Source organism: Pantherophis guttatus, chromosome 4 (genome assembly GCF_059756535.1).
Source record: "Pantherophis guttatus breed Tessera chromosome 4, ASM5975653v1, whole genome shotgun sequence".
Classification (NCBI taxonomy): domain Eukaryota; kingdom Metazoa; phylum Chordata; class Lepidosauria; order Squamata; family Colubridae; genus Pantherophis; species Pantherophis guttatus.
The window spans coordinates 59,151,729-59,295,907 of record NC_142066.1 but is presented as its reverse complement, the minus strand read 5'-3'; the positions used below and the strand labels follow the sequence as shown (position 1 = coordinate 59,295,907).

General features: G+C 38.4%; 4 protein-coding genes across 13 annotated transcripts in view; 1 reads left to right on the top strand and 3 right to left on the bottom strand.

Annotated features, from left to right (window-relative positions):
* LOC117664805 (charged multivesicular body protein 3) overlaps positions 1-26,113 on the bottom strand; it is a 32,773-nt gene extending 6,660 nt beyond the window's left edge. Inside the window, exons 1-5 of one of the 8 annotated variants that reach the window (XM_034416135.3) lie at positions 25,903-26,113; positions 24,737-25,009; positions 13,952-14,091; positions 11,787-11,902; positions 8,413-10,424 (exon numbers count right to left, since the gene is read on the bottom strand). In XM_034416135.3, coding sequence (XP_034272026.1) covers positions 8,891-10,424; positions 11,787-11,902; positions 13,952-14,091; positions 24,737-24,962 — 2,016 coding nt within the window. In that variant the 5' untranslated portion in view covers positions 24,963-25,009; positions 25,903-26,113 and the 3' untranslated portion in view covers positions 8,413-8,890. Of the gene's footprint in view, positions 1-156; positions 218-1,074; positions 1,528-8,412; positions 10,425-11,786; positions 11,903-13,951; positions 14,092-24,736; positions 25,010-25,297 lie in introns of those variants that run through there. The other 7 variants (XM_034416133.3, XM_034416134.3, XM_034416132.3 and 4 more) reach the window with 7 other exon arrangements.
* RMND5A (required for meiotic nuclear division 5 homolog A) lies at positions 26,104-48,681 on the top strand. Its single transcript, XM_034416131.3, has 9 exons — positions 26,104-29,606; positions 31,507-31,649; positions 34,208-34,342; positions 34,463-34,563; positions 37,213-37,379; positions 40,262-40,427; positions 43,039-43,141; positions 45,129-45,283; positions 46,997-48,681. Exons 1-9 carry the CDS (start codon positions 29,465-29,467, stop codon positions 47,058-47,060), a joined length of 1,176 nt encoding a protein of 391 aa, XP_034272022.1. The 5' UTR covers positions 26,104-29,464; the 3' UTR covers positions 47,061-48,681.
* A 14,478-nt stretch (positions 48,682-63,159) lies between these two features.
* On the bottom strand, positions 63,160-88,634 carry CD8A (CD8 subunit alpha). Its single transcript, XM_034416129.2, has 6 exons — positions 88,563-88,634; positions 73,682-74,026; positions 73,301-73,405; positions 71,623-71,739; positions 65,190-65,226; positions 63,160-64,701 (listed from the first exon to the last, which is right to left on the bottom strand). Exons 1-6 carry the CDS (start codon positions 88,606-88,608, stop codon positions 64,647-64,649), a joined length of 705 nt encoding a protein of 234 aa, XP_034272020.1. The 5' UTR covers positions 88,609-88,634; the 3' UTR covers positions 63,160-64,646.
* Positions 88,635-101,973: 13,339 nt separating this feature from the next.
* Positions 101,974-134,280, bottom strand: LOC117664802 (zinc finger matrin-type protein 1). 3 transcript variants are annotated; one of them, XM_034416128.3, is made up of 8 exons: positions 134,035-134,280; positions 132,373-132,739; positions 111,565-111,668; positions 108,852-108,929; positions 106,156-106,318; positions 105,525-105,794; positions 104,500-104,599; positions 101,974-103,141 (listed from the first exon to the last, which is right to left on the bottom strand). In XM_034416128.3, exons 3-8 carry the CDS (start codon positions 111,652-111,654, stop codon positions 102,355-102,357), a joined length of 1,488 nt encoding a protein of 495 aa, XP_034272019.1. In that variant the 5' UTR covers positions 111,655-111,668; positions 132,373-132,739; positions 134,035-134,280; the 3' UTR covers positions 101,974-102,354. The 3 variants fall into 3 exon arrangements, with proteins under 3 accessions (XP_034272019.1, XP_034272018.1, XP_060547713.1); XM_034416127.3 differs by lacking the exon at positions 132,373-132,739 and having other exon boundaries at positions 134,035-134,249; XM_060691730.2 differs by lacking the exon at positions 134,035-134,280 and having other exon boundaries at positions 132,373-133,879.
* Between the last annotated feature and the right edge of the window lie 9,899 nt (positions 134,281-144,179).

Sequence of the window (144,179 nt, the reverse complement as noted above, 5' to 3'; positions counted from 1 at the left end):
GGATAAAACATATGGAAGCTGAAATCACAACAGATAACCTAAAATTAATTACTTATGGCAGAAATGTGAGCAACAATTTTATACTGCTAACCAAATTAGAAAAAAATTATTAACATGTTACCACTTTCATTCAGACAAAAGCGTGGGAATACAAACCTCTAATTTGTCTATCAATCACCCTCATTTCTTTCCGTATTTTCAGTGACCACTCATTGACCTGAAGATATAAATATTAGATATAAATTTAAGAGATTGAGCTCAAAATTAATGAAATTTTGTTATTCAGGGAACTTTTTCCACTCAGGGTAACCTTATCCAAACCTGGTCCTTCCCCATGTTTTCATTACAATCATTTGAGGAATAAGGGGAATTATAGGCTAAATGTCTGGAGAACGATATATATCTTTATAGAAAGCAGTGAGGCTACTATGATGAAATCCAACAAGACACTCTGAGGGACCAATTTTTGGCTCTGAGGTCACAAACACTGAAAGGCTGTTCTTTGAGGCATAATCACATAAATAACAATGCCACCTTATAATGGAGTTCCCTCATAGTGTAGCTTACACATTTGCATTTGTTTATCAAATCAAAAGGATTATTCTTTAGACCAGAGGTTCGACAACTATGGCCCTTTTATGACTTGTGGACTTCAATTCCCAGAATTCCTGAGCTAACACAGCTGGCTCAGGAATTCTGGGAGTTGAAGTCCACAAGTCATAAAAGGGCCATAGTCGCCCACCCCTGCTTTAGACATATCTTCCAAGTATATATGTGAGTAGAATAATCACTTGGGGCTTGACTTTACAAAATTTGATGCCAAGTCAGAATTCGTTGGATCCCATGAATCTCTCAATACACCAAAAATAACCATAATAAAGCATTTTGTGTTTTGCACCAGCCTAGCCAATTGCTTGGTTTGCACATAATCAGTGGTCCGGTGGTCCCTTACCAAACACAGGATATTGAAGCGTATCGTAGGTTACTGACCCGAGGAAGCAGACGGAAACAGGGAAGTTTATTTTTTTTTTCCCCCAGTAAACAATGCAAGCAATCCTGGTGGTTTCAAATTACCTTTCAATAAACGTACAAGAGCTACGCTGTGTGGGAGGATGTACCTGGGCAGTCGCCCCTTCCTGTCCAACTTCACTAAGGCTCACACGGGGAAATGTGGGGAAATGACTCCGCTGCTCTTACTAGAGAAGTGGATTAAAAACAGGCGACGGGTTTGCCCGGCAGCGGCAGTCACAACTAGGCACATTCCTTCGCCAGGTCCGGCTGCCTGCCCTTCAGACCTTCCCGCTGTTCATCCTCCACTTTCGGCCCATCCAGTCCCACCTTTGGTCCCCTGAACTTCTCTCCCACCACCATTACCAGTTCTTTGGGCGGCTTTTCTGGCGTCTTCCCAAACAAGCCCATCTCCAACAGTTCTAACTCGGTTTTTTTTCCGGCTTCCGGTCCCGGCAGCTCTTTCTACGGGACAAACAGGAAGTGGAGTAAACTATAGAGAGAGAAAAAGGGTAGAGCGATAGTCCCCGAGAGCGAGGCTTCGCTCTTCCAATACAAACGGAAGATTCCAGGGAGGGAGGCGTCCTTTAATGTTAGCAACAGCAGGGGTTCCCCCTTCCCTCCCCCCCCTTTTTTTTTCACCTGGGAGAAAAGCGGAAGTAAGAAAAATGTTTTTTTTTTTAATAAATAATTTTTATTGTAGTTTTTGTTTTTCAAAACTCTAATACATAGTCAGACAGTAGTCATTTTTATATACTTTGGATTAACAGTTCATATAAACTCTACATAATATACATATATATTATAGAGCGATAGATATCAACTTCCTTAGGAATATTACCTATTTTTGTTTCTGCTGTCTATCCACCTATAGTACCATTTTTCCCAAACGTAAGACAAATGTTTTATTGAGGGGAAAAAACCTGTTTGTGTTAAGTCTTCCAAATTGTGTAGGCGGTTCAGAATGTTGTAGTCAACAAGATGAGTTAATATAGCAATTTAGTGTTGGGAAGGGCTCTCCTGGCAGGATTTTCAGTCCCTATGAAATGCCAATCACAACAATCGATAGAGTTAGAACTGTTTTTATTCTTTAAGTAATTTTATTAAAGATAATTACAGTAGTAGAAACTAATACAAACTAAAAGAAAGAAAAAATAGGAAAGACATAAAGAATAAAAAGAAAAGAAAAAAATATAAAGAAGTGACTTATAGACTTCATCTCAAGTATAAACAATTTTAGTGATTTTTCACTTCCTTTTAAATTATAACAATTGATCTCGTCTTCCTGTATTCCATCTCTTCTCTATAAATAAATTTATAAAGCATCATTAGTTCAATCTTAGTTTAACTATCAGATAAACCAATCTTATATTCATTTCTTTTACTTCTAGGAATCTTAATGTTTAATGTTTTGAAATAATGTCATTTCTTTTTTGCATTCTCATAAGATTCTTCAATGCTTTAATAATTCTTTGTTGTAAACCCAGTATATAAAAATTATATGGGTTATTATCTTGGTTTATTGTCTGTATACCCCTTTTAATTATTAATATATCAGGCAGTTTCTTTATTATGTCCAGTGTAACTGTTTTTTTCATTTTTGTATCCTGTCATTGTTAAATCTACTTTCTAGTCAGTGTTTCTTATTCCTCTTCCATAACATCATTTAGACAATCTCAGGGCCAGGGGTGAAATCTAAAATTAGTTGCTACCGGTTCTGTGGGCGTGGCTTGGTGGAGGTGTGTGTAATGTGACTCGGTGGGCGTGGCCAACTTTTTTTTTTTACTTTTAAAAGCATTTTTTCTACAACCTTAAGAAGTTGCAGGAAAAAATCCTTTTAGAAGCCTCTGACGATCAGGCAAGTCAGTGGGATTGCCAGAGGCTTTTATAGGCATTTTTTTTTACAGCCTCTTCAGCTGAAGAGGTTGCAGAAAAAAATGCTTTGAAAAGCCTCTGACTGTCCCAGCTGAGCCGCGTGATCATCAGAGCTTTTTTTTTTACTTTTAAAAGCATTTTTTCAGCCAAAGAGGTTGTAGAAAAAATGCTTTTGAAAGTAAAAAAAAACAGCCTCTGATGACTGTGCGGCTCAGCTGGGGGGGGGGGGGGGGCGCAGAGATTTTTGCTACCAGTTCTCCGAACCACCCGCCACCATCGCTACCGGATCAAGCGATCCGGTCTGAACCGGGAGAATTTCACCCCTGGACAGTCTATCTATAAAGGCAATATCACTGTTGACATCATTGATGTCAATTTCTGACTTTTTTCTAAAGTATCCTTCAATATTATCAATGTTAGTATATTTTGTGCCATTTATGTAGTTGTTAATCAAGATTGTGTGTTTTGCTTTAACCAAAATCTTTACTTTCCTCTAGGGTCTAGTTTTTAAAACCTTATTTATTAATTCAAAACCACAGCATTTTCCATCAGAAAGGATTCTTGATACTTGTAAAAACTTCTTAGTTTGACACTTTCTAAAATCAAAATTTTAATCAACCTTTTGCTTTTTATTTTTTTTCCAAGTACTTAAGCTTGTAATTTTAATTTTTTTTTCATTAAGAATTGAAAGCAAACTCACCTGATGTTTTCAGACTTCTTTATTCCAAAGGTTCCTTAATAGCTGAAAAGTAGTAATAAGCAATTTTTGAATGTTACTAGAAAAAGAAGTATGTGACCATAGTGTCCTTTAAAGGGTGTTGATCAGAGTTTGAGGAAGATGACTATTCCCTCATCTCTCAGTGCTGAAAACCTTCCAGAGACTTCTGTTTTGCAAGGAGCAGCTATCTGGAGCATTTGCAGCAGATCTCTGTTGCTCTCCTTTATCTAGAAAGCCAGTTGACTCACTGGTTCTTCATTCTTCATTGCAGTCATCAGGTCTACCTTTTGCAGAGCCTTCTTCAGTTCCATTTCTTCCTCTGGAAATCTGTATTTTTATTAATTTTTTATCACCCAGAAGCTGTATGGAACAGGGCAGAACTGTCTGGATCATCAAATTCCCATTCAATCAAATCAATCACACTCAGCTATACAGTATCAGAAGACATTGATCTAAAACATCCCAGAATGTCTTGTAGAATAGTTAAATACAGTGGTGAATTTGTCTTCAGATGACACAGTAAATCATATAGATCTTGGTTAAAATTCATACCATGAAAGTGCAGCTTTTCGAATTCGACTGGAAGCATCGCGGCAAGACAGTTGGGGAATTAGTGGGCTCTGATGAGCTCCATGAAAACCCAGACTGACGAACCACTGTCGAGGGGTCTTCGGACCAGAACCGTCCTGTAGGGACGGGGAAGAAGGAGAGGCACCTTGGAAGACCAAGAGGAACAGGCAAGTTTCTCGAAGGTCAGAGGAAACTCTCTATGACTCGGCGGCCATTGCAGCTGTCACAAAGCTGGGGCAACCAGACTAAGCATTGAGCAGGAGTGATGAATGGAACGGAGTTTTTTGAAGCTGGGTGAGTGACAGCCAACCCATGGTTGAAACAACAAAAAGGAAAAAAAAAAGAACTTTAAGACCCTAGCAATAAAACAGCAGCTAATGAGTACGGGGGGAAGAAAAAAAGATTTTGAAGTGTAATCTTAAAGGGACAAAAACCCGATGGAAAACGACTTTTGAACAAAATTATTTGGAAATAATTTGGAAAATTTTAAATAACTAGAGAAATTGTCCCAAGATAGGTTAAAGGATTGGAAAGAAATAAATAGATCCCTTTTTTCCCCCTTTCTTTTTCAAAGTTCAAGAAAAACAAAAGAGAATGGACAATAAACCCTATAACAGAAGTGTTGTATAAATAAAAGAAAAAAAGGGAAAAAAAGAAGTGAGAAGAGCTGTTTAAATTCAGATTGGACTATAAAACTGATTTGATATTTTTAAAGCTAAAAAGAAAAAGAGAAGCTAAGTAAGATTGTTAATGTAGATTGAAACAAAATGTATATTTGTTGGACAATCGGAAATTGTGGATTGCAGAGAGACACCTTCAGGAGTAAAAAGGAATATTGCAATTTAGTCTTTGTTTTGGAAAATTGTGAACTTTACAGATAACAGCCATGAGAACTTTTGGGGAGGATTTCTTTGTCTGCAAGCGGCTTGACTTTGGGGGAAAAAAAGGAATACAACGGAACTTTTAAAATCGGAATAATATTAACTCAAAAAGAATAATATGGTGCAGGAAATTAGAGAAATGATTAAATCGATGTACTTGTCATGGAAAATGGAAATAAGAGAAATAACTACAATGTTACATGGAGGATTAAAATCTGAGGACACAAAAGCTGAGATGGAGCATACGCAAACGGACAAGGAAATGAAGATGGAGAAGCAAGACATAGAGGCTGAAAATAAAGAAGATAAAGACAATGTGATTAAATATGAAGAAATAACTGAACATGTGGATAGTAATAATAAAAAGGAGATTTTTAGAGATTACATTGGGATTAACAATGAAAAAAATAAAGAGGATGGAAAGAGACAAATAAGGAAGGGAGGATGGAACAGAAAGAATATAAAGAATTTAAATGATTACACTGGGATTTACAGTGAAAAGATAAAAAAGAGAAAAAGGGTGGAAAATAACAAGAAATATAGGGCAAAATAGAAGAGTTCAGGACTTTGAAATACAAAATGATAATACTGAGATAAATAGTGGGATAAACAATGGTGAAACAAAAAAAGAGAAAAAAAGGGGGAACAATGGGAAATATAGGGCAAAACAGGAAAGATCAGGATTTTAAGGCACAAAAGGAAAAAAGGGGAAAGAAAAAGGTAATAAAAATGAAAAGGGAAAAAAGGAGAGGAATATGTATATGACTAGAATTGAAATATGAATTGTAGTAAGAAATAATGTTAAATCATATGGTGAAAATGAATTGAAAAATAATTGGAATAATAATTGAAATGTTTTTAATGGTTTATAGTGGTGTATGTACAAATGATTAAGTGATGATTTGGAATAATACAGGGGGAAAGTTATATGATTAGAGGATAAGAGTTAGAATATTTTTAAATTCAACTAAAGTTTTTTCTTCTGGTTCATATATAAATGAAAAAGATATCTATATAATCAATTGATTTATATTAAAATGTTGGATTGTATTAGTTAAGGAAATGTATGTTATAAAATAAGTGGGTTTATTATTAATATAAGAAATAATTGTAACACCACATAATTAATTTGATGATGGATATAAAAATTAGATGATAATGGGAAGGGGTTTAATATAGAATAGAAGGAAAAATGGAATTTGGTCAAAATTAGAGATGAAAATGAAGGGTAATATTGGTACAAAATAAATGAAAATAAATGTTATGGCAAAAAAGGATGTATAGAAATTTTAATTTTAGTTGAAAGGACTAAAAATTGTTTAAATTTGTTAACCAGCTGAATACTCTGTTCAGCAAAAGTACATTGTATGTTTGTGTGTGTATTTGTATAAAAAAAAAAAAACTTTACAAAAAAAGAAAAGAAAGTGCAGCTTTTCAACTTAGCTTGTTCTTCAACCGCATCCAGTATTTCAGTTCTCTTTGATTTCCAACATTTTATATTCAAAACAACAGAACACTTTCTTCTAGCTGTTGGACCTTGCAGGCTGAAGTTTGGGGATAATAGACTGAATTTGTACTAACTGGAAGATTTAGCAAGAGTTTAGCAGCTTTAAATCACTGCAAACTGACAATAGCAAGAATATTCATGTCATTTTTTCCTGGTTCTTTCTGATATTTTGTTTCTTTGTTGTCCTGCATAACTTCAGGGTAGTTCGTTTTTCTACTGGAGGAAAATCTTGTATTACTCTGCCTCTGTTTCTCTACTTTCCTTTTATTGCCTATTATTTCACAAGACTCAAAAGAAAAGGTGACTTGTTGGTTTTGCAGATTCTGCTCATAGCAACAACTAACAATCAGATACATTAAGAACATGGATTTTGAGGCAAGACACTAGCACTTTGTCTTCTCTTTTTCATTATGAAAGAGAGACCTTTGTTCTACCATATCCAGGATAGCTTAGAACTTGATCACCACGAAATGACATTTTTTCACTCTCCTTTAACTGTTCCCGGTCAATGGAAATAAAGGGGTTGAAGAATGGAAATCGTGGTAGGATGAAAGTTCTTTTCATCAAAAACAAAATTAACAATGCATCATTAGGCAAGTGAATAGAGCAACCAGATATTTTTTCAGGAATCTGCATTACAAACTATCCTCCAATCCTTGAGTAAACAAAAAAAATATGCTGGCATAAATTATGCAATCCCCTTTGTCAATTCTTACTCTGCCATAATAAAAAGCTACTGTTCTTATGGATTTGAGGGTTTTGTTTTGTTATTTGTCAATGAGGGAAACAAGTACAATTTTCACTGCAGGATAGGTTGGGTAACAGTTGGATAATTTAAGGAATGGTGGGTTTAAGTACCTGCAAGTGACTGAATTTACAGGTAGCTACTAACTAAGCAGGGAGATATGAAGTGAAGCAGGAGCTGTCTTGATGTTTGTATTAGTAGCCCCTGCTCTGCACCTGTGATTTGTCAGGCAATTCTGAACACACATTTAACATTCTTCCAAATGAAAACTAAACCTCCTTTCAAAATAGTTTGATAGATCATTAAGATTGCTATAGGGAAGAACCAAATTTGGTAGAGGTTTTTAGAGATTTGAGGCTGCCTGGGTCCAACAGTTTTGAAGGCCACAAATATCTGTGCAGCTTTACTTTGTATACCTGTAGCTTAGCCTACCAAGCCATCCTATTGTGATTTATTCAGGAATGTTGATCAAAGATTATAATAAAATATCAATTTATTCAACAAACCATGCTTAAGCCATTTATACCTTCAAATGGTCTGTGAACTCAGTACTTCTTTTCATGATAAAAGCCTCTTATACCTAATATCTATACTTTAAATGTACACCACTTTCAAAGACATGTTTTGTTGATTTTCAGCTATAATGGAGAAGGAAAAGAATACAACCTATCAGCTCTTAAGAATAAAATACAAACATACAGAAGTCAGCATAGACATAAAGCTTTTATCTGGCCAATAACATGTCAAATTTGATGCTGGGTGACAATGCTGGGGAAGAAAATGCTAGAAATGAAACATTAGAAATAGGTGAATTCTGAATAACAATTTGTATCAATTATGGCAAGAGATTTGCTCATCTGACTTCCCATTTTTCAGGAGTCAACTTTAGATAAAACATTTAAATAAAAACGGTGGAATAAATTTTATTTGATATACATGAGATGAACATGACTGTTTAAAGAATAATAAGAGACAGATTGGAAATGTCTAGGAGACCGAAGGTTTGTGTGGGAAGTAGAATTTGATTTTTTTTTTTTTTGCAGAAAGACTAGCATATAAAGATAGTGATTTAACACAAAAATGTTAAAATGATTAATACTGCAAATTATTGCTCTTTCAAAATAATTTATTTTCATGAATTTGTTTTTAAATGTATACTCACAAATAATACATTATTCAACAGAGGTATGCTGAAAAAAAACTCCAAAAGAAACATATAAATAAAACAATTATTTTTTGTTGAAATTTCTGTGTTCACCCAAATCTTATTATGTTAAACATTTGCAGAAGTATACTTTTGTTGACAAACATCTGGTTTTTGTGCTTGAAATGAATGCAAACAAAAAATATTAATTTAAATGTTCAAATGTTGTAAAGGAAAGCTATAACTGTACTAACACATATTCATTATTTCAACATACAAGGCAACCAAATGATTCTGTTATCAACATTAGCATCATGTTTATTTTACTTCACTGCACTAACATTTAAACTAAATTTCAAACCACACCGTTTGTTTGTGACTAACATTTAAATGGCAAGCAGTAATACATAAGAAGTTACAAAGGAACATTATTAGTATACAGTTAAGACAGGCTGTGATTTGATAATAGCTGATGTTGTACATATGGCTTCTTTTTCTTGTAAGATACCCATCTACAGACAGGGCAGCAATGTCGCCCCCCTACTAGCCACATCACAATGCAATTCTGGTGAAAGACATGGCCACATGGTAAGCCCATTAACAGACACCCATGTGTGAAATTCTCTAGACATACAACACATTCGGTAGAGTGCAACATGCCAACCGGCCAACCTGACCAGTCAGGCTCCAAATTATCTCTAGTACTGTATGATTCATACGATTTGGCTTTGGCACATGAACAGGTCTCAGCATTGCAAAAAATTTCTCCTTCACAAGGATTTAGAAGGGTTCTTCTCTCATCCTCAAATAGCTCATCATTATTTGGAACATCTTTACATTCACTATCTGAGTCATTTTCACTTTGGGAGAGTTCCATCATTTCGTCTTCTGAGTGTCCATCAAAACATTTAAATCGCCATATAGGTAAGTTTTTGATATAATCAGTTGGTATCAGAGGATGAAGCCACAAATCAGGGAAAGCTAAGCGATCAAGAAAGAGATCGGGGTCTTCATCCCAATCAGATTCAAAGGGGAAATGCTGAAAAGAAGTGATTGGATGGAATAGATAACTGGTGTACCAGTCCCAAAGACTTGACAGCCACTCTAAGTTATTGGCATTTATTTCATCACTGTTATTATGTCGTCTTTTTTTCTCAAAATAATCAATTAATAAACCATGTCCCAGATATGTGCTGAGGAACAAGGCAGGGTGTGATGAGTAGAACATCCAGTCAGCTCTTACCCATGAAGCGAGAGTTGTTGTGTTAGAGAAACGGAACAGTTTTAAACTATATTCGTAGAAACTATCTAAATAAGGTAATTGCAAAAACCCCAGAACTGGTAACCAAGAAATTATTAAAAGAGAATTATAAGTGCCTAGAGTGCTTATAAGAATAACAAAGCGCTTTATAGTAGCACCTTGAGTGATAAATAAGTCCATCCATGCCATCAAATTAACTAAGACTAAACTTAAAACAAATAAATCATTAACTTCAGGTTGCAAAGATCGCAAGAAGGCGTCCATAGCATGAAGGGATATAAATTCACCAGTGTTATTTCCATACCTGTAAATACCTTCAGGAGTTCTAAGAATATAAGATGGTGTCTTATAGATGCCCATTTCTGCCATGTGACTTTTGTTGTCCCAGTTTTCTACATTCACAAAAATAAACTCAACTCTGCCAGTAAATTTCACACTTAATGCAGAAAAGAAAGCTGGAGGTTGGTCTAATTTAGCAAACAAATATATTTTCACTCTATACTGGTAACTTTTATTCCATTCTTCTTTCAAGTGTTCTGATTTGAATATTGTTTTGATTCGAGAAGCAGCATGGGCTGTTATCCATTTGAAAATATGTTCCGTTTCAATTTTACGTCCACTATATTCTTTAAGCATTACTTTCCCTTTGGATGTACTTGTTTGTGGAACTGACATAATTAACGTAGACCTTACCCAACCTCTTCTTCTGCAATATCTACAAAGAAAACATTCCGTTAAATTAAATAGTAGTTTAAAAATACTTCTTAAAATGGTAGATTAATCTGTATTAATCTGGAGATTTAACATTTCTAATATATGCAGGCCCCCATTAATAGTCATTTCAACAGAACTGGAAAAAATGGGAAGGAGTAGAACTATTGTCCATGACAACTTGGCAAATGCCTATTTTCAAAAACAGAATTACCTTATTAGAGCTGTTTTAAAAAGTGAAATATATCGTAAGTATAGAGACATGGCAACAAGGATTCAGAACAAGGCATTACGGATGTATCAGGGAGTTGACAAAGACAACAGGAGGAGGAGAAGAGAACAGAGAAGAGAAAAGGAAATGAAAGGTGCACAGCAAAAATAGGGAAACTGGAAGAAATGGTTACAGTGAAGTATAGCAAAGTGACTACAGTAGTGGAGAAAGGGAAGGCAGCAGCAGGCATCAAAACCAAGATATCTGAATTAAAAAGGATATTTTGGTAGGTATTTCCTGAAAAGAAACTGAAGATGAATATAATCAACCAACCCCAAACATACTCAGCTATAGAAGGGTATGAATAGAGACACTGAAGAAATGATGTGAGTCATAACTGGGATGAGAGCAACATTTTGGAAGAGCAGAGAAAATACATTATGGGGCCTGAATTGGGTGCAAAACTTGTATATTCAAAGTTTTTCAAGGGAAAACGAATAGGAGAAAGTGGATTAACTGATAAAAGAAGGTTGAATGAGGGAACAGTGATCCATGAGCTATGAAGTAATTTTATTTTCTTTTAAGAGTTGATTAATGCTGAACTAAATTAGTGGCATGCTGACAGATAAACACTGCTTTTTTTACAATTCAGAATTGCAATTGATAATATCCCCATATCTGAAAAATAACTCTTCCCCTCTAGTATTCCAAAATTAGTAACTCTGCATGTTTCCATCCAAAGCATAAAGAAATAGCAAGGATCTCTTCATCCTTTCTTGCTATTTTGGATTTCTTCCACCATCTCTTAGAAGATCGTATTTTTAATCCTGGCACATCTTCATGTCTGGAATAATGATGTAATGCACAGATAAAGGACAATATGCCAAATAATACTTATTGTATTTTACTTTGGAAAAAATCAGAATCCTTGTTGAAAGCCATGTTACATTGTCAATATTTTGAAGCAGAGAATAGTTTCAAAGATAAATGGTAGTTTGCTTGATTCATAATAAAAATTAATACTGCAACCTAGAAAAATTTAATTTCCAAAATTTGATACTGGTAAAGTGTAAACTATGCCTATTACTTATCATCAAACAATCTCTTCCCCATTAATTTTTCTTCTAGTTGGCAACAATATTTCAGAGAACATACCTGGGGTCACTGGAACAATTAAAAGTGCCTGTACGTATACCAAACCTTGACACTTTCTTCACCATTTTCTCCCAGTGGACTTTTCCCATTAAAGGGCTCCTGTCATTTGCTATGACCTATATTAAAAAAAAAGAAAAAAAGAAAATTTATATATATAACTGGTCAAAGATTGTACATATTTTGTAATAGTCTATTTTAAAAAAGCATTTTTGTCTATTTAGTTCCACCTTTCAACTAAACTGTTTACCAAATATAAAGTTTGTTAATCAGAAATCTGAATTATATCAGTGTTTTCCATTGCATACACATATAGATAATATATAATTGAATTTTGATGGTGAATGGAAAGCTTTTTAAAATATAATGAAATACCAAAAAAAAGTTGTACATCACTAAAAAAATAAAGATTTATATGCCAATGGGGGAAAAAACCTGTTAAGTATATCATAATGATTAAGATAAGCATAATAACCATCCAATTAAAAGGAAAAAAATCCATATAACCATAAGAATCTGCACAAAAAGAATCTGCTCATCAAACAAGTGACTCTGAGTTGCGTATTTTTTAACAATATAGCCAGAGTGTAGCTCTCAAGCAGCCCCCTTAAATACCAAAAACGCCTCAAGTTTATACCACTGAAATCTGACATTCTGATTGTCAAGTTTCAGTTGACAATGGTCAAGTACCATTTTTTATTTCTTTAAAAACATACATATGGCAAGACTGCAAAATCATCCACACCTTAAAATCACTGAAGTCCAATTCAAGGAGGGCAAATCAAGGAGAACTTGCGTACTCTGAGAAGTTGGTGTTCTCTGGAGCTGCACAGAGTGGAAGGCACAGAGCAGAAGGCAGGCGATCCTGACACATGGAGTGTAAGGCAGCCGATCCCAGCGTGTAGCACAGGCTGCAGGCAAGCCAGGAGATGTGAAGACGAGCCTCCTGCGGCTGCCCACTGCTCCAGCCTACTGCCATTCGGGTTTCCCATAGCCTGCATGTCCGGATTGCCTGCCTCCACCCACGCCTCTGCCTGTTGCTGTGTGAAGACAAGCCTCCCGTGGATGGCCACCACTCTGGTCCGCTGCCACTCGGCTTTCCTGCGGCCTCTGGATTGCCTGCCGACCCCCCGCACCTCTGCCTCTGTCTGCTGGTGGTGTCGGTGTGTAAAAACCTCCTGCTGCTGGCCACCACTGCTTGTTTTTCTTGCAGCCCATGCGGCGCATCCGGATCACCCAGCTTCCCCCCACACCTCTGCCTCTGACTGCTGCTTGCACAGATACTCAACTCACCTGTGCTGCATGGGCTGTGGCTGCTACCAGGCACTGTCAGCCAGTGTGCACTCGCCGCCTCCTATGCTTGCCATGTCCACTCCCCTTCACCAGAGCTTACTTTTGGTGGAGAGCTTATATTAGGTGCATATATATAAACATTTTATACAGCTTATTTTCAGGGTGGGTGGTATTTTCGGGGAAACATGGTAAGTTAAAAACTATAGATTCCAATTCAAATATTTTGGAAAAGCTCTTGTTTATTTAAGAAGAATAATCTGGGTGTCAATATAGGGAAGGATTAACTGTCAACTTGAATTTTTATGAATACCACCCTGGAATCTTTTATGAATACCATACCGTTGTTTGCAGTAGAGTATGTTTTTTTTCTAAGGAAGTGTAAAACACTTCAATTTTTTCTGAACAGAACCTGGGCTGTTGCAGTATCTTATATCTCTCCATACTTAGAATTTTCTATTAATCCCTCCTTTAAAATCAAGCTTAAGTCCTAGTAATTAAATGAACATGTCAATGTTGCTTCATTGGCAATAATTTATAACTGATTTCTCATTCTTATAGAATTCTTTTTTTCAACTTCCTAGTCTAGCCAAGAGGGTTGGGATTTTCTGGCTTGCCTCTGCTTTTTTTTTTCAACATCAGTAAAGAATTATTAAGTAGTATTATGGAATCCAATTGTGTTCACATTCCTCACAACTTGAATGTTTTTAATACTGTCAACGTTTGTGCAAACTAACATCTTTACAAAAAGGAGTTAAATGGAATAATGGGAAACATTATCTCAATACCTCGAATCAATATCAGTTTACAAAACATTGAGATATAATCCACCATTTTCAGAGCACTATAAATTTACTCAAAATGAACACATGTAATACCTGTACTAGCCAGATGCCATCTTTTGTGTCCTCTACTAATTCATAAAAGTGCATTTCACCACTAAAGTTTGTACTGGAAACAGATTCAGAGGCTTCCTCTTCCTTGAGAGCAGAATAAAGTTCACCTTCCATAAGGTCTCCTGAAAAGTGAAACAAAAAGAAATACCGGTAGAGTAACTCTAAAGGTCATGTTAGTCAAAAGGGCAATAACACAAAAAAGTAAATCAAGATTATAAATTATATTTTAAAAGAGCTGGGGAAAAGCTAACAAATATATTTGTATACCTCTTATTTGGTAATTATATTGGATCTAATGACCTGCAGATACCTGATGACTCTTAATTATTTTATTACTCTATAAAATTAATTATAAGGGACGTGGTGGCTCAGTGGCTAAGACACTGAGCTTGTCGATCGAAAGGTCGGCCATTCAGCAGTTCGAATCCCTAGTGCCGCGTAACGGGGTGAGCTCCTGTTACTTGTCCCAGCTTCTGCCAATCTAGCAGTTAGAAAGCACATAAAAATGCTAGTAGAAAAATAGGGACCACCTTTGGTGGGAAGGTAACAGCGTTCTGTGCATCTTTGGCGTTGTCATGCCGGCCACATGACCATGGAGACGTCTTCAGACAGTGCTGGCTTTTCGGCTTTGAAACGGAGATGAGCACCGCCCCCTAGAGTCGGGAACGACTAGCACATATGTGCGAGAGGAACCTTTACCTTTTATAATATTAATGTCTTCCAACATAAGGCAGGGCAATGAGATTCAGGTTGGGAGAGGGACTTACATATGTCTTTCCCCCTAATCTGGGTAGGTTGAATATATTGATTTAGTAAATTTATATAATTGTCCATAGGGGTTTGTATTAGTACACTGTACTTCAAAACCTCTTTGATTAGTTAATCTGGTTTAGACATGAAATTGGAGTCATTTAAAAATTTCACCCCGGGGAAAGGGATAGTTCTGTTTCATTCATTCAGATTGCAGATGAAGTGAGCATACCTATATTTAAGAATACTAGTCTTAATGTATCTATCTATTCCAGATAGAACGTTTCGCCCCAAAGCAATTACACCTTATATACCTTATTATACCTTGAATCTTAGGTGGAAAGGATGGACATTCCAGGAAGGGATTGAGCAAGTTATGGGTTTGTGAGAAACAAGGAGAAAATAAATAATGAAACAGCTTGGCTTAACAAAATGGTTTAGAGATGCTTAAATGTTTAGCCAAATGCTTGAAGCTATAAAAATTCAAATAGCTTATTAAGGGCTGAAACTGCAAACCCCAGGGACCAAGTATTACTGGAAGGGAGTACTGGCTCCCTCTATAGGGAAACGGAGGGAGTACTACTGGCTCCCTCAATAGTACTGGGTAGGCATCAAGCTTGCTGACAAAATAAACCAAAGACTAAAAATATAAGTTTGCTATGAGTATGGGTTTGGGTGCGTCTGTTGCTAAGGAATGCTATCTTTTTCCTTTAAAACAAGATCACTATATAAACTTTGCCTCATCCTTCTCTTAGTGGGCAGAACTTTGTATTATCTCCCATATACAGCTGAAAAAACTTGGCTCAAGAAGATTGTGTGTCTCCACTGGTCAATTAGGTAGGGGGATACTACCCATGGCACCTTGCTACAATATGGAAATTCTAGTGAATTAAATTAGTACCTTCTAATATGCTCTCTTTTTATGTTACCCAGACGATAATTACTTTAAACATCAACAATAATTTATATTATTCTATAAACTAGAATTTTAGTAAACAAAAATCCAAAACTTTATGGGCAGTAAATCTAAAATCAATATTCCAGAAAATATTAATCAGTGTTTAGCCCTTCACAGAATCAGAGGCCAATTCTCAAGAATATCACTTTTAATAATACATGGTTTAGTTCTTTCTATCCTGTGTCCTTTTCTTTGAACTTTTCCTCGCTGAACAATGCTGGAGATGAAATAGGACATGGTCTGGAGGCAGAGATTTCTGTGGTGAACCCCACTGTTAAAAAGTCTTTCCCCAAATTTTATGGCACCGTTCCATATAATTGCTGCCTATATTTTTACAGTATTACATTTTAAAAAGTTTTATTGTATTATGATTCTTGATTCTATTCCGTTGTAATTTGTACCAAGTTGTTTACATTTGGCAATATGTAAACTAAATAAATAAATAAACCTTCATTTTATTTTCCATGAAATAATCCAAAATCTTATGTGGTAGGGTGGCATAGTAGCAAAATATGAGAATTCCACATTCATATGTCAATCTAGACATGAATTTTGTGTGTAGCTTAAGCTACCTTCTCTTGGCCTTAATCCCATCCATCTCTAGTATGATATAAAATTAACTTAAAATGAAAATATTTTACTGTTATGTATTTGATTTCAACTTACACAGATTCAAAATATTCATATATAACAAAAATGCTAAAGCAAATATGCCAAGGAAAGAACTTAAAACACAAATATTTTAGTGGGTTTTTAAAGCCTTCCTAAAGGCAGCACAAGTGACAATTAACAGATTAACAGAGTTGAAAGCGTCATCTAGTCCAACCTCCTGCCCAAGTGGGAGACCCTACACCTGCCTCTATCTAGGACTGAACTCACAACCTCCTGATTGTGAGGCAAGAGCTCCATCTCTAGGCCACAGCAGCTGGGACATAGATGAAGCACATTAGGCAACAGAACATGTGAATATAAATATTAAATTTCAAGTAAGAAAAAGCCTCACAGCAGCTCTGCTCATTAAGAAGATTGTCATGCCTTGTCATTCCACTATTTGTTAAATGAACAAATATATAGTGAACATGTCAGTTACATGATCACTTGAGCCTATGAGTTTTTCCAGATAGAGGGCTTCTAATTTCATCTATCACAATGTATTATGTAGCTATTCCATCTTTCTCATGACAAGAAGTTTACAAATAGAGGACAGTATCTGGAGAAATGGTCCCCAGTTTGTAGCCTATGGATTACTGGTGATCCATGAGAGTACTGCAGATGGTCCATGGCTTGGCAGCACAAGTAATGTAATATTATCATCTCTACTGGGAGGCCTACAACAGATAAATGTATTGCATCTATGAGTAAGCAGATTACAAATGCAATTTCTAATAATTTAAATAAATTTTAAATGTACATTAAACTTCTATGAGACAGGCTATATTAAAGGTTTTTGCTTACTTGATGGCCTGCAAAAGCTTTAGATGATGATAGAGTAGTGATGGTGGTGGTGGTGGTGGTGGGAACAGGATCCCTTTTAATTATTTAGAGAAATTTAAAATTAAATAAGGCATGGTAATTTTATAGTAAAGCTCTCATCTAGAAGTAATCTATATCCTCTCAGAGTGTGCAAAGTAATAAAATTGTTAAACAAGCCCAAGAATTTTAACATTCTGCATCATTGAAGCATCCCCTAAATCTGCATTCCTGTTTCACCATGTGAAAAATCCTATATTAACTTGAACTTTATATTGATGGAAGGGACGAAATAAAACAATCTACATGGAATCCCTTGGGAGTAATGCAGTTGCTGTACAGCAGAATGTCAGACTGGATTTCTTCGAGGGCCACATCAGCATTGTAGTTGTCCTCTGCAGGCCTGCCCGGGGAGGGGGGGGGCGTGGCAGTGGTGCGGTGGCGGGACAGATGCCTCCTGCAATACCCTGCTCATTTTCACCCTCCATGACCTCCTGCAGCACTCTGCCGGCTGAGAACGGGCCATGTGGCCTATTTTCAGCCTGTTTTTGAGCTGTTTTTGGCCCGCTTTTCGCCAGCAGAGTGCTGCAGGAGGCCATGGAAGGTGAAAATGAGGCATGGGGGGGGGCACACACAGCTGTGTGTGCCCCCCGTTTTAGCTGCCCGACGCACTAGTGGGCCAGATTTAAGTATCTCGCGGACCAGATCCAGCCCGCAGGCCTTGAATTTGACACCCTTGTTGTAGAGGAAAAAAATAGTAAACTAAGCTTTAATACTATGTATTATTTCATGAACACGAGTGTTTACAAATATACTTTCCTTCCTCATTTAAATATAAATGAGGAATTATCTAATACAGACGTATCAAACTTACTGTATTTTTCAGAGTATAAGTCGCACCTTTTTCCCCCAAAAAAGAGGGTGAAAATCTGGGTGCGTCTTATATTCCGAATGTAGCCCCACCCAGCTTCTCAAATGGAGGTTTCAGAGGCTGCAAAAAGCATCAGAAACAAAGCTTCAGAAAAGAAGCCCCCAATCAGAGCTTCAAAAAAAAGCCCCCAAACAGAATTTTAGAGGCTTTTTTTCTGAAGCTCTGTTTCAGAGGCTTTCAGAGGCAGGAAAAAAAGTTTTTTCTGAAATAGAGTTTCAGAGGCAGAAAAAAAAGCAAAAAAAAGCAAGGCACAGAGCTCACAACCAAGGAACCTGTTGCTAAAATTCACGTCAGGGAACAGCTGATTGGGGGTATTCCAGGAGGCTGATCCACCTGCCAATCAGCTTTTTTCTTATTTTTCTCCCCAAAAACTAAGGTGCGTCATATACTCCAGTGTGTCTTATACTCCAAAAAATATGGTAAGTCACGGGGGCCAGATCAGGCCACAGGGCCACACTGGAAATAGCAAAGGACCAGTCCGCAGTGCCTCTGCCAGCAAAAATGGAGCTCAGGAGGGCAATGCATGACCCTCACAAGCTCTGTGTGAAACCCTTGCAAGCTCCATTTTTGTTAGGAGAAGGTTGCAGGAAACCATTGCAGCCAAAAATGGAGCTTGGGATCCTGTTTTCACGGCAGAGTGCTCAGGCCACCACAGGAGCCCCTGACACAAGTGACGTTGAGCTGGCCCTGTCTACCCTGTCCACACCCACCCTGATCCCGAGTCAAACATAACCCTGATGCGGCCCTCAATGAAATTGAGTTTGACACCCCAATCTAATAAATTAAATATTAGATAAATTATACTAGGTAAATTATCCACAAAGGCAGTAATTATAGTAAATACGTTATCTGTAATAATTACATCAGCAGCTCACCTTTTAAAAGTGCCACCTGGATATTTTAGAAAGAAGAAACTTCCCATATGTATCTCAAAAATGTTCAAAGGAAATCATTACATTTAAGGCTATTCTGGTGCCAGGAAAGAGTTAGACTTTCCTTTTGTGTAATTAAAAGATTGAGTAACATGCTTGTATTTTCTACAATTTAAGGCTTTTTAACATTCTTTATAATAGTAAATAGTAACAAAGGACACTGGAAATCAAAAGTTACTCTGTGAACAAAAGAAGTGTTCCAAATTCTATCACTTTGTGCCATTCCTCCTCTCACATGAATTCCTCTCACAGCCACTTAGCATTCCACAGCCTCTGATAATGCTGAGTGTCCAATAGATTGTTTTGGGATTTTCTATTGTGATTTTTTCCCCAATCCTTTGTGGATTTTTTTTCTTCTGATAACTTTCTCATCTGAGTATATACTAAACAATCATACCCACGGTTTTAACATCGGAAAGAGAGGTAGTGTAATTAAGAGTTACAATATTATGCAATAGGGAATTTTCCAATTTGGGATATTTCCTTTAATTCCTCTTTCCTAAGGCTTTTCATCCCTCCTTGCTAGTTGGTTCAATATGTATGTGACATCTATTTTGGTGCTTTTAAAAATACATTTTTCTACTTATACAGATCTTGAGATTTCCCAAAGCCTAGCAAAAACTTTGTTGTAGACAGTGCTTACAGAGACTTGAATTCACTATTATTATATATGGCTATAAATTTCATTGCATAACATATGTTAAAGAGGGAACTAAGTATACCATAGAGTTCCAGACAGTCCTATCTATTTCAGCTATTCTAGACTATTTTCAAGAGTAGATAATACTGGAATATGAATGCCAGTAACAAAAAAAATATCAAAATTGAAAAAATGTCTTATTGCAACAAATGGTTCACTTTTATTTTTGCAACATGGCAAAGTTCAGATGACATAAAATTATTAAACTAGGATCCAAACTAAATTATGCTTATTGGATTGAGAAAATATCTGCAAGATATCTTAACTTTCAATTTTTATACATCATTTAGAAAAGGTTATACACTTTGTGAAATATAATTAAAAATCTTGGTTGAAATATCTGATCTCGCCTATTTCATTATTTTTATTTATTCATTCATAAATCATATTTATAAGGCCATCCGACTCCAGATGAAACTGGGTACAATCAACAATAAAAACTAAGTATTAGTTTTTATTATTAGGCTATTAGTCATAGGAAACATAATGATTAACATGGAACAATCCATTCCTAACTTTACATATACAGAATTATCCAGATTTTCCTTGAACCATTTATTTGTTTAAAGGCCAATCTTATTGTTAATTGGACGTGAGCCACCTACTAGTCTTATTCATATATAAGGAAATATATTTAAGGTGCATAGCACATTATGGCAATATAAGAATATCTGGTCATAGAGTCTACTTGTATTTGCTTTCAAATATTAATGTTAATTCTCTCTCTAAGATACCATTTTTTACACCTAAAAGTTATTTAAAAGTATTTATTTTTTATTACTGTCCTAACCAATATCTTAACAATTCCAACAAAGGTGTTTTAATTTTCAAATTATAAACTCGATTCAATTTCCAAATTTCTCTATAAACTTTGATCAGTTTCATGCAACTGTGCATTGATTTTAGTATTGCTTTTCATTTTCAAGCAAATAAACACATTACTATCATGCTGCATTCAAAAGTCCCACTAAATTCAACAAATATTTTTTTAAAGTAAATATGTTATGAGTTGCAGCCCAACTCTTTGCTAATCTTAGACTATCTATACAGTAGTTTAATTCTCTTCAAAGCATTCTATCTTTACACGTTCAGAGATCAGAATGGAGAGAATGGTGGCAAGGCACTATTTTATGGAGAAATATAGACAGCAAGGAAGTAGTGAGCCAAGGAATAAAGATGAGACATTAGGTTTTCTTTCTTCTTAATTCCTTTATCATAGAAGCATAACTATAGTCTTAATGGAACCCTTGCTTCTAAATTAGAAGCCGCTAAATATGAAGTCAACCTCTACCTAGAATTAATCCAGTTGTATATCACAGAAATCTGAATGAACAAAGGAAATGGACTTTGTACACCAAGTATGATATGCTACAATATATTGGGACTTTATTTCACTTTTCAATGATTCTTCAATTTGAAGCTATGTATTAAGATCACTGACTCTTGAAATAACAGAATATGCATGGTAAATAACACAACATTTAGCCTGTAGTCAATGCAAATTTTCTTGCTGATTTGGGGCCTGGGTCCCAAAATGCTACTGTTCTAGAAAGGAGTCATGGTCTGTGCCAAATTGTTTTTATGTTTTCATGACAACCATCAAAGGCCAATGATATCTAAACTTTCACAATGGATAGTGAGGATTTTGTGCTGCATATGAATATGGTGTGCATTTAGGCCAATTTTATTTTCATATATACATAATTATCAGATGGAATACATTATAGAAAACCTAGATTCAACTTCTCCTTTTAGCATATTTAGGTGAAAAACTTGGCAGAATGAACTGATACATGATGTGTATTGGACTGGATATAAGCCAATCAAATGAACTTCATTATAGTCAAGTTGGAGATACTGGTACTCAATTGACAGGAAAATGGTCTCTGACTTGTGATCAGTGGTGCATTATCACATTTTCAAGTGTTTCTCTTTAGACTTCCACTATACTATCTATGTACCATTACTTAAAATGTCCTTTTATCTGCTTTGCCTATTTTAGCCCACAAGGTCATAGTCATATAAAATACATTTGAGAATAAGTAGGCTGATTATAAGGCTTTTTGTTCCTTAAAAATATATAACTAACCTGAACTCCAATTATAGCTGAAAAGCATATAATACATGTACATTTAATAAATAAAAATATTTCATGCACAAAATAGCATAAACTATTTTACCATTAAAATACCATTCTATAAGAATGTAAAGAACTGGTTATGTAGTCTTGACATATTTATAAATATGAAGTCTTTAGAAGTATGGGATATGATAGATATAATCAGATTAATATATATTAATATAATAATTAAGAGCCATGGTGGTGCAGTGGTTAGAATGCAGTACTACAAGCTAATTCTGCTGACTGCCGATTGCCAGCAGTTTGGCAGTTCAAATCTCACCGGCTCAAAGCTGACTCAGCCTTCCATCTGTCCGAGGTTGGTAAAATGAGGACCCAGATTGTTGGGGCCAATATAACTGACTCTGTAAACTGCTTAGAGAGGGCTGTAAAACACTGTGAAGTGGTATATAAGTCTAAGTGCTATTGCTATCGCTATAATCAGAATTAAAATATAAAACATGGATTGAAAACATATCTCAATAAAGTGATAGAATACATATAAGAGGGCCAAAGTTCAACCATGCATATTTTCAAGTAAGAACCTGACAGAAATCTCTTCCCTCAGTGTTATTATTTTATCACTGACAACTCACTGTGGCTCTTAATTACATGCCAAAATGTACGGTAATAAAAATATGGTCTCCCAAGATATAAATAGTTGCTCAACTCTGAGCTAGATGGGACCAATGGCTGTTCCACATAATTGTGTTCTTGTAAATTATTTTCTTCTAGTTCTGAAGAAATAAATCCTAATCTTATTCTTAGTTAGGAAGTGGTACTATTCTCATAGCTTTAATGTGAACAAGTTAAAGAAAGCAACTGAAGGATTTCCCTGAAGGATTCATGTGCTCTGCTATCAAATATCATGAGAAAAATATGCACTAATCAAGTTCTTTAACAAGGAATGAAACTGGGGAGGAAATGGCTTAATGGCAGATGGCTAAGTGGCCATCCGTCAAAGCTTAATCTGCTTTTGTAGAACCTTTTTTGCACAAGTTTATTCACAGATAATTTTGACTTTTTGTGTGTCTCTCCAGCAGCTCAAATCAAAAGGGACATGAAACGACCAGAGGGAAATGATGTACCTGCTATAGCCTAAGTGGTCAATATGTGAATTGGGAAGATGCAACTGTATCATCTCCAACATCATGAATGAAGTGTTGCACACCATTTATATAGCAAGACTTGTAAGGAGAAGAGCAAAAACACTGCTTTAGATCTAGAACTAAAGATAAATTTGGCTGCCTCCAGAGAAGACTGGGTATAAAATCAATGCAATTACCTTTAACAACAGTTATTAACCACTTTGTGTTGCTGTTGGTGGGACATGAAGAGCTTTATTATAAGGAGGAAGCTTCTAATATTGTTGAATGAAGCACTAAATACCAGGCAGTCAAAATAGTAATCTATGCAACTCAAAGAGATAAATATGTAACTTCTGTGAAAACATCTCATAAGATTTCCTGGTCTGTTGAAATGGTGCATAAGGTTAGTTACCCACCAAATATTAACTAATTTATGCTATCATATTTACAGCTGAATAACAAAAGTGAAGCTTGAAAGTATGCTTAGAAGGAAAAGGTATTTGCTTTGAAGTGTTTACTGGCAGTCTTCAACTTAATGACCACAATTGAGTCCAAAATTTCTGTTGCTAAGTCAGATAGCTATTAAGTGAATTTTGTCCCATTTATGACCTTTTTTGCCACAGTTGTTAAATGAATCATTGTAGTTATTATGTTAGTCACATGCTTGTTAAGTGAATCTGGCTTCCCAATGACTTTGCTCGGCAGAAGGTTGCAAAAAGTGATCACATAACCCTGGGACACGGCAACTGTCATAAATATGAGTCAGTTGCTAAGTGTCTGAATTTTGATCATGTGACCATGGCGATGTTGCAGTGGTCATAAGTCACTTTTTTCAATGCCATTGTAACTTCGAACAGTCACTAAAAGAACTGTTGTAAGTTAAGGACTACCTATACATCTTCAACACATTTCTCACTGCTCAAAAGTATTCAAGCAAACTAATGTACATTTTTAAAAAGATTTGTATTTTATTAATTATAGATAGTCCTCAATTTATGACAACTGAGCCCAAAATTTTTGTTGTTAAGTCAAACATTTGTTAAGTGAGTTTGCCCCATTTTACAACCTTTCTCGTTAAGAGAATCACTGTAATTGATAAACTAGTAACCTGGTTGTTAAGTGAATCTGGTTTGCTTGTCAGAAGATTGCAAAATGGGATCAGATGACCCTGGGACACTGCAACCATCATAAATATGAACCAGTTGCCAAGCAACTGAATTTTAATCACATGGCCATGGGGGTGCCGCAAAGGACATAACTGAAAAACAGTCCTAAGTTACTTTTTTCAGTGCCGCTGTAACTTTGAATGTTCACTAAATGAGCTGTTATAAGTCAAGAACTACCTGTACATTACAATAATCTGTTTTTTTGAGAAAAGCCTAATTAATTAATTTAATTAATTGAAGAACTTAGTAATATATTTAAACACATTTTCTGAGTATCAGTTAACTTAAATTTGAATAGTTTGTTTGCAATGAGAACTTGAGCATTTATTTGCAAGGGATCATAGCAGTATTTATTGAGTATTTTCACCTACATTCAGAAAGCATTTCTATCCTTTATACTTCTGGCAGTATGTATTTTCCCATCCTGCTTCTCCCTTGCACTCAGAGATACACTTAAATAATTTCTATTGAGTGACAATGCATTTCAAGCCTGAGGTTATTACTAATTTTATTGAACGTCTTCTATTCTTCCTAAGGTACTTGTCACAGCATAAAATGTCTGCAAATATATTTAATGAAGGAAAAAATATTTGGGAGGGGGCGAAGAGACGGCAATATGGAAAGATAAACCTTCATGAAGATACTCTCCTTACCTGATTTCTCAACCAGCTCTCTGACATCTTTTTTTTCCAGAAGCCCTGAGTATCCAAGTCCCCTGCATTCCAAAATGGTCTTCAGCTTTTTAAAACTCAGTGCCACTGGGTCGACCAACTGGGTGGCAAAGAAGCCAGTTTCATACCACACAACGGCTTCAAAAAATCTGGCCAGAATAAACAAGACCAAAAAATAAAGAAGCAAGAAAAACAGTTTCAGCCACATCTTTCTTGCGGGTGGATTTTCGACTCTCAGAAGAGAGTCCCTCAGTCCTACAAGAGAGAGAGAAAGAGGAAATGTCCTGATGGAGGAAGCAAAGGGAGCCAGGCATTCTGAACGCTTTGGGTCTTGTCCCTAATGTCAGGGTCTTTCCCTTTTTCTCCCCCTTTGGAACAGAATATAAACCGGTTGGATAGACAGTGAAAAGAAGACCTTGTCTGGAGGCACCTGGGAGGAAAACACTGGCACTGGCTTAAGGCAGCCAGGGAGTCACCTCTCCTTTCGGACCAGCTGATGATAAGGCAGAAATACAAACGGGTGGTGGTGCAATAGAACTTTACCGTGAAAAGGTGCTTGAGGAGCGGCACCCGTAGGAGAAGGGCTGGAGCTTTTCAGGGATGAAAAAGGATGACCGCTTCAAAGGGGGAGGGAATTCTGGACGGCGGCAGCGAAGGGGGTGATTTTGCGTCAACTGGGTTATTGGGGAAAGGGGGGGGCACGCTCGAAAGGGAAGAGAAGACCCGAAAGTGGGATGGGGGGGGGGAGGGTCACTCCTCGGTGTGGGTAGGGAGCAGCAGAGCCGAGGAAAAGGGCAGCCAGACTGGGCAGGGCGAGGCGCCTCGCTTGTTACCCCCTTCACGGGCAGACGGCGGTCCTACTTCTGCGGGGACCGCTGGCGGTGACTTGGCTGGGCTTCCGCGTGCCCCGTCGTCGTCGTCGCCTCCCCGCGGCGGAGCAGAGCCCGAGCCGGAGGAGACATAACAAGTGACGTCTACAGCCGCGGACGGCCGCAAAGGGAGGGGGAAATGGGAGGGATGTGGATCCAGAAAGCCGGAAAGGAAGAAGGAGAGCTAAGCCAGCCAAGCAGTTTTTCCTTCCTGGGCGACCAATTACGGCGCTCACCCCCGTGACTAACCTGGGCGTTGCTCCCCAGAGGTTTGTTTACCTAGGAAATCTGCCGGTCGGTCAAGTTGAAATGCCTTATCGCGGTGCGTTTAGCGCAGGTCAGGAAGCTGGCCAGTTGCCTTTTAATCTGTCCGCGGCGATTGCTAGAAGACAAGCAATTATCTCTTTTAACACCCACTTTTTCTATTGGTAGAGAAAAACAGCGGGAGCAAAAAGGGCCGGTGGAGCAGTCAGCCCTCTCTTTCGGTTCTGCAGTCCCTATTCGAAAGTTGGTGTAGTCGAAAGTGGTACCCTACTAAATGCGTTTACATTCCGAGCTCTAGTTCATTCTCAAACGAAAATTTGCAAGACAATTTCGGGGGTTAATGTTAATTAACATTAAAATCATGTTTCCTAAGAAGAAACTATAGAACTGCGTATTATACCGATCTCTTTCTCCCCTCCCCGGAAATCTAGAAATATTCTTGTAAGTCAGTCATGCTGTATAACATAAGATTATAGTATAACAGTGTCTAAAAACAGAATACCCCAAAGTATCCAGTGTTCAAATTCTATATCACAACCTCATTGAACTATTTTAAACATAGGATTAATCATTGATTTATTAAATAAGCCATAATTGAATCCACAACTTTCTAAGCCAGTAACCAGATACACATTGCATACACTTTTCAATGACTGCTTCACAATAATCCACAATCACATAAAACCCACCATGTTTCTATGCCATCAAATACAGAAAATTGTAATTTTAACATATTAACAACAATGTATAGGTTTCGTACATGTGGAGTGAATACAAGATGAAGACAACCCTGCAGACATAGCAAAAAACAAAAGAAAACACCACATACTGTCAGGGAAGAATTATGCTCTGACCAATTGTAAACAGGGAAAGACCTTAATCCATTGGTTAGTGCTATGTTTAAACTAGTCCAACTGGGACATTGCTCCAGCGCAGCTTCAAGATATGTAAAATCTGTTAGGTATTGTCACCTATTACTCCAAAGGAAAGCCAGGTGATAGGCAACTGAACTGGTGATGGTACTAAATGAATAATATTTACAACTGGTTCTCAGAGTTCTGACTATTGCAACACCCCTGTGATTGCAATTTGGACAACTAGCCGAGGTTTCCAATTATTGAAACATCTGTGGTCATGTAACTGATTCGAAATTTTCTCTGCTAGCTTCCCACAAACTCAGTGATATGTGAGGTCTTGTTTAAAACCTACACGGTTAATTAAATATAGACTGCTCAGTAGATATTTGGATAAGATCATACTATAAAGTTGCAATAAGGACTACCTTATGCTGAAGTAAACAAGACCTTAGAAAAACAAGTTTTAGAAATGTAGTCCTAAACTAATAGCAACCTAGTAAGACATAAAGCTTTATATAAAAAAGGTAGGATACAAATATATCGGTTTGCCTTCAGAAATTGTGGGTGCTTCATCACTGGAGGTTTTAGAAGATCTCTATGGTCTCTTCAGCTCTATTCTGATTGATTGAACAATGAATCATTGCATAATACATGCACAATCACTTCAACTTTGCAGCAATGTTGTGTTCCCAGTTCATTTTATTAAATAATATTGTATATCTTGGGCCATGATGGCAAACTTACAGCACGCGTGCCGCAGGTGGCACATAGTGCACCCTCTGTGGGCATGGGAACCATCACTCCAGTTCAGTTCTGCCATGCATGTGCGCACGCCTCCTGCCAGCCAGCTGGTTGTTGGGTCTCTGCCGCACGTGCGCAGGGGGAGGGGCATGTGCGGGGGGCCCACGCACACATGCATGGGGGGACATGTGCAGGGGCCCGACATGCATGTGTGGGGCGTGTGCAGGGGACCGCACGAGCATGTGTGGGGGCAGGGCACATGCGCAGAGCCACGTGTGCATTGCATTTTGGGGGTTTAGGTGCATGTTGGGCACTCATTCCAGAAAAGGTTAGCCATTACTCATCTGGGGAGTCCCTTTTCGGTAATAGCACCTGCCTTCTAAGACCTGGATGGTTCCCACTCTGCTATTCTTCAGAAGGACAATGAAAACCTGGCTCTTCACCCAAGACCATATTGGTGTGTGACCCATACTTTCTCTGCTCTGTTGTGCTTGTCATCTTCTATCAATTTTATACTAATTTGATTGTTGTGAGCCACCTGGTAGTTGAGCAACATACAAATTTAATAAATTATACTACTGGCCAAGGTCACATATTGCAGTAAGGCACACTGCAAATTGACTACTACGAACTCAGCCATTAGGGTTTGTAAATGGTGGTTTACAACTCAGCATGTAAATCTGACCAGCTGGGAGTTAAAGACATGGTTAAAAACAAAAAAATATTTTAATGCACATTTATCTGGTTTGAGAGTCCCTACGGAGGACTCTTGTATTTTCTCATTTTGTAAAACTGCAGCATATGGCCTACACTAAAGCATGATCAAATAATTTTTTTTTACAAAAGTGAATTAAATAACAGCCATTACAAGCACTGATGTTTGGCGGGAAAGCAAAGATAATGTAACTAAATACAGTTAAGAAAAGTGCAACAACGAGGATGAGAAGAACATGATTTCTTGAATCCACGCTATGAATCGATTAGATTTTATTTTATTTTTAAAAAAGGGGACTCCCAACAATAGCTCCGCTCGACGAATCCACTATTGAAAGTTTCATATACCCAGCTCAGGAGAAAAACACACACAGTCCCGCCGTGTGGCCTGGAGGTAGTAATCAGTTCGCGACGGAAGTTTAAACGAGGGGAGAAAGACCTAAAAAAAATCGCTTCCGTTTTGTTAGAGGGATCTCCTAAACGGATCCAACACCCGCTAAAGAGCCCCATTGAGGGAGAAACCCCTCACAAACAGCCCGTCAAAACCACGAGACCCTGTAGGAACAGCCGCTTCTTCAGGAGTCTCGGAGAGACCTTCGGTCGCTCTCAAATCCTGCTTGAGCGAGATCAGTCTTAGCTGTCTAAGCTGTTGCCTGTCTTGAATGCGGAACAGCTGCGTGAAAAATAGAGCCGGCGTCCTAGATAGACACAAAAAGTTCACTTAATTTGAAATTTTAAATTAAATGTTTAAAAAGTTAATTAAATCCAAATAACACTTCCGGTGGAGGGAAAAAAAAACCCTGTCATTTTATGGGTACTAGGACTGCTTTGACTTTGTTGGTAGCTATTATTTACGCAGACCGGCAGCGTTTCTTGTAAGATTTCCCAAGTATCTCATGAGCAAGATGTCTTAGGGGTGAGGGGGACACCATGGATATCTAAAAGTCCCGCAACGGTCATCTTACAGCCTCTTCAAGGGTGCTGAAGAGTTGTTCGGATCATTTTCTATTTTTAGTCCTAAACTCCCAGGTTCCCCTTGAAGGACCTCCAGGCTGTTTACAGCGCTGCCTGTGACGCATCTCCAGTATTTAGCTGGTGGACCTCAGCTGTCTTCCGCGCTGCCTGCAAAAACAACAACTCCCCAACCTGCTCCGCTTTGCTCCTTCGTTCTCTTTCGCGGAGGTCCTCCGTCGAGCGTCCCCTGACCGAGCCGCGCTGTCTTGCTTGGTCGGCGGGAGGACAAGCCGGCGCCGGAGGGAAAGACAATGGACCAATGCGTGACGGTGGAGCGCGAGCTAGAGAAGGTGCTTCAGAAGTTCTCCGGCTACGGGCAGCTGTGCGAGCGGAGTTTAGAGGAGCTGATCCAGTACGTGGCAGGGCTTCGCCGCGAGATCCTCCAGAGCGAAAGTATGTTTCTGCTCGCTCCCTTTTCCCTTCAGAACCGAAGTGCTCTTCCTCCCGAGAGTTGTGCGGGTAGAAATTCAGCCGGTGAAGCTTGCCTTAAAAAGTCGGCTGTTTCACAAACCCCACATCAGCGTTACCTGCTAGAATTGCCATTGAGCCTCTGCTCAGCAGGGAATTGTAACTAATCCCAGCTTTTTTAAAAAAAAACAAATGTGTCTATATTATATATAAAGTGTTCGTAAGATATCTTTTTTGGATGGGGGAGTTATACCTTATTAGAAGTACTCTTTGAAAAAGCTTGTGGACGAAAGAGAAACCCTTATCCCCAATGTTTCATAATTTTTCTTTATCGGGAACTGCTGTTAAAGAAATAGGATCAGGGTTCATTAGGCAAGATGGCAAATCCCTATCCCAAAGTCCTATTCTGGCTGCTTTTAATTGTTTTGTCCCAGTCGTCTAGTATGTATTATTGTATTTCCTCATCTTCTCAAGCTTTATGAATGTGTCATCTATTTCTTCCTTTAAATTTGCTTTTAGTCATGTGACCTGCTGTGCTTTCATGTAACGATTCTGTCCATTTCTTTTTCATTTGGTTTGATCAGGTTCATTCTCAGAACATTCTGTATATAAAAATAAACCCTCTTTTGCTTTAGTTATATTTCCTTATAGTTGGGTTTAATTTCGTATAAGATCCCTCTTTCAAGTCCACTGCAGTTTGCCCTTCCCAATGTTGTTCCTTTACTTTTCCAGTAGTTAGAACTGTCTGAAATGTGTTAGAAACATTTAGTACTAAAAGAATACAATTGTATCTTCCGTTTCTCCCTACCCCCAAAAAGCAGGAAAAAAAAATTCAAAATACATATGACTGATGATGTAAAATTAATTGGGCAGGATATGATTCATATATCTTCTGACAAATTTAACATCCCTACACAAATTTTCCTGAAAGGCCATTTTGATATTGAGGAAGATGGTAGTGGGGTCAGCATTTATTCATTCTTAACATTGTTGGTTAATAAATAGTAGAGTTTGTTACTCCTTCAAGTGTGTGTGATTATGTGTGGCCTTTATACTATCAGAGGGTTACTTCATATTTCTCACTAGCAGGATTGAGTCCAGGAACACCTAATTGTTAATTACTAGGTCTACTCCATAAATCTATTGATTAGGATAAATTTGGAACAGCTTTAAGAAGGCTTTTTTCTTAGGCCACTAGTCCATTTAAAGAGACAGTATGGAGAAAACAAAAACTCAACTTGTGTATTTGTGGATATGACGCATTGGCCTACAATGTTGAATACTTTCTGGCAAAATAGACAGATGCCTTATGTATTTGGGGTTATTGAACTAACTAATAAACTAAACCAAAATTGCAAGTGGTTAACTCTTAGAAAAAATATCTCTGCATTGATTATAGGAACACATAGAGAAAACTAAAATAGCATGGTTTTTGTTCCTCTAACTGCTGTTCTAATAGAACTAAGATGAATAGTTGTTTGCAGGATTGATTCACATCACCCTATTCTAGTTGATAATTCTGATTATGATTTGAAGTGAATTCAGGAAAACTGAAGTCTGTTTAAACAAGCTTGTTGTTTCTTAAGACTAAGATAGTTTGTAAATAATTTGTAGTACTAATGGCTAATATACTTAATATATACCGGTATTAGATACAGTACATTTAATCTCAGTTTATAGGTTTGACCTGATTTTTCTCTGTAATAAGTAATTTTATCTGTAAGCTTCAAAAGCTAACTACAATACTTCTATAGCAATAAAATGTCTTCGTATTCATATTCTGTAATCCATTGTTCTATTGAATAGGTCTTTGAAATTAAGGCATGGGCTTTTGAGATGGTTCTCATAATGCAATTAATTTTTATTTTTCCTCTCTTCTATTTAGATCCAGATGAAGATCTATCAGGTACAATATCACTTGTTATGACCCAATGTTGTAAACGAATAAAGGACACAGTTCAAAAATTGGCTTCGGATCATAAGGATATCCACAGTAGTGTTTCTCGTGTTGGGAAAGCAATTGATAAGGTATTAGTATTAATTTTAAGCATCAATTTCAATTCAATTTTAATTTATTGCAGTCCTAAACCAGTACAGATAATAAAATAAAATATAAGACAGAATTAAAGTATATATATTAAAACAGCCTAACATCTATAAGTGAGATCCAGAATATAATCTATATAAAATTATAATATGAATACTAAAATTATATTAAATATGATAATGTGTAAAATTACAACAAATAAAAGTATCATGTTATTAATATCCACAAAGTAATATTTAAAGTTCAAATGAATTATAGTTACAAAAATGCATTTCAAGATATTGACCCATCAGGGTTCAACAGATCTTCTGTGCTGTAACCAGGGGTATTTTGTCTATGAGCAACATCAGGGCATAGGCCAAAACTGGGCTATCAGGATATGTACTAATCAAAGGTATTATGAATCTGGTTCAGATGTCTCCATAAAAGAAGCAATGAAGGAGAACATAGAATATTTGTAGCTCAAGTTGAACTATGAGGCCCTTGAAGGTCTCTGAGCTTGATTGTTTCCTTGCAGATGTTTCATTACCCAACTAAGTGATATCATCACTGCTAGTGTGAGTGGGGTTTGCTCTGTGTTTATATCAAAGTGGCTTGTATGTTAGTGCTGGTGGGAATGTTCTTGGTGGTTCCTGGGTTAGACTTTGTTTATTAGTACTGTCTTTATTTGGTAGTTCCTTCATTGCTTGCTTTTTGGTCTAGTATTAAGCTTGGGGTTAATTTCTGCTTAGCTGAGTGTTGACTACTGGCAAGGAGGACTTTTAGCTTTTTGATTGTCCCTTTTGAATGGTATGTAAATGTTTATCTCTATATGCCTGTTGATGGCAGATTGGTCTGAATGCCAGGCTTCTAGGAATTCGCCAACGTTTTTGAACTTAGGTTGGTCTCAGATGCTCAGTTTCCCAAATTAAACTATAGTGGAAGTCTGTCCATGTATTGTGCAATTAAGGAATTTTCATCATATTTTCTGATTGCTAGTTGATGTTCGTGAATGCTAGTCTTCCACTTGTTTGTTCTATATGGTGGCTATTACAGTCCTTACACTGTATGCTATAAATCAGGGGTGTCAAACCTGCGGCCTGGATGCATCACATGCTGGCCACACCCATGTTCGGTTTAGCGAAAGGAAAAAAGTCACAATATATTACATGACAACAATGTGATGCTGTGAGTTTGACACCCCTGCTATAAATGATTCCTGTTTTTTTTTTTCTTTTGGTGCTATTTGGTCTTTTGGTTTACTTAAGATGTTTTAAATTGCTTTAGTTGGTTTGTTTGTAAGGTTGATGCCATGTAGTTGTAACTGTGATTGTTTCTGAAATGTTTTTGATGTATGGCAGTGTTATCTTTTCAACAACTTGTTTTGGTTGTGGTGTAATGGATTGAATGGTTAGGCACTTTTTTATAATGTTGCGTGGATATCCATTTCCCTTCCAATAATTTAATTCTTATATTTTAGGGTTTGATTGAAACTAAGAATATTAAAAATATCATGTCAGCCACCGCTCACATAACCTCTGCCCCCATTCCAAATCTTCAAATGATTTAGTTTTGTTTCTGTTTTATTTAATAGTGTCAGAATGTAACAAATTTTAACAAATTCCAACTGAAAAATTGGAGAGGGGAGAGTATGCACTACTATTATTCATGCTCATCATGGTAAATGATTATTTGTCTCAGTGTGAGATTTGAACATGGATCCAGGGCTGGTGCTCTCCATATTGGTTCACCCTCACAATGGAATTTGCAACCCTAAATAAGGTGCAACTATGCTTACTAATACAGTAAGCAATAGCTAACAGGGTTTTGCCTCTTATTGCCATTGTTACTTTAGATGTTTCTTCTGCTACTTTATCTTCTGGATTTCCTGAATAAATCAAGGATAGATGTCCTTGATAACAGCAGCTGTTATCAAGGGCTATTTGGGAGTAATTTCATCAAGAGCCCAGCTTATCTTGCATTGCCTATGGCAAACAAGGATTTATCTTGATGAGTTTGCCTACTAAAGTTTTGGAAAACTCTTCAACTCATCTCAGAAACTATTAGATCCATAATATGCTGGGGGCACACCAATTGAATAATATAATCTCATTTGTGATTTGACTAAGTCAAAGGAGTGGTAGGAATTCCTTCTATAATCAGATCACATGCTGTGAGATAAATAGCACTAATATTTTCTTACAAGATTAAGTAAAAAAAAAATACAAAGATTCAAAAAGCATTTTTATATAGGAGAAAATATTTGGAAGCAAGTTCAATTGTGTCCCGTGATGAAAACTAGTATCTCCTGCTGCAGTTCGACCTCTTCCACAATGCCTTACATAAATTAAGTGTGAATGTAGGAGTTCTTCAACTCCTATATTTATGTGGACAGGGAAAATGAGTTTGGAGTCTCTGCAGTTTTAAAATATGGTTTGAATATAGAAGATATAGTAGTTTAGTAATGGATGAAATAGTTCGAAAGTGCTGATATTGGCATCTGAATAAAATCAGAAAAAACATTTTCTTCTAGACTTAATTATCATTTTTTAATTCACAGAATTTTGACTCTGACATTAGCAGTGTTGGAATAGATGGATGTTGGCAGGCTGATAGCCAGAGGATTCTGAATGAAGTTATGGTTGAACACTTTTTCCGGCAAGGAATGTTAGACGTAGCTGAGGAGCTTTGTCAGGTAATTGCAGCCAGAATGTGGAGGCAAAAAATAAATTATTTATTTAATAACCATAGATGATATTAATGTGAAAAATACTCTGATAACTAATAGATATGGACTATAACTTTTTTTTTCCAGGAGTCTGGACTTTCTATAGACCAAAGTCAAAAGCAACCATTTGTGGAGCTGAACCGAATATTGGAAGCACTTAAAGTTAGAGTTTTGAGACCTGCATTGGAGTGAGTTATTCAGCTGTTTGGAAACTCTTTAGATAAAATCTAAGAGATACTGAAATCTTTTCCTTTAATAAATGTGTGTATATTGGGGTTTAGAACTAAATAAATGTGTGCAAAATCTCATATATCCTGCCTCAACTGAAAGACACAGCTTGGATAATTCTAATAAATAGCAGGAACTATCTTTCTTCCATAGAATATGGCATTTTCTGAGTAAGTAATCAGTATCAGTCAAATAGTACAGTACACTCATGCAATATTAAGCTGAGGCCTGCAACTGAGAACTGAGTAACTAAAGATAAAATGATCGCATGCCCTTCAAGGTTGTGCTCTTTTAGTATTCCGAGTGCCATATATGGTTTCAGTATTTGCCCATTGACTTTGTTTATTGGAAGCCAGGGGGAAATTATGAGGAGGTCCATGCTTAATGACTGACAATCTTTGCTTAACAACAGCAAGGGGGACTGTCAGGATGGCCAGGTTACTGACAAAGCAGCAACATGATATATTGCTTAGCAATGAAAATTCTGGTCTCAATTACCATCATTAGTCAAAGACCACCTGTATAAATGAAGGTCTCTAAAAAGTTATCGAGTCTGTTACATCTATTCTTAAATTTCTAAAAAAGTTGGTCCGCATGGAAGCCTGATATTAGACTACTCTGTACTGCAAATTATTACTTTTCATATTATTCCCTAAATTATGAATTATGCTATTCCAAATTACTTTTTGTATGGTGGGATACAATTAGCAGATATATACAGAAAGAAAATAGAAGTGTTTTTGTCTCTTTCTGTTTTTCAAATTTCTCTCTGCTGTAGCAGTACAGGTAGTCCTCGACTTACGACCACAATTGAGCCCAAAATTTCTGTTGTTAAATGAGACATTTATTAAGTAAATTTTTCCCCATTTTATGACGTTTAGTGCCTCAGTTGTTAAGTGAATTATTGCAGTTGATAAATTAGTAACATGGTTGTTAAGTGAACCTGACTTCCTCATTGACTTTGCTTGTCAGAAGATCACAAAAGGGGGATCATATTATCTTGGGACACATCAACGGTCATAAATATGAACCACTGGCCAAGCATCTGAATTTTGATCACATGATCATGGCAATGCAGAAAGGAGGAAACTGTGAAAAATGGCCATGTCACTTTTTTCAGTTCCATTATAACTTTGAACAGTCACTAAATGAACTGTTGAGGACTACCTGTAAATGCCATTATTTCACAAATAACAGTATTTTCTGACATTACTTATGATATATTAATTATTTAGCATCTACCCTATATTTCATGTGCCTGAGAGAGTAAAAAAAATCACACTTGAGCAAATATTTAGGAAAAGATGAGCATTATCCAGCTTCTTCTCTCTTTATTTGATATTATTAGAAATACATTTGGAGCCTTGTAGGTTGTATTCCTACAGTATTTTTTTACAAGGTTCCTTACTAACTTTAATGATTTCTTAAGTTCTACTACACTACATCAACTCTTCTGCTTTGGAATGGCAAGAATCGTGCAAATGTGGCTTAGAAATAAATAATTGTCAAGGGCAGAGAAATTCATGTTCCTCTCAGCCTTGGAGAAAGAGTTGCACTAGTTATTCTGCTTCCGAATTGCTAGTACAATTCTTCCATAGGAACAAGATGAAGCAATTCCCTGATCTCCATACTTGTTTTTAATACGTTCGCAGAGAGAGGGTTTCAATATGCGTGGAAAATAAACTTTTGTTTTGATATCCTCAGGACTCCAGTTAGAAGATATACAGTAGAACTTCAGCAACTTTCATTTAAGCTGAGATGTATCAAACCACAAGTGATCCTTATTTTAATTACAGTTTTGGAATTGATGAGCAAGGTTGTAATGAGATTAGGACAACAGAATGAAGGTCATTGAAATTGATAATGATTACCATTCCAAATCTGTAATTGGAACCAGTCCTGCAGGACTCCCTGCATTTAAGCATTGCTCCAAATAACAGAGGGTTTTTTGGAAGTCTGCTGTAGAAGCTTAATGTTTACTTATTATACATTATCTAAACCAAGATACTAATTGTTTGTTATTGCGTAGTATTAATAAATGACAGTGAAAAAAGGACTTTTAACAGCCTTGCAGATAAAACAGCTATTTGTTCAGAAAATATTTGTAAACTCCTTCGCTCATGTGGAGGTCAGCTTGGCACAGTATGACCCAGTGGGGAAAATGTCAGCTTCTTGCTGTTAATAAAATATCTCTATCTAGTTTCCTAGAGACCATTCATATTTGGCAGAGGACTGTAAGTAAGTAGTTTTTTTTTACAAAACAAAGACATTTCTCTGGAACTCTGACCTGGCTGTAACTGGATGGCAGCTACCGGGAACTGTTAATTACAGTTTCTATGAAATGCTTTTTGAATTGCAAGCTGCATTGCAAAATATTGGACATTAATTTTGAAATTTCATTTTATAGTCTAAATCCAAGATACCTATATTTGTAGAAAGCAGTATTACTTACTGCTTGCTGGAGGTATACTAGTGATATAAAAAACATAGTAAATATATTATTTTAGTTTTTAGTGACCTCAGGCAAATGTCAAATAGATAAACCATTATCGTAATTACTAATTTTCCTGTTTTCTTTTCTTAAAATTAATTATCCCATTATTTCTTAGGTGGGCTGTTTCGAACAGAGAAATGCTTATGACACAGAATAGTTCCTTAGAATTTAAGCTACATAGATTATATTTTATTAGTTTATTAATGGGTGGAACTGCAAATCAGAGAGAAGCATTGCAGTATGCAAAAAACTTTCAACCATTTGCTCTCAATCATCAGAAAGGTAAGCAATATGAAATACTATATGCTAGATACCAAACATTATTTCAAGCTGCATGTATTGAATTCTCTTAAAATATTATATTACCCTAAATAGTTTTGCTGCCAGTTTACAGTTTTTTTATTTATTAATTTATTGACAAATATTAATGCTTTTGTATAAAACTTTAGAGATAGAACACATCTAATTATGAAAACTTTTTTTTAGAATGCTTTCTACCAAGGATACCTTTTTTGGTTTCTGAATCTGAGAGCTGATTTAGCTAACCAAAGGTTCAAACAGTGGTTTTACTGGCCTATTCATTTTCTTTTTGGAATAAATTTTTTCTCACTGCCAAATTATAATACTATTTTTTTATTCCTGCCCATTCTTGAAAATATTTTGCTTTCCAGCAAAAAAGAGGAGCTGCTCTTGATGAAACAAATGCAAAACCACACTTGTGTATCACTTAGATTCATTTAAGAAATAAACAACTATTCATATATATCACTAAATAGAACTGCTTGTTTTTAAAGTGATGGTTTTTTATGTGACTAAAAATTTCTGTTCCCAGCATTGTTGAACAGCCCAAACCCTGTCTTTGAGAAATTTTGTTGCACTTGTTCACTTTCAGATTGTGCATCAGAACTGAAAAATTAGTGTTAAAAAAAATAATAGAGCTTCTTGAAATGTTCTAATTATCTGCCCAATGTCTGCTATAGGTATAAGAGAAAACAGAGTCCAATAACATTTTATTTGGGCTACCTAGAGAGTTCTAAAGGTACAAATCATGATTGTAATCTATATATATAAAAGCGAAAACCACTCATGCATTAATCACAAAATCTCCAGAACCATAAAGCTTACAAACTTGAAATTCACCACGTATGTTCCTTTTGGCTTCTAGGTGCTCACTAAGAAGGGATTTTTCGAAATGACCATCAGAGCATTAGTATTTCCTATATTATTATGAACACGCTCTGATGCTAATTAGGTAGACATTCTATTCCCCCTCCCAATTTGAATATAACTCTGGAGAGAATGGGATAGCATAGGACATGCTTCTGTGGGGCAAGCCTCATGGAGAGAGGGGGCTAGAAAGCCTGAGGGAGAGAAGGGGATAGGAGAGGATCTATGGGGCCAGCCTGAGGGAGAGAAGGGGAGAGATCTATGGGGCCAGCCTGAGAGAGAGAAGGGGATAGGAGATCTATGGGGTCAAGCCTGAAGGAGAGAAGGGGATAGGAGAGGATCTATGGGGCCAGCCTGAGGGAGAAAAGGGGATAGGAGAGGATCTATGGGGCCAGCCTGAGAGAGAGAAGGGGATAGGAAAGGATCTGTGGGCCCAGCCTGAGAGAGAGAAGGGGATAGGAGAGGATCTGTGGGGCAAGCCTGAGGGAAAGAATTTGCCACGTATGTTCCTCTTAGCTTCTAGGTGCTCACAAAGAAAGGATTTTTTGAAATGACCATCAGAACATTAGTATTTCCTATATTATTATAACACGTTCTGAGGCTAATTAGTTAGACATTCTACTCCCCCTTACAACTTGAAAATAACTCTGGAGAGAATGGGATCGCATAGGACAGGCTTCTGTGGGGCAAGCCTCATGGAGAAAGGGCTAGAACCGCGGTCACCAACTGGTGGTCCGTGAGAAAATTTTGGTGGTCCATAGAAAAATTATTTGCATTTTTTTATATTGCACTAAATCGGGGGTCCTTAAACTATGGCTCCTGGGCCGGATACGTGCAATGAATGTGTGTGTTGCTGCAGAGTCTCCACCTTCGGTGTCTTTTTGTGCAGGCCAGAGGAGGGCAGAAATTCTGACTTGGGGTCTGCTTCAGTCTCCTGGTATGGGGCTTTGCGCGAAGGCTGGAGAGAAATGCCACTGGTGGTGAAGAGCTGGAGGGCCTTGTTCCAGTGGGACTGCATCATGGCTTGGAACTGGCTGACCATTTCAGCCCGCTGAGCCTCCAGGTGCCGGTACCTGGCCTTGCACTCCCACCGGTTTTCCCTCTGCTTGAAAAGCCTGTGCTCATAGTCCTCAGTGAGGTGTTTCTGCTGAGCCTTCTTCTCTGTCAGATCCAATTTGAACTGAGCCAGCTGTTTTGCCAACTCTTTCTGGTAGTGGCTGCTTAGCTCCAACAACTTTTGGGGCCTTAAGGAGCCTGGACGGGGATGTGAGGAGTGTTGGCAAGGGAGGGGTGAGTAGGGGCTGGTGAGGTGCCCCTTAACGTGAGTGACATCGAGCTGGCCATGCCCATCCAGTCACATGACCACCTAGCCATGCTCACCCGGTCATTAGGCAGATCATATTAGTAGTCCGCGGGATTTAAAATTATGAATTTAGTGGTCCCTGAGCTCCAAAAGTTGGTGACCCCTGGGCTAGAAAGCCTGAGGGAGAAAAGGGTAGAAGAGAGGCTCTATGGGGCCAGTCTGAAGGAGAGGAGGGGAGAGGAGAGAGTGGGACCAGCCTGAGGGAGAGAAAGGGATAGGAGAGCATCTATGGGGCCAGCCTGAGGGAGAGAAGGGGGTAGGATAAGAGAGGCTTCTGTGGAGCCAGCCTGAGGGAGAGGAGAGGCTTTTGTGGGGCAGCCTGAGGGAGAGGAGGGGATTTAGGGGGACAGCCTGAGGGAGCACAGGTATTCAGCTGGTTATAAATATAACTAACCTACATAAAAGCACACTTCTGTTTTTTCTTTCTAAAGTGCCATGTGGGGGAGATTTAAAAAATAACTTAAGAACTTTGAGTGCAAATTAAAAAGAATACACACCCAAAAATTCATTATCAATGAATTTGCTAATGAATTTTCCATTTTTACGTGTTCAATATATATTAAATTTTTTAGAATAAAGACAATAAAATTGTCAGTTATAAAACAATTAAATTACATTTTTTAACCTTTTGCAGATATTCAAATTTTGATGGGAAGTCTTGTATACCTGAGGCAAGGAATTGAAAATTCTCCATATGTCCATTTACTAGATGCAAATCAATGGGCAGACATCTGTGACATTTTTACAAGAGATGCTTGTGCATTATTGGGACTCTCAATTGAATCACCTCTTAGCGTTAGGTATGGCTTTTCATGTTACATGCATTTTCAGGTTGAATTATCTACTTATTTCTCTTTTTAACAAAATTCTATGACATCCAATTCCAAATATATTACCAAAAATAAAATCCAACCCTCTACTACAAATTAGCATAAACAGTATAAAAATCTTAAAAGTCCTAACTTAAAAAAAAATCGTTTGAAACCTTTCTAAACTGAATAAAAGGTAGGGTTAGCCTCATTTTCAAGTACAAATAATTCCATATTAGAATTAAAGCTGGTAGGCAATTGTATTTTTGACAGAATCTGAAAAAAATATCTCATGCTATGTGGATGCTGAATATAACAATCCTTCAAGGTTTATTTGATTCTAATTATTCCCACCATTTTTAACAATATGGAATATGTGGCTTTCTAACAGGTAAATTGCCAGGTTGATCAAAAATTGTGAAATCAGTTGATGTATGTATATTTTTTTAATCAATTTTAATCAAGTGGTTGCTTTTCTGCCTGCTGCTTTAGAGAGCTGTTTATGGTTTGAAATAGTTGCAAGCTGTTTGTTCCAGAAACTGCCTGGAAAAAACTACCTTTTGCTTGGATTTGTGAGGTTTCATAAACAGGCTGCATTTTGTGAAACTGAAAGAGTCGAAGAGTTGGGTACTGTTGCCATCAAGTGTTGTTTTGATACCCTTCTGTCCTGTCCTAGAGAACTGTGGTATGATGTGCCTTAAGCAAGTTTCGTAATGTGAGAAAGTTGTGACTATGTATTAGGCTGTATTCTAAGTCAGTGGTCCCCAACCTTTTTATTGCCGCGGCCCGCTGAGCGCGCGCAAGGGTGGGGGCACAGCCCAGGAGCTTTTGCGCACGGCCCATTGCGCACGGCCCATTGCGCACGGCCCAGGAGCTTTTGCGCACGGCCCAGGAGCCTTTGCGCTGCAGCGTTCATGTCCCCCGGCCGCTGCACGGCCCGGTGCCAGGTACTCCACGGCCCGGCACCGGTCCGCGGACCGGGGGTTGGGGACCACTGTTCTAAGTTATACTTTGCTATTTTATTTTCAGTTTTGACTTAATTTTGGCCAATCATGAAAATGAAGTTGTATAGTATTTAGACCAGCTATTTGTACATTTTCTAAAGCTATTTCCATAAAATGCATTCTGCTTTTAAAGTAAATTTGATTTTGCACTACATTTGGGTATTGTTGTTCTACAATGGTAACTTTATACACAAACGATATAGCATGATGAATGCATGATATTATTTTCATTCTGCTTTAAATGAGTATCTGAAAAATAACCTTTGTTATAGTAAGGTTCTTACATTATTTGGCAATACTGATAACATTCTTAATATAATCTAGAATATATTATACTTACTCAAAAAGAAGGTTATTGCGGATATAGGATTATTCTCACCAAAAAAGAAAAAGTACATTGAAAAAAAAAAGTACAGGTAGTCCTCAACTTACAACAGTTTGTTTAGTGACTGTTCAAAGTTATAATGGCACTGAAAAAAGTGAGTTATGACCACTTTTCGTACTTATGACTGTTGTAGCATCCCCACGGTCCTGTGATTTACATTTGGATGCTTGACAACTGGCTCACATTTTTTATGGTCGCAGTGTCCCGGGGTCACATGATCCTTTTGTGACCTTCTGACAATCAAAGTCAATGGGGAAACCAGCTTCACTTAACAACCATGTAATAATTTAACAACTGCCATTGTTTACTTAACAAATGTGGAAGAAAAGTTGTAAAATGGGGCAAAACTCACTTAAGAAATTTTTCACTTAACAACATAAATTTTGGGCTCAGTTGTGGTCATAAGTTGAGGACTACCTGTACAGACAATGATGTACTGCTAAATGATTCTATTCTATTGTTATTAAGTCAGACTTGCCAAATCCACATGAAAATAAGCTTGAAGATTATCTTCCCCCAAGCAATAAATGCATGCGCATCATATATTTGTTTTAATACTTATCAGTAGTCACACTCCTGAAGCGGCCAAATAGTGATGATAATAAAACAACAATAATAGAATTAAAATTACTTGCCTATATATAAAGATACAACAGCATCGAGACACAACCATTTTATACCAACAATCGCTTCTCACACAGACTGTTTTTTCACATTGTACTCACAAATACATAAGCACAGATTCCCTTCCCTCCTTTTATAGAAATAAAAAACAAAAGTTTGGATAAGAGGAAAGAATAGTTGCCCTAATAGGAGAAGAAGGAAAAGGAGGGGAGGCAAACTGAATGGAACTGAGGTAAAGGAAAGAAGTACCTGTACAGAAAAGAAAGAAAAATAAAATACAAATGCATGTTATAAAATAATTACATTCATCTTGCAAACCACCCCTTTCAAGCAACTGCTGATCCTCAGCTTATTCTCAAACTCATTCAAACTCCTTAACACTAATGTCTGCATAATTTATTCTTCCATTCATTGTTGTCAGCATCTTTCTCAGCAAATGTAAATAACACCCAATTCATGGCTAATAATGGGGGGACGGGGTTTGGCGGGGAGATGGGAATCATTCTTTTGAGTAAATACATGCTTTAGTAAATGTACTATTGCAAAGGAAGCTTCACAATATTAAACTTTAATATTTTGCTTTCTTCAGCTTTTCAGCAGGTTGTGTAGCATTGCCAGCTCTAATTAATATAAAAGCTGTGATAGAACAAAGACAGTGCACTGGTGTTTGGAATCAGAAAGATGAATTACCAGTGAGTAATTTTTTGTATCCCAATAAAGAAGTTTTTACCTGGAGTAGGAGTTATTTCCATGATGTAAATATTTGGATTAGAGTTTTGCACAAATCACATTGTAACTTGAATTTTATTTCTCTTAAGAATGCATCTAAATCGGGATATTTTAGCAAAATATACTTTAAAATAATGAATGTTTTATTTTATTTTTATTATGTAAGGTGATCAATTTAATTTACAGGCAAGCCACATCTGTAGTTGTTTGATGATAGTGATAAGTTGATAGTTGATAAGTATTGGTACTGTTGGAAGAAATGTCCATCTGGTTCAGTTCCAAGTGGGGAGAAAGACACTGGAAACATGGAAGCTGATTTGAAAGATAGTTTAATGAAGCAGAACCATCAAGCACATGGTCCTGGTGCAGTTGACCACATGGAGTGGAGAGTGAGAGTTATTTACACCCTCTCTGGACTTTGAACTTGAGCTTCCTGTTCCTGTGGCAAGAGCATGTATTCTATTGGTTGCTATCAGAGTCCCATGGGGCTATGCAGGGATCATAGCTGAGGTTGTCTGAGTTAAGTTTGGTTGAAACTTGGAGGGTGATAATGTAATGAAGAGGCTTGTGTTCTGTGGGTAATTCCTATTGTGTCTTAATGGCTTTGTCCTGGTTTGGATCATGAGTGAGGGTTAATCCCATCATCCTGAGGCTGAAGGTCTTTTGTCTTGTAGATAGGTTGGCCCAGTCCTTCTTAATGAGCACCAAATATCTGCTGAGAGCAGGAAGCTGGGGCTGAGTTTGTCTCCCTTAAGATTTTCATTTCTCTTTTAGGGGAGAAATATAATATTCTGTCTTTTTAAATATTTCTCAAAGTATTTCATTCTTCTAGAAGGGTTTGGGTGTTAACTTTCTACAGTACAATTATCTTTATAAGAAAACACACATGGGAAAAGATCGCAGATGTTAGTCATTTAATAGGAAGACCCATATTGCTGGAACACCTTGTTCAAAAGGCATCTTAATTAGTTATTTTAGATTTATTTGTAAATTACTTAAAGAAGTTCAGTGATTAAGAATTAAAATTTTTATAGCCCAGAAATTATGTTTGATATTTATTTTAAGGATATTAAAATAAATGAAAGTATTTGTTTTGTTAGTGTTTTGTCTAGATTTTGTTTTATTATTTAGCACTATTAATAAGTCATGTGAATGCCAGTTTAGTGTATAGTTAAAGACACCAGGCTGGAACAAGGAGTCTATGAATTCTACTCCTACATTAGATATGAAACCAGTTAGGTGACTTTGAACTGATCACTTTCTCTCAACCCTGAGAAGAAGGAAATGGCAAACCATGTCCCAAAAATTTTGCCAATAAAATAGGTTTGCACTTTCTCATCTAGTCATCAGGAATCAAGTCTGACTCAAAAGTGCATATGTACACACCAAAGTACACCAGGCTGCTGGTGGCATTGGCTCATCTTAAATTGTAAGCAATAGTTCAAATTTTTGGTGATTTTAAGTAATAGAGGAAAGTCGAAAAGAGGAATCTGGGTAAACCAAGTAGATATGTGCAGTTGCTTACATTGCTGAATTAAGATATGGCATGGTAGTCGCTTTTTACAGCCATTGAGGTATTGGGTTATAATAGTGAGGTGATAGAAAGTTAAAGTGTCTTTCCTTATATTAATCTCATGAAGAGACAACTAATACAGTCATTGCCTTTTTTCAAGCAGCTATACATGTATCCTTACTCTACATTACTTGGAAAATGACATTTTGTGGCAAGGAGAAAACAAGGGATGCTATCCATGTCAATCATCATGACACCTTTTAACTTTCCTATGAATTGCCTGAAACACCTGTGGGAAATGAAAAGCAGTTGAGACATTCCAGTCAATTATGATCCATTCCAATCAGTTATGATTATTTCCAATCAATATGCCTGGTGGGATATGATATAAATCACTGATCTGAAACTGTTAGTGACTGCATCTTTGTTTTGTACAGATTGAAGTGGACCTTGGCAAAAAGTGCTGGTATCATTCAATATTTGCTTGCCCCATCCTTCGTCAACAAACAACAGATAACAACCCACCCATGAAGCTAGTTTGTGGTCATATTATATCAAGAGATGCTCTGAATAAAATGTTTAATGGCAGCAAGTAAGTCAAAATTCAATTCACAGAGAAAATTGAATTAGTTTTTAATTTAACATATATTTGGAAATGAGTGTGAATTATAACGAATATTGGCAAGAAGACAAAAATAATTTTTTGAAACCATCTATTATAGCAGCATGTCAGAAGATTGAGTTGCTATTTGATTTTATAGGAACTTGTCTAGTGTTCTGTAAAAATCTGATGTTTTAAATCAATCTTCCCCAAACTAGTCTTCTCCTTCATATTAATTATAGCATCTGATACTGTACAGCTCTGATACTGTACAGCTAACTTTTCAACATCTGAAAGATTCCTAGTTGGAAATGATGTTCCAAGTGACATGAAATAGAGTACAAAGTATCCAAGTGAATTATGATTTCTGTCCTTAAATGTAGGGAGAACATTTGACACAGAGCAAATATTGGCTTCTAACCAGAAGTGGAATTGCTTGCAGCACATTCACAGAGTGCAAAGAAGCAGTAAATAAAATCCATTTTTCTTGGAGGGATTCAGCCATATAGATACTCTTTACTAAATAGTTGGCTTGGCAATATAATGACAAGGATAGAATAGCAATTGTGGTAAATGAAGAGAGAAATGGAGACTCTTCTCTTTTGGACTCCTGTTTCTTTTTTTAGTCACATCTTTATATTGTAATGCAGAAAAAGTAGCTGGAGTGTTCTTTTTTTTTAAGTTGAGATTTTTGAAAAAGTATATTTCCCTTTAAGAAATCAGACCATTTGCCCATTGAGTCTAGTATTATGTATATCATAGGTGTCAAACTCGTGATGTCACGTAGCGTATCATTTTTTCCCCTTCATTAAACGGGGTGGGCATGTGGGACACATGCTGGGACACACCTGATTTATATTGACTAATAAGTCTGGAATGGTTTAGGATAGATATATACTATAACAGGGCACATTATGTTTTATAAGCTCTTAAGGCAACCCAATATAAAAATCTTCTTTCACATAATGGGTTAAACAGCATTCTCATCACTGCAGCAGGAAATGAAAGCAAAATCATTTTTAAAATTACTTTGATGATTTCTAGGGCATAATTGTTTTCACAAAGGACTTGAGAGTGACTTAGTCTTTCATTACTTACAATAGTACAGCCTATTAGTATCATGAAACTGATTTAAAGGGAGAATAACTCTTCCCTCCAAAAAAATCAGGAGCCCAAAGTTTCAAAGTGTTTTAGAATGTGCTATAAAGATGATAGCTTATATTTGAAATGGTCCAGGAAATGTATTTAGTGAAGCTGTTGTACCAATAGGTGTCACATGATCCTGACAGTTGATTCTAATCAAGATTTTAGTGCTGCTTTTTGGCCAGAAGATGTCTCTGTATACTTCTCAAAGCCTCATTTTGTCATTTTTACAGCAATCCTAAATTCTTCATCCTAACTAATTATTGGTTTGGGTATAAGGTTTTCCATCTACTTAAGAGATCTACTTAAAATATCTTAAATAGACATGGGAGAAGTTGTATTTGATTGTTTTCTTCTTTCTCAGTTTTAACCTTGATTTTATATTGTAAATCTTGGTCTCTAGCTGTTCTATGACTATTTGTTTCAATATTGTTGAATCACAAACCAAATATTGAAGTGAGATAAGAAATGTCAAGTATTAGTTATTTAAATGTGTTATCTTCAAATGTGGCTATTTACATGCCATTTTGCAGCTAACTTTAATATTTTCTTTATTCTTAGATTAAAATGTCCTTATTGTCCTATGGAGCAGAGTCCTGGGGATGCCAAACAGATATTCTTCTGAGGACACAAATTATTATATGTGTGTGATCTGGAAAACTTAAACAGGCAAATGTTCCATTTTGTGCTGTACATACAAAGGAGAATTCTTGTGTTTTATATGAGTCTGATGCTCCAGAAATTTTTGCCAACATTTATTGCAGATGTACAGATTGGAAAAGCTCCAGATGTAATATCTGTTATAGGGCTTTTACTGTAATCTTGGTCATCATATCTGACCAAGATACTACACCAGCAGTCATTCAATGCAGATTTTTTTGTACTTAATTCTATGATGACTTTGCTTTATAAAGTAGACCAGTCACCATATAATTCTAATATTTGTCCTGCTGTTATCATTCTGATTGATTATTGTCACCATAAAGAATGTGAAGGAATTTTTTTCATTAGCATGTAAATAATTAAGAGAGGATTTCAGGAAAAAAGTTTAAAAATTGAATAGTGGATATACTTGTATTTCTCTTATTATTTTTCCAAGTCAGAAGTCTGACATTTTCAGAGAGTTTTTTTTCCTCCTGTTGGAACATTTTTTCTCAGCTTCTAAATTCCACCTAAATTCTACCTAAATGTGCTTATATATAAATTGCATAATATTTACATAAGCATAACAGATTTCCAATTATTTCTGATTTAGAAAAATAGCAGGTGAATAAGGTTTCCTACACTTATGAATTTTTTTCAGTTGTTTTCATAACCAAGAGTTCTTTGGTAGCTGAGAGAAATCAATACCGCAGAGCTCTAGAATGGAAAGTTTTTCCAGCTAATACTTGTTCTTCAGGGTTTTTTTAGTTATACTGTAATTTAAGGTTTGATTTCAAGATCAGTGTCTTGTTGCTGTACAGTTTACTAGACATGATTGTTACATTATTTATAAAGTTATCAGAACCAAATACACTGTTGCTAATGTTCATTGTTAAGAAGAGGAGTAGAAGGTGTTTCACTATCCCAGGTTTGGACCTCCATCTTATAGAAATAAATATATCTTCTGTTGTTAAGAGCGTTGTGCCAGTGACCATGTCCCCATAAATATCATGATATCATTTTATTCTTAAATTTATTATACTGGTGACAAAGCAGATATCTAGATTAGAAACTTTAAACTGAATTTGATCACCATTCTCCCTACCAGGAGAATCTTGAGTATCATAGGAAGAAGAAACATTAGTAGATTCTAATATCCAAAGTCTTGCTAATTTGCAGTGGCCTGGATTCTCTGGGAAAAGCTAGGATAGGTAAAGGATTATGCATTTGTACTATAAATAATATCCAAAGTGAATATATACTTACAAATTTGATGCGCGTTATAGCAAATGTCATGTGTGCATTCATTGCATTGTCCTACAATAAAGCAGGAGAGCTATTTGATATTTATTGCTACTAAGATTCCATGTTTGTATGGCTGGATACTAAAATAATTAAATCCACTGGCCCAGTGCATTACACAGAAAAATGTTCATAAAAGTTTTACATGTTCTGATAATTTGCCATAGTCCCAAAGAATATACCAATGCAACCTGGCACTATTGTTCAAATAGAAAAAAAAGAAGTAAAACTGTACACTGTATTCTCTGAGTTACTTCTATAACGTGCTTCTATAGAAATTTAATAAAGATAATGAGAAACAAGTAGAAGTGTTTTCTGTTCAGGTTCAAATCTCAGTGAAGTTGCTTTCCATCGTACTAAGGGAACTGCACATATGTAGTTAAATATATTATTCTACTCAGTGACGTAAGAAAATGTTAAAAATGTAGCAGTATAATACACAAGTGTATTCAAGGGAAACATTTATATTGTAAGGATATTTTGCAGACATATAAATAATTTCATGTATATGGGCCATCAATCTCAATAAGTATTGGAGTTTTGTAAATATTTGACAGAAAACTCTGTTTTCTTTTTTAATCCAAGAAACTATGCTAGTTTGCCTATCTTATACGTAAGGATTTATGTCTTCATACCGAAATATAAGGACTGATATCATTTTAATGGACTCCAGAACAAAAGTGGAGTTTATCCTTCCCCAGATCACTGGGGAATGTTAGTTCCTAGGCATTTCATTCTGGGAGGGATGGCTGCACTGTTTTTAAATCCAGAGATTGGAGTTATACCCCATCAGTTGTATGATGGAATGGCATGGTAAATATGAACTATGATGTTCTACACTTTTTTAGAATTCATGGTTAATATATGAATTATTTTTGAGCCTTTTCATTAATCTTATCGTTTGAAAATGCTTTGCATTTGTTTTTCTTGAAAACAGTACGCTATAAACAGATATAGTTTATTTTAGCAAACATTTCCCAATTACTTTGATCCAAAGCACAGCCCATTTTGCCCTTGAGACCGTCATTGATATGACTGAGGTGAGGAAACCATTGTTGTCTGGGGAGTGACAATAAAAACAATGCATACAAACATATTTCATGGTTATAACATGTTTGTGAGTTGTGATCAGTATTTCTCAACCTCAGCAATTTGTGTGGACTTCAACTTCCAGAATTCTGTAGCTAGTATGTTGGTTGGGGAATTCTAGTAGTTGATGTCCATACATCTTAAAGTTGTTGAGGTTGAGAAACACTGTTCTAGATTATCATATTGCAAATACATTTATTCTCTGCAGTACATATGAGCTGAGGCTCAGTTTTGATAGCTTTCTGCTGGTACAAAAAAGATACAGTGCACACTTGAATCCATGAATGGGGATGGTCAATAGGTAGAGCTCTACTGGGCTTATTATGCTGACAACTAATGTATTATGTTACATGGTTACTGTAATGAGTATAAAATGTTTGCTAAATGTATTTTGCTTGATTTTATTGCCTCAATAAAATTTATATGAAAATAACAGTAGATGCTCGGAACTGATAGCATCTGATTTGGAAAGTCATTACAGTCCTTATATTTTAGGTATCAAACAATTTCATGTGAACTATTGAAGTTGACTAGCAAAATGAGCTTTCAGTATGAAAATTGTCCTGGTCCCTTGTTTCTGTGTGTGTGCCTGCTTTTCATTTCTGGCTTGTTCTTTCTGGTAATTGAGGATACAAATATAAGTTGTTGTTTTTTTTAATTCTACGTGTACCTACTTTCATAGGTTCTTTCCACACTATTTAGTCTGGAATTACTTTGCTTTTTTCAGTTTTCCGAGAGTATTATCTAAACCAGTGTTTTTCAACCTTGCCAACTTTAAGATGTGTGTATTTCGTATGGTGGCTGGGGAATTCTGGGAATTGAAGTCCACACATCTTAAACTTGCCAAGGCTGAGAAATAATGATTTAAACTATATTCTCATCCAGTAATGTATGTCCTTCATTTTTCTTGTTGTTCTGGGGTTTTATTTGTTTTGGGTTTTTTTTTTTGGGTAGATCACAATAAATTTATTTGTTGGATCATTGCAGGGTGGCAGTGGCAACATGAGCTCTTGTCAATCAAGCAGATCTGTAAGAGCTCCATGCACATTCTGTAAATCCTTGCAGAATTTTTTCATTCCACTGTTTTTTAATTAATGATATTTAACTTTTTGATTCTGTTGTTCATGGAATGGGATAGTGTTATAATATTAAGATTAATAAAATATACTTTTATAACACCAACATTGCATAATGTTAATTTAAAAATAGTATTTAACAACATTTTAAAAGAACTTTCATTACTTAACAGGTTTTTCTGTTGGTTTCCAAAATAATTTTTCATATCGCATGTAGGAATGAATATTCAACTACTATTTTAAAAGCTTTTTTCATATATAGACCTATTTCCACAAATAGCAGGAATGTTATGTTTCTCCTCTAGTTATTTGCAACATTTCTTGCATACAAGAAAATAACGTTCTGTAGTGCTGTGGAGGAAAATGGATGCCATTCTCAAAAGATGGAAGAGACAATCATTTGTGATGGAGACCATAACCATAGCAATCTTCCTCTCTATGATTTGGAACTTAATGTTATGCTAAAGATATTATCGTTTCAAAGCCTTCCACCAGGGGTGAAATCCAGCAGGTTCTGACAGATTCTGAAGAACTGGTAGCAGAAATTTTGAGCAGTTCAGAGAACTTGCAAATACAACCTCTGGCTGGCCCCAGAGTGGGGTGGGAATGGAGATTTTGCAATATCTTTCCCCCAGGAGTGGGGAGGGAATGGGGATTTTGCAGTATCCTTCCCCTGGAGAGGGGTGGGAATGGAGATTTTGCAGTATCCTTCCCCTGTCACGCCCACCAAGCCATGCCCACAGAACCGGTAGTAAAAAAATTTGGATTTCACCACTGTCTTCCACATACAGAATTTCTCATTTACAAAACTGGCAATACCAACCACAACAACAAAGAAGTACAAAAGAAAGTAAAAAAGGATGAGCCTCTCTGATTATTGCAGTTTCTAAGAAATCTTCCCCTCACGCATATTTGTTACATGGCAGCAAACAAGATAATTGAGCTCAGTCTATATTGATTTCTTGGATTTAAACACATAATTCAGCTACCTTTGTTTCTTCCTTGCCTTTCAGTTTAAGTGACTTAAATGTTTATTTTCAAATTAATTAGAACATGTTTTCTGTCTGTATAAATTGGCTATATGATTTTGGTGAGGATAGGAGCTCCTGATAGGATCACCTTTTCCTGTAAGGGTGAAAGGGCTTTTTAAGATATGGTAAAGAAAATGCTTTAATAACTCTATGGCATTCATTATAGTGATGACTATTGTCCTACTAAGCACCATTTGAATGTTTTACTTAGCTTATTTGAATATTTTTTTAGTTTAACTATGGATCAGATAGTTGTGGCTAGAGATTTTAATCAAATGTTAGACCTCTGTTAGACTATTTTTCTAGTTAAATCTATCTCTTGTAAAGTCCTACAGGCATATGTGTTGGAATTTAATTTGGTAATTTAAGGTGATATAATTGCTTCACAGTAAGAATGCACAACAGATTTGTTTCTTCCTTAGTTTTTTTTTATTATCTTGATTTTTATATGGATAGAGAAATGAAATATCAGCTTTAATATAATTGGTAAGCATGCTCCAGTAGCATCACTATTACAAGAAAAATACTCTTTTTAAAAAGAAAAGATGTTTGAATACATTGCTACTGAAAGATTGACTTTGTGCAAAAGATGAAACAAGAATTTTAAGATTTTTTTAAAAACAAACCTGTGAAATTAAAGGTTGTTTTACTATACTTCATGGAAAAAAGTCTATACAAGAACATTTGGAAACTAAAGTTAATATAATAATAACTTTATTCTTTAATATGCAAGACAACCTATACCAGAATTACTTTTTTGTCTGCTAAATTGGAACTTAATTTCTCTTATGTATTTGATACAGAATACTGATTAATTGCACAAAGATATTCGAACAAGAGGAAAGTCCTTGTAAATTATTGGCTTCTTACTTGATACAGCAATAACAAATTAATCTTTATGTTATTAAGAATGCTTACAGCCATGTATGTAATAGCTTTGATTCAATAAATAAACATTTTTATTTTATAATAAAGTAAAAGTTAGCAGGAAGAAATTAAAAAAAAATATGACTCTTCCAAACATTATTTGTGACTAATTGTTTATCTGGTTGCATATTACTTTTAAATCAATACAAACCGAAAGAACTCCCGATCTTGACTACTATCCTACTGATTGGCATAAGCATGTACTGATTTTTTTCTCACCTGATTATGTCTGGAAGTTTCTAAAGATCTTTTTTTGGATAATTTTTTTCTAACATCCTTTAAATCCTTAATTCTGAGTATAAACTCTTGTAAAAGTTCATCTGATTGTGCCAGGAGTTATTTGATTTTCTTGTTAAATGTCGATGTAACATTTTGATAGTCCCAAGTTCATGCATTGTAAATGATACCACCTTCAGTGGTCTATCCTGTGCCATTTCCTTTTATAATGTAGAACAAAGTCACCCATAGGTTATACTCTCAACAGATAATGTAAGTTATTCATTCAGAAAACTGGAATTGATGATAGTTTCATCGGATATGGACAAGGCTGGTAATTGGTGTAGTTCCAATTTTAGAACAAGTTTTGGCCAGATGTGAATTTCTTTTTTCTGTCGCTTGGATTACAATGTTGTTATATGTTGACTATTGTAAAAATGTTTTGTGAACCATTAAGATGCTTTTTATCTCGTATAATTTTTATTACAGGTAATCAGGCATTCTGGCTTGAATTAAACTGAGTTATGTCGTGATATATGTTTGATTGATAATTATGAATTATAAAATACATTAATACGGTAAATAATTTGATAAATTATCAGATTACTGAATTAATTGAAATAAATATGCAGCCTTAAATGTATCTAGGGAAATCTGTCATCACTGGGGCTTTAGTTGGCATTTGGGGAGGAAAGTTGGTGATGAGGAAATACCTCCCCTAAGGAGCTCTCTTAGGAAGGCTGCTTCTGTTGTCCTTTATCCCCATATACCTTTTCTATTTTCTGTTATATTTTATTCTCACTTACTACTTTTATTCTGCTTCTATATACATTTTTTCAATCTTAAAAACTACCTGCTTCAACCTTCTGATACACAGAGCAATCAAATCAGAGGAGAGGAATGGTGTCATCACTGGAAGGAGGATGAAAAGACAGTCCTCACATTCTGCAACACAGGATTCATCCAAACCCCTGGAAAAGGTGAAAGTTGCTAGATATATTGCAGCCAAGCAGGTTTGATCTGTATTGTGTATGTAATATAAGCTCTCTGCTTGATACTTTAGAATGGGATCTCTAGCAAGAGATTGAAAGCCAATAACTTACAGGTCTCTCACCATCTCTAAGAGGACATCCCCTCCCCACAGACTGCTGCCATCTGCTCAGCAGCAGCGGCAGCGGCAGCATGGCTTACTTCAAGTGAACCTGAGATTCTAGATCTAAAATATTTAAAAAATGGCAATCTAGCAGATTTTAATGGGCAGACATAGTGAAGGAAGAAAGCAAGATTCAGCTTTGGTCAACACTCCCAACTTGATCAGTTAGAAAAGAAAGACTCTGAGGCCCATGGCTAGCCAAAGGTATACTTTATTAAAGCCAAGTGGTTATAGACAAAGTGAAGTTGGATCTGAGGTTTTCCTACCTGAAGTATATGGTTAACTTGGTCATGCCTCCTTGCACTCTCTGGTTATCAAGAAGTGTCCAATTTAGATGTAAACAAATCGTTTGGGGGACAGTCCCTCTCTTCGCAGCTGGCATTCCTTTCTTGACCTTGAAGTAGTCGGTGTTTCTCACGGGATGGTGCATCTCATGGGATGGTAGGAGGCTTTGTTTCATTTCCTTATGGTATCCCCTGGCAACCTCCTCACTCATTCCACCGCAGTTTCCTCCCCACTTTTCTGTGGCAGGCTGCCAGTGGCAAGCAGGTTGCAGCGTAGCTTAATGGCAGCCCTGACAGCTTCTTTTTAAAAACTTGATTGAAATTTTTCTTTAGAAATTTGGTCTTAGTTTTCTAAATTGCCCATTTCCTGCTACTATAATAGGGGTCTCCAAACTTGGCAACTTTAAGACTGACTGAGGAATTCTGGGAGTTGAAGTCCACAAGTCTTAAAGTTGCCAAGTTTGGAGACCCCTGTACTATAACATACCTAATTCTAATACCATATAACAAATTGTATAGAGGACTCTCTTAGGCAGAGCCATTTTTCTTTCTTTTAACATTCATTACTTTAAAAAGACCACATGCTATCCCCTATCTTTCTATCAGCTTATACACATCTTAAAATTCATTCGTTTCCCTATCTTTAGCAATCATTCTCCCAAAACATACACATTTAATTGCTTACTTGGTGTTTCCTATTTATACATAACTGACACTTGTTCATCCATTGTCTCTGTAAAATACAACCACATTGGTTTTGACACAATTATGTTCATTGTATAATACAGGTAGTCCTCGAGTTGCAACCATAATGGAGCCTGCCAATTAGTCATAAATCATAACAGTTATAAAATGAGTTGTTCATGTGACCAACAGAATTTTATAATATTTTTTGCAGTGAATGAGTGACTGCAGTTAAATGAACATGAGTCCCTAAGCGAACCATTGTTCACTATGGTGTGGTTTAGACAAAAACCAAAAGTGCTGATTTTTTGGCAAAACTGTAGTAAAATGCGGTCATGTTACTCTGGCATGCAACAAACGGCAGTAAAAGGGTTGTGTTACTGAGTACCCGAGTGTAATCATGTGACCGTCGAGGAGGCGACCATTGAAATTTAGGATCCAGATTGTAAGTCCCTTTTTTCAGGTAAGTCACTAAATGACCGATTGTAAATTGAGAACTATCAGTACATGTATCCATAAATATATAATGGCTCACATTGTCTTTGTCTTGCTCCCTGCCCAGTGCTAAGCATTCTATTTATTCTCATGCATTCATTTATCAACCTATTTCCTCTTCCACAGAAAAAACTACAATAATTCAGATTTATTCAGTTTTATTATTCTCTATGTTTAAATCAGTGGTCTGAAACTGTTATAAATGCCGCCTGAGGGCTCAACACTGAAGCATGTTTACACATGGTCACAAAAGTCTCTAGCAAGTAAAGAATTAAGGAAACAATGCATATAATAATATGTAATTAAATATAAATTTATTTAAATTTAAAATAACTTTAAAATAACTTTACTAGGAAGCACAACTACTTTTTTACCATTTCACTTGGCCACTTAGTTGTCACTGGTTTTCATCAACCAGAAGTTTAATATTTGATTTTATATCCTGAGAGAAAACTACCACTGATGATAATGGCATCATCCAATGATAATGATAATTTGGATAATGAAATGTCTGCAAGAAAACAACTTAAGTTCAGAGATCACCAATGCCCCATCCTTTCAGCCCTGAACTACAGATATTCTCTTTCATTGAGAGAAAACTGCCCTCTACGCAGCTTAGAAATTTTCATCAGTCAACCTTGGTTTCAATAAAAACTTGTGAATTTTCTCAAATGAGGAAAAACACTTTGACATGTATATATCCAATATATGTTTCAGTTTGAGGTGTTGGTTTTGACTTTCAAAGCCCTAAATGCCATGGGGCCAGGCTACCTATGAAATGGAACCATTTTTACTCCGTCACATCAGCCCATTCCACCCAGACAGATATAGAAGATACAGTGCGGACCCCATCAGTTAAAGAATTCCAACTGGTGGGATCCAGAAGGAGAAACTTCCCTGCTGTTGCTCTCTTTCCCCCGCTCACTTTAGAACAGTCTTTCACCAGAGAAGAATGGACCTCCATTCTCCTGGCCTTTGTGTCTCTCCCATCTCGCTTGGAGCCATTGAGCTGGTTACTGCTCTGGAAGCCTACTATTCTTTTAATTATCTTTTAATGTCAAATTTTAACATTGCCTCCCCTTAATTTTTTATGTCCAATTTTTATGTTTTTAACATTTTATTTGTACACCACTCAGAGTCTCTCTGTGAAGAAGATGGGCAGTTTCTAGATTAATAAATAAATAAAAACCTGTGTCCACAAATATTGTTAATATCCTCATGGAAACAGTGGATAATTTGCAAGATCTTTTGCAGATAACACCGAAATATGTAGAAAGTTTGACTTCACGTATTTCTGCTTCAGAATTGCAGGAGACCTCGCCCAAGCAGGAGACCCTACACCATTTCTGACAAATGGCAGTCACTGAAAGCTTCCAGTGATGAAGCTCCCACAACTTCTGAAGGCAAGCTGTTCCATTGGTTGACTGTTCTCACTGTCAGAAAATTTCTCTTTATTTCTAGGTTGAATCTCTCCTTGATCAGTTTCCATCCATTATTCCTTGTCTGGCCTTCAGGTGCTTTGGAAAATAATTTGACCCCTCCTCTCTGTGGCAGCCCCTCAAATATTGGAACACAGCTATCATGTCTCCCCTGGTCCTTTTCTTCACTTGATTAGCCATGCCAAGTACTTGCAACCGTTCATCATATGCTTTAGCCTCCAGATCTCTAATCATCTTGGTTGCTCTTCTCTGCACTTTAGTCTTAACATCTTTTTTATAGTGTAGTGACCAAAACTAGATGCAGTATTCTATGTGTGGTCTTACTAAGGCTTTATTAGTATCTCACTTGATCTTGATTGTATCCCGCTATTAATGCAATGTAGGATTGCACTGGCTTTTTTGGCTGCTGCCGCACACTGCTGGCTCATATTTAATTGGTTGCCCACTAAGATTCCAAGATCCCTCTCACAGTTACTGCTATTAAGCCTAGTTTCACAAAGTCTACATATGTACTTTTGGTTTTTCTTGCCTAAGTGTAAGACTACTTTTCTGTACATTGAATTTCATTTTGTTAGATAGGGCCCAGTGTGTTCAAGTGTGTCAAGTTCCATCTGGATCTTGAGCTTATCATCTAGGGTATTAGCTATTCCTGCCAGCTTAATATCATCTACAAATTTGATAAATTCACCTTTTATTCCCTCATCTAAGTCATTTATGAAGAGTACTGGGCCTAAGATGGAACCTTGTGGTACCCCACTGCTTATGTCCCTCCATAGACTTGGAAGCACTAAAGACTACTCATTGAGTATGGTTTGTCAGCCAATTACAAATCCATCTGATGGTGATGCTATTTATCCCACTTTTTTCTAGCTTACTAAGAAGTAGGTTGTGGTCTACTTTGTCAAATGTGTTGCTGAAGTCTAAGAATATTATGTCCATAGTATTTCACTAGTCTACTAATTTAGTCACTATGTTAAAGAATGAAATAAGACTTTGGCGTGATCTGTTTTTAACAAATCCATGCTGACTTCTAGTTATTACTTTACTTGTTTTTAGATGTTGGCAGATCTATTTTTTAATTATCTTTTCCAGTATCTTCCCAGGTAGTAATGTTAGGCTGGTTGGTCTGTAATTTCAGCGTCTGGTTTTTTTTCTTTTTTGAGATGGGAACCACATCAGTTCTTTTCCAGTCCTCTGGTAGTTCTCCAGTGCTCCATGATTTTTGAAAGATGACATGACATCTGCCAGCTCCTTTAGAACTCTGGGATGTAATCTGTCATGTCCCAGTAATTTGTATTCATCAAGATCAGACAAGTGTTCTCTTACCAATTTTCTGCTTATTTTAACTTTTATTTCTAGTCTGTCTATTACAGTTATGTTTTTGGCAGGTTGGACTATAGTTTCTTTTTGCGTGAGGACCGATGCAAAGAATGAGTTAAGCAGCTCTGCTTTCTTTCTGCTGCCTGTTACTTCTTGCCATCTTCTCTCTTTAGTGAACTGTTTCCTTTGTTGTTGTTGTTGTTGTTGTTATTTATATGTTGGAAGAAACTTTTTAAAAATTATCTTTAACTTTTGTTGCAAGTCTTTGTTTATTCTTTGTTTATTTGCTTTTCTGACTTTGTCTTTGCAGATTCTGGCTATCTGCTGATATTCTGCCTTAGTTATGTGTCTCTCTTTCCATTTTTTGTACTTGTCCTTTTTGTCTTTCAATTTGTCAGAGAGATCTTTGTGCAGCCATGATGGTTTCTTCTTGGATTTCTTGTTTTTCTTTTTCAGTGGTATTGTGCTGGACTGGGCTTTTATTATCATATTTTTCAGTTTCCCAAGCTTCTTGAGTTGTTTTCCCCTTTAAGATTTTCATCCAAGGAATCTTTCCCAAGTTCTCTCTGAGTTTGTTAAAGTCAACTCTTTTAAAATCTAAGACTCTGGTATCATTATGTTCTATTGCTTGTGTTTGCGTTATTTCGAATTCTAGTATGACATGGTCACTCTCACTCAAGGTTCCTGCAGTTTCAATTCCCTCTATCACTCTGTTTGTAAGGATTAAGTCCATTATGGCTGTCCCTCTAGTTCTCTCCTCTACCATTTGGACAACAAAGTTGTGAGCTAGGTTGGTCAGAAACCTATTCGATTTCTCTCTTGGTGCAGAATTAATCTCCCAATTGATGTCAGAGTAATTAAAGTCTCCCCTTACTATTGTAGTGTATTTCCTACATATATTTGTTAGTTGGTTAGCAAAAAGTACATCTATTTTTATGCTTGGTTGGGTGGCCTGCAGTATACACCTATGGCAATGTCATTCTTTTTTTCTTTTATATTGACCCATATGCATTCTAGGAAATTTTCATCTTTGATTTCATGCATTTCTGTAGCAATATAGTGATCCTTTACATGTAGTGCAACTCCACCTCCTCTTTTATGGAGTCTGGTTTTTTTGAACACTGTGTATTCTTCTATTAGTATGTTCCAGTCATGGATTTCATCCCACCAAGTTCCTGTAATTCCAACTATATCATATCTACCTTCATGTATTAATAGTTCAAGTTCACACAGTTTGTTTGTTTGTTCCCCAAACTTTCTGCATTTCTATATGCAGAAAGTGTTATTTTCCACAGTGAAAATAGAAAAGCTGGAACTGTGGCTCAAATAAAAAAATCAAAGGGTTTTTGTGAGTTCAAAATGATATTGGCAAACTCTTTGAAACATTTGGGTTCAACTTTACTTACAGAATTGACAGTTGGGAAATATAGTAAGTCAAACAACCAGCAGCCAGCTGTTTCCTCCCACAAAGTAAGCTTTGCTTTGAATGATATAACACTTACACATCTGTGTTATCTTGTTTTCTTCACTGAAGTTTTAGTAAGTCCTTACATCTGTTCACAAGATGACAGTTAGATGTTGAATCACAAGCTGAAGAACCTCATTGTTTTCCATGTTCATGAAATAAATAATATCCTCTGTGCTCTCTGTCTCTGTCTCTGTCTCTGTGTCTCTGTCTCTGTCTCTGTCTCTGTCTCTCTCTCTCTCTCTCTCTCTCTCTCTCTCTCACACACACACACACATACACACACACACACACACAGCCCTTTGGTTTGTGTTAGCCATTCTGACTGTTTATATACACTAAAAAGTAATTGCTTATGATTCAGCCTCTTGCTTTGAAAGTGTTTATTACATAGAGTTCTTCATAAAAATGTAACATTTATCAATGACGTTGATTCCTATTACAGTGATGGTGTGAAGTTTTTTTCAGCATACCAAGCAAACAATGTTTACAGAATAGAATGAAAATGTACTTTTTGAAGCCATAGATACGTTTCTTCCATGTCAAAGCAGTTTATTTGTTCTGGTCTTTGAAATAAATCTTGACTTGTGATATCTTTCAGTTTAATTCTTTAATTATTTTCAAATTACAATCTACACCTCAACTGAATGCTACATATGGTGAAGTATTTCAAACATCTGTAAAAGACCATTGTCTTTTGCTGTTGAAATCAATTGTTTCTTTATATTATCTGCTAAATTATAGAGGCAACTGTATTAGCTAACAAGCTTTTGCTTTCAGAAACTTACCAGGAGATAAAATTCTGTTGGCCTTTATAAAACTCTGTTGATGATTTATCTATGATTTCATTTATCTCAGAAATTATTTTTTAATTAATTTTCTCTAGATATGTTGGGTGGCAGGGTTTGGAATCTGCTGCAGAAATTTTTCTTCATGTCATTTTCTACTCCGGACTCATGATACATTGATGTTATGTACATGATGAAGATGTTATATTCCATGGGAACCAGAACTGCTGAGAAATAAGGCACTGAAGGTTGCCTTTTATTTCTATGAAAAAATATGCATATTTGTCTTGGAAAAACATTTTTCTTTCTACAATTCTTCTTAATGTAAACATACTGAATCAGCTGATGCCTTCAAATATCAATGGTACAATACATAAGAATGAATTTCCCGAATAGGCTTTAACAATTGCTTCATGCATGTTGGTGATATGCATCAAAAAGAATAATATATAGAACTGCACAACCGTTATTCTTCCTATGTTGTACACTTTTGTTACTGCTAACAAATGCAGCCTTCACATGTATTAAACAAGTCACACAATTGCATCATTAGCAATTCCATCCATAGTTTAATATTTCTACTCGTAAACAACAGACAATAGTTCTTCAGAGCAGAGTGTGGCAAGAAGCACCTTGTATGTATGTATGAGGTGTCCTCATACTGATCTGAGTCATAATGATCTGTTAATTTAGTTCATAAATTTCTTAAATTAGGCTTTTAACTGTACAATAAATGTACTTAATCAGAAATGAATTGCAGAATCAACATTTAGAGGAAGAGTGAATGGCTCAAGAAGAAGGGAAGACTTAATAAAATTATGATTGGATGGAACTGATGAGAGAGAGGTGTGGGGGGTGGGGAGGAGAATTTAAAGAACAAAAGGCATTGTGTGAATTGGTGCCTAAATATAATAGAAGCAAGGCTAAAAAGCTGTTGTGGGGACATAATGAGTAATATTGATGTAAAGTAGATTACATTTTCTTTTACCTCTATTCTCCATTCTTCTTTCTTAACTTCATATACATTTTGTTTACTTTTGTCGTGTTGATTAACCAGAAAAAGACTAATATGATGAATATGATTAAAAGTCTGCAAAGACCATTCAGTGTATTGTTGGTATTCTTCACAAATTTCAGCTAATTCTGAGCCTTTGCTTTCCTGACATAAGCTTAATAGTTCCAGGCTACCTCTGTATACTCTTCTTCATAGTGTATATGATGTGCATATATATATACAACTTTAGTAATATACTTTTGAGGACCATTGCCATTCTTTTGTTTTGAGTGGTCTCATTATCAGATTCATTTTCATCTTGTCCATCTAAGTTCACAAAACATCTAACTGAGAATGTTTTATTTCTGCTTTAATAATTCCAGATTCCTTTTTATTCTTCTTATACTTATACATGTTCCCATTGTACACGTCCTTGTAAAATGAAGAAGTTGTTTTTGAATATTGGAAAAATCGGTGACCAAAATTTCATATGGTTTAGTCTGGCTGTTATCTTTTCAAGACCTTCTTGGGAAACCTCGGTTCACTTTTCCAACTGCTAGAAGAGGATCTTATGGTCTCAAGATAAGGCATTGTTTCTAAATGCAGCCATATCAATATGGTTTTCTTGGCATTAGACTGTGTATTTCCTTTTCTAGATTTAATTCTGGATGGGTTTTTTTTCTAGCTGGATCAATTTCTCTCATGATTTTAAAACCTACCTCTCCTCATCCTTCTTGTGAATTACGCTTAGGCTTAACCCATTCCCAATTAACTTTAGAAGCCAGGATAATAATAATTCTTTTCTGGACAATACCACATTCTGCATCACTGACATTATGGTAAGAACTGCTTTTTAAAAAATTTTTTTTACAAAAAATAGACTATATTAATACGTTTCAAAAGTAAAAGTAATTAAATGTGCACTAGGCTGGTTTTCCTTAAAAACATACAATAAAAATAAAGCAAAGATACTGAGTTGCGCTGCATCAGAACTGGTGGACTGCAGTCTCCTCCACCAATCTAAGGTAAAGTTTTCTGTTGGTGGAAGCCAAAAAAGCCAATATAATCCTAAATTGCATTAACAGAGGGATACAATCAAGATCAAATGGGGTACTAATAACTCTATAAAGCCTTAGTAAGACCACATATAGAATACTGCATCCAGTTTTGGTCACCATACTATAAAAAAGATGTTGAGACTCTAGAGAAAGTGCAGGGAAGAGCAACTAAGATGAATAGAGGCTAAAACATATGATGAACAGTTGCAAGTACTTGGCATGGCTAATCAAGTGAAGAAAAGGATATGATAGCAGTGTTCCAATATTTGAGGGGCTGCCACAGAGCAGAGGGGGTCAAGCTATTTTACAAAGCACCCGAAGGTCAGACAAGGAATAATGGATGGAAACTGATCAAGGAGAGATTCAACTGACTAGGTGGCTCAGTGGCTAAGACACTGAGCTTGTCGATCAGAAAGGTTGGCAGTTCGGCAGTTCAAATCCCTAGTACTGGTCTCCTGCGTGAGCAGGGGTTGGACTAGATGACCTCCAAGGCCCCTTCCAACTCTGTTACTGTTACTGTTAACCTAGAAATAAGGATAAATTTTCTGACACAGAGAACTATCAATCAGTGGAACAGCTTGTCTTCAGAAGTTATAAGAGCTTCCTCTCTGGAAGCTTTCTAGAAGAGATTGGACTGCCATTTGTCAGAAATGGTGTAGGGTCCCCTGCTTGGGCAGGAGGTTGGACTGAAAGACCTTCAAGGTACTTTCAATTCTGTTAATCCGTTAATTAATTTCTATAATTAAAAACATTCCAAAATTACATCATAGGTTAATATCTTTATTAGAAAAATTTAAGGTGTTACAGTGATGTTCTAGAACTCTCTTTAAAAGCATGCATGAGCCAAAGAAGAAACATGCCAAGCCTAAATTTAAATGTAATGCATATGGATTTAGTCAGTTACCTATGAAAAGTTACTAATAGATCTTTTTCTTTTTCAACTGTGATATATATGTAGAATGAAATATAAGTAAGCTTTCATTTTTAATAAGCAAACCATTATGTTGGTAGCCTGATGAAATGCTTTCCTAGCATTGTGGTAAGTCACTTTGTAAAGTGGGCAACTGAGATATATTTTATCATTTTTATCTGTCTTTCTGTGAGCTCTATCCACAGAAGTTACTGTTTGCTGTGTCCTAGAACCTAGATGGATTTCATCTGGTTTATTTAATAAGATCTGCTTCAGTTTTTGCTATTGGGCATGGAAGATGAAATGGGAAGTACTGAGTGCTTAACATTATCTTGACTTAGCTTATTGAGTTGAACAATAAGTTGAGTTGAATTTCTTGAGTTGAAGTACGCTGTTCTCTGCAGCATACAGACAATATCATTTTGAAAGTATTACAGATCTGTGGAATTGTGACAAAATGGTGGGTTGGTTTTCAAGTGTAGCCAAAACTGTTTCTCTTTCCTGCCACTATAGATAAAATGATTGCGATTACATCAAATTTTTAAAAGCTGCTCTATACTGAGTCAAATCACTATTCTATCTGGCTTTGAAGTTTCATATGAGGTATTCCCCAGTTCTACCTTGAAGTGCTATGAAACTGCATTTAGAGAAGATCTTCTGTATACTCTAATCCTTCTTAAAATAGGATAAATTATATTCTTGCATTCTTTAGTGGTAAAACATCATCTCCCTTCACTCCTTCTATAGGCTAATTCAGAGATTTGAGGATGTAACTTTTTCTTGGTGTATACATGTTTTCATCCCTTCATCCATCCTCCCAGGTTACTGAACATTAAAACTCCCAGGGTGGAAAAAGAGAAGGCAACCGCAACAAGAATGATACACATATGTAACTATGTGTATGAGGGAAGACAAGATAATGCTTCCCTTTCCTTCCAGCTGGCTACCCAGAGAACAAATGTTATTGAACATTCCTTGAATTTGTAGTTTTTCCATCATAATTATATCCATAAGTATCACAAGATTATTACATATTTCTAAACTATTGTTTTATGGCTAAACTACAGTATTGATTTTATTTTCATAACACGGCAATATGTTCAACTGCAGGAGTAAATTCATAACTTGCTAATTTACAGAGAAACTGCTTTCTGAGTAAATGATATGAGTAAATGATAAAATATAACAATTCAGCGTATGATTTCAAAGATCTGATCTAAGACATTCATTCTTAATATATGAACAGAGAACTATTACAAGTACATGAGAGTCTCTTTCTTGATCATGCTGGATTTATACAACACGGCAAGAGTGGATGGAGAAATCCAGTTGTAAGTCCTACTTATTTTCCTGGAATGGTTTCATGTGAGTCCCTTTGGTTCCATTTGTTGGCCTAAAAAGAAGAGACAGAGCTTGAAAAATATGCCATAAAAAGTGGCCAATCCTTTTGGATCAATGGGCATGTTTTAATTTTGAAAGTTCTCATAAAAGGAATAATCTTTTATGGACTGCCTGTTCACTGTACTTATGGTAAATTATAAAAATGTATTTATTAGTGATAGTACATATTGGCTACAAAAATCTGGATAATCACTAGATAGCAGCAAATGGGACACAGTCATCTGGATTTTTGCAGTCCAGCTTTGGTAAACCTATTTATGCCAGAAAGCCAGCCATCCAGTTTGCATTCTGCCAAACTCATAACATTTTTTATCATATGGTGTTAATCTCTGGACTGCTCATGTCCATCATCCTATTTCAGCAATTAAATATTGAAGTTTAAAAATCAACCTGGAGATTGATAGGATGTTTCAATCCCATTGCAGTAAGTGCAGTTTAAGTGTATGGAAAGGGCAAAGAAAAGCATAATGGAAAACTCACCGTATACATTTGCATTTTCTTCTGTTTCTCCTTGAACCTTTGGCAGGAAAAAAAATAAATGTATATATATTTGAAGAAATAATGTTTTGCACGATTTTGCTATTCTTTCAATCTTGATATACTGTATTACCCAGTTGTGAAATCCCAATTTTTTTACTATCCATTCTGTGGGCATGGCTTGGTGGACATGGCGTGGCTTGGTGGGCATGGTAGGGGAAGGATATTGCAAAATCTCCATTCCCACCCCACTCCAGGGGAAGGACACTGCAAAATTCCCATTCCCTCCCCACTCCTGGTGGAAGGCTACTGCAAAATCTCCATTCCCACCCCACTCTGGGGCCAGCCAGTGGTGGTATTTGCCAGTTCTCCGAACTGCTCAAAATTTCCACTAGAGGTTCTCCAGAACCTGTCAGAACCTACTGGATTTCACCCTTGGTATTACCCAAATTCATAATGACGATAAATAGATATAGTAGATGGAGACATCTATGGAGATTCTCAGTCATCCAGGTCGTGGTTGTCCCAAAGATGCTTTTCAAAAAGCAACTGGATTTTGTAACTTTTTTTCTAGAAAATGTTTCACTTCTCACCCAAGAAGCTTCTTCCGGTCTGATTGAACCATAGGAAATGGAAGAATTTTTATTCTTTGCAGTCATCTGGTTGCTAGCACTCTGAAGATCAGTCATTAGCTCTCTGAGAATCATTGAGGCCACTTGGGGTTTTATCTGTATCCTCAGGGTCATCTGAATCAGAGTGCAAGTGGGTGTGGAACTTTCTTGAGACTGCTGAAAGGACTGTGTTGTAGACAAGAGATAGGTGATGTTGTATCCTCTCCTCCCTCTGTTGAGAAAGGACTGCTCAATTTTAATATAGATGGCTTCTTTGACCCCTCTTTCAAACCAATGGTCCTACTGAATCCACCAGGTGGACTGCTGAATCTTGTCCTCCTATGTTGTACCAAGCATTTGTGAAGTGGTTGTTTTGTTTCTCTAATATATAGATCTGCACATGTCTCACTCTATTGTATTGCATATATCACATTGCTGAGTTTGTGTCTGGGTTTTTTATCCTTAGGATAGACAAGCTTCTGCCTTAGTGTATTCTTGGGTTTAAAGCATACACCTATGTTGTGTTGGTTGAAAATCCTCCTGAGTTTTGCAGATATTCCTGCAACATATGCACTGACAACATGGCTTCGTTTGTTGTTCTCTTTTTTCTCTGTTCCCTTATTTGACTTCTTTGTTCTTCTTCAGACAAACGCATGTTGCCACATAGGAGGACAAACCCATCAGGACAAGACTGAGCAGTTCATCTGCATTTGAAAGATAAAGGTCACTCTTTTGAGGCCAGAAAAATCCACATTCTGGACAGAGAGGACCACTGTTTGAAAGAGGGGTAAAAAAAGGCCATCTGTGTTAAAATTGAGCAGCCCTCATTTAATAGAAGGGGAGAGATACAATACCCCCTATATCTTTTGTCTGGAACAGAGTCCTTTCAACAGTCCCAAGAAGGTTCCACACCCATTTGCATCCTGATTCAGGCAACCCTAAGAGTACAGATAAAGCCCCAGATGGCCAAAACAACTCTCAGACTCTCAGAGAGTTAACAATGGATCTTCAGAGTGCTAGTGACCAGATGATTGCAAAGAATATAAATCCTTCCATTCCTCACTATTCAAAACTGAAAAAAGCTTCTTGGATACTATTATGGAGCAATCATCAGCTCCCCGTCTCATTTTCCTCTTGCATGTTGACTGCAGAGTGGTTTTAAACTTGCATCAGAAATGTTTCATAATGTTAGAATGGTTCAACTAAACTAGTTCTTTATGTGAATGAGTATTCATAATCACTCCAGAAACAAGAAGTAAGATACTAGAATGGTATAAGTATTGAATAGACGGGCACAGGGACCAATCAGAAGCCAGTAGCTAGAGCGGGAAAATTAAGCGTGCGTCAGTGACTGAAGCTGTGGACAGCTCCAGTTTAAAAAGGGCTGCCGCGGCTCACATTGCCATTGCTGTTACTGGAGCTGAATAAAGCTGTTGAACTGCTGGACGTGTCCTGTGTTCTCTATCTGCACCCACTACTCAACACTGGCAATGAAAGTGAGATCTTCAGAAGGACAACCGGACACTAGGCTGCACAGATTCTCCACATGGCAATCAATGGCCATCGAAACTACAACCGGCCAACACAAGATGTCTTCAATAATTCCATCCATGCCATTCAACCCGGTGGGAGAAAACTGGGATTCCTATACAGAATGTTTCTACATGTTCCTGGAAGCTAAAGACTTTTTGAGCCTTTCTGAACAAAGGAAAAGAGTGTTGTTCCTTATACACTGTGGAGCCACCATTTTTAAAATGGCAAAAGCCCTAGCATCTCCGGTGGAATTGAGAACCATGACCTGGCCGGCACTACAAAGAATCCTGAGGGAACACTACGCTCCCCAAGCGTCATCCCTCGTGAAATGACACAAATTCTACAGGAGAGACCAAAGGGAGGGAGAGTCCATTAGCAAGTTCATCGCAACGCTGCGCGAGATAGCCACCACCTGTGAATTCTCCAACCTGGATGAAGCAATGAGAGACTGGTTGGTATTGGGACTGCCACTCTATAGAGCTGATTGCTTGCAAAACCAAGAATAACATTCCAAGAAGCCATGGAGCAAGCGACTGCAACCGAAGCATCACAGAAGTCAGCAGCCGCGATGAAAAAGATGAATAAGGGGCCGCAAGCAAAGGAAGATTCCACCGTTCACTATAAGGATGTGGAGACCAAATCCAAGGATGGAGACGAGGACAAAGTACATAATCTCTGTTCAGAATGGAAAGAGAGGCACCAAGAAAAAGGGAAAAAGGAATTTTGGTGTGCTGGATGCGAAGGAAACCATCCCCGGTCTGAGTGTAGATTCAGAGATGTGATCTGCCAGCGCTGCAACCAGAAAGGACACATCGCAAGTGCCTGCAGAGCGTCACAACTAGTTTCCCGCAGACCCAGACAATCCAGCTCTCCGCCACTAGCCAGGAGCTTCCAAACAAACAACAGAAACCAACTGTTCGGAAGAAACTGCCAAAATGAGGACAATGGCTCAGAGAGAGGGGAAACACACCAGACCATAATAATTGGCCACTCGAGCGCAGGAAAAGCAAAAAGATGGAGGTGACCATTTCCATCGAAGGAAGACCATGCAAGATGGAGGTCAACTTACAATCCTATCTTTCCATGGTCTCCTGGACAACCATCAAACAAGTAGTACCCAGAATCACAGCCAGCACACTCAAGCCGTAGACAGTCACACTTAAGGACTATCAACAAAACCGAATTCCAGTAATGGGAATCAGTTATTTCAACGTAGAGTTCAAAGAATTCAAAGGACAACTACCCTTAACCATAGTAGACCGGGACAGGCCTAGCCTATTGGGGCTGAAATGGTTCAGGCCTCTGGGTATGGCAGTGATGAGGATCAACCAAGTCGAAGACAACAGCTGGAAAGAAGAACTCCTAAGGGATTTTGCAGACATCTTCGATGGAAAACTAGGCAAGTACACGGGGAACCCCATCTCATTTAACCTAAATCCCCAAGTTACCCCTGTTAAAATAAAACCTAGAAGGGTTTCTTTTAAAAGCAATTCGAAAGTCCCAACCCCAACCAATAGAACAGAACTGCAGGCATTCCTGGTGTTACTAAATTTCTACAACATTTTCCTGCCACAGAAAGCCACGATTGCTGAACCTTTACATCATCTATGGACAAAAAGACGGAGTGGACTTGGGGACATAAGGAAGCGAATGTCTTCGAACAAATCAAAAGACTGCTAACATCAGACAGCAACCTAGTACAGTATAGTGAAACATTACCAGTGAGACTAACTTGTGACCCATCGCCATTTGGAATAGGGGCAATCTTAAGCCATTGAATGCCCAATGGAAGAGAAGCCTCCATTGCTTTCTACTCTTGGACTCTATCCAAACCAGAAAGAAATTACAGTCAGATCGACAAAGAAGCACTAGCTGCAGTGGCTGGAATCAAAAGATTCCACAAATATCTCTATGGGAGGAAGTTCGAGCTGATAACAGACCATAAGCTACTCCTGGGAATCATCGTGGGAGATAGACCTACAACCCACGTGTTATTTCCACGAATGCTGAGATGGACAGAATTCCTTGCCGCTTATAATTACCAGCTGCTATACAGACCAGGAAAGACGATTGACCACACAGATGCCCTCAGCAGATGCTCACTGCCAGAACTGATGGAAAACCCAGCACCATCCACAATCATGTTGTTGATAGAGACTATCACAAACACACAGATCACAGCCGCAGACATCGTGAGAGCCACAGGAAGAGACAGGACTTTGGCATGGGTTTTGAATTGGGTATGGAAAAGGTGGCCAGAGATGGGAGCAGACGAGGAATTCAAACCGTTCAAGACACGACAGACTGAGCTATCAGAATTGAGAGGGTGTTTGTTGTGGGGAGATAGAGTAATAGAGTAATAGAGTAATCATTCCAAAAATGTTGAGAAGTGAGAAGTTGAGAATTCTGGAAATTTTATATGAGGGACACCCAGGGATAGTTAAAATGAAGGTGCTAGCTAGAAGTTATGTCTGGTGGCCGGGAATGGACAAAGAAATAGAAAAATGGGTAGCGACATGCACACCCTGCCAAGAATCTCGCCCGACACCACAAGCAGCACCCACACATGATTGAGAAAGCCCTAAGTCAACATGGTCCTGCATACATGTTGATTTTGTGGGCCCCTGCCAGGGAAACATATTTTTAATCACTGTTGATGCATACTCTAAATGGCTAGATGTAAATCTCATGTCATCAACAACAACAGAAGCGGTCATCCAAGTCCTACAGAGACTGTTTGCTACACATGGGTTGCCCAACTTAGTAGTCTCCGATAATGGGCCACAATTTACCGCTAATTGAAATGTTCCTAGCTAAGGATTAGACATGCACTATCCGCACACTAATGGACAAGCGGGATGGATGGTGAGAATGACAAAGGAAACACTAGCTAGAATGGGCCCAGGGGACATCCAAGCAAAAATAGAGAAATTATTAAGCATACAACACATAACTCCCAGTGCAACCACACACAGAAGTCCCACAGAACTATTGATATGGAGGAAGCTGAGATCCAATTTAGACAGACTACATCCAGTGGTGGGATTTAAATAATTTAACAATAGGTTCTCTGGCCTAATTATTTCTTCCAATAACCAATTCACCAAACTGCTCAGAAAGTTAACAACCGATTCTCCCGAAGTGGTGCAAACTGCCTGAATCCCACCACTGACTACATCCCCCGATACAACGCAGAAAACCCAGTAGACTCCACTAGTAAATATAGACAGTTCCAAGTGGGGGATAAGGTGCATGCAAAGAATTTCAGCGGAAACCCCCTATGGGTTCCGGTAAAAATAATCCAAATCACAGGCCCGTTATCATATAGAATAGAAACACAGGAGGGGCAAGGGTGGAAAAAACACATAGACCAACTCAGAGGCCGAATAGTTAGAAAGGAACACGAGACACAAGAGGAAACCCAGGAGACAGGAAACACCACACAGAAACCACAGAAATAGACCAGGCCTTATACAATACACAACCAAATGCACAACAACAACAACACTCAAACCTGAATAGCGTCAGTGGGCACTTATCTGATGTCCAATGACGAGTTCGCAAAGTCGGAGACAGTCCACCAGTCCAGCAGGGGAATGAAGAAATAAATATCCAAAAAGATAGGCCCATGCCATCGGCCGAGTTCGAGAGAATTCCCGGAGCGCCCACAGGATAGACACAGAAACCAACCTCTCGCTGCAAAATCACCTAGTCAACTGAATTGCGCAGGTCAAGTCGTGCCCAAAAGTGACCCGCCTACATGGGTGAACATGATAAGAATCTGATTGGTCAGTGCCAGCCTAGAGGGGAGGGGTGTTAAGTATTGAATAGATGGGCACAAGGATCAATCAGAAGCCAGTAGCTAGAGCGGGAAAATTAAGCGTGCGTGAGTGACTGAAGCTGCGGACAGCTCCAGTTTAAAAAGGGCTGCCGCAGCTTGCATTGTCATTGTTGTTACTGGAGCTGAATAAAGCTGTTGAACTGCCGGATGTGTCCTGTGTCCTCTGTCTGCACCAGTGGTGGGTTGCCCCCAGTTTGCACCGATTCTATAGAACTGGTAGTAAAACTGGTGGGAGACTCCGCCCACTGACCCTGACATCATCAAAATGCTTCTGCACGGCCCCGTTGCAAACCGTTAGTAAAGGTAAGTAGAACCCATCCCTGGTTTTCACCCACTACTCAACAAATGGACTCCATTTTTATGTGACTAGATATATGTATAATTTTAAGCTAATCTCTCAGTAACTGTCAACAGTTGAACATCAAACATAGTTTAAAGGAAATCTTCTTACCACAGCACAGTGATATGACAATTATCAGGGTTATCAGCAGAAGGAGAGAAACACCAGCTAAGGGAACCAATATATACAGCTCACAGTAGAACATCGTACTTTTTGTGTTTGTCGTTACTGAAATATAAAGCAAAAGAAGAGCAATGCTTTCAAAAATGTTATTCCTCCAGTTTTTGATAATGTTTTATTATTTGAAGAAATTTATTTGTTCTGCTGCAACTTGCTCTAGAAGAGCAATATTGTTAATTGCCAACCTAGAAACATAGTAGAAAAATATATTGGTTTTTTTTTGTAATTTTCACTATTTCTTTTGTTTGTTTAGGGGAAGATCCTTCTCTTTCCTCCTCAGGAACATCCCACATGATCACAGCTGTTCTGTGGGAAGGATCCCTGAAGAGAGAGAGAGGAAAATGATAGAACCTGCTCAGTTGAACTTCCCCTCCCACATTCACAAGGGCCTTATCAATAAGTACCCTACAGCGCAGATCCCTGAATTCCAACATCTTCCTACTATGCTTCATCCCCTTATACTTATTTGATATACTTAAAAAGGGAGGTTAATAATCTGACCCTGTTGTGAAGTTTACTTTCAACTCCTGATATGCTGAAATGATATTATGAGTTCTGTGGTGCTTTAACTGAACAGCAGTAGTGGCTGTGATCTTCAAGTAGCCATACAGGTAGTCCTTGACTTACAACAGTTCATTTAGTGACCAAAGTTACAACGGCTCTGAAAAAAAATGACTTATGACCATTTTTCAGAGTTACAACCTTTGCAGATGACATGGTCATTCAGATGTTTGGCATCTGGTTCATATTTTACGACAGTTGCAGTACCCTGAGTTCATGTGATCACTTTTTGACAAGCAAAGCCAATGGGGATGCCAGATTCACTTAACAACCGGATTACTAATTCAACAACTGCAATAATTATGACTGCAGAAAAAGTCATAAAATGAGGCAAAACTTATTTAACAAATTTCTTACTTAACAACATACATTTTGGACTCAATTGTATTTGTGTGTCAAGGACTATCTGTAGTGGCAATAATTACTAGGAACTTTTTCAGAAATGCTTATTAATGCATTTTTTTTTCTCTCCAGTTAAAAACCTTTACACCCACCTCATGTGGACTGCCCTATCCCCTTGGCTTTTGTTTGCATTGCTAACTGACTTGCATTATTCCTCTCTGGCTCAAAGAGCCTTTCCAACTCCATTGGAGAAGAAGAGATCCATTGGAAGAAGAAAGACAGTCAAGCAGTATCAAGATGTTCTGCTCAGCTAATGTTCAGCCATAACCAGACATACTTCTCTCAACAGCTTGGAATGACTGTTGAACTTGCATTTGGATGAATGTATAAAACACACATGTGAAAAATATGGCCTTTAGTGTGGAAAAATAGGAGGATACCTAGAAACACCCATAGTAAAAAAATATTTGTAACCCGTTGCAGGGGAATATTACATGTGCACATCTTTACTTGTTGGTCAATTCAATTTAATTCAACTCCATTCAATTCCTTGTTGAATTGACTTCCCTTATTTGCTCCTGATGGAAATCAAAGTTAATTGTTGTTTGCAGCATGAAATGTTTTTTGTGTTAAACCCAGAGCCTAAAGTCACATGGCTGCTTTTCACCTGTGGCCTCTAATTTGGAAGTAGGCTAAGGAAACATACCTATGACTGTTGAATTGGGACATTCCATAGCTGCTTCTTTTATCAGTCCTTTGATGGTGGTTGAAATTTGCTGCGGGGTGGTAGGAAGCACAGTAGTAGTTTTCACTGTAAACAAGATAGATATGAAAGGGTTTTTCTTCTGTTTTCATGATTAATAGCTGGATGGTTTATAACAAGATTTCTTCTCCATAGTTTTAAATGGTTCCAAAATCATGGTAGATATAAATGAAAAGAAAGAAAAAAAAAGGAAAATAAAATAAAATGCAGAAAAGCCAAGCAATTATCTTCTGATTAATATCATTCTTAACCACAAGATAGAGCAGAAGCTGATCTGGCAGGGAAGATACAAATGGGAAATTTAAAGGTTGTGATGAAACCTACCTGGCAGGAATACTGGGATGCCTGAACTAAAAAGCAGCTTCTGATTGCGATGGCGCACACAAAAATAGGTACCCTCATGATTCTCCTGAAAGCTGGCAATAGTTAGCTGGTAGTAGCTGCCAGCTTTTGTAGACTTGTAGCCTTCAAGAGTACCTGTTACCTCTTTAGATCTTGATGTAACATGTGTAATGAAGTGGAGTTTGCCATTTGATTTCTGAAGAACCCAGAACACACCAGCATCCATGTAGTCAGTCTCACATTTGAATTCCACTTTGGTTCTAAAAGTTTGGGGAGGATTGCTGATCATACTGATTTCTATTCGGTCTGTTTGGGACCCACAGCAGCCTAGAGAGAGGGGAAAAGTTCAGTTGCAGCCCAAGAATTTTAAACACATTCTGATTGTCTGAATTGGCTGAAAGGCTGTGAAGTTAAGAAAAAAACCTATTAAACAATTCTGAAATGAGTGCTGACCTAGGTCTGGGGAAACCCACTTTCTAGTCCGTTCCCAGCTACGGCCACTGAGTGGGTGGCTTTGGTCAGTCATGGAATAACAAATCCAGCACAGCCTACAACAACACGGTGGTGAGAAAAAGAGAAGGAAGAAATGTAAAGAGTTGTCTTTTGCTTTTAAAGGAAAGGCAGGATATAAATTTGTTTTTTTTAAAGAAATTAACATCATGGACTAAAGAAAACAAGATGCAGATAAAAAGGTGTAGGGCATGTTCTTCCTCAGCCTCATCGCTGTCCATCTCCGCTGACAGCTCCGCAGGCTGCGGGCGGACCACAACATTAGTCTAGGAATTGTTAGTAATAGATACATTTTTGATATAAATGGGATAAAAGTTGATTCTTTTGAATACAAGATTTTTTAAAATTCATTTATACTTCATCATTATCAGCACCCAATAAGTAACAAAATAACAGAATAACAGAGTTGGAAGGGACCTTGGAGGTCTACTAGTCTAACTCTCTGCTCAAGCAGAAGATTCTATACCATTTCAGACAAATCGCTATCTTCTTAAAAACCTCCAGCGATGGAGCACCCACACCAGTAGTGGGTTGCCCCCAGTTCGGACCCAGTTCTATAGAAGTAAAACCGGCAGGAGGATCCGCCCACTGACCCTGACATCATGAGAAGCGATCTGTGCATACGCAGAAGCAAGGCACGTGTGCAGAAGCAAGGTGCGTGCGCGAGTATGCGACTGTGATCCCATTGCGAACCGATAGTAAAGGTAAGTAGAACCCATCCCTGACCCACACCTTCTGAAGGTAAGTTGTTCCACTGATTAATTGCCAGGAAATATCTCATTATTTCTAGGTTGGATCTCTCCTTGATTAGTCTCCATCCATGGCTTCTTGTCATGCCTCCAGGTGCATTGGAGAATAGGTTAACCCCCTCTTCTTTGTGCCAGCCCCTCAAATATTGAAACACTGCTATCATGTTGCTCCTAGTCTTTCTTTTTATTAAATGATACATACCCAATTCCTCCAATCCCTAATTGTTATATACCATATAAGGTAATAAAGAAATGACTCTGGCCTCCAAATAGGTCCTCCAAATCTCAATAGCCAATGAGATTCCAATGAATCTCATTGGCTAAACCATCTGGCAGCCCTCTATAAAAGAGGATACTGCCAGACAAGCAAGTTGTTGGGTTGTATTGGTCTACTATTAAAGAGCTGTTGTTACTAAAGAACTGTGTCCGTCTCTTCTATCACTGACTCCAACACTAGTGATTAGGTGGGATTGGAAGAAGCAGCACAAGTAAACCAGAGTCTCAGTGGAGCAGAAGCGTGACCAGTATCGCTCACTGTTTGCATGATGGCATACATACTGCCTGCTCTGTTCAACCCAGCGCTCGACAATTGGGATTCCTATATGAATTGCTTCGAGTGCTTCATGGAGGCGAATGACCTCCTGGGTCTGTCCGACAACCAAAAGAGAGCATTGTTCCTTAGCTACTGCGGAATGGACGTGTTTGACATGGCGAAGGCACTCGTCGAACCAGTCGCGGTTCAAGCGGTATTGTGGGCCACGCTACAAAAAACACTATGGGCTCATTATGCTTCAGTGCAGTCAAAATCGTATGAAGGCCCGAATTCCAATGCAGACTGCAGGAAGAAGGGGAGTCAGCGAACCACTATGTAGCAGTGCTCAGAAAAGCCACCACATATTGCGAGTTCCAAGAGCTGGAAGATGTGTTGTTGGAACAACTCAGCAGCAGAAGGAGGGATGTTAGTTTACAACAGCAGTTGTTAGCCAAACTGGCCCTCACTCTACAAATGGCTTTAGACGAGGCCAGAGCAGCAGAGTACTTGCAGAAGTCAGCTGCAGCCCTGCAAAGAGCAGGAAACATGCCGACTTCACACCCAAACACCACAGTGCATCAGGAGAGCGCTGAGATAATCGAGTCATCTGGAGACGAAGATGACATTTATTGACTCCAAGACGAAAAGGAAAAAGCATACTATGATGCAGATAGGAGACAACCCCTGTGTGCAGGATGTGGAGGGGCCCACTCCAGAGCAGCATGCAGATTTAAAGACACTGTGTGCCAGAGGTGCAACCGTAAGGGGCACCTGGCCAGAGTCTGCCATGCAAGCATACCATCTGCTTTCAGGGTGAAACCGCAACCTGCCGCTACCAAAACAGTAGAGAAGAGACCACGACCATGGAAGCCCAAGCAGGAGGAAAGTTCTTCTGTGGCTGACAGAGAGGCATACCAGACCAACATAAGACAAACCAGATCGACAGCAAAAAAGATCCCTGTTATTGTCCTGATCGCGGGGACAGAGTGTGAGATGGAAATAGATACAGGGTTGTCTCTGACTATTGTTGCTTGGGACACTATGAAAAAGACAATTCCGACCTTGAAAAAGAAGGACTTGAGGTCCCAACGAATACAACTAAAAGACTATCAGGGGAACTGTATCCCTGTAGTAGGCAGCGGAAAGTTCCGGGTGCAATTTAGGGGGTTCACATGTCCCTTACAGATCACCATGGTCGAAGGAACATTGCCAAGTCTGCTTGGCTTGGACTGGTTCGAGACCCTGGGCATGGGTGTAACAGGAATCAACACCATTTCAGATGACACGTCTTCAGCAATGGCCTAGGCAATACAGGGGAACACCTATTTCCTTCAACCTAGATCCCAAGGTGGCCACAATTAGGATTAAACCAAGAAGGGTACCCCTTGCAATTAGGCCTAAAATTGATAAGAAACTAGATGAGTTAATTGCCCAGGGAATCCTTGAGCTGGTGGATCATGCCCGTTGGGAAACCCCAATAGTCACGCCAGTTAAAGCTGATGGGTCAGTCCACATCTGCGCAGACTACAAGTGTACAATCAATAAGGCCTTGCAGCAGAGCGCCTAACCCGTTCCTATCGTTCATCAGATTGGGGACTGGAACCACATTTGCGAAACTTGATCTCATGCAAACATATCAGCAGTTGCCAGCACGGCCAAAGCACAAATTATTGTCACCCACAGGGCGCATTTAAATGCCGCTGCTTGCAATTCGGTGTCAGTGTGGCACCAGGACTGTTCCAAAGTCTCATGGAACAGATTTTGCAGGGCATCCCTGGAGTGGTGCCCTATTTTAACGAAGTCCTGGTGTCCGCTACGGATAAACTAGCCCTATTCGCCCACCTTAGGACTGTCCTAACCAGATTCAGGGAGGCGGGGCTTAAACTACAGCGCAAAAAGTGTCACATTGCTGTACCCAGGGTGGAGTTCCTGGGTTACATGATCGACGGCTCAGACATTCACCCGACCAAATCCAAAATTTCCACCATTAGGGACCCCTCCCTCAAAATAAGTGGGAGCTGCAAGCCTTTCTGGGGATGCTGAATTTTTACAGCATATTTTTGAGGCATAAGGCCACTGTTGCCGAACCATTACATAGGCTGCTGGGAAAAAAGGCTTACTGGGTATGCGGCCAGGGCAAGGCGGCTGCTTTCACTGCCATAAAAAACCTGCTGATTTCGGACAGCATATTGGTACATTACAGTGACTCCCTGCCCCTAATTTTGACTTGCGACACTTCACCTTTCGGGGTTGGGTCTGTCCTCAGCCACCAGCTCCCTAGTGACTGGGAGGCTCCTCTTGCTTTCTATTCTCGCAGATTGTCTGCCGCCGAGCAAAATTACAGCCAGCTGGACAGAGATGCACTGGCTGCAGTCGCTGGGGTCTGGTGGTTCCATGACTATTTGTATAGTAGACGTTTTACCCTCATAATGGACCATAAGCCCCTGCTGGTTTGTTGGCTGGCGATCGCCTGACCCTGAACATACTATTCCCTGGATGGTGTGCTGGTCGCTGTTTCTTGCTGCCTACAGCTACCGGCTTGTCCACCATCCCAGAAAAACCCTGGGGCATGCAGATTCCCTTAGCCATTGCCCCCTGCCTGCCTTGGTTGAGGACTCTGCACTGGTCTACCAAGTCCTCCTGCTTGAGGACATTGCTGCGGGTCCCATAACCGCGGCTGAAATTGCTCAACTTACTGCTAAGGACTCTGAACTTTTGCAAATTTTAAATTATGTATGGAGGGGCTGGCCCAGCAAACCATTGTCAGAATCAGCACAGCCTTATTTTTCACGCTGCAATGAATTGTCTATGTTAAAAGGATGCTTATTATGGGGAAAAGGGTGGTCATACCTGCCAAGCTAAGAAAGGAGGTGTTAGAAATTTTGCATGCTGGGCATCCTGGTATAGTCAGGATGAAAGCCCTTGCCAGGAGTTACGTCTGGTGGCCTAAAATGGATCATGACATATTGATATGGGTTGCTCCCTGCTCCCTGTGCCAGGAATCCTGACCGGTTCCTCCCGTTACCCCACCAAAAATATGGGAGACCCCCCAGGCGCCTTGGGCCAGGGTGCACATTGACTTTGCGGGGCCAGTAAAGGGGCAAATGTTCTTAATTGTGGTAGACTCTTACTCTAAGTGGTTAGAGGTAGTTCTAATGGCATCGACTATTGCCGAAGCCATAATTAAGGCATGGAGAAAGCTATTCACCACACATGACCTCCCCTATGTACTAGTCTCAGATAACAGCCCACAATTGACGGCCATCCCATCTGAAACATTTTCAGCTGACTTGGGCATCAGACATGCCCTAGTGGCATCTTTTCATCTGGCCAGTAATGGGCAGGCCGAACGATTAGTGAGATTTACCAAAGAAGCATTGGCTAGACTAGGACCAGGGGATTGGCAGGCCAGAATAGATAAATTCTTATTAGTACAGCACATTACGCTGTGTGCAGCCACCAACAGAAGCCCCTCAGAACTCCTCATGGGAAGGAGACTCTGATCACAATTAGATCGATTGCATCCAAATTACGTTGCAGATACACCTCCCGATTCAACTCGGAAAATTTGCAAATTCGAGATTGGGGACAAGGTTTATGCCCACAATTATGCCAGGGGCACCCTTTGGATTCCTGGCACAGTAGTAGGAATATCTGGTCCTCGCTCCTATCAAATTAAGTTAGAGGATGGAAGATTGTGGTATCAGCACTTGGACCAACTCCGAGGCCGACTTTCTAATTCGCTACTCCGAACACCATTCTAGATCCAAAATGGATCCTAGATTCTGCATTCTAGATCCTAGAATCCTAGATTCCTAGATCCTAGATTCTGCATTCTAGATCCTAAATCTAGATCCATTCCAGTTGGGCTTCAGGCCCGGGTACAGCTCAGAAATGGCATTGCTTTTGATACCATTGACCATGATATCATGCTGCACCAGTTGGAAGAGTTGGGGACGGGGGGCACCATGTTACGGTGGTTCTCCTCCTTTCTCTCGGACCGGTCGCAGTTTGTGTTGTCAGGGGGGCAGAGATCAACATTGAGACGCCTCATATGTGGGGTGCCTCAGGGGTCGGTTCTCTCGCCCCTTTTGTTCAACATCTATGTGAAGCCGCTGGGTGAGATCATCCGTGGTTTCGGGGTGAAGTACCACCAATACGCTGACGACACCCAGCTATACATCTCCACCCCGGGCCACCCCAATGATGCCCTTGAAGTGATGTCCCGGTGCCTGGAGGCCATGCGGATCTGGATGGGGAGGAACAGGCTCAGGCTCAACCCATCCAAGACTGAGTGGCTGTGGTTCCCAGCATCCCGATATAGTCAGTTGACTCCATCGCTGACTATTGGGGGCGAGTCCTTGACCCCCACGGAGAGGGCTCACAATTTGGGCGTCCTCCTGGATACGCAGCTGTCCTTGGAGGAACATCTGACGGCTGTAGCCAGGGGGACCTTTTATCAGGTTCGCCTGATCCGCCAGTTGCGGCCCTTCCTAGATTGGGATTCCTTGTGCACAGTCACTCATGCTCTCTCACCTCTCGCCTGGACTACTGTAATGCTCTCTACATGGGGCTCCCCTTGAAGAGCACCCGGAGACTCCAACTGGTCCAGAATGCGGCCGCGCGGGTAGTTACGGGAGCTGCATGTCACTCCCACATAACACCTCTCCTGCGTGAGCTGCACTGGCTCCCAGTGGTCTTCTGGGTGCGCTTCAAGGTGTTGGTTATCATCTTTAAAGCGCTCCATGGCATAGGACCTGGATATCTTCAAGACCGCCTGCTGCTACCAATGACCTCCCACCGACCTGTGCGCTCCCACAGAGAGGGCCTCCTCAGGGTTCCATCGGCCAAGCAATGTAGACTGGTGGCCCCCAGGGGGAGGGCCTTCTCTGTGGGGGCACCTACCCTCTGGAATCAACTGCCCCCAGCGATATGAAGAATTCATGACCTCGGTGCCTTCCACCGTGCCCTGAAGACCTTTCTTTTTCAGCAAGCCGGGCTGGCTTAACACTTTTTAAATGTTTTTAATAGGTTTGTTATTATTCTTTTAATTATGGGGCCAAACGTATATATATCTTTTTAACTGTATTTTAATGTTTGTATCTATGTTTTTTTACTTTGGCTGTACACCGCCCTGAGTCCTTTGGGAGAAGGGCGGTATATAAATTTGATAATAAAAAAAAAACAAAAACAAAACACAAACCGACCAGCAGCCAAGTCCTGACTGTACTAAACTGTTAAATCCAATGTCTAACACTGACTCAAACCCGATTGTGCAGCTTGAACCCCCACCTGTGGAACCAAGACTCCAGCGAAGATCTGCAGTGGGGTTGGACCTTCCAGTCCACGCCATGCCCAAAGACGTGTTCCAGGAGGTTCCATAGGCAGATTTAGAGACAGCAACTAATCCACCCGCTCAGGCCAACGCCCAGGACCATACTGAGCTGCGCAGGTTAATTAGGATTCACACTAGCCCCGCCTATTTATGTGATTACATTTGTAAATATGTAAATTTGTTCTAGGAAGGGAGGGGTGTTATATACCATATAAGGTAATAAGGAAGTGAGCTGCAGGCTTCACTCCGGTCCTCTAAAAAGGCGGGAAAATACTTGAATCTCATTGGCTAAGCTGTCTGGCAGCCCTCTATAAAAGAGGATACTGCCAGACAAGCAAGTTGTTGGGTTGTACTGGTCTACTATTAATGACCTGTTGTTACTGAAGAACTGTGTCTGTCTCTTCTATCACCAAGTGCAACACTAATAATCTTTGTTGCTCTTCTCTGCACTCTTTCTAGAGTCTTAACATCTTTTTTATATTGTGGTGATCAAAACTGGATGCAATATTCTAGGTGTGTGTTTTTACCAAGGCCTTGTAAAATGGTACTAACACTTCACATGATCTTAATTCTATCCCTCTATTAATGCGTCTGAGTCAGCATTGGCTTTTTCTGCAGCTGCAGCACATTGTTGGGTCATATTTAGGTGATTGTCCACTAGGACTCCTGGAACTCTCTCACAGTTATTGCTATTGAACTATGTACTACCTATTCTAGTACCTGTGCATTTTTTTTTCTTGCCTATGTGTAAAATCTTATTTTTCTCACAACTGAATTTCATTTTATTAGATAGGGCCCAGCATTCAACTCTATTGAAATCATACTGGATCTTGAGCCTATCTTCTGGAGTGTTGGCTATTCTTGCCAGCTTGGTGTAGTCTGAAAATTTGATAAGTTCCCTCATCTAAATCATTTTTGAAAATGTTGAAACTATTGGTTCTAAGACAGAACGTTGAGGTACCCCACTGCATATTTCTCTTCATGTAGTCTATTAAGGATACATGTTGAGAGTGGCTAATCAGATAGTTACAAATTCATCTGATCATGATATTGTCTAACCCATATTTTTCTATCTTGCCAAGTAGTAGGATGTAGTCTACTTTATGATGTGCCTTGCTAAAGTACAAATTATGTCCACATCATTTTGCTGGTCCACTAATTTAGTTAGTTCTTTAAAAATGCAATAAGTTTGTCTGGCATGATCTGTTTTTGACAAACCCATGTTGGCTTCTGATTATAACTCTGTTTGCCTCTAGATGTTTAGAGTTTCATTGCTTCGTTATCTTTTCTAGGATCTTGCCACATAGTGATATTAGGCTGATCAGTCTGTAGTTTCCTGGATTCATACTCCCCCCCCCTTTTTTTTGAAGATGAAACCACATCAGTTTTTTTTCTAGTCACATGATTTATAATCCAGATATAAAATTAATTGGAGTAAATCTAATTTACTTCCTTTAGGGTTGGATGTCTCATTAGAATGGTGGACATAGGTGGGACTTCTGGTCTCTACCAATTTTATTAAATGTTTATGGATTTATATTCCTAAATTTTCAAATCTGCCCTAGTTAATACATCTACTCTGCTGGAACATATTACATTAGATTTTGACAGATGTTATATGATACCTTTGACTTAGTGGCATAAAATAAATGTGATTAAAATGAATATAACTCCCGTCTTGTATAAACTTTAAGAGCAATAAATACTTTTAATCTAAAAAATATTTTGATCGAAGCAATAGGTTTTTGAAAAAAATCAGTTGGGAAAATAAAACACCTAGAATCTCTCTTTCTAAATTAAATTTGTCTATGACAGATAGCAGTTTTAATCTGTATTTTCAGAACAGTGTACTGGTCTTGCATTTTAGTATCAATATTATAGGAATGATTTTTGGGGGGACAGAATGCCACTATAATTTAAATTGGAATATTATTGTACTTACTCATTTAAATCTTGTCAGTTGCTAGGTGCAACATTTATTAGCACTAATTTAGTATTTCCAACTTTGATACTGGTAAAATGTATTTGGGCCCTGTTAGGGTTAGTTTTGATATGAACTCACACGAATGCTTGACTCTTTGACTTAACTTTATACTTAAAATCAATGGAAAAAATAGTCACAAAAAGGTACCATCTTTTTAGCAACTGCAAACATAATTTTCTTTCCATCAACTTAAAAGTGGATGTATATCCAGTTAAAGCATATCTTGACAGCTCTGTATGGATTCAATGCTTTAGCAGCTCCCAAAATATCTATGTAATTAATATTGAAGAATTCAGTGTCACAGTTCAGACTTACTTTTTTCTGATCAAAAGCTAAAGAAATGGTTTTTAAAAACTATAATAAATATACCAGAAGCTTGGGATCAAAAATGGGAAACTCCATTCCTTACAACCGATGGACAGAGGTTTTGAAGAACTAAGTTTATGTCATGTGATTTATTTATTTATTTATTTATTATTTATTAATTAAATTTCTATACCGCCCTTCTCCAAATAGGACTCAGGGCGGTGCACAGCCAAGGTAAAAACAGAGCATACAAAATTTAAAAACAGTATTAAAATAACTAAATATTTTGGCCGTAAATTAAAACAACCCAATTTAAAATCAATTTAAAATTTAACTCAAGCCAGCCCAGCTAGTTGAAATAAATAGGTTTTCAGGGCTCGACGAAAAATCCGGAGGTCTGTTATTGTACGTAACTCTGGGGGAGGTTGTTCCTGAGGGTGGGTGCCGCCACAGAGAAGGCTCTCCCCCTGGGGGTCGCCAGCCGACATTGTCTGGCCGACATTGTCTGGTGGATGGCACCCTGAGGAGGCCCACTCTGTGTGAGCGTACTGGCCGTTCAATTTAACATTGAAATTAATCTATCAAAAGTTTTTTTTTATCAAATGGCTACCATCTGGAATGCTCTGTAAAGAACAGATTAATGATTATTAACCAAGCTCGTGACCACTTCAAAAAGGGAAACATGAAAATAGGAATTGATGGTGAAAAGCACTTTCCTAGGATTGCAGAAAGTTGAAAGTGGTGAATGCAGCACAGAAATAAAGTGTTGGATTGCAGTGGATGCTACAGTAATGATGCATATGAGCTAAATATGGAAAAGCAAGGACATTAGCTTGACAATTAAATGCAGGTTAGTTCGCTCTATTGTGTTCCACATAGCTACTTATGGTTGTGAAAGTTGGTCCTTATAAAATCAAAACAGAAAGAAAATTGACTCATTTGAGCTGTGGTGAAGGAGAAGGCTCCTGGGTATATCTTGGACAACAAAGGTGATTAACAATTAAGTGGAGTGCATAACATAAGGTATGTCACGAGAAGGCAAAATCACTAAACTGTCTTATTTACTTTGGCCATGTCATGCTGGGAAATTCACTGTAGAAAACAATTAAGTTTGGAAGAGTTAGGAGTAAAAGGCAACCAGACCATCAAAGAATATGGTGACTGGACACTATCAAAGCTGATACCAGCCAGAACATAGGAAAAAGAAATAATGCAAGACTGGAAGATGTGGAGAGACCTCGCCCATAGAATTGCCAAGAGTCAGACACAATGAATGGATAAAATCATCATCATCATGCAAGAAATTTGAGGGCATTTAACTCCAAATGTTATAATCATACTTCTGTTTACATCTCTTTCGGAATAATGGCATATAATAAATACATTGACAGAATTATTGAAGAAGACTCTGGTTTTAAAAACATGTAGATTGTACTGAATTATATACTGACAACTTGGAATTAACATGTTCAGAACAAATATGGGTTTTTTTGTGATCCTATAATAGCAAAAAGATATTAAGATTGGATTTCGGAGATGTGGGCTTTAGCAATTTTTGAGAAAATTATATATTTGGTTAATCAGACAATGTCACATTATCTTTTCCCTTGTAAAAATTCTTGGCCAACTTGGTCAGTGTTGAAAGCTTAAGTTTAAGACTACTGTAATGCTCTCTACATGGGGCTCCCCTTGAAGAGCACCCGGAGGCTCCAGCTGGTCCAGAATGCGGCCGCGCGGGTAGTTATGGGAGCAGCATGGCGCTCCCATGTGGCTCCCCTCCTGCGCGAGCTGCACTGGCTCCCTGTGGTCTTCCGGGTGCGTTTCAAGGTCTTAGTTACCACCTTTAGAGCGCTCCATGGCTTAGGACCGGGGTACTTACGAGACCGCCTTCTGCCACCAATAGCCTCTCACCGCCCAGTACGCTCCCATAGAGAGGGGCTTCTCAGGGTGCCGTCAGCCAAACAATGTCGACTGGCGGCCCCCAGGGGGAGAGCCTTTTCTGTGAGGGCACCCACCATCTGGAACGAGCTCCCCCCAGAGATACAGAAGATTCCGGATCTGCGCACTTTCCGCCGTGCCCTCAAAACATTCCTGTTTCAGCAGGCCGGCCTGGCCTAACTTTCCCTTTATATTGCTTTTTGATTTTATTTTAAACTAGGATGTCTTGAATTATCTAGGACCAGAATGTTTAGTATATTTTAATTGGTTTTTTATTATTAACGTTTGTATTACATGTATTTTTATCGTTCGCTGTTCACCGCCCTGAGTCCCTTAGGAATAGGGCGGTATATAAATTTAATAAATAAATAAATAAATAAATAAATAAATAAATAAATAAGTTTATTTTTAAAAAAAGACTTGAAAGATCACATGAATTTGGAATACAGTTGTAATCATGGGGTTTTTAAACATATTTTCTTATTTTTCTTTCTTTTTGTATTTTCTGAAACCAAATTCCTTTGATAGTACTGAAATGTTCAATGTACTTTGCCAATTGAAAGTTTCCATGTGAGAGAGACAGTGAGAGAATATGAGAGAGAGAAAGTGGGTGGGAGAGACCCCACCTGCATCAATGTATAGTTCTTGGAAACAATTCCCTCACATTTAAATGAATAAAAATATTTATTTAAGAAAATAAATCGGAAAAAATTATATATATAATTATATATGCATATGGGTGGGAAAATGTGCAGCAAAAATCATCTAAATTTTAATGATTTTTTTAAAAAAATCTCAATGGAGGACTTAGAAATGAAAAACATTAAATCATGAGAAAGTAACAGATTCAATAGTCATTAAAAGTCACGCCGGATTTTCTAGAAGAATCAATCATGCAGTCAAGCATAGGTGTTTATTTGTTGTGACACGTAAAGAAGGCTGCTTCTGGATGAGATCAAAGGCCATTCCTCCATCAATTTAATTTCCAGAGGAGCCAAGCAGATGATTCTGGGTAGTCTACAAATGGGGCACGATGAGAAATGTTTTTTCTCATTTTCCTGAGAAACAGATACTTGGAAACATGTCATCTGTAGTTTTGAAATATATCTTGTCATCCACAATATTGGCCATTGGTTGTGACTAATTACTTCTTTGAATTTTTCTGATTGCTTTTTAAAGCTGTCTCATTTTTCATGCTGGAAATTTACAGCTGGAAATGTTATAGTTTAATGATGAGTAGAAAATTTCTTTTGTGTCTGTCCTCATTCCAATTACTTAACTTTATATCAGTCTACTTTAAACAATTCAATTAAATATGATAATACTTCAGCACCTATATTATTATGAATATTTTAATACTTCCCCCCCTTTCTATTAAAATAAGTAGACATACCATTTTTAATTTAGAGGAATTACATTGAGTTTACTAACCACAATTATGCACTTTCAAGTTCAAGTGTGCTGAAATTCTCCAATCTTCTTATCCTAAATGTTGCACTTGATTATGTACCATCATTTTTGACTCCTAGTGATCATATAAATAGATTTTTTCCATGAGAGTTCTGTGTCAAAATGTTAATTTTATTTGAAGATTTTTGAATCTTCAAATAAAATTCTCTTTTTGAGAAGAGCAACTAAAATGATTAGGGGCCTGGAGACTAAAAAATGTGAAGAACGGTTGCAGAAATTGGGTATGGCTAGTCTAGAGAAAAGAAGGACTAGGGGGTGACATGATAGCAGTATTCCAGTACTTGAGAAGTTGCCATAAAGAAAAGGGGTTCAACTTATTTTCCAAAGCACCAGAAGACAAGACAAGAAAAAATGGATGGAAACTAATCAAGGAGAGAAGCAACCTGGAATTAAAGCAAAATTTCCTAACAGAACAATTAACGGGGTTGTGGGTGCTTCATTACTTGAGGTTTTTAAGAAGAAACTGCACAGCCACTTGTCTAGAATGGTAGAAGGTCTTCTGCTTGAGCAGGGAGTTGGACTAGAAAACCTCCAAGGTCCCTTCCAGCTCTATTCTGAATTGAATTGAAAAATTGAATTGAATTGAAAAAAACTAAAATTATGTCAGAACCAGGACTGAATATTTTTTTTATCCAGAGAGGCAACTCTTTTTAAGCAAAATTCCAGATTTCCATATATTAGTGCTGAAATTCTTGGGTTGACTATATTTTCTTACATGCTTCCAAGATATTTAATATCAGTAATATAATAGTTACATTTTCAATAATTCCTTTAAAACTACTGTCTTTCCTTAATAATCTGTTCATGTGGCACAGATGAAGATATTGATTTCAAATTTTGAATATTCAGAAGAATAAGCTGGCTGCAAAAACAAAAACCAAATCTTGGTAGTTGAATGCATTTAGGGAAAAATGTGGTGACATTAGAGGTATGCTGATTATGGATACATACTTTTTTTGTATGCATAGAATTATAGCAAAGATTAGCTTGTATGAGATATATGGATCAGAAAATTAATGTATCAAATATAAAAGTATTTCTATTGGATCATGAATTTTATATATACAAATAGCAAAATGTTAGCAAGTAATTTAATTTGTTGATCTTAAAAACATTAATTTGATTAAGGTTGCAGACATTTTACTTGGTAGAAAAGTAATGATAGTACATGGTCTGTTGGAAGAAATTAATATTTGTTCAAGTAAGTGAAAAAATGAATGAAGACTGAATTGCAGAAAAACATTGGAAGGAAGGAAGAAAAAAAAAGGAAGGAACAGTGAACAAATGTGTTAGAGAAAGGGAAAGACCACGAAAGGTGCAATTTGAATGAAACATGAACACCTGGAAAACAAATAGATGAGAATTTTAAAGAACAACAGGCAACATATGAAGTAGTACGTGGACATCATAAAAGCAAAAGTGGTCTTCCAGAAACAGATAGATATGGCAAGGTAAGTAGTTAAGTAGTTTTGTGAAAACTATAGTTGAGCTTCCTTTCCTTTGTGTTATCTCACATTTTTAATTTTTTAAAAGGTATTTTTTCTATTTCTCAAAATTGCTTATTTTGAAAAGGAATAGTGTGATAGGTATATAGATAGATATGTGGAAATATAAACTATTTTTTCTCAGATATTCTGTTTTCTTCTTCAATTATCTACCTTTTTTCCCTCATTTGTAGCCCCCTCATCTTTATCCAACCTAGTATTTTTTTTTTAAATTAGACTTGTGGATGTAATAACAAAATCGACAGTAATAAGTTAGATTTATATCCCACCTTTGACTTTTCTATGGATTCGCTCTTCACTTTTAACTCATAACTACAATAGTATGAGATAAATTGGTCATAATTTTGTAATACAGCCTTGGATTTTGACTTTCAATAAAAGAAATTTACATATCTTTAGAAACCCACTGGAGCCTTGTATCATATTCAAAATATTTTTAAAAGTTTTTCAATTATTTAATTGAAAAATTATTTAAAAGTTTAAGGATTTCCCCCCACCATTCCACTACACCCAAAGTAGTAGCATCATACTCACATAAAATCAGAGCAAGGAACCATAGGAGGCAGAAAATTCTGGCCATTTTTTTTTTCCTTTTGGCAATCTTTCTTGGCAGAAGAGGCAGAAGAGAATTATGATTAATTTGATGGTGAAATTGCTTCCCATTAGTGGAAGAGGATGTGATGTCAGCCACGTCCCCTCCCTCTCAGAAGAGTTTGAGTTTTCCAATGAACAAACTGAAAAAGAATATCCTGAAGGGGCAGCTGGCAGATTTTTATGCAAAACTGAAGGCAGTCAGCTACTTTGGTTACAGGCCATAAACAACTTGGGAAATAGTTAAAAAGGAGCAGGTATGCAAAAATAATTGTTCATAAGTTTAGCTTAGCTTCCTGAAATTGTCTTAGAAATTCCCAAATGCCATTTCTATATCTATGTGCATGATTTATGTAGATTCAGCTGGGATAATGAGGTTAAAGCAACATTATGATCATCATAGAGTAACAGTACTCAGTCAGCTCTAACAATATCCAACTTTGATCTCCATTATTCAGCAGAAATTCTCAAAATGCATAAGGTCACCAAGGGCAGTGTGTTTGGTATCTGAACAAATGTTGATAGTTGGAAATGGGGTGGCAGTATAAGCTAACTTGTCATGTATTTCTTCAGATGATCATCATTTTAGCCATTTCCTGTCCACTCTAGGATGAAGCCCTCTCCCGCATGTTTCCAACCAATACTGAGCTTTCTTTTGCCAACTGGGTCCACAATACTTGCTGATGTTGTAGATTCATCTTGTTTTAGGTCTCTTTCATGGATGTTTTTTATCAAGTGGGATCCATTCCATGACTGCCTTGGTCCACCTGCCATCAGTTCTTCTTGCTATGTGACCAGCCCATTTCCATTTCAATTCTTTTACTTTCTTTATGATAGTGTATACTTTTGTTTGTTCTCTAATCCATGTGCAGCTCTTTCTATCTTGTTTTGTAATGCTGAGCATATATCTTTCCATAGTGTCACTTGTATCGATTGTGAGGTTAGTATCCATGTTTCATCGGCTTATGTAAGAACAGGTAGCACACACAAAACTTTTCAAGCATAGGGGGAGGTTGTTCTTGAAAATTATGCTTAGCTTGCCAAATGCCTGCCAACAACACATCATTCAATTTTTTCCCTCAATATTCTTTATCTATATATGGTATATTCCTTTGAATTGGAGCATGGTTGATGAACAGAGATTCTGCTTATATAGGACCAAACTGCATATCATACTGCAAAGATGCTCTTGCTGCTCTTATTGCATCATCAGATAACCGCCCGGCTGCCCTCTTTAGGGTGACCCGCTCCCTGCTCCATCAGGAAGCGCGGGAGGGCCCCTTGGAGGCTAGAGCCAAGGATTTTGTTCAGTATCTGCATGACAAAATCACTCAGATTCAGGAAGATTTGGACTCTGACTGGGTAATCTCAGGGGGAGAGACAGGGGCAGGTCTTGAGAATGTTATCTGGGATGAGTTTGATCCTGTGACCCCTGAGGACGTGGACAGGATTCTGGGTAGACTGACGCGACCACTTGTTTATTGGACCCGTGTCCTTCCTGGTTAGTACTGGCTTCCCGGGAAGTGACACGAGGCTGGCTCCAGGGGATTATAAATGCTTCGCTGGGTGAGGGTGACTTTTCCGCCGCCTTGAAAGAGGCGGTGGTGAGGCCCCTCCTCAAGAAGCCTTCCCTGGACCGGCAATGTTGGTAAATTATCGTCCGGTCTCCAACCTTCGCTTTGTGGTGAAGGTTGTTGAGAGTGTGGTCGCGCAACAGCTCCCCCAGCACCTGGATGAAACGACGTATCTAGATCCATTCCAGTCGGGCTTCAGGCCCGGATACAGCACGGAAACGGCATTGGTCGCGTTGGTAGATGATCTCTGGAGGGCTCGGGACAGGGGGTGCTCCTCTGTCCTGGTCCTGTTAGATCTCTCAGCAGCTTTTGATACCATCGACCATGGTATCATGCTGCACCGATTGGAAGAGTTAGGAGTGGGAGGCACTGTGTTGCAGTGGTTCTCCTCCTTTCTCTCTGACCGGTCGCAGTCTATGTTGACAGGGGGGCAGAGGTCGACCCCAAGGCCGCTCATATGTAGGGTGCCGCAAGGGTCGGTCCTCTCGCCCCTCCTGTTCAACATTTATGTGAAGCCGCTGGGCAAGATCATCCGTGGTTTCAGGATGAAGTACCACCAGTACGCTGACAACACCCAGCTGTATATCTCCACCCCAGACCACCCCAGCGATGCCCTTGAAGTGATGTCCTGGTGCCTGGAGGCCGTGCGGATCTGGATGGGGAGGAATAGGCTCAGGCTCAACCCATCCAAGTCCGAGTGGCTGTGGTTTCTGACGTCCCGATATAGTCAGTTGACGCCATCGCTGACTATTGGGGGTGAATCGCTGGCCCCCACAGAGAGGGCTCGCAACTTGGGCATCCTCCTGGATTCACAGCTGTCTTTAGAAGAGCACTTGGTGGCCGTGACCGGGAGGATTTTTCATCAGGTTCGCCTGATCCGCCAGTTGCGTCCCTTTCTGGATCGGGACTCGTTACGCACAGTCACTCATGCCGTCATCACCTCCCGCCTGGACTATTATAATGCTCTCTACATGGGGCTCCCCTTGAGGAGCACCCGGAGGCTCCAACTGGCGCAGAGTGTGGCCGCGCGGGTGGTAATGGGAGCAACATGGCGTTCCCATGTAACACCCCTCCTGCATGAGCTGCACTGGCTCCCGGTGGTCTTCCGGGTGCGCTTCAAGGTTTTGGTTACCACCTTTAAAGCGCTCCATGGCTCAGGACCTGGGTACTTGCGGGACCGTCTACTACCACCAATAGCCTCCCACCGGCCGGTACGCTCCCACAGAGAAGGGCTCCTCCGGGTGCCGTCGGCCAAACAATGCCGACTGGCGGCCCCCAGGGGGAGAGCCTTCTCTGTGGGGGCACCTACTATCTGGAACGAGCTCCCCCCAGAGATACGGAGGATCCCGGATCTGCGCACCTTCCGCCGTGCTTTAAAGACCTTATTATTTCACCAGGCGGGCCTGGCCTAATTTTCTCCCTCTTTTATAAAAGATTTTTAATTTTTAAATATCTTTTAGTATTTTATATATTCAATTTTAAAATTGGTTTTAAATAGTTTGGGGTTTTAATTTGTTTGGGCCAAAACTATTTAATTTGATTTTAATTCCACTTTTAAATTTTGTATGTATGTGTTTTATTGTTTGGCTGTGCACCGCCCTGAGTCCTTTGGGAGTAGGGCGGTATAGAAATCAAATCAAATAAATAAATAATATAAATAAATAAAGATGGAAGCCCACCAGTGTCAATCAATATGTAAGGCATTCATAGCACACACAAAAAATAGCACATTTCTATAATTTAAAAATATTGTGAGAAATATTTTAGAGGGTGAAATAATCATTTTATGTTTTTATCTCACAAACCCTCTGCTTTGCTGTTTTACCTTTTTTTACACACACAAAAAATCTTCCGGTATTAGTTTTCTTGATTTTCTCTGTATGATATTATTTTGAAGGAATCCAGATATGCTTGTTAGTTTCTATAATTATAATTTCAATTGAGATTAAGTTGGGATGACTGGAAAGAAGAAGAAGAAGAAGAGGAGGAGGAGGAGGAGGAGGAGGAGGAGGAGGAGGAGGAGGAGGATTCTTTAGCTTTTTTATGTGCAAACATTTCATTTTAATAGATGATTAAACCTCATACTACTTATGCTTCACTGATCCTAGAAGATTGCTTAGGATGTGTTGAAAGAACTGGGAAATGCTTTTATTAGCTGCTGGAAGGAACAAGAAAAGCAGGAGAAGGGAGACTCCTACAGTAACAAACAGAGGCACCATTCCTAGTAGGATCAAAGAAAGAGCTGAAGTGTAATTAGAAATAGTATTTATTCTCAGAGAAAAATAAACTCCTGAAAATGAGAAGATAGTGGGGGATCCAAAGATAAAATACTACAGAGTATTAAAAGAATCATTTTCCAGGCTAAAGAAGTCATATATAAATACAGTAACTAGAGGGAAGCTACTGTTCTGATGAAGATGAAATGGATGATTTCCTAGAATATAGTACAGAACTACAAATTTCGTAACTAAAATCACTTTTAATTCCCCTTGCAAAGTTTTACCACAATACAATTTACTTTCAGTTTGACAGGGAATTAAGTTAGCCATTTTAAAATAGCAGATTGTCAACTGATGTAGAACTGGGGTGAAGTAAATATTGTTGGAAAAATGAGAAACCATTTGTCATCCAAATTTCTTTTCTCTTATCAACATTAATAATGATAGTGATTCCTAATTCCAAGTGAATGGAAGCCTTCATCAACACAATTTCTATTGTACCTCTCTGATGTTTCCGTTTGCACTCTTGAATAAATGACCTTAAACATTAATGTCTCCTAAAGTGAAGATGGAGGGCAGAGATGGACCAATAGTTTAGTCCTCCCAACTATTGGGACTAAAGCTTCATTCTAAACTTTCGGGTCTCCTCAACTTTAATAACACAAGATATATTGGCTTGAGAGAAGAATCTTTATATTTAAAAAGGTTTAGAATTGTTTTGCTTTGAAATTACACAAAGGCTGAAGAACATATTTCTTCTCTAATTTATTTTGGAAGGATAAGATTGTTATTTTTCTCATGTTCTGCTATTATGTGTACTTGTGAAATTTTTTAATATCTGACTCTTAATAATGCACTTGATTTTTATATTTATATGCCCTTGGCTACTGGGAACATGTACACATTTCAGTTTATTTAACAGCTGGCTCAGTCTTTTTTCTTTTCTTCTCTTCCATTCTCTCTCTGCCTCCCCCCTTACTTTTTCTTTTTCATATTCCTATAAATCAACTTTCATTTAAATTTAATATATTAGCTTAATCTTAATCTGAAAAATATTCTCCCTTTTCTTTCACAGTAGTTCAGATAACATAACAATAATTTGATTAATTGATTAATATGTGCAAGGCAATGTATAATGCCTAACTAGAGCCAATCTGGGTTTATAGATTTTTAAAAACCATTAAAAATATTTTTTTCTCATTGTTTTGATTGAGATGTTACATGGGTTAGTGTAGGAAATGCTTTTTTCTTGTCACTTTTTAAAAATACCCAACAGTAATTTCTTTTTTTTTATCATGGAATGTTAAAAGGGCCAGAGTCTCCAGACCAATGTCACTGAGTTAAAAGCTTGGAATTAAAAATCCCAGGATTTTTTTGTAGGAGATTCCTATGCTGCATGAACAGCTTTTACAGGATAAGGTAAGGTGGCAATTCAAAAGAAAAAGCATGTGCAAGTGTGAGCAAAACACGGTCAGGGTGGAAGGAGATCAGTGGTGTGCTCTGTGATCAACGCGTGTCAATCCATCTAAAATCAAAGTGCATAAAACAATGTTATGCCTAGCAGCTCTATATAGTACTGAGTGCTGGTCAGTCACCAAATGCATTGAGGGTATTTTATATGCCATGGAGGTGTGCATGGCTCGTTGGTCATTAGGCATTTCTCTCCTTGACTATGTCATCAGTGACACACTTCAGAAGCAAATGGGCACCACAGCAACATCAGAGAACATGCCAGAGAAATGCCTACAGTGGTACAGCCATGTTCTACAAGCAGAATCCTACAGTACATCACTTCCACTGTAATATGGATGGCAAGCACTCATATGGAAGGTCAAAACAAAGATGGCAAGATATAATAAATGTGGACATGAAACATGCCCAGTTGCACCCAGATGTTGCGTTTGATTGCACAAGATGATACAAAAAGTGGACACTGCACTTGCAGGAAAAACACTAGGATGATGATGATATATGGTGGCAATTCAAAACATGCTAAATTTGATCAATTGTTAAAGAACAAATATCAGATTGACAAGGTTATTTTTTAATATTGTCATAATCATTGCTAACATTTAGTACTTCTGAATATATGTAGTCAAACTTCAACAAAAGCACAATTATTGTCAACATGTGAATATAGATAATTCTCGACTTATAACACAGTTCATTTAGTATATAAGTCCAGTCCTGTCCTGTATTAATCTGCGATTCCCATTTTTGTAATATATGTCAAGTTGCAACCAACACTTCAACATTTTTTGAAATGTGATATCAGGAGCAAAATAGTTGTGTGTGAATATATATATTGTGGTTATATTGTGGTTATATTTTGCTTCTGAGAAAAGCAAAATGGAACATCTGAGAAATATGTAGAAAATCTTAAGAACTGAACCACCTAACAGTAGATTCAATCTCTATTGTGGGTCTATAATCAACATAGCTTTCAGCCAGTAGGAAAGCTGGTGGGATTATGGGCATCAAAATCCAAAATAATGGAGAGCTTCATGTTGGGGAAGTCTGCTGTGGATCAATAAATCGTCCATCTGGGGGAAAATGCATTGAAAGGCAGAGTCTTAAAGCAGTCTTAGAGATAATTCATTCCAATATTAATTACCCTGAAAGCTTAAAGAATATTTAGGAATGATATTTGAAGGAATAGTGAATGGAATTATTTGTTTGATATACCGGTATCAGATAAAAAAGCATCCAGTTCAGCATTCTGGTTTCCATAAAAATAACCAGAATCTTGGTATTGTTGGTTTCCAGTATTTATTTCTAAATAAATGCTGGAAAATAAATAAATTTCTAATTTATTTCTAATATCTATATTTCTTAGATACCACTTTCACATGACTCCATTTAGTCATTATAGACAATTATTTTGATAGGCTTTAAATTAAGATTATTTGATTTAATCTGAGACTTGGCTACAATGGGTGACTCAGTAAAAATTACAGTACGGCAGTATATTATTCATAATTCAGTGCTCCCATCTTTACATGGACACAGCTTTTCAATATAGAAGATTTTGTGATATTTATTTCCTCCCTTTTTTTATTTTTGTAAATAACTGGCAGTGAATATACCCATTATTCCTTCCTCCTCCTATTTTCCCCTTAATAACCCTGGGTGGCGGGAGAGAGTCGCACCGTAACCCTGTTATTTTTGTAAATAACTGGCAGTGAATATACCCATTATTCCTTCCTCCTCCTATTTTTCCCTTAATAACCCTGGGTGGCGGGAGAGAGAGTCGCACCGTAACCCTGTCAGGTGGGTTACCCAACCCACCTTTTATGTCAAAGATGGGACTAGAAATCACAGTCTCCTGGTTTCTAGCCTAGTGTCTTAGCACTAGATCCTCTAACATTGTTAATGGTAAAGAGCCTTGGTAGCGCAGCAGACTAAAGCACTGTTAAGTAACACCAGCTGCCTGCAATTACTGCAAGTTCAAATCTCACCAGGCTCAAGGTTGACTCAGCCTTCCATCCTTTCGAGGTAGGTAAAATGAGGACCCGGTTTGTGGGGGCAATAAGCTGACTTTGTATAAAAAGGAACACCGCTTGGGGGGGGGCAAAGCCCTAATAAACAGGTATATACAAAAGTATGAAGGCTATTGCTTAACGCATTGTAAGCCGGCCTGAGTCTCGGGAAAAGGGCGGCATATAAATCGAACCAATAAATAAATAAATAAATAAATAAATAAATAAATAAATAAATAAATAAATAAATAAAGTATCAAATTGCAGTAGTGTAAAGCCTCTCCAGAGCTTGTTATTTGTGAACTGAGCCAGATGTAATGCTGGTTTAAAATGAAATTGACTATGCCCCCAATTGAGCTCCAAGTGATATATTGATATATACTGTTTGCAATTTTATGTCAAGAAATTTTTATTTAAGAGCTACCATTGCCTAATCATGATTCAGATGCATCAGCATCTCACTGGAGAACTCCAATTTATTTAATTTGTTATTTATATGGAATTTCCAAATGAATAATTATCCAACAGCTAAGCGGTACCAGACCTCAGGACAGACAGCAATATGACAATCCTAAACATTGAAATGTTGAGACATCTTTGATGTTAGCTTGTTTATATATTCTTTTTGAAAAATTTTCAATGACAATTCTGGATTTTTAAATAAATAAATAAATTATTATTTTTAAAATAAATAAAAACATAGTTATTTAAAGCAGCATGTATGGAGATCCCATGAATGTTTAACCTGAACATTCAACTCTGAATTCATAACTGAGTATAACAATTCTTTTGTTCCTATTGATGGAACAATATTTGATCAGTAAAAATACATGTACAACATGAATCTGTTGACAGAATCTGGCTATCTTGTTTGACAAAACTTGTCTGGAAAAATCTCCAGCCCATAATCCTTGTAAAGAGACGAAGTTCTGGCATCTGAATAAATCTGCTGGTATAGTTTTGGCAGAATATATTATAGATTGGTTCTGCATGTGGATTGAAATTATTGAGTGTGAAGTCAAATAAACATTTCATATTTTTTATCCAAAATGTGTAAACTTTTGAGTTTGAAAATTCAAAGGCATTTTATTTTTGCTTTGAGGGGGTATACTGTGGTATTAACATAATAAAGATCCTTAAAACTGAAATTTAAAAAATGTAAGGATGTGCCATATAATTCCTGAATCTGATATTACATTTTGATTCAAAGTATTTTAGCAACTATATCAATAAGTTTATTAGGGGGCTTTATTTACATTTGCTTTGAATATTTAAAAAAATGAGGATAATGGCCAGCAAAGGATATCTTTTAGAATTACCTTTATGCAGAAAGACATGCTATTAATTAGCAGATGTGGTTATTATTGTTGTTGCTGTTATATTTATTAATAGTAATATTCTTATTAAACCTTCCTCAAAGCTACTGAAGGTATGACTGGGGATAGAATTCTTTTTCAATGTCCCCCAATCATTCATAATATAGATGAAAAAAGGCTGTAAAAGAAAGACAGGAAGTTTGCAGAATAACAGGAAACCTCAAGCTTGGTTAGTGGGGCTATGAAACCCCACCAAGGTTGAGAAAGGCAGCAATGCCCCATCTAACGTTACCCAGGTGGTGCTAGGCTGGATTTCATGCTTCCCCACCACAAACTTTGTAAACTGTCAGTGGAAAAAGTCAGCTCTTGTTCTTTGTCTTTGAATCTAATCTATCTAGTTTGTAGATTAAGAAATATTATGGTCACTTCAAATCTAGGCACGAAGAAGTAAGCCAATTGGCTAGTCAATACTGTCATGGGATTCTTTCTATTATGTTAAGAAAGGAGAATCACTTCTGCTTTGCCTGTTTTCTGTTTTGATATTGTATCTCAGTGCAGTCTCCGCCAAGTGTTGCCTTATGACATGCCTGGTCATTACTGGTTCTAATCTATTAGTCCTCCTGGGGCAAATTATTATTTTGTTCAGGCACACAGTTTTGTAACTGGGAATGCATGTTTCTTTAGTAAAACCATTTTATTGTGGGACAGAGTACATCATGGTGAAATCCAATTTTTTTTACTACCCGTTCTGTAGGTGTGGCTTGGTGGGCGTGGTGTGGCTTGGTGAGCGTGGCAGGGGAAGGATACTGCAAAATCTCCATTCCCATCCCACTCTGGGGCCAGCCAGAGGTGGTATTTGCTGGTTCTCTGAACTATTCAAAATTTCCGCTACCAGTTCTCCAGAACCTGTCAGAACCTGCTGGATTTCACCTCTGGAGTACATCCTTGGAAACTCTTGAGATCAACAAAACAAAAATCTTACAGAAATTATCTCTGTGAGCTTTCTTTTCATTTTATAGATAGAACAACTTTATTTGGGGCAATATTTAATTCATCTAATCAGTGACATATATGTTTGCTAAGTTATAAAAGTAATAAATGATGTAGATGAGGGAACTAAAGGGCACTCATCAAATTTGTGGATGACACTAAGATTGGGGGAATTGCTAAGACTTTGGAAGATAGATTTTAAGGGTCTTGACAGAAGTGAGCATTGGGCCCTATCCAGCAAGGTGCAGTTCAGTGGTTGAAAAAAAAGTTAGATCCTGCACTTAGGCAGGAAAAAAACTAATGCACAGGTACAGAATAGGCAGTACCTGGCTCAACAGTAGAACCTGTGAGAGGGCTCTAGGTGTCCTAGTGGATCACTACTTAACTATGAGCCCGCAGTGTGCTGCAGCTGTCAAAAAAAGCCAACATAGTCCTAGGCTGCATCAACAGAGGGATAGCATCAAGATCACGAGAAGTGACAGTACTGCTTTATGGTGTGCACTAATAAGGCAACACTTGGAATACTGCCTCCACCATAATACATAAAAAGATGCTGAGGCCCTAGAAAGAGTGCAAAGAAAAGCCACAAAGATGATAATGGATCTGGAGACTAAACCATGATGATGAACATCTAAGGATACTATGTTTGTACTGTATAACCTAATGAAGAGAAGCCTTAGGAGTGACATGACAGCTATCTTCCAATATTTGAAAGGGTGTTACAGGGAAGAGGGGTTTAATTTATTCTACAAAACACTTGAAGTCATGATAAGAAGCAATGGGTGAAAGCTCATCAGAGGGAGATCCAACCTGGAACTAAGGATAAATTTCCTAATAGTGAGGACAATTAATCTATGGAACAGCTTGCCTCCCAGAGTTATGAGTGTTCCATCGTTGGAGGTTTTCAAGAAAAGATTGGACAATCATTTAGATGGGATAGAATAATGACTTCTGCTTTGGTTAGTGGGTGGACTAGAAGACCTCCAAAGTGTCTTCCTATCCTATGATGCTATGATTTTAAAACCAAGTATCTGATTTCTCCTGGCCACAGAGGTGGGCTCTAGGATCCTGGTGGGAGGAGCACATTTCTGTAGCCTCAATCAGTCTCTAGAAGCTCTGCAGATACAAGTTTTGGCTATTTTATTATCAAGATGTATGATAGACAATATGTACATTAAAACAAGTTGAGAGAACATGGAAAAATATTTTAAAATAAATAATAACAGAATAAATAATAACCAATGTGGTCTACCTCCATGATGGGCTGGGAGGTAACACAGCCTGCATCATGAGAACGTGTCCAAGAACGTATCCAAGCTGTAATGGCAATCAGACAGTTTTTGTACATATGTCATAAGATCCACATATGTTGCAGTTGACAGTCTAGCAGCTACATTTACCTCAACTGCAACTTCTGCACAAGACAGCCAAAATATCTAACATCTTCACAAAATCTGGCAATCTTGGGTTAATTATTTTCTCCAAAATCATAATTTCTCCTGAATACATGACACGGAGGATTTGCCTCAGGCTGCTTTAAAACTAGTCCTACAATTTTCCAGATATCATTTATTTATTAATTAAATGTATTTATTTATTAAATTTATGTGTCTCCCATCTCAAAGTTGGAGCAACTCTGGGTGGCTTTAGGTTTAGACCACAACTCTAAGAATTATACAGGTGTTACTGTTGAATTAATTTGAGAAAAGTGTCATTCTTAGGTATTTCATTTCCTTTTTCCTTTGTAGAATCATCAGTTTATCTTCCATTGGATTTGAAGTTATCAACTTGATACTAAATACAGTAAAGTCATGCATGGTATTAGTAATAACAAATTAGCTTGCTTTTGATAAAAGCCAATGACCCCACCTGAATATATTAATATACCATATATTTGAGGTGAGGAGTGCCTCTCCTAATAGTCCAATGACTCGTGTAGAATTTTTCTTAATTGTTTCGTCTTCCAGATGATCCACAAAATCAATAAACTGTAATAAATACATTGAAGCCAACTCCTTAAAAGTAAGCAAACAATTCCATTTGGACTTATTTGGTGTTCTCTTCATCATCGGTTGGACTATTGTAATGCTCTCTACATGGGGCTCCCCTTGAAGAGCACTCGGAGGCTCCAACTGGTCCAGAATGCGGCCGCGCGGGTGGTTATGGGCGCAACTCATTGTGCCCATGTGACACCCCTCCTGCGCGAGCTGCACTGGCTCCCAGTGGTCTTCCGGGTGCGATTCAAGGTGTTAGTTACCACCTTTAAAGCACTCCATGGCATAGGACCCGGGTACCTCCGAGACCGTCTTCTGCCACCAATAGCCTCCCACCGACCAGTCCGTTCCCACAGAGAGGGTCTCCTCAGGGTGCCGTCAACCAAGTTATGTCGACTGGCGGCGCCCAGGGGGAGGGCCTTCTCTGTGGGAGCCCCAGCCCTGTGGAACGAACTGCCCCCGGAAATTCGTAAGATCTCCGACCTCCGGGCGTTTCGCTGCGCACTGAAGACCCTATTATTCCGCCAGGCCGGACTAGCAACACAATAGTTTTTAAATTGGGATATTTAAATTTATTGGGGTTTTAAATCTGAGCCACTTTATTTAATTATTTTAAATTTTATATTGTTGTTTTGTTTGTGTTTTTAAACAGGCTGTACACCGCCCTGAGTCCTTCAGGAGAAGGGCGGTATAGAAATAAAATTATTATTATTATTATTATTATTATTATTATTATTATTATTATTATTATTATTATTATTATTATTATCATCCTTATGTGATGTCTTGTTGAGTCAAGGGCAGAGCCTTATGAATCTGTTCCCTCCCAAAAATCTGGCAATATTCTCTCAGGCTTTTTACTTGCCATTGCCTTTTGCTCACTTGCTGCCTTTTAAGGCTGCAAAATTCCATTTAAACAATATTGTGCTCTCCTCTTGCCTCCTGCTTATCATCTCATCTCTCTTCAAGTTCCAAAACATACAGTAAGTAGTGTACTGATTCTCCCTCTTGTTAACATATATCGGTAGTTAGTAGTTGAGCCAGAGAAGACAATTCAATGCAGGTTGGGCATACTTTCCTGCTGTTTCAATGGTTAAATGTGGAGGAAAGCTCTTGAACACAGCTGAATGGAAACCCACTAAATAATGTGCATTCTAATATAAGTATTATTGCTTATTGATGAAAGTTCTAACATTGTAGAAATTTGCTGATTGTTCTCCAGTACCTTTCCAAAAGCAATGGAAGTGACTGATCAGATGACATATTATTGTTATTTACATAACGTGCAAGGTGGTTTATGTTTGAACTGAAATTTTCCATAACTTTAAGAGCACGTGATTTTACATCTCATTATTACAGTAAGAAAAAACTAGAAATGTAGATACAACTGATTGTATCCAAATTGCCTCAAAATGTTTCCTTTTGGTTCCCCAACATGTTTCAAACAAGGGCTCAGTCTGCAATACTTTCCAAGGCCTTATTTTTACAATCTGCCAATGAACGTGGAAAAAGAATTTGAACCTGGAAACAACACAAAATGTGTCAGACAATTATTTTAAAAAAATAATTATAACTACATTTAAAAATCCTTGAATGCGTAAACATTTCAGAAAAACCATTGGGAATTATATATTCCTTTTGCTCTTAAATAAAATCTGTTGCAATATTTTTAAAAAAACAATGGTTAACCTAATTTATCTAGAATTAAGTTAAAATAGGAGCACTCCATCAATGTGCTCTCAAAATAAGTTAGTTTGATATGGAGGAAAAACATTAAACAAATTATCTCTTATATGCTTTTTTTCTTTATTATCTGCAGGAAGAAAAAAATATCTACTTTAGGGTACAATCCAGCCCTGTCTCATATTTTTATATTCTCTGTTAAAGTTTACAACAATACGTACTTAATGGAACTTAAGAAGTTATATGCTTCTGTATCAAATGTGAAATATTTTCTCCTATATTCAGTCTTGTTCTGGGTAGAAGCATTTTTTAAATATAAATGATACTCTAAATCATATTGGAGAATTTCTTCAATTTCTTCCCTAATGATTTCCATCTCCTTCACTCATTATTTCTGAAGTAGCAACTTTAAAAATAGCCAGTAAATAAAACATTAAAAAAACTGTGTCAAGCTTCAAGCAACAATAAACAGAAAGTTAATTAGAATCCCAAGACAGATTCATTCCATAGCATGTCCTCTTCTGTAGTTCCACTGATTTCATGTTTCTTTCTCTCCTTCTTGTGTCTTTTGCTTTTCTTTTCAGAAGAACCCTCTTTACTTCCCTTTACTTTACTGTGCTTTGATTTTGACCCAGCTATTGAATCTATATGATTTTTTTTCTTTTTCTTCTTACCATCTTTTTCCAAATCTGTATCTTGATTGTCTCCTGCTCTTTTAAGAGTTGAACGATCTCCTTCTCCCTCTTGTGGCCGTTCTTTTTTGGCTCTCGATTTCTTTGGCAGCTTACGGCTTCCCTTGTCAGCATTAGAGCTATTCTTTGAAAACAAAGACTTGTAGCTATTAGTAGATTCGGCCGATAGTTGTTTATAGCTGTCATTTCTGTAGATAGTCAACTGAGGCACTTGCTTTTCAGAATCACTGTCTGTACTGTACGTACATACATTTTTTAGCTTTACTGGGTATTTTTGCACTGGTGGGTGTGGTGATCTGCTTCCAACTGAATATGAAAATGTGTCCATTTCTGGAAAAAAGGTGGAATGCTGATTTGGTTCATAAACATTTCTTGAAAGAAAACCTTGGTCAGATGCAAAGGTCTCCTCATGACCATTAATAGCTTCACACATTTTTTGCTCAGAGTTTCTAAAATTAATGTTTGGTTCCAGTCCTCTTGCTTTTTGTACTTTGATGTAGTCTGCCAATTCATCTTGGAATGAACTGTTTGTATTATTGGAATTCTTCATCAAAGAAGTGGCAATCATATTTTCTCTAAAACAAATAATAAATAAAGTATGAGGATGTTTTAATGGTTTTAATGCTTCCTTAGTATCATTAACCTCACTTGCTCATGTAGTACAATTCTATAATAGGAATTAGTTCTTCACCTTTCCTAATTTAGTGCCCTTTAGATAAGTTATCTGTTAATTTTAGAAATCTAACCTTTATTATTTTTACAAATTACTCAAGCTGGCAAAAAACATCCATTACACCTTCCCCCTCCTCCTTTCTTCATCTCTTTGAGGTGAGCTGGACTGAGAGAGAAAATGACCTGTCAGCTGGCTTTCATGGATAAGATGGGACTTGAGCTCACATTCTTCTGCTTTCTAGCCTGGCTTTTTAACCACTAGACCAAACTGGCTCTCTATATGCTGTACTATATGCTAGATGGAAAGTTTGGGAGTAATTGTCTATCATATGCTTGAATAGAAATCAACTTCTGGTGATTTCAAGGACATGTAAAAAGTGTGTAGCTTTCCTGGCAATAGTATCAGTCTGTTATTGCCTTCTTCCTTGATGGTTTCCCTTCCCCAATATTAATCAAGCCTGATCATGTGTAGCTTAATTTTTCAAGATATTGAAAAATGAATCTTTAGCTTTACAGAACATTCATACCTCTAGAAATAAGCTATTTACCTGACTATGGGAGATACATTTCCTGCATTTATGTTTTTTAAATGTACAAACACAAATGCACACACACACTCTTCCAGCATTCATTTATTTGAATTTATTAGATGTTCAATTTCAATGGACTCTTGGGCAATTTTTCCTATTGCCTTTGTTATATTTATTATTTTGGACAACTGTAAGCCAAGCTGATTGTTTTGCCTCACAAATGTGTCCATTGTGAGACTCTTACTGCATCATGAGTGGAGGGTAGGTCTGAGTATCAGCTATATAAAATAGCTGACTATCAGCTATAGAAAATATCAAGAAAGGGTATACATGTGCCCTGCAAACCTCCAAATATTATTGCACTACATCACAGTTAGTGATAAGAGTTCTACTCCAAAATATTTAGAGACCCAGAGATTTCTCACCTGAGTTACCCTTTGAAGAGCAAAGGAAAAAAAATTCCTTAGAAAACATTTTTCCTAATGTTAGTGGTATGGAAAATGTGCTATGGAAAAAAAAAAAACTCAACAGAAAATCAGTTGCGTCCAGCCTTCAAGGCAAAGAAGAAACCTAATAAATTAACTAATAAAGTTAATTTGCAGTGAACTTTGTTCACATTCTTTCTCTGCAATTCTAACCATCAATTTTTGTTTTGCTCAGTACTCATACTGTATTCCTGAAGTCTCAGCACAGCTCTTCAATCACCGATGGAGGGCCAGGAAAACACTTACTTAACCTGATGTTTAATTCCTTGCATGTGTGACTGGTACATCTCTATGGATGTGAGGCTGATATTGCATGTTGTGCATACATAGTTGCCCACGCCAAGTGCTGCAAAAAAAAAAAAAAAAGAGCTATAGGTTAAAGAAAAAGCAGTAAAAATGATGCCCTTTCTCCCAAACAACAGACATCTTATGGGAAATCTTTGTAAACTTGTTCTACCATGGGCCATGATATAGACTCAGAATCTAATTCTGACAATGCTGCTCCAGATAAGCTTGTGCATTGCAACTTCAGGAATCATCAAGTCATGATGCATCTGAGGCTGATCAATGATAGGCACCTCCTGATCAGCTGGAGCAGTCAGATGATGAGGCATGACACCCAAGCCCAGATTTTCATACATGCAACGGCAAGCAGAGCAATGCAACTCCCATGAGGCTTCTCACTGGGCCTACAAGGCCTAAGTAATTGTAGTCAACTGCTTGCAGATAGATTTATGTAGCTGCTTTTCCTTCAGTCTTCATTCTTTTCAAAATTCAAGCTTGTGATTCTTGTTCCTATGTTTCCCTGTTTTTTAATCTTTAAATTCCTGGATTTCCTGATTTGGCTTTTTGACTTCTGGAATGAATTTGGACCATTCTCTTGATATTTGAACTCCAAATGGAAATATTCAGACAAGCATTCTTTGCAAAGACCTTGATTCATGATCTTATCTATTATTATCTGCCTGGCTGTAATAAAAAAATATTTAGCAACTTTGTCTGCTTTGGTGTGTCTGAAAATGCGACTGTCATGATCAAATTGTTATTGTAATAGAAATCTCTGACTGAAGGTAGGCAACAATATCCTGGATTTTAAGAAAAGTACAAATGGCCAAAGCAAGTAAGGAATTCCCTTCACCAGGGTCACTACGCTCTGAAAAGAAGATGACTAACTAGGGCGAGCATATGGAAGGAAAAGGATGATGGTATACCTTGGTTCTGAACCGTGCTCACCTGATATAAAGGGGAATATTCATTTTGATGCTGCTTACCATTGGGTTTGGACTCCAGGGGGATAGCCTGAGTTCCAATCTCAGCTACCAATTTCTTACGTAATTCATTTCTTTTGTGCTTTTTGCCTACATAGTGTTGATGGGCCATAAACGAGTTATTGAAGGGTGCAGAGCAGAGTTTGCAATATTTATCTGGATCATCAAAATCCAAAGCAGTTCTACAGGATGAATATAGGTCCTCAGAATCAACATCCTGTTGCAAGTTCTTTTCGAGAGATGCCTCTGGCAGAATTGGAATTGCAGAGGAATCTGTGAAAAAGGGCCATGCAGAAAGATTAGTCTCCTTGTGGAAAACAATCAGAACAAAAAGTGTCAACCTGTCAGAATTGGAAATAGACTTTTTAAGGAACCATTAGACTGCCTTTAAGAAAATATAGCTATCTTTTTATGTCTGTAAATTATTCTGGTAAATTACTGATTCTTTCCTATCTCACTGCACTGTTATGAAATTACAAGGGGAAAAGAAAGAAGAGAAATATGTAAGAGTAACAAAATAAAGACATTTAATGTGCTTTGTTCTTCAACTGCATTGATACTATGATTAAAGCAATCCATGCTTCATCTAAAGTAGCTTACAAAAAAGAGAATGCATTAATTATTAGATCTTTACCATGTTCTGACTGAACATCCTGTATGGGCTGAGTCTGATCTGACAACTGCTTCAGTTTCTTGGCATGAATCTTTCCCAAATAGTGTGATTGAGCAACAACTGGAGATGTGAAGACCATGTTGCAAAGTTTGCAATACATATTTTTGTCCATATTTGGATTCTCCTGAAATCAAAGTGGAAAGTTATTTAATTCATTATAATAATAAACATTGGCTGAACTTTTAGGATGTCAAATTTTGCTTTGGGTAAGAATCTAAAATAAAGCATCTCTGGATAATTTGGTTAACCAGCTTCTGCTTGAAGACACTCAACAAAGTTAGGCACCAGTTCTATTTGTCCACAGATAAATTTATTGTGGTCTTCCATTTTTTCCCTCTCACTCATGGGGCTCCCCTTGAGGAGCACCCGAAGGCTCCAACTGGTCCAGAATGCAGTCACGTGAGTGATAATGGGGGCGACTCGTCGCTCCCATGTAACACCCCTCTTGCGCGAGCTGCACTGGCTCCTGGTGGTCTTCCGGGTGTGCTTCAAGGTGTTGGTTACCACCTTTAAAGCACTCCATGGCTTAGGACCTGGTTACTTACAGGACCGCATTCTGCCACCGTTTTCCTTTCACCGACCGACACACTCCCACAGAGAGGGCCTCCTCAGGGTGCCGTCGGCCAAAAAATGTCGACTGGCTACCCCCAGGGGAGAGCCTTCTCTGTGGGGGCTCCTGTCCTATGGAATGAATTGCCCCCAGACATACGAAGGATCCCTGACCTCTGCCCCTTCCGTCGTGCTCTGAAGATCCTATTATTTCAGCAAGCCGGTCTGACGGGATAAATGATTTTAAATTGGGTTTTAAATTGGATTTTAAATTGGGTTTTAAAAGTGGTTTAAAATGGTTTTAATTGGAAGTTTTAATTTTGGCCAAAGTTTGAATTGTTTTAATATGTTTTTTAAATTTTGTCTTGTATGTTGTTTTATCATGGCTGTTCACCACCCTGAGTCCTTCAGGAGAAGGGCGGTATATAAATATAATAAAACTAAACTAAACTAAACTAAACTCATGATGTTCAAGAGACAAAGAATGGTTGGCTGCAGGATGAAATTAAAAACATCTTTTAAATAAGAAAATGATACTATTTTCTTTTTAACCATTAGCTAGCTTTATCATAGGAACATGTGTTGACCTATGAAAAAGCTGAATTAAGGCTATAGTAAACAGAAACAAGGTTAGGGTAAATGTGATCTGGATTAGCAGTTGTAAGAGGGATCTTTTATCTCTCTCTCTGTCATGACACACTCAGATAATGCCAGGATCAGATAAAATTAAGCTACAAGGCACAAATCCTGTGTCCAATGGTGGGATTCAGCTGGTTCGCACCTATTCACGAGAACTGGTTGTTAACTTTCTAAGTGGTTCGGAGAACCGGTTGTTGGAAGAAATCTCCTTTTGTTTTTTCCCACTTTACAGAGCTAATCCTGTAAGGAAGGCAGGAAGGAAACATTCTGGTGTTGTTTGCAGCCTCATTTTTATTGCCTTGTTTACAGAAACTGCCTCTCCAGTTAACCCTTATTACGTTGTGACAGCTAAAGGTTCTTGGCAGTACGCCCAGACTTACTGTCGCCTGAGCTTCTCTGGAGTTTTTTTTTCATTTGCTGTACTTTGCTTTGCTTTATTAGGGGCTTGACTTTCTTAAAGGGGAAGGGTTTGATCTCTGTTCCTGAAAAGAAGCAGGGTTGAGAAATCTGGTAGTTGATTTAAGAAGCAACAACTACTGTGTTTGATCTTTTGCTACATTCTAATCCTAATTGCACTGTTTGTAGTTAGGCTTATCTCAAATGTTTACACTTGAGCTTGCCTGGGGTGTGAGCTCTGGCAATGAGCCAGACAAAGCTTGTGTTTTAGTTTTAAAAGGATTTAAACTGTTGTAATTTAATTATTTGTATTGTGTTTGATTTTTTTTCCTGCTTTATGGTTTCTTTTTCTATCTGGGAAGGGGGGGGGTCTTCCTTCACTGCTTTAGTGGTTCCTGGCACTGTCCTTTTGGGATGTACTTCCAAGATGCAGATGCAAGCTTGGCACTGATTTCTTTACTGCCTTTCTGGGGGCATGTGATCTTTCCTTAAATATGGATGATTTCCTTAGGATAGCTTGTGAGGTGAATGAGACCACTCTGCTAAAGGATATCTGACCTCTCTGCTAAAGGGTTTCACTTTATGAATAAGAGTTGTCTGCTAATAATTATCATTGCATTTTAACTATTTTAGTTCCTCAAGGTGCTCTGGCACCCTGCCTGATTTGTAACTCCGGCTTGCAGATATTTCTAATCTAATGATTGGTATTTAGGGCAGCTTTTTGCAAGCAAAGAAGCATTTTGTATTTTTGTACAGGTAATCCTTCACTTACAACAGTTCATTTAGTGATCCTTCAAAATTACAATGGCATTGAAAAAAGTGACTTACAGTATGACCATTTTTCACACACAACTGTTGCAGCTTCTCCATGGTCATGAGAGGCCAGGTGAGGTGAAGCATCCCTTGATGTGAATGATGTCAAGTTGGCCATACCCACCCAGTTACATGATCATCCAGCCATGCCTACCCAGCTGGTCATTAGGGCAGAAAACTGGTTGTTAAATTATTTGAATCCCACCACTGCCTGTGTCCCATATGTAACCATCCTATTGATGTAAATGGGATAACTTTACCTGGAAATTCATATGCCTGTCCTTTTGTTCATTATGCATTTGTAAATAAAGCCGTACTTTTTGTGCATGCCTTTTGCCCTGAAAAGCAAAAGTATCAATTTTATGTCAAAGCAAGCCTTCAAAAATGTGTAAAAACAATTGTATAAAGATAGACATCATCTAGGAGCAGAGCCTTTAAGATGAAATTTTGGTACCCAATGATTTACAGCTAGATTGCTGTCACCCAGTGACTGCTGGGTGCTGTAGTGGAGACTATTAATAGAAGCATAGCTATGGCAACATATTATACCAGTTTCTAATTACAAAATTATTTGTCAGTTTATAATGGAGGGTTATGCAGTTCGACATCTGACATGCCAAGTTGAGGATTATTTTATGTTTAGCACATATTGGGATTGATCAGCGCCACCTGTTGGTCTTCCTGTTCTAAGGGGCTGCCAGAAAGAAGAGGGAGTCAACCTATTCTCCAAAGCACCTGAGGGCAAGACAAGAAGCAATCAACGGAAACTAATCAAGGAGAGAAGCAAACTAGAACTAAGGAGAAATTTCTTGACAGCGAGAACAATGAATCAGTGGAACGACTTGCCTTCAGAAGTTGTGAATGCTCCAACACTGGATGTTTTTAAGAAGAGATTGGACAAGCATTTGTCTGAAATGGTAGGGTTTCCTGTTTGAGAAGGGGGTTGGACTAGAAGAACTCCAAGGTCCCTTCTAACTCTGTTATTCTGTTATATTATTAACTAGCTGATAACACAGAGTTGTCCAGGTATTTATTTATCACTGGCTCCCCCCTCTCTGTCTCTGTCTCTCTCTGTCTCTCTCTCCCCACCCTGTATCTCTCTCTATGTCTCTCTCTCTCCCCCTATCTCCCCTACTCTTTGTATCTGTCTCTGTCTCTCTCCCCTTCTCTGTCTCTCTCTCTCCTCCTCTCTGTATCTCTCTCTGTGTCTCTCCCCCCTCTCTGAATCTCTCTCTCTCTTTGTGTGTGTGCCTCTCTCTCTCTGTATCTCTCCCCCCGCCACTCTGATTCTGATATGAGGCATCGGGCAGGCCATGAGGCACTCTCGCAGGGCCTTGCGCAGCAATGAACTTTGGCGTGCTTCACAATGGAGGAGATGGGGTCCTCTCCTCCTCCTGGAGCCCATTACGACGTGGAGCAGCAATGCGATCCTGCCCTACTCGCCCCTAGCAACAGAACGCAGCTTACAGAACTGAGCCCAAAGTGGTGGGAGGGTTGCCTTGAGTACAATGAAGGCAAGTACAGTGTTGCTTCGCTCCTGCACTAAAGCTCTGGCCATCACCTTGCTGTGTCCCCCCCCACCCCTCCCAGCTCTTCGGCTGAGCGTGGTGTGCATGAGCTCCAGCCTGAAGGGGCAGGAGGCAAAGGATGCTTTGAGCACAAATGTGGCGCAAAGGCAACTATAGAGCCGCTTCGCTCCTGCACTAAGGCTCTGGCGGCCATCCTTCTCCTCCCCCTCCTTCTGCTTTTGTGACCCCTGGCCAGTTGTGGAAGAGCCAGGAGGGTGCACTGTTTCCATGGCAACTCTACTGTGCTGTACAGTAGAAGCCATTTTAAGGCAGTACAGTAGAAGCCATTTTAAGGCACAACAGGCTGTTTCTTTAACAGAACACACACTCCGAGAGTGTTAGGGGTGTCTTACCCCCACAATATTTGTTTCCAGGGAGTAAGTCATCTGTGTACCAAGTTTGGTTGAAATTGCTCAAGGTTTTCCAGAGTTATGCTGGAATATATACACACACATCCATTTTTATATATAGATTTTTGCTACTTTTAAACTGTGTAAACTAACCTCAGTACTGTGAGTGTAGCAAAAGAGATAAATATTAATTTTTGAATTTTAAAAATAAGCAGATTTGTTTACTGCTACAGATTTTCAGACAACACTTAGGGTTCAACTGGTAAATTTTAGAGAAAGAAAGAATGTTTCAGAGGCTGGTTCCATATGATATCTAACAACTGGTTTGAACTTCATGGCTTTATTCTGGTAAGGCCACTGGACAAACTAAGGGAATAAATAAATATAGGTAGTCCTCAACTTACAATAGTTCATTTAGTGACAGTTCAAAGTTACATCAGCTTTGAAAGAAGGGTCTTATGATTGGTTTTCACATTTACTTATATTCCCATGGTCACGTGATCAAAATTCAGACATTTGGCAACTGACTCATATTTATGACAGTTGCAGTGTTCTGGAGTCATGTGACCACTTTGCAACTTTCTGACAAAGTCAATGGGGAAGCCAGATTCACTTAACAATTGTGTCACTAACTTAACAATTGCACTGATTTACTTAACAACTATTGCAAGAAAGGTTGTAAAATGGGCAAAATTCATTTAACAAATATCTCATTTAGCAACAGAAATTTTGGGCTCAGTTGTGGTCGTAAATTGAGGACTACCTATATCAGGTATGTTAAAAAAATTGTTTATGTGAGGCATTAAAAATATTCCAGATTAGAAGGCTTCTAAATCAAAGGCCAGCTTGATGAGATCTGTTGGGTAATGAAATGACTGCCAGTAGCTTTTTGTTTAATAGGTATCACAGTTCTTCAATGGATACAGTTAGGCTTTTTTTTAAAGAACACCTGATTCGTTTAAACAAGTATCTTAGTCAGTAAAAGGAGAATCCTCCATATTTAGGGAAACATGGGGTCACAAAATCTCATTGACATGTTCTATATTAAAGCTTACCTCATAGTGTGCTATTCGTTGCGATTCAAACTGCAGTATAGCCCCACAAACTTTACAGTAAGTGTCTGTGCAAAGTTCTTTTCTTGTCATCTCATCAAAAATATCTAAAATGAATGGTTATGGATATAATTGGTAACTAGAACAACGAGGGTATCTTATTTATTAAAAAAAAAACATTAGAAAGCTTAAATACAAGATGGTGCAATTTGTCCCCAAGAGTCGGTAGGGGTAACCTCTATATGCTTTCTGTTGAATGCTTTTATTGCTGATGTTTTTCCACATTCTTTAAAACAAACCAAGTGAGAATTGTGTCCTGCATGTGTTCTTTTTAGGAGGAGAAAAGTATTGGCTAATAACAGTTGTGCTGCTCTTTTTTCTGGGGTGACAGTATGGGATTAAGGAGAAACATGTGTAGAAGGCAGCCTGCCTCTTTTGCTCTTCTTCTACTGCAATATAAAATATCTCAAACCTTATATGATAGTAATAATAATCACAAATATTTCATAGTACTTTGAAGGAGAAATAAAACAAGACAACAGCTTAGTTTGCCTCTAAAAAAACATCCATCAAGCTCAATTTTATGCTGCCTAAATAAACTGAAAAAAAAAAAGCAAGGCAGAATTAAGGAAGCCATACTTTTGAAAAAATAATGAAAACAACATTGCATTATTTTGCTGTACGCTCTGCCTTTCTATATTGGTGTGCATGAACAGTAATGGGGCTTGCAGTGCAATGGCATATCATTGCTTTCATTATTTGACTTCCCTTGATTCGCCACCCTCCCAACCCTAATTAATTTTGAAGTGATTTATACATTGCCCTTCAATCATCCGTTAATGATGATGTCAAAATCATTATGCACTGATGGCAAATTACTTCAGCTTTGGAACTTAAAGTGGCACATATAGTCCATATTAAAGCAGTTCACTTAACCAAACTTCAAAAACAGAAAAAAAGGGGAGCCATGGTACAACTAGACGCTAAGACATAGAACTATGATAAGGGATAGTCATGCAGTGATCCAATTCCTAGAATGTTCACATGGTGAAGTTTCATACTACTCGAGTCCCACGGCAAGCACTTGTTTTACAATTTATCATTGTTTTGGCCTCTCATCAATTACTTATTAACATCTCTTTCTCTCATAGAGTAATTTCTGATCATACTCCAGTTCCAGGGATCAAACCAGAATCTGGGATTCTGCTTACTGTATGCATTTAATTTGTGCCTGTAAAAAATAACTCTACTCTGCCACAAGCACCTTTTATTATTTTGCATAGGTCACTCCAGCTCTTTTTTAATTTCTTCCAAACTATGGCTAGGATCAAGAGCTCTACATGTATGACGAACAGTAGCAATCCCAGAACACTCTGCAGAGGCAAACTTTCCTAGGTATCCTCTACTGGAAAACACGACTGCTGAATACTTACAGCCTGTGAGAGCAACTGAAAGCCGCAGGCTTTTTTACCTTAACATTTCTTAACATCTATCTTTCTTGTTTTCATCAGTTGAAGAAGCTGCTTCATGTGTGCTCTCATATACTGCAAAGAATCTTCTTCAGAGTACTTGCATAAACCCCTCAATGCAAAGGTGAAATCTAATTTTTTTCCCTACCAGTTCTGTGGGCGTGGCTTGGTGAGCGTGACAGGGGAAGGATACGGCAAAATCCCCATTTTAACAGAAATGGTATTTGCTGGTTCTCCGAACTATTCAAAATTTCCATTACCGGTTCTCCAGAACCTGTCAGAACCTGCTGGACTTCACTCCTGCCTCAAAGTACAACTATAGCAAATTCTAAGTAGAAAATTAAACTTCTGAATCAAAAATATGACAGTAAATGAAAGCTCTCACCTCCATAATAATAGTTTAAATAAATTAATAACCCATTTTAGAAAAGAGATTTTTTTAGAAGGCAGAACTAAATGGTATGGTAGTGGTGGATGAAATGCTTATTTCCCTTTCCCGTTCTTTAAATACCCAACTTTCTAAATGTGCAACAAAAAGTCCAGGTAGATAGAAATGTTTTCAAAGTATGAGATCTGTTTCATATTGATAAAACTCTTTCACAGAAAGGTTAGCAATAGAACTTTAAAGATTACAACACAACTACGGGTTGTTGTTATTATTCCTATCTTTTTTTAATGAGTTCAAGGGAGCTTGCATCATTCATCTTATCCTCACACAGCCATGTGAGGTAGGTTAAGACTATGCTATGATAGTGTGTTAAATAATGATTTAAGACCAAGAAGATCAGAATTCAGGTGTTCCATTAGCCTGAAGCTCAGCTGGTGTATTTGAGCCAATTACCTCCTCTCAGGCTAACATAGCTCAAAGTTCCTTGAGATTCTAGAGCAGGGGTGTCAAACTCATGTGATGTATTGGGAATTTCCCCCCTTTGTTAAACCAGAGGTGGGTATGGCTAGCAAGTGATGCATTTGGCCCGCGGGCTGTAAGTTTGACACCCCTGTTCTAGAGAATATGCAACATGCATATAGTATGTAATGAAATATTATGTTTATTTTATATCCTACCCTGTAAAAAACTATGGGAAATTGATATAAAATAGAATACCCAATAGTAAACATAGCCTTATATTTAAAACATCAAATCTCTAAGAAAACATTAAAACTGATTGCATATTGGGTATTAGTAAAATTTTAAAACATCTAGGTATTTTGGGGTAAAGACATTGGGATTTTGGGAGTTGTGATTGTAACCATATGATTGAAGCCCTACCTCTTTTTAATATGCACTGACATCTATTAGAGAAGGGCTGAAAACAGATTTAAATAAAGTTTGGAGATATTTGTTAATTCACCAGAAAGGAATGGTTATGTTCTAATTGATAGAGTCCTAACACTAATTCAATTTGTACCCAGAGACCATCATCTATGTTCCTAATAACATTGTCTTAGTTGAAAGACATCATAATATTTCAAACTTGGCATACCAACACCCCCACCCCTTATGCATTTAAATTCTACACAGTTTATCTAATTAGTGAATAGTGAAAAGATAGAAACTATTATCTGCTGCCCCAGAAGGATTTGTTCCTAGGACTTTCTCCTGATACACAGAAGATGCTGGAACTGTTTTGTAATGACTTTTCTTTTCTAGAATGAAACTTCTGTTCAGAAATTTTTATATTCTTGTGTGTCTGGTTAATTAGTTTCAGTTCAGCCTGCTACATAAAACCTGAGAGTATGTACCACAGCAGTTGGTGTACTTCAAAAATGATTCAGAATTTATGTTTGGGACCTTGTGTGAGCACTGCATCCCTCTGCTATTCATTAAAATAGCATGGTTTATTCATTTAAAATATACTGCTCAAAAAAATAAAGGGAACACAGGCAGAAGACATCTGAGATCTGAATGAATGAATGAAATATGTATGTTCGTTACATACAGTAGTTTATACACTGCTCAAACAACTAAAGGGAACACAAAACTACTGTATGTAATGAACAAAGTATTTAATAAGGCTATTTCATTCATTCAGATCTCGGATGTCTTCTGTTTATGTTCCTTTTATTTTTTTCAGCTGTGTATTTTATATTTTATCGTCTTTTAGTTCATCTTAAACAAGTATCTCTGGGTACCTAACAAAGAAAAAATGAAACCATTTTAATAAAAAATCTAAATAAAAAACAATATAAAATACAATAAAGAATACTCATAGCATCCAATGGGGTTGAAGCACCTCATATATTGGGCTTCAGTAATATCCTGGCAATAATGCCTGAGAAAAATGCCAACAGGGGGAAGGTCATCAGGCTCTTAGAGGAAAAGCTGTTTCAATTTGAGATTAACTTCTGAACCCTTTATAGCATAAAATTTCTTTAACTCAAAATATTACTGGGGTATCTATTTGAATATATATCTATATTTATATGATTAATTACAGAAGTACATTTCCATGAAGTCATTATTTCATAGGGCAATATCCTGTGATCTCAGGATACTAACTCAGAAGTTTAGGATCCCTCTTTGGGTCTAGCCAGAGAATTACATTGGAGGAAATCTAAGGTTACATTCTGTTTGACACTTCCTCCTAACTACCGGTAGATTTTTTTTTAGTGGAAGAAATATGTACAAGGAACATCTTGCAGATATTAAGTAGATCGATAGGGTATTAAAGTCTTGGATCACAGATAATTATGTCCTGAATGTGAGTAATATTTAGACAAGCTCACCAGGAAAGGATGGAAAAAAAACTATTTTTCTGTCCCCAGTGTGGCTGAAAATCTTGTTTTTTTTCTCCAACACTGGAGCTAGCTTCCCTGACATTCCTCCCTGACATTTTTTTTTTTTTTTGGTGCTTAGGACTCCTAACACTGCAAGCCCTGAAATTGCTAACTGTATTTTAAATATTGCATGGACACAGCATAAATATAGCCAGACACAGATGTCACTATGTACAACATGCAGTGGATGCTTAATAAAATATTAGAAGAGTATTACAGCATAATTTTAATACCAATGGGTAAATACTATTAGGGATTGTGTAAAACAAGCAAAAATATATTTTCACATATGTATTTCAGAATATCCATATCTTTGGTCACCTTTTCCTACATAATACATAGGATTTCAATTGGGATTATTTAATGGCAAATTTAATATACATTTCTCATTGTTGTCAGACAAATTTGTGCAGTATTTAATAAGTATTGAAAAACTTTTCAACAAATTTGAAATCTTTCACCAGCATATTTTTTAATTCAATGCTTTAGATCCTCAAATATTTGGAGAGGCAAAATATTTTATGTCACTTTAAACATCCATAGCCGTACTGGTGGTAAGCCAAGATACATATCTAATGTGTGTAAACATTATTATTTTTTACCTTTCTGTTTAAGCACATTCATTAAAGATTTTTTAAAAAATATTAACTTCATTTCAAGTAATTCAAATAAATGAGAGTGGATATTATACCCTATGGTCGCGATGGCGAACCTATGGCACATGTGCCACAGGTGGCACGTGTAGCCATATCAGTGGGCATGCGAGCTCAGCTTTGGCATGCATGTGCATGCCAGCCAGCTGATTTTTGGGCCTTCTGGGCCCACCAGAAGTAGGGAAACAGGTTGTTTCTTGCCTCTGGAGGGCCTGGGGGGGGAGGGAGGGAGGCCCGTTTATCTCTCTCATCTGGCTCCAGAGCCTTTCTAGGAGTCTGGGGAGGGCAAAAACGGCTTTCCCCATCCAGAGGCCCTCCAGAGGCCAGAAATGGCCTATTTGCCAACTTCCAGTGGGACTGGAAGGACCATTTCTTGCTGTCCCCAGCTTCCAGAGCCTCTCTAGGAATCTGGGGAGGCTGAAAATGGCCTTCCCTACCCTCTCAGAGGTCCTCTGGAAATCGAAAACGGCCCGTTTGCCAACTTTTGGTCCCCTTGACCCTCCCCCCAATCCCCCCCCTCCTGGCACGTGATGGCAAAAAGGTTAGCCAACACTGTCTTATGGAATCCAACATTTTAATATAAAAGAGCCTTGGTACTACAGTGGTTTAAAGCACCCTGTTATTAACACAGCTGCCTGCAATTTACTGCTGGTTCGAATCTCTCCAAGGCTCAAGGTTGACTCAGCCTTCCATCCTTTCTAAGGTAGGTGAAATGAGGACCCAGTTTGTGGGGGCAATAAGCTGACTTTGTATAAATATACAAAAGTATGAAGGCTATTGCTTAACGCACTGTAAGCCGCCCTGAGTCTCCGGAGAAGGGCGGCATATAAATCAAATTAAAAAAAAAAAAAGTATATCTCAAAGGATATTTCAGGTAGATGCTCTGGTAATCATATTATGCAAATATTTTGCTGATTTATCCAATGTGAAGGATAGTCTGTACACACAAATATAATGTACCAAGTGCTTAAAACATGTTAACATTCACTACAGGAAGAAAAATTCATTTGTGTTGATACTGATAACAAGTGTAAGGGACAGAAAATAAGATTAACATGTCTTCAGTAAGACAATATATTCTATATTCTGCTATAATGGGACAATGAAATCTTAAATATGTTTAATATGATTTGTAATCAGAAGTCATTAAATTGTGTTACTTCAAATACTTAGTATTTACTAAGTTGCCGTGTATAATAAAAAACAACAGGTAGAGGCCCTTAATGAACCAGCACTCATTCAACAACCATTCAAATTTACAATGGCATTGAACAAGTGGTACTTACGACCAGTCCTTGCAATTAAAATAATAGCATCTATCTGGTCATTTGCAACCTTCTTTACTGGCTTTCTACAAGTAGAATCAATGGGGAAACTGGAAGGTCAAATTGTGGAACACATGATACCCTCACTTAACAGTGGCACGGGATTAATTTAAGGATACTCATGTGATGTTGCACTTCATTACCGCATCACTTAGTAACAGAAATTCCAGTCCTAATTATCATTGATAAGGGAGAATTATCTGTATGACGGACATAACTGCACTGTTAATTCAATTTTTTAATAAGAAAATTAGTGATACATCATACATGTGTTTTATGTACGTTGCTCCTTGTATTTTGGGGGGCACATTTGTTTACCTCACATAACTTTTTTCAAATACATCATCATCCTGTAAAAGCTGTTGTTTTGTAAAAGCCATTTAAAAGATAGCATGCCATCAAAGGCATTACTTTGATTACTTTGATAGAGCCTTGGTAGTACAGTGGTCTAAATCACCCTGTTATTAAGAACAGCTGCCTGCAATTATTGCAGGTTCGAATCTCGCCAAGGCTCAAGGTTGACTCAGCCTTCCATCCTTTCTAAGGTAGGTAAATTGAGGACCCAGTCGTGGGGGCAATAAACTGACTGTGTATAAAATATACAAAAGGATGAAGGCTATTGCTGAGCACATTATAAGCCGCCCTGAGTCTCCGGAGAAGGGCGGCATATAAATCAAATTAAAAACAAAACAAAACACTATGCTACAGGCAGGTCAAGGCCTGTTATTTGGTAAAAGCCACAGTAGATTGCAGAATGGATAAAAGCCAACATTTATAAAAAATAGATGAGATTTGTATTTGGCAGTTCTTATGGATAAGCTATTGTAGTTTTAAAAGAACTTAATTTCATAAAATTGTGTACGTTGAAGTAGTTGTTTCCTTAAAATTATTATTTATTAGTTGTATTTATTGATCGCCTATCTAGCAATGGATAGGTCACTTACAACAATACAGTCTATCAGGTGCAATTGTTTTATATGTTAAAAAGATTATGAAGAAAAGTCAAGTTATTTGATTAAATTATAATTGGTTTGAATGACTGATTATACCTGAGCTGCACATAAAAAAGCAAGAAAAAGTTGGAATAAATTTTAGCTGTAAATCCCAATTTGGATTATATTTAGAGACAAAGTCACACAATGTTTATGTGTACAGCAGAGTGGGTTCATAAAATGCTATTGGTTGAGGTTTTTCGTTCTGCAAATACAGAACTGTTTTGTTCTGTTGTATCCCATCTTAGCATATATGACACTGCTGAAGGATTGTTTATGCATACCAGTGGTGGGTTGCCCCCAGTTTGGACCAATTCTATAGAACTGGTAGTAAAACTGGTGGGAGGCTCTGCCCACTGACCTGGACGTCATTAGATGTGATCTGTGCATGCGCAGAAGCTTCTGCGCATGTGCAGAAAAGCGCATGTGTGCACGGACACGATGCGAACCGGTAATAAAGGTTAAGTAGAACCCACCCCTGCTGCATACCAATATGTAGGTAGCATATATTTCTATTTCTATTTTCCATATATTAATCCCATAAACATTCCAGAACTTGTGAATATCTGGAGCAAAATTAATATAGCCAAGGCTGAAGATTGAATTTAGATAAGACAAGACAAGCATTAAGCATAGAGAAATCTATTGATGCAGAGAGGATTAAACTATTGTTGGATAACACTGAATTCTCTTCTGAACTTTGTAATATAAGGTAATTTCTGGAATCAATTTTGTGAAATATAGGTGGTGGCCATCAGCAAATACTCTTTACCAATTTTGTGCAGTACTTAAGTTATCCTTGAAATGTGGCAAAGAAATAATTTTTAACTAGCAAAGATAATTAACTTTTGCTTAAAGTGTAAATTTAAATACATCTTTTTTTCTTGGTTATTCAGTCATGCCCAGAGCAATCCTAGAATGCAGTTGCTTAGAACTCTGGGCCCATTCTGGCAGGATAAAATTCTTTTCCCTCAATCTGGTGAACTATTTCCTTCCATAGTTGCAATGATTTCCCCAATCTACTCATACTCTAGTTCTTCCCATTGTGCCTTTTTCCCCCCCAAACTGATATCAGAGCGGGATATGAAAAAATCTGAAGGGCTGGAGAGAAATTTGATTCAGATTTTAATCCACAAGGTTGAGTTCATCCTTTTACCTCAGACGTAAAAATATGATGCCTCCAATGGATTCTGGAAAGTCACTGTAGGTATTCTAGGATTGTAGTTTAAATCTTCTTGATTTAAATCAACCCCCCTGCAAATCTTATAAATTATGGCTTCCAAGAAATGATGCTGCAAGCTCGTTTCCCCCACTTTCCTATTTAACTTCTACATAAGATAACTGGGTGGGGCGATTTATCACCAACACGTTAATCATATCCAGCTTTATCTACTTCGATTCCACTCAAACAAGACTCAGTGGTCTTCAGCATTTGGATCTTCTGGTTACAAGGTTCTTCCACCTCTGGTTCTGGATAGGATGCTACTGTCCCAGATGGACTTCATGTATCTTTTGGGGGTCCTCCTAGACTCACAGGCAGTCATGGTTAGGGCTTTTGCACATCTGTGGGTCAAAAGCCAGTTGTGCTTATTCCTGAACTGGGGCGCTTTGCTTAGTCACTCATGCCCTTTGGACTTATCATCAGGATTACTGCAATATGCTGTACGTGGGCTACCCTTCAAAATTATTCAGAAACTATTTAAAGTAAAATGCAGCTGCACAGATAGTAAGTAGTGTCAGATATTTGACATATGAAATACCACCATTTGGCTGTCAATATGTGTAATTCAAGGTGGTGGTTGTCACCTTTAAAGCCCTTCATGACTTGGGACCAAGTTAATTGAGGAACCATCTTGTCTCAGCTCTTTCTACCAGTCCAATTCAGTACAGCAGACAGGACATACTACAGCTTCTGACAATCAAAGAATATCAGCTGGTGGGGTCCATGATACATATGTTCTTAGCTGTAGTTTCTACCCTCTGGAACATTCTCCCTTCAGAGATTGAGATGATTTTGATCCTATTGGTCTTTTGTAAGGCTGTGAAAATATAATTATTAGCCCAGGCCTGGGGCCCTAAGTGCATTAAGGACCCAGTTCCTGGCTATTTTAACATGCAGGATAATAGTTTATCCAGCAACCATGCCTGTGTATTTATGTATGTGTGTATATTTTTGTGATATATGCTACACAATGTTGAGATGGCAGCTATAGAAATTAAATAAATAAATGCAATCTTATCACTATACTCACTTAACATCTCACCAATACGTTTTTATAAACAGTATGATTGCAATCTGAATCTCTTTTTAAAAGCAAAACATTCTAGAAGGGCATTATAATTTCGGGTTTTCTATGACCAACTTCTCATCATTGTTATTATTTCAATTTTGATGCCATTCGAGTCCAACAAATTTATCCAAATTGCAAGAATAATAGGATTAAAATAATATAACACAATGTCTTAATACTATGGTAACTAAAACTAGAAATGACACAGAGACACTGATTCAATGTGTCTAGGCAAACCTATAGGTTTAAGAGTTTTCAGTATCCAGCACTTCTTCTAAACAGGAAGGTTCTTTTCACTGATCCAATATGACACTAACAAGTTCCTTTCTGAACTTTCTGTTGGGGAAAAAATATTTTTAATTTTCACATCCCAAGTTTCTTCTAAAGAGCTCAAGGTGACATTTATGAAAAATACTCCTTGCTTTTTCTCAGTCGAGAACTGTTGTAAATTAGGCTAGGCTAGGCTGAAAGAAAGGCGACTGATCCAATGCCACTCTAGGCTTCATGAACAAGGTAGTATGAATGTGGCTCTCCTTGGACCTAGGCTAAAATTTTAATGATAAGACTGTACTTACTTTACTATCAACCAGTTCTACAGTTCAACGAAATTAAATTAAATTCCTGGAGGTCAGATTGTTTCTTCAGTGATTAACGGTACAAACAAGATGTTTCAAATCAACGTCTGCAGTTTATTTACTCTGCTTTAATTAGCTATAACAAATAGAGATTTGAATTACATTTTAACTCCTTAAGTAGAACAAAACAATTGCTACGAAAATCAGTGGTGAAATGTTTGGTAGGCTCGCACATATATTACCACTGATTACATTCAGTTATTCTCTTTTTTCTCTGTGATTCAGCTGTGATGGTGGAAATACCGTGGTGGTGGTGCTTCTGGGCTAAGTAATAGATTTATTGATTTATTTAGAAAATGTATTATCCTTAAGTCTAAGATGACTGCTGGTGTACGTAAGAGCAATAATACTAGCAATGCAATAAATTAAAATGATCAGTAACAAGTTATCAACATAAACCCTTAATTTATCATTCTCTAAAGGTCATACTTCAGCTTGACTAAGCTATTCCAAAAGAAGGAAGCCCTCACAAGGAGGCTAATTTAATCCTCCATCCTTCCCTCCGATCAGACCTTCATGAGATATTTTCTGTTTGTTAGATAATTTTATCTCTGGCATGGATTGGGGAATGTCTATTGCACTGCTTTCAGCAGTTAAAAGCAGCCTATCAGCAATTGCACAGCTATTGCAGGTATTATAGAGATTTAACTAGAAACCTGTATTTTTGTTTTGTGATTCTATTTTTACGCTTATGTCCTGGCTATTTTTTGGACTGGGATGGATTAGATAAATAAAATGGCTAACATGGGAAGGTCAATCCAAATGAGATAAAGTTTTAGACTATTATTAGAAATAAGGAATGGATTTCTTTTGAAGCATTCTCCTTTCAAACATTTGATTAAAAGGAATCTTTTAAGTATGGAAAATGGTAAGGAGCTGAGCAGATGCCAAGGAAATCCTGGAACACAATGTTGGATACCCCTGCATTAGAATTTCTCCACATATTATTTGTGGCAATTTTTGCACTGCAAGAAGGTTCCAGGATCATGCTTTAAGGCCAACAGTAAAATGGGGATGAAAGATTTGATTTTATATATCTTTCTTTAAGATAATTAATAAAAAGGAATGTCAAGCTTCCAGGAAACTTGATTTCTATTAACTTTTCAAGCTCAACCGTTGCATATTTCTACCCTGCCTGTCTCAGAGATTGAAAATAATGAAAAAGGCACATGTATACTTTAGTTGAAAAACACTGTCCACTTTAGACAATCATGCATTTGAACAAATACATTTGTAAGAAACATTAACTGAATTAAACAGATGTGTTATAAGAGATTTTGCCCTGTTAAAAGAACATAACATTTTCTTCCAAACTTTACTTGTGCCTATGTGGTAGACTTCATAGAATTTTGTTCACCTGAAGCCAGTTATCAAGCTAATACCTTCTGTTTTATTTCTTTTTTGTAGTCCCATAGTCCATTTGCACCAGCTATGGATGGAACAGCTGCCAAATTGAAGCCTTTAACTTCTGGAAGACTTAGATTCTCAGGTAAGAACTCTCTTCTTGAGACTATAGTGATCTAATTACAAATCAGACAATCCCAGTTAGATGTATCAGTCGTACTCCAGCTGTCTGGGAGATGATGGGAATTGTAGCAACCCAATGAAATTGGAGAACACTAGCTCAGAGAAGGATGCTTTATGACATACAAAAACTATGACAAGTCATTCCAGTTATATAGAAATGTCTAGAAGCAGCATACAAACTATGGAGCCTTGGTAGTACAGGAGTTTAAGGCACCCTGTTATTAAGCTGGTTATTAAGACCAGCTGCTTGCAATTACTGCAGGGTTCGAATCTCGCCAAGGCTCAAGGTTGACTCAACCTTCCATCCTTTCTAAGGTAGGTAAATTGAGGACCCAGTTGTGGGGGCAATAAGCTGACTTTGTATAAAATATACAAAAGGATGAAGGCTATTGCTGAGCACATTGTAAGCCGCCCTGAGTCTTCGGAGAAGGGCGGCATATAAATCAAATTTAAAAAAAAATAAAAATAAAAAAAAATAAAAAGTTGCATGATTTATGTGAAGTCAAGCAGTTTTTCTTATTGTTAAGTGAAGAAAAACATTTTACTATTTCTGAACTAGGATCATTTTTAGGACATGTACTATGGCTATAGAACAACTTGATATAGAAGAGTCTTAACTGGAGTTTGCACAGAAAATCAGTTGGACTATGACATAAATGACTCCATCAATTTTTTTATCGTCTATGAAGTTTTCTTTCATTTCCATTTCCATCGACTTTACATCTATCTACAAGACTAGGAACGTCTTTATAATTAATGCGCTCACATTTCCAATATTGCAGGAAATGTTATTGCATATTTCTTTAATTTGGATTCAATCACATTCTCATAAAATTAACCTTTAAAAACTGTGTTTGCATCTCTCTGTATGTGTGTGCATGTAAGAAAAATAAGCAATAAAATACAGTGCCTAGAAAGGGACCTAATGCTGTTCCCACAACGAACTGGATGGTTTAGAGATAACCACCCTCCCCACCCTCAATCAGAATCTGCTCACTGACATTGTATTTTTGGAAGATTCACATAATGGCACAAGATATAGTAATCTTGTACATGGTGTCAATAGTTCTCTAACAGTAGTCAGATGTAGAAAAGTTACTATTTCTGGACATAAAGCATTTAAAGAGTGTTATTATATGGGAAGTGCTTATATGACCATATGTTTTCTATGTGACACAACTGTTTTCACTGTCATATAGAAAATATATGAATTATAGGTATATGAAGTCTCCATCCTAAATTTTAGGACAGCTCTGTGGAATATGATGCAGCATGTTCAAACTCACTAGAGGTATATTTCAAATTAATTTCATGTGGGCAATAGAAGTAAAGTTGTTTATGGGAAAGGTGATCATACTTCATAAGAAAAAAGACATGTTTACTGAAAAATCTGATACATACATACATAAATGCATACTTATATTTTCATTCATTCATTCATTCATTCATTCATTCATTCATTCATTCATTCATTCATTCATTCTCAGAATAGAGGTCTGCCACAATTTTCCCTCTTCATTCATGCTTCCAGTAAAACTATCCTTAGTGAAAGGGAAAAAATGATTGCCACTAATGGGATAGTGAAAGTGCAGCTGAGGAAGGGAAACTAGCTTGAAAAGAAATACTTTTATTATATTGCCAAATACTAAATAATATGAAGAGTAGCAAATAAGTAACTGCTACAAACAATTAGGGCAAGGGCCGTGGGCCAGATTCAGTCCATGGGATGCTTAGATCTGGCCCGCGGGGTCGCCCTGGAAGCAGCAAAGGACTGACTTGCACTTCTCTGCCAGCAAAAATGGAGCTTGGGGAGCCTGCATGCAGCCACCCTGGGCCCCGATTTTGGGGACAACAGCCTCTTCAGCCCTCTGCCAGTGAAAATGGAGCTCAGAGAGGTTGCACGCAGCTCTTCTGGGCTCAGTTTTCGCTGTCAGAGGGCTGCAGGAGGCCGTTGCACCCAAAAACGGGGCCAGGGGCTCGCATGCGGCCTCCCCAAGCTCCGTTTTCACTGGCAGAGGGCTGCAAGCCATTGCAGCTGAAAACGGGGCCCAAGGGGGCTGCACGTGCCCTCCCCAAGTTCAATTTTCATTGACAGAGGGTAGCGGAAGGCCATCATGGTCAAAAATGGGGTCCAGGGGAGCCATGTGTGGCCTCCCCAAGCTCTGTTTTCACTGGCAGAGAGCTGCAGGAGGCCCGGCTCTGTTTTTGCTGGCAGAGGGCTAGCAAAATAAACTAAAAGCAAAACAAAAGGATCAATGTTTCCCCTTTTCCATTTGTGCATCCAAGAAGGGACAGAAAAGGAGAAAGGTAAAGAGGAAGGACAAAGAAAAAGAAGGGAAGAGAGCAAGGAAGGAAAAATAAGGAAAGAGAGGAATGAAGGAGAATGAAGAGGGAAGGAAAAGGAAGAAAAGGAACGAAGAAATGGAGATTATAATGAGTGAGGGAGAGTCTGAGGGAAGTCTTGACTTAGCAATTGGCCACTACAGGTGCCCCCGACAGGAGTAATGTAGAGGTGGCCTCGCCCACCCTGGCCACACCTAACTTGCCCCCCCCCCCCGAGGTCAAACACAACCATGATGCAGCCCTCAATGAAATCAAGTTTGATACCCCTGAATTAGGGTAAAGATAAGCATTAGCACTAGAAGCAAAGCAAGCAAATTCAATCTTAATCTTATAGATTGACTAAATTAGTGATCAATAAATACAATTTGTAAAGCTTCTGAAGGCAAGAAGACAAATTGATTGCAGAACAATCCAGCCTTCTTACTCAAAGTACAAGTGAAAAGAATTTAAATTATCATAGTTTAATAGCTGCCTGGAGAAGTCTATAATGCTGCCAAAGATGGAAGAAAAGGACAAATGACAGCAAGGCAGATAGTCTCAAATACAGCAATGATAGACTAATGATATATACTACTGGAAGGACCAGGTTGGGGAGGGATCATTAGAGAAAATCTCTGTGGTTGCCGAGGACAGCCACCAACCTAATGGCACATAATCACAGAAGTTTAGAAAATAAAATTTAAGATTTTAAATAAATCTTATGTGGGGGCATTGGTACTTTTTCAATCTGCTCAAGGTATTTTATTCATTCATTTTATTCACTACATGCTCTCTACATGGGGCTCCCCTTGAGGAGCACCCGGAGGCTCCAACTGGTGCAGAATGCCGCCGCGCAGGGGATTATGGGAGTGAGGGGGCACTCCCATGTGACACCTCTCTTGCGTGAACTGCATTGGCTTCCAGTGGTCTTCCGGGTGCGCTTCAAGGTGTTGGTCACCACCTTTACAGCGCTCCATGGCATAGGACCTGGGTATTTGCGGGACCGCCTTCTGCCGCCAATAGCCTCCCACCGACCAGTACGCTCCCACAGAGAGGGACTCTTCAGGGTGCCGTCAGCCAGGCAATGTTGACTGGCGACCCCCGGGGAAGAGCCTTCTCTGTGGCAGCTCCTGCCCTCTGGAACGATTTGCCCCTGGAGATACAAAGGATATTGAATCTCCGAGTCTTTCGCCATGCCCTAAAAACTTTTCTTTTCCATCAAGCGGGGCTAGCGTGACCCCCCCCTTCTAGCTTTTTTAGTTTTTTAAATTGTCAATGGGTTTTAGTTTGAATGTTTTAAATTTTAGGGCCAAAGTCATGAAATTCTTTTAAAAAATTTTAAATTTTGTATTGGTATGTGTTTTAGTTTTGGCTGTGTACCGCCCTGAGTCCACTAGGAGAAGGGCGGTATACAAATTGAATAAATAAATAAATAAATAAAATCTATAATCAAAATAAAATAAAATAAAATACAAAATAAATAAAATAAAATAAAACTATAATCAAAACTAAGAATCAGAGTCAAGCAGCTTACCACACATTCAGTAAATCAGTTATGCAATGTATAGGTTTGCAATTTACACGTATGTATTGGTTTTTAGACTGTTTTTATATAATATTGGCTTTGGTTCTCATACATTTTAAGGCTTGGGGGAAAGTGATTGCCTTGGTGCCTCATAAATTTATTTATTTATTTTATTTGATTTCAATACTGCCCTACTCCCAAAGGACTCAGGGCGGTGCACAGCCAAACAATAAAATGCATACATACAAAATTTAAAAGTGGAATTAAAATCAAATTAAATAGTTTTGGCCCAAACAAATTAAAACCCCAATCAATTTAAAACCAATTTTAAAATTTGAATATATAAAATACTAAAAAAAATTAAAAAATTAAAAATCTTTTATAAAAGAGGGAGAAAATTAGGCCAGGCCCGCCTGGTGAAATAAAAAGGTCTTTAAGGCGCGGCGGAAGGTGCGCAGATCCGGGATCCTCCGTATCTCCGGGGGGAGCTTGTTCCAGATAGTAGATGCCCCCACAGAGAAGGCTCTCCCCCTGGGGGCCGCCAGTCGGCATTGTTTGGCCGACGGCACCCGGAGAAGCCCCTCTCTGTGGGAGCATACCGGCCGGTGGGAGGCTATTGGTGGTAGTAGACGGTCCTGCAAGTACCCAGGTCCTGAGCCATGGAGCGCTTTAAAGGTGGTAACCAAAACCTTGAAGCGCACCCGGAAGACCACCGGGAGCCAGTGCAGCTCTAGCAGGAGGGGTGTTACATGGGAATGCCATGTTGCTCCCATTACCACCCGCGTGGCCGCACTCTGCGCCAGTTGGAGCCTCCGGGTGCTCCTCAAGGGGAGCCCCATGTAAAGAGCGTTACAATAGTCCAGGCGGGAGGTGACGACGGCATGAGTGACTGTGTGTAACGAGTCCCGATCCAGAAAGGGACGCAACTGGCGGATCAGGCGAACCTGATGAAAAATCCTCCCGGTCACGGCCATCAGATGCTCTTCTAAAGACAGCCGTGAATCCAGGAGGCTGCCCAAGTTACGAGCCCTCTCCGTGGGGGCCAAGAATTTGCCCCCAATAATCAGTGATGGCGCCAACTGACTATATCGGGACGTTGGAAACCACAGACACTCGGTCTTGGATGGGTTGAGCCTGAGCCTATTCCTCCCCATCCAGATCCGCACGGCCTCCAGGCACCGGGACATCACTTCAAGGGCATTGTTGGGGTGGTCTGGGGTGGAGATGTACAGCTGGGTGTCGTCAGCGTACTGGTGGTACTTCACCCCGAATGATCTCACTCAGCGGCTTCACATAAATGTTGAACAGGAGGGGCGAGAGGACCGACCCTTGCGGCACCCCGCATATGAGGGACCTCGGGGTCAACCTCTGCCCCCCTGTCAACACAGACTGCGACCGGTCAGAGAGAAAGGAGAACCACTGCAACACAGTGCCTCCCACTCCTAACTCTTCCAACCGGTGCAGCATGATACCATGGTCGATGGTATCAAAAGCCGCTGAGAGATCTAACAGGACCAGGACAGAGGAGCACCCCCTGTCCCGAGCCCTCCAGAGATCATCTACCAACGCGACCAATGCTGTTTCCGTGCTGTACCTGGGCCTGAAGCCTGACTGGAACGGATCCAGATACGTTTCATCCAGGTGCTGGGGGAACTGATGCGCAACCACACTCTCAACAACCTTTGCCACAAAGCGAAGGTTGGAGACCGGACGATAATTTACCAACATTGCCGGTCCAGGGAAGGCTTCTTGAGGAGGGGCCTCACCACCGCCTCTTTCAAGGCGGCGGAAAAGTCACCCTCACCCAGCGAAGCATTTATAATCCCCTGGAGCCAGCCTCGTGTCACTTCCCGGGAAGCCAGTACTAACCAGGAAGACACGGGTCCAATAAACAAGTGGTCGCGTCAGTCTACCCAGAATCCTGTCCACGTCCTCAGGGGTCACAGGATCAAACTCTTCCCAGATAACATTCTCAAGACCTGCCCCAGTCCCTCCCCGAGACTACCCAGTCGGAGTCCAAATCTTCCTGAATCTGAGTGATTTTGTCATACAGATACTGAACAAAATCCTCGGCTCTACCCTCCAAGGGGTCCTCCCGCGCTTCCTGGTGGAGCAGGGAGCGGGTCACCCTAAAGAGGGTGGCCGGGCGGTTATCTGATGACGCAATAAGAGCAGCAAAATAGCTACATTTCGCTGCTTTTATCGCCACTAAGTAATTCCTAATATGGGATCTTACTAGTGTCTGGTCAGATTCAGAAAGACTGGCCCTCCAACTACTCTTTAGGCGTCTTTTCCGGCGCTTCAACTCCCTCAGCTCCTCGGTAAACCAAGGAGCCAATTGAGATCGGCGCCGGGTCAGAGGCCGCAAAGGCACGACCCGATCCAGAGCTCCAGCGGCCACCCTATCCCAGGTGGCCACTAGGTCTCCAGTCGAGGCGTGTGCCAGAGCCTCAGGAAATGGCCCAAGCTCCATCTAGAATCTGTCAGGTTCCATCAGGCGCCTGGGGCGGAACCATCTTACCGGCTCCGCCTCCCTGCGGCGGGGTGCAGCGGTTCGAAGGTCGAGACGGAGAGTGATCTGACCATGACACGGGTCTATAAATACTATACCACATCTCTTATACTAATCAAAAAAAGCATTTTATGAACCAGAAAATTTTTGCTATTTTTATGGTTGTAGCAGATTAAAGCAACACCCTCTTCAAAGTGATTGTGCACTAAAATAGGTATTGCCCATTTTTAAGACTCCTAGAGCAAGTCTTAAACCTTTTATCATTTCTGATTTTTGTTTTTGAACAGAAAGGCTTTTGTGACAGTTGCAAACTTAGCCCAAATGCCAACATACTGAAACAGTTGGGCCTCTGAGTCTAAGAGTACAGAAAGTCCACATGGGAGCTGATCACAGGATATATGATGTATATTTTTCTTGTGCTTACTACTTGGGCCAGATTGTACATAGTCAACTAGCAGAAAAATAAATAACTGCTGAATTCTAGTAGCTGAGAAAGATAAATACCACACATACAGCTTGGATTACTACTGTGGTCTCTTGCCGTTACCAATGATGGCAGGGCTGATGAGAATTTAAATTCAAAACTTCTGGAGTGTACTAAGGTTGCTTAATCCAAAACTAGGAAATCCTAATTCATGTTTTACCTCTACTATGAATTCACTATGTTTCTAAAGCAAATTTGTCAGTGTAGTGTAGAGACAGTGCCATAGTGAACTGTCTCCTTAACATCTAACTTAGAGATACTGGTAGAGTACTGTATAAAAACATAATATGAAGTGTGCTGAGCATGCCAAAACATTTCACTCATGCTATTATCTCAAATATAACTTTCTAAATTAAATTTTTTTGATGTTTTTATATCATTATACATTAATATATTTCTTGGTAACATAAGATTCTTCTAGATACTCTAAATTATCACCACTCTATTTTTTGAAAACGAAGGGAGAATTATGCTTTCGTACAAAGTAGCAACTAACAAGATTTTACACAGTTCTACACAGGGCAATGTTTATAATATTCTAGAAAAAAATGAAAATCTGATTTTGGGTTTTACAGATTAGACTGATAGATCTTTATAGAAATGGCTTGTTCATATTATTGTGAAAAAACAAAAAATTGTGATTTGATGTTAATGCCTTATTTTACTGTAACAAGAGTTGGAAATCAATGCTTCTTTTTTTTCCCTTATCTTTCCTCATTTCTATTTCCCTTTATCCCTCCCACTGCTTTTCTATTTATTTTGTATTTTATAATACTTTATAATTAAATAAAAAAGTAACTTATAAAATATTCTAGATTAATATTTTCAGATATGTTCATATTATTTGCTATAAGGATAGCAAATCAAAGATTCATTGCATATGATTTATATCAGTAGATTTTCATAGATTAGTTTCAAACTATCAAGAAAATATGAAGACTTTTGTTTCCTGAATAGTAGCCAGCTATTCCTGCAGGTAATCCACTATCCAAACTGAAAATAATTCTAAAACCATTTTTATTATCTGCATGTGTATACATATATGGTTCAAAAGGTGGAAATAAAGAAAAACGTACCTAATTGAACATGCTTGGACTTATTTAAAACAACTCTTATTTTGTGCCGAGTTACTTTCTGAAACTGTGTACACTTTAATGATGATTCAGAAACAGTGCTTTGAACCTCACACCAGCATCATACCTCTCATTCATGAAGTATTTTTTCAGGTTTCTTCATGAGACAAAATAGTTGATTGTTTCAAATTAATGAGAATCTTAAAACATATGATTGTTTTCAGTTTCACATTCTGAAAAAAGATGGGCCCCTTTAATTAACACAAAGGACCTGAGATTCAGTTCTGAAGTGTTCTCAAACCTACTAAATTGTTTGAAAAGAACTGTTTAAAAACTATCAGAATCAAAATATCCACAGAATGCAATGAAATCTACTCTCAGATAAATATTTAAAAGTGCAAGATAGATTATCATCTTGCTCCACTTTAGGAATAAGGAATTCAGCTTATGAAAGATAAATATAAAATTATTGGAGTGACAAGATTGTATGACCCTCCCCCTAATTTCATTAAATTGTTTTAAATACTATTTCAAAAAAATCATAATGTAAATATCTTTGTGAATATTGTTATAGTGTAAATAAAAATGTGTGACATCTTACATGCATTTAGATTTTAAATGTTCCACTCTTATAATGATTCAAATTTTGTCTACAAATCTACTGAAGTGGCATATTTTCAATTTAATGACTGATGACTTAATAATTCTTCATCTTCCAGACCAGTTTATTGCCACAGATCACCTGTCAAGGTAGGGCACAGTTCATTGGAATAAGCAATATTCTGTATGCATGCATATATCCATTATACTGGTATCTCTAGTTAAAATGATTTGCTCTCAAGGCTAGGAAATACTTTGGGAAAGTACTATATGAATCATTAGTTTAGTTGAACCAACAATAAGCAGCTTTATATGGCAAAAAGCTCCTCTTACTCAAGAAACTCAAATTGTATTATGTTCCTCTGCATGTCTTGTGTGCATTTGCTGAGATTTAAAGTTCCACTCACTGGTAATATCTCCTTTGAAATGCTAAGTTTAGGAGGAGTTTTAAGAAAGAAATCTCTCACATCCCTAAGAAGTTCCTAGCGGCTAGGACCTAGCCTGTTTTCTCTGCTTCTGAAATATACTGTTTTTCATCAGAGGTAAAAAAATGAGCAATTTCTAGACCCACAAAGGAATCCAGTGCATAATGGTTACTAAGGTCTCATCAAAAAAATCTACTTACTTTGTTAATTGTACTGTCAAGACTCCTTCATATAACCTTTATTCAATTCCATTCTACCCGATAATGATGAAAGCTTATTTTCAGATTATGACTCCTTTATTATATTTTATTGTGGTTTGGATGCAAGTCATTTTGAGTGTTCCTTATAATATGGAATGTTTATTTCCTTTATGCAATTCCAATACATTCTAGGCTGCCATTGGCCAGCTTACAATATTTAAAACTAAGGGTTGTGCCTTAGGATACTGTGAATGTACTTGGGCAAAAAATAATTAAACACTTTTCTTCAAAGGAAGGGTAACAAGCAGCCCATTGGAGATGAAAGGCAATAAAACAGCAAATGGGAAGTAGCAATCCTTCTTTCCTCCTGTCAAGAAAGAAAGAAAAAGGACAGGAAGCATAAAAAAGGACTATAGCTTCTACTGCTTTTTTCCTGACTTTTCAAAGCTGTCAGTGCAGAGAAGATGAGGCAGATACACCATCTGAATCACTGGCTGCTCTCCTAGGCAATGAAACATAAAGGAAGGATGGAGAACCTCCAGATGTTACTGAGCTACAACTTCCAACAGAGCATGAAGTACAGCAACATCTGATGAGTCAAATTTCCTATTGCCACTGAGGAGTGGGCAGAGTACATACCTGCCAACAGTCTCACTCACGTGTGCTTCTCCTCTGAATGGCATTGTGGCAAATGGAGTTACCTTCCTCTGGTAGTCTTTTTTCATGAATGACGTAGGGCAGGGGTGTCAAACTGGCGGCCTGCAGGCCGGATGTGTCACGCGCAGCCCATGCCCACCCCAGCTCCGCGAATGGGAAAAACATCGTGAAACGTCACATGACGGCAACATGACGTGGAGAGTTTGACACCCGTGACGTAAGGGATTACACTAGGTCAACAAATAACTTTTAATAGCCTGCCATTCAAAGGAAGTAGGAGAAATGGGTGATTTGCTGCTCTTTTTCTAACCAACCCTCTGTAACCCGTCAACTAACAAAAGGACAAATAAACAGAAAAGAGGTCTAGCTCAATCTCTAGATCCAATTTTCTCCATCAATATATGTGTGTATGGCAGGGGATGGTGGCAGCAAAAAAGTGGATGTCAAAAAACGGAAGAGGAATCAGGATCCTTATCTTTTGCTACTTCCAACTTCTGTTGTAAGGCAGAAGAAAAATAAGGCTGGCTTGTTATTGGATTAGCCCTCCTCAAAACAGGCTGCTTTTCATTCCAAATAGGAATGGCGGCCTTTCCCCTCATATTCTTTTAACAGGTTGTCTATCCTGGGGGCTCCGCAAGCTCCCAGAAGCACCTGCATCTGATTGGATAGTCTGGGCCAGGAGAGCGGAGCATCGGAACAGTTGGTGCCTCCCAACGGACCTGCTCTTCCACACAGCCCCCCCCTCCCCCCACCGCTCTCACTGGCCGGAAGGCACGTGGCTCCCTTGCACCCCCCTCCGAGGACAAGGCACCTCCATTGTCCTCTTCCCTCGGCCCTCTCCACCCCCCCCGAGCCCCGAGTCCCCCATTCCAACTGAGGCCGTCGCCCGTTTCCTAGGCGTCACTTCCTCTTGCGCTCCCCACCCTCGCCCTCCCTGCAGCTCCAGGATCTGCCCGCTCCCCTGCGGCCGGCCGGCCAGCCGCCTTGCCTGCCACTCTCACTCACCTGCTCTCTGGCCGCGGGGGGGTGGCGGCAGCGGGGGGGAGGGGACGTCCCCTCCCCCCTCTGCCTTCTCCCTCCCCGCAGCAACAACAACAGCCGCAGCAGCAGCAGCAGCAGCAGCAGCAGGAGGTGCCGCCGCCGCCGCCGCCGCCGCCATAACTGGGGAAGCGGAGCAGAGCAAGCCCTGGCCACTCCCCGCGGGGAAATCCTCGCGGGAACGTGGGGGCGGAGTAACGGCGTCCCGGAAGCATAATGTAAAGCTGCGGAAGTCGCGCTTCTTCCTACGTTGCACTTCGAAAATGCGCCGTTGAGGGGGTCGCTCAAAATTCCCCCTCCCCTCCCCCCGGCCTTCCGTGCAGTGTTAATGATTGCATTGAGAGTCCGTTGGCTACTCCTCCCCCATAAGCAAACGATCTGGTAGCAAACAACAACACAATCAAGGGACCACGAAGGAGAAAATAACACTCCCACCAACACTGGCAGGGCAAATCACTGGATATAAACAGAGCAAAGCCCATTTACTCCCTTCTAGCACTGAAGAAATTACCTAATCGAGTATCGAAACATCTGCAAACAAAGGACCAAACTCGGAGAGCCCCAGGGACTCCTCAATAAAATATATTTTAAAACTGATCTTTATGAGAAGTGATGCCTTGGAATAGTATTACTCGTGTAGGAAGATTCTCAGTCATCCAGGTTATAGTTATCCCAAAGGTGTTTTTTTTTCAAAAGGCAACGACTTCTGTTTTTTTCTTGAAGACGTTTCGCTTTTCATCCCAAAAGCTTCTTCATTTCTGAACTAGATGAAAAGCGAAACGGTTTCAAGGAAAAACAAGGTCCAGTTGCCTTTTGAAAAAAAAAATACTTTTGGGAAGTATTATTTGTAATTAATTCGTAATCATGATATTTCTCTCTTTTTTTTTTTGAATGGAGTTTTTAAAGTTAGTTTAAAGATCCACTATAGTTATGATCTGTATTCTGTGTATCCAATTTTTGGGTTAAAAAGTTTTGAAGGCTGGTCCCCAAATCCCTACACTAGGTTAAAGGTTTTGTTAGAATTTTGTTTGAATCTAATGTTTTACCACAAGATGGCACTGTGATTTCACAGACTTTTAGCCTTTCCTCTCTATCATTTGATCATCCCACAAATATATCCTGGCAACATCATTTTTTTGCCAGTCCCCATAATGTTGCCTTCATCTTGTCTCCAATGGAGAATTAAAAGAGTACTTTCTATTGGTTATATCTGTGATGGCGAACCTATGGCATGTGTGCCAGAGGCAGCACACAGAGGCCTCTCTGTGGGCATGCGCGCCATCACCAGCTGCTCTTCTGGTTTCCGGCGTACACATGAGTGAACTGGTCTTCAAAGGTGCTGAAGCGCTGGAAAATGGCATGAAAATAGCCCCCAAAACAGCCAAAAAACCAGGCTACTTTTCAGGCCATTTTTCAGGCCGTTTTCAGTCTGCTTTTTGGACCGTTTTCTGGACCGTTTTCAGGCTATTTTTCGGGCCCTAAAAACAGCCAAAAAACAGGCATGTGTGCACCAGCCAGCTAATTTTCGGGTTTCTGGTGCTCCGATGCACACACATGCACGCACGCTCCAGTTTGGGCACTCAGTGCTGAAAAGGTTTGCTATCACTGGCTATATTCATTGGCTGCCAGCACTGACATTCCCTTGAGTATTATCAGTTCAATATATTTTGGAACTTGGTGAATTGGTGAGAATTCTATATGTGATTAGCACTCCTTGAAAACTCCATACCTGTGCAAGATTGATGATCAATCTCATCAGGCTTGCACAGATAAAGGTGTTGGAAGAAATATCCATCTGGTTCAATTCCAAAAAGAACTGGAGCAGGGGTGAAATGCTCCCGGTTCGGACCGGATCGCCTGACCCGGTAGCAATGGCAGTGGGAGAACCGGTAGCAAAAATCCCTGGCGCCCCCCATGCCCAGCTGAGCAGCGTGATCATCAGAGGCTTTTTTTTTTTTACTTTTAAGAGCATTTTTTCTACAACCTCTTTGGCCAAAAAAATGCTTTTAAAAGTTAAAAAAAAAAGGCTCTCATGATCACGCGGCTCATCTGAAATCATCAGAGGCTTTTAAAAGCATTTTTTCTACAACCTCTTCGGCCGACAGACACCCACAGAACCGGTAGTAACAAATTTTAGATTTCATCCCTGAACTGGAGAGACAGAGGCTGATTGGAAAGAGGGTTTAATGGTGAACAAAACCTCCACCAGCACATGATCCTAGTGCAGCTGACCACATGGAATTGAGAGAGGGTGGCTTTTATACCTTCTCTTGGGCTTTACATTTGAACTTCCTGTGCAAAAACATGTATTCTATTGGCTGTTGTGGGGGTCATAGCTAACTTTGTAGGTTGTCTGAGCTCCCAAGTTTGGTTGAAGCTTGCTGGGTGATCCTTAGATTGCACCATGTAGTGAGCTCTGCTACTAGATGGGTTAATCCTATTATGTCCTGGAGGGTCATGTCTTAATCCCATTACCCTGGAGCTGGAGATCTTTTGTCTTGTAGTCCTGCTGGGGCTATTAAGAAAGGTGGGGACTGCTTTCCAAGAGCATCTTTCTCCTTTAAGGAAATATAATATTCTGCCTTTTTAAATATTTCTCAAAATATTTCATTCTTCTAGGAGGGGTGTGGGTGCTAACTTTGTACAAAGGGGAGTACTATTTAAATGTCAAAATTCACCTCCACATTGCAGACAAGTCCAACACAAATTTGTGTACATAAACCCAGAATTCAGTTTTAACAAATTGCTTAACTATAGATCTAGCCATCTGTCAAAACCATTTGCTAATCATATCAGTGGTTTCTTGTAAGTTAGTGATGTCTAGAAATGGGCAGGCACATAAAGCCAGAGGACTGAACCAATAGGAATACTTAAGATGCCCTACATCCGTGATGGTGAACCTATGGCACACGTGCCACAGATGGCACGCTTAGCCAAACCAGTGGGGACGCGAGCTCAGCTCCAGTGTGCATGTGTATACCGTCCAGCTGATTTTCAGGCCTTCTGGGCCCACCAGAAGTAGGGAAACAGGCTGTTTCCAGCCTCTGGAGGACCTCGGGGGTGGTGGGGAAGGCCCGTTTTTCTCTCTCCCCAGCCTCCAGAGCCTTTCTAGGAGTCTGGGGAGGGTGAAAATGGAGGCCCTCCGGTAGGACTGGAAGTTGGCAAATGGGCTGTTTTCGTCTCCCGGAGGGCCTCTGGGGGGGGGGAGGAGGCCATTTTCGCCCTCCCCAGAGTCCTAGAAAGGCTCTGGAGGCTGGGGAGAGCAAAAAACGGGCCCACCGTGCCATCGCATGTCAGGAGCGGGGGAAGCAGGGGGAGGGGTTACACGCACCTACGCGGGGGCAGGGTGCATAGAATTATGGGTGTGGGCACGTGCACGCGTGACCCCCCCTGCTCCTCGCACGCAATGGCAAAAAGATTAGCCATCACTGCCCTATATACATAAAATTAGGACATTAGCTTTCAAGTTTGAAAAGAGGTTATGGAAGCAGAAAGGGGATTTCCAGTGGAGATATGCCCTTACTTCCAAATTTTATGCTCATACAGTTTTCTGCTAGCTAAAGGATGATATACAGCATATTAATTGAACTGTAAAGAAAAACTCAAAAACTAAGTAGTAAAATAGAATTAATTGCAGGAGAAAAGGAAATGTGACAGAGAATCTGATTGCCAAATAATCTTCCAAAACATAAACACTTTAGAGAAATAAGGATCAGATTGAGAGATGAAAAGATAAATAAATAAACTTTTGGATACTTTAAAACAATTTGAAAATATTTCTTAATTGTTTCTGCCAATATATTTTGTTCTGCAAGGATTCTATATGTTCAAGGCATATGACTAGGCACATTATTATAGAAAGAAAATGGCCACTGTGTATAGTTTTTACTATTTGCCTGCACTGGCTTGAATTCCTGATATCTTAAAGCAAGTCTGTATATGAAAATGACAAAGGAATGACGTGTCACATACCCTAAAGCAAAGGAAGTTCAACCCTTGGCCTTTTTAATCACCAAAGTGCACAGCAGGTTAGAAGAGTTCTGAGACAATCAGTCTAGAAGATAAAAAGGGGATAGACTTCCTGTGGCAAATTGAAATGCTACTTTACTCCTGTGTCTTCTTTTAGGACAAATCAAAATGGCTCAAAATGGATTTTTACAGTATGCAAGGGAGCTACTATTTATCTCATTGATGCATTTGGCACCACCTTGAAGCCTCACATGGCAGTTCCATTAGTTGAAAAAGGCTTCTCTTCCCTGCAGAGGTATTTTCTAGTACTTATAGTGAGTGACTGGAAAGGCTGAGAAAAGTTTCTGTGCATGTATAGAAATCTCCTCTAACTATTGGTGCTGCTTGAGGATGCTGCCAACATGAGGCACAACTGTTTTGTCTTTAGAGGTGGGGTATGCCTCTCAAAGTGTCTCCAAAGGGATAATTCACAGTGCATCCAAGGGATCAAGAAAGTTAAGAGTTAAGGTATCTGTAGTCATTTGATTGAAACCCTGCTCCATTTTTATTTCTGTCATGCATGCAATGCATTTTCAAAAAGGGGTGGGCTTTTGTACCTTTACTTGCTACAGTACCTTTACTTTTTTTTAAAAAAAAATCCCCCCCCAGACCTGCAACTTTGTTTATACTATTTTAATCTAGTGGCCCTCAAGTGAGGTACAGTTCATAGATATAGATAATAACAAGAAACAAACAAAATAATACACTAAGCAGTAAACAACGATCAATTACTGTATATCCTACATTCTGGCAACAGGCCACTCTGAGTAACCTAGAAAAAACAAGCCTTGACAAAATTAAAAGATTAGACTAGGAGTCTCTCTTGCCTGGCAGTGAGTGTGTGTGTGTGTGTGTGTGTGTGTTTGCGCGCGCATGCACTGTTCTAGACAGGAGACCCTCTGGAGAGAAATCTTACCTTTATGTTAACATCCATCCGGAAGTAAGAATAGCATTAGGACTCTTCAAGTTCTGATCCAATAATATTTATCTCAGGGGTGGGTTCTAATTTTTTTTTACTACCGGTTCTATGGGCGTGGCTTGATGGTCATGTGACAATTATTTAGGATTTAGCAGAGGTACTGGTCTACCAGGCTTTTAACTGCTTGCAGAGCTGTACCAATCTACCCATTTATTTTTGCAGGCACCGGTCTACTCACGTATTTTTGCAGGCACTGGTCTACCCATTTATTTTTGCAGGCACTTGTCTACTCATTCTTTTAACACTGATCAGCTGTAGGGCGGCTCTTTGAAGCCCCTGGCAAGAGTTTAAACAGTTTTTTTCCCTCTAGCCATCAGCTGGGACCCAGGAGGCAGCAATAGATTGGGGGTGGGGCCCAGGGGTGGGTTCTAAATTTTTTTACTACTGGTTCTGTGGGCGTGGCTTATTTTGTGGGTGTGGCTTGATGGTCATGTGACAATTATTTAGGATTTAGCAGGGGTACTGGTCTACATTCCTTCCCTTGGATTGGGAGGGAATTGAGAGTTTACAGTATCCTTCCCCTGGAGTGGGGTGGGAATGGAGATTTTACAGCATCCTTCCCCTGCCACGCCTACCAAGCCATGTCCACCAAACCATGCCATGCCCATCAAACCACACCCACAGAACCAGTAGTAAAAATTTTTGAAACCCACCATTGATTTAGAGCATCACTTGAACACCCTTGGCATTGACAAAATCACTACTAGCCAATTGCAAAAGGTAGCTTTATTTGGAACAGTTTACATCTTGCAATGTAAACACCATGAAATAACAACATATGCTTGCCTCAAGTCATTAGGAGGAACTTGAAAGGTGAATAAAAATGTGAAATCCAGTCTAAACATCTGGCTGACTGCAACCAACCATAATATGATAACATATAATCAGCACATTGATGACAGCTAGCACCAGATCTGCAAATGATCCTTCATAGTAGTTTCATAAAGTATTAAGTAACAGAGGAGACAAAATATACCTTATAAGATTCTCCACAGGACAATTCTTAAGTGTTTCTGAAACTTTTAAAAAATGATAGAAAGTCTCCAAAGAACTTAGTTTGTATGAATTATATTTATTTATATTTACTGTAAAAATTAAAATTTATATATTTACTGCTGCTACCATTTCTCATAATTGTTTGATGGAATTTTAATATTGAATTATTTTTCAATATTATTTTTCAGACCACTAAAAGGCTTTTGGGAGAACCCGTGGGTCCTAGGACCACACTTAAACCCCCTCCCCCCGCTCTGTCTCATCTTCTAATTGTGGTCAGAGGGCTAGCAGTAGAATCATCACTCAATAGATCTTCCAACCCCCAGATTTGTGAAACATTCCAACAAGATACTGTGATCAATGAGGTCACATTCCCCTTTTCTCTTTCCTGATAGACAACAGAGTAAGTTATCATCCATAACTGGTCTAGCTACTCTTCCAACCCTTTCCTCCATTCCATCAGATCCATATTGGGAATAAATTAATGCAACTCTAATACCTATCCAATTAGTCTACTCAACCAGATCCCAAACGAAAGAAAGAAAGCCACTGTTATTCTCTGAAAGAGTACTTCTTTGATGTTTTCTTTTAGAGACAATGGTGAAATATTATTCCTGACCTATTCCATATATTCTCCAACCCTGGAACCAACCACACCTGGAGCAAAGTTGGTTTCTTTTTAAAGGGTGGGGCATGGCTAATTTGCAGGAATCCTCCACAGTAAAAGCCAGCAAAAAGCCAGGGAATTTATGGATAATTGATGCTTTCAGCATTTCTGGAAGAGGATACCAGGTACAGAAGATCAGGCCAAGAATGATATTGGCATCAGCAACTTCTTCTGTATTTTAAAGGGATATTTACCATAGCTATAAGAGCTTGGAATAAGATACTAAGTAGTCAAATTATATTTTCCTTTTCTTTCTGATGGCATAAAATAATTTCAATGTTGTATTGAAATTATTGTTATCTATCCTACAGCAGTGAGAGTGAGTCCTAAAAAAAAGGCAAACTTAGCAGGTAGAGGAAGGAAATAGATTTCTGTATTGTAATTTGGTAAGCATGGAGAGCTGATTCATTTTTACCGTAGGTAATTGCCTATTGAATTTATTGTTAATATTATCTGTTTTCTAGTACTTCACATAAAAAGTTTAAATTATTCATTAGAAAGTTCATGTAAATTATTTAACAGTGAAAGTTAAGTAATTTGGTGAGCTATATAACTCACTGAATAAAGATTGTCTACAATTTGTAAGATGGTATTCTATTTTCAACCATATGGCCAGAATAAGATGAGAGGGCCATAGTAAGGTGTTAAGCTATGGTAGAAAGAGTTTAACATAGCAACTATTAGATTAACCAATTTTATTAAAAGCTACTACAATCTATCAAATGGATGGAGTGGTTTCAAAGATATAGGATTTAAACTGAGCCAAAGGAGAGCAAAGGAATGAAGACACACTGGTTATACAGATATAGATATATGTAATTACCATATTAATTATAATGTGCTAATAGTCCATTGCCTTTATGGAGACCTTTTGAGATAGACTGAAATCTTTTTATGTGAGTTCAGTAATCTCTTACTTAATTGTGCTTTAAATTCTAATTTTTACAAAATGGCAATTTTGAAATATGCCATATAAAGTGCCTGGGAAGTTTAAAATGGTGTGATATTACTTTTCCTTTTTTTTATTCTTGATGGCAAATCTGGATCTATTAATTCTTTTGTATAAAGTTTGGTCTTCTTGTTCTACATAGAATTCACAGAGGAATTACTGAGAAACAATGGTACATATCACATTAGATACAGTGACTACATGTCCTTTATTATAAAGGACAATTCTATTTCAGAAAATTGTCCTTAGATTTATTTATTTTTCAAAAAGACGGGAAGAGTCAAGATGGGAAAGCATACATACATTGTTTGTGTGCTGCTAATTTTTTAAATTTATTTTGCTTTTGTTATATATTTTACATATTTTAATGTAAATTGGGAATACACAAACTAAGCAGGTTGCCCTATATATATATATATCTTAAAAGACAGAGTACATTGGGATACAAAAAGAGCTATTGTTTTATCTTACGTCAACTCTTCCGCTACCAACCTTATCTGGTAGACAAGGAAGCAGTGGAATGATTATCCTCTAAAGCAGGGATGTCAAACTTGATTTTATTGAGGGCTGTATCAGGGTTGTGTTTGACTTTGGGGGGGGCAGGGAGGGTGTGGCCAGGGTGGGCATGGCCAGTTCAACATCACTTGTGCCGTGGGAGCCTGTGGCGGCCCGCGCACTCTGCCAGCGAAAACAGGCCCCTGAGCTCCGTTTTCCTGCAACCCTCTGCCAGCGAAAACAGAGCTCAGGAGGAACACCCCCCCGGTAGCCCCTGTTTTTGTTGGCAGAGGCACCACAGGCTGGTCCTTTGCTGTTTCCAGGGCAGCCCTGCAGGCCAGATCTAAGCACCCCGTGGGCCAGATCCGCCCCCAGGCCTTGAGTTTGACACCCCTGCTCTAAAGGAAAGTAAGAGTTTTACTGATATTCAAATGCTTTACAATGCCTAGCATGTTACTTAAAATGAAACTCTTTCTTGTCAATTTCAAATATTGCTAATATGTGTGTTTCAAGATAATTTTTCTCACTTTTTTTGTTGCCTAAGCAAGTTGAAGATCACCTGCTAATTCCAGGAATGATAATCTGTTTACTGCTGTTAACCTAGAGAATTTGGCCTTTACAACAAGTAACTGAGATAATCATAAAAAGTCATGTGGTGAGAGAAAGGTTTCTCACAAAGTTTAGCTGATTCATTCTTTTGGAGCACTGCCTAATAGTGAACCAAAAAAAAAAAAAATACTGAGAAAATTAAGGAATTTATAATAGACCCTGGTAACAACATCTGTACTAACAAAACCTTTTATTAGTGTCACCATCCCCCCACAAGGGTTACAAAAGCAATTATGCAATCTACAAACACCTCTGATAAACTTTGATTTAACTGAGGATTCTCAACAGAAAAGCAATCAGATGGAAGACAATTTGCAATTTTAACAAATGAAAAAGGACTGACTTTACATCACCCAAACAACATCTGCACTTCCCTTGATGTCATAGTTCTACCACATGGACTGCAGGCTAAAGGGACTCCTCAGAAGACTTTAGGCCAAGCAAACTCAACCAAATATTGGTGATCTTCAGACCTCTTGTAGCACTGAACCTAAGATAGGTAACCTTTATATCAGTGCATTGGAGTGCCAGGTGAAGACCTACATGGCCATCAGACAAAACATTACAACAAAAGGAAATCAATATGGTGGAGAATTTAATGGACCAAGCAATCTGCTTTGCTTTTTGCTCAGCTTTAATCTCTTGTGATTTTTTGCTTTTTGCTCAGCATAGATCTCTTGTGATTATATTACATTTACTCCCACAAACATCTACATATTATTCCCCTGACATATAAGTGAATTTAGAGTAAACCCTGTTAGAACTAAATTCAAAAACTCCCAAGTTAAATTGCTTTGGGAGATTTTAATGCAAGCTTGGGCAAGTAATCTAAATATTCCCGAAGAATGCTATATCCTATTACCTTTATGTTACTTTAGGGAGTAGGGAAAAAAGCACTTCCAGTGAACAATTGTTAAATCTGGTATGCAAAGGTAATTGCATATCTTAGGGGGCAAAGCCCAAAGTTTTGTTTACTTACCACAGAAAGAAATCAATTTGGTACTTTAGACTATATATGTTTCTCTAATAATAATGTGAGGGATGCGGTGGCTCAGTGGCTAAGATGCTGAGCTTGTTGATTGAAAGGTTGGCAGTTCAGCAGCTCAAATCCCTAGTGCTGCGTAATGGGGTGAGCTCCCGTTACTTGTCTCAGTTTCTGCCAACCTAGCAGTTCGAAAGCACATAAAAAATGCAAGTAGAAAAATAGGGACCACCTTTGGTGGGAGGTAACAGCGTTCTGTGCACCTTTGGCATTTAGTCATGCCAGCCACATGACCATGGAGACGTCTTCAGATAGTGCTGGCTCTTCGGCTTGGAAACGGAGATGACCACCGCCCCCTAGAGTCGGGAACGACTAGCACATATGTGCGAGGGGAATCTTTACCTTTAATAATAATGTGTCCCTTTTT

Bases quoted from the DNA above. Each gene is read 5' to 3' on its own strand.
- RMND5A (XM_034416131.3), top strand. From the start codon at position 29,465: ATGGACCAATGCGTGACGGTGGAGCGCGAGCTAGAGAAGGTGCTTCAG. The intron at 29,607-31,506 runs GTATGTTTCTGC...TCTTCTATTTAG, and splicing joins CGAGATCCTCCAGAGCGAAA to ATCCAGATGAAGATCTATCA. The intron at 31,650-34,207 runs GTATTAGTATTA...TTTAATTCACAG, and splicing joins TTGGGAAAGCAATTGATAAG to AATTTTGACTCTGACATTAG.
- CD8A (XM_034416129.2), bottom strand. From the start codon at position 88,608: ATGGCCAGAATTTTCTGCCTCCTATGGTTCCTTGCTCTGATTTTAT. The intron at 74,027-88,562 runs GTGAGTATGATG...CCCTCTCTCTAG, and splicing joins GTTCCTTGCTCTGATTTTAT to GCTGCTGTGGGTCCCAAACA. The intron at 64,702-65,189 runs GTGAGTTTTCCA...TCTTCTTTTTAG, and splicing joins AGAAAATGCAAATGTATACG to GCCAACAAATGGAACCAAAG.
- LOC117664802 (XM_034416127.3), bottom strand. From the start codon at position 134,188: ATGGCGGCGGCGGCGGCGGCGGCGGCACCTCCTGCTGCTGCTGCTGCT. The intron at 111,669-134,034 runs GTGAGTGAGAGT...CATTCATTTTAG, and splicing joins CCCCCGCGGCCAGAGAGCAG to ATATTTTTGATGAGATGACA. The intron at 103,142-104,499 runs GTAAGTGTTTTC...TATTTGTTTTAG, and splicing joins GGAATTAAACATCAGGTTAA to AGAAAATATGATTGCCACTT.